We start from the raw sequence: 121,896 nt of genomic DNA, 5'->3' as shown, positions 1-121,896 counted from the left end.
TACAAATATTTTCCCTATACACAAGTTCTTAACTCCACTGCCATTAGCTACCCCAGGCTGCACTTGCACTTGATCCAATGCTCAAGCCATTACAGCAGCAAAGCTAATAGGAAGTGTTTCTAGCAGCAGAGGGCAATGCGAAAGTTACCGCAAGAAAGTGAGACCACTTGGAAATTTTTTTCCTAAAGTTATGTGCTTAAATTACCCTTAGAAGGAAGTTAGCATCCTCTGAATAATTTAACTACAACCTTACCTCTCCCACTACTTTTCAGCAACTTTCCTTTCTTCTCGTATGACTAAATTAATTCGCTAAAGACTAAGTTATATCTGGGTTAGAAATCCAAGCCGTATCATGCAGGTCCAGCCTGTCAAGATCAGGTCAACACTGGGTTTCAGTCAATACAATTCCGATAACTTAAATTTAGTTTGATAGCTTGACTACAGTCAAAGACCCAGGACACTATGCATTAACTATGCTCCAAATATGACTGACTTAACTAAACATTCCGTGTCAGATAATGTGGTTTTTAAAAAGATTTTCTACCTGAAAGTAAGTACAGTAATTAATGCTGCAGATATTAAATACCCACATAGCATAGATTAGTATTTTGTAATAGGCAGATATGCCAATGTTTACTGCACTACAAAGTACAACTTATATAAATGTGCAAGCTGTGAAATGAGAAACCCATTTTCCGTCCGCTTACTCAAATACTACTCCTGTGAATCGGGTTCTTGATCTTCATCATAACCCTTGGTCTTAAAGCCAACATACGAAGACAGAATATTGCCATAAAGTTCAGTACTTATTCAAAGTGTATATTCTGAGTTAATGGCTTTCCAACTTTATGGATGTAGGATTGGTGTTTCAGCATTTGTTGTGTACCATAACGCAAAGACTGCAAAGTAATACCACTTATGTTTACTTTATTAATACACCAATGTCCTACAAATTTAAAAAAGTAATTAAACATTATTGAAGCAAGCATTAAACGCAGCCCTTCAGCCTGAAAACCACATAAAATTGATTTTAAAAATAAATCAAACTGTAGCAATTGCCAGCCTCCAGTATAGCCCCCAGTAATTTACACTTCTTCATTCTGAAAGTAAGAGCTGGGAAGGAAAAAAAAAAAAAAAATAGACTGAACTTGTCTGTATCAAAGATGCTTTTACCACTATTACAATGTAAAGCCACCCTGTTCAGCTTCAGATAGAGAGTTCCCTAATTGAAGGATTAATTACCACTGCTGTTCAATAGCAGTCAGTATTGCTATAGTTAGGGCAAGGTAATCTTCACATCTAGTTGTGCATTTCTGCAGCGATTTTATGTAAAGCATACTGCTAAGATTTGAACTGCAATGTTGTGATGTATTTGAAACCATGCAATAGTATAAACCAACCTCAACATTCGTGTAGCATTGCATTTGAAATGAAGGGTCTAAATAAACTAAGAGCTGCATCACTTAAAGAACATAGTGCTATACTAGGTTTTAATAAGAAATTTAGATACAGAAAAAGTAGGGTATGAAAATAGTGTTTTCCTTCTTGCATTATAACTAAATTACATTAAGGTTTTTGTCAGTCTCACATATTATATTTAAACTCCCTCATTGATGGAATGGAAAGTATTCACATGTACATGATCATCCAGGTGTAAACTTGCACACATTAACAGGGAGTAGCTTTGTAGAGGATTATGACAAACCTTTACAGATTAAATGAGGTATTGCACAGATTAATAAAAAAGCAAAAGGCAACAAAAATATACAGCAAATTGGTAGAACATTTACATTATAATTTTACAGAATCCATAGACAGAAAGTAGTGTTTAGTATATCATTCACCTTAAAAAATATATATATATAATAATATATGATCAATCATCCCATTCGTCATCATCCTCAAAGTCTTCTTCATCATCTTCATCCTCATCTTCATCTGTTTAAGACAAAAAAAGCAAGTCACTTGCATGCACTGAATTAACATGACAAAAGTGGTATTGATTTCTCCCACAACTTTCTGAGAACAGAACAATCAGTTCAAGCAGGTCACAACAATACATTTGGTAATACTCTATTTTAAGATTTCTAGACATGACATACAGTTTAGATAGATACTGGCTGAAAGTTAAGTCTAACTTGTTTCCTTTCTCCTTCCTTTCCCCAGGTAGGAAAAAAATGTGTCTTGTTTTCTGCTATGAGAAAAAGAATCAGAATTTCTCATTTAAAACTTACTACTCTTTCTTAGAAAATATGAGAGTGGCCAGCTTGTTCCATATTGGGTTTTAAGCTTCAAGGACAGATTAATTTCTGAAACACAAGAACTTCTTCCCCAGGTTTACTACATAATGGGATAGCTGTTTACTGTACAAGCAGATAAAAAAACCTGTGAGCTAAAGACTGTTGTGGTTAATGGAATATTCTAAGCTGTGTAACGCACACCAACTTCAACATCAATGTTGGTTGTTAACTTTATTCAGCCTTCCACTATTTTTATATGTATCATAATTTAAAAAATTGTAGCCTGTTAAAATTAAACTACTTATTTGTTAGGCAAGAGCATTTCCTTCTGTTCTGGTTTTGGCTGGGATAGAGTTAATTGTCTTCCTAGTAGCTGGTATAGTGTTATCTTTTGGGTTTGGTAGGAGAAGAATATTGATGACACACTGATGTTTTCAGTTGTTCCTAAGTAATGTTTAGACTAAACTCAAGGATTTTTCAGCTTCTCATGCCCAGCCAGCAAGAAGGCTGGAGGGGCACAAGAAGGTGGGAGGGGACACAGCCAGGGCAGCTGACCCAAACTGGCCAAAGGGGTATTCCATACCATGTGATGTCATGCCTAGTATATAAACTGTGGGGAGTGGGGCTGGGGGGAACTGCTGCTCGGGAACTAACTGGGCGTCAGTCAGCAGGTGGTGAGCAACTGCACTGTGCATCACTTCTATATTCCAATCCTTTTATTATTATTATTGTCATTTTATTATTTTTGTTATCATCATTAGTTTCTTCTTCTCTGTTCTATTAAACTGTTCTTATCTCAACCCACAAGTTTTACTCCCCCCCACCCCCACCCCAATTCTCTCCCCCATCCCACTGGAGGGGGGAGTGAGTGAGCAGCTGTGTGGTGCTTAGTTGCTGGCTGGGATTAAACCACGACACCTTCCCAAGGAAAATGCTGTATTTAGTACCCTTCCAGTATTTAATTTATGTAAGTACCAAAATTGAAGATTACTACATAGGGCAGTAAATCAACAAACTACATTGCACTTAGTCAAAAGGTCTGCAGACTGCAACCATGGTTTTAGTATCAAGGTAAGCTCTGGAAGAAAAATATATCAGAGCCTAAACAGAAGAGATGTAACCAAACAGCTGCACTGCAGCTACTGAACTGCACTTATTACAAGCTGGTATTTGAGAAATGCAAATCCTCTTGCAGCCTTATTTCTTCCAAGCACTGAAGTGTGAAAAGTCGATTCAGTACTAGTGTGGGACTAGTCAAGTAACACTAGTTATCTGATTATTATCCAGCAGGTGGCATCCAAAGCACAATGGAAGCCACAGTTTTAAGAGCATGAATCTTTTCCAAGTGCTTTGGCTTCGAGAAACAGAAAGCATTAAAAACCTGCCTTCCAAAACATTTTGACAACTTATTTCATCAGACTTCTAGTGGATAAAAATAATTCAGTTGTTAAAAAAAAAAAAAATCCTTATAAGGATATTTATCTTGGTTAGTAATTTTTAATTCAGTATTACTGCAAACTACACCAGTAATTCAAAGTAGCAGGAAGTAACCATTCAACCCATCACTAGGGGTCTGCCTAGAGCATTCTGTATTGGACTATATGCTGAAATCCATGCTTTTTCCCAGCAATATTTTATGTATATCTTATGTCAAATAGAAGCGTTAACTTTTCAAAACCTGACACCATGAGGTCACCAAAAAAAAAAAAAAAAAAAAAAAAAATCTATCAGACTCACCTGAAGAATGAATGGCTTTGCTCCTTTTCTGCATAACTTCCATTAATGCACCCACAATTCCTGAGGTGGGTGCAGGTGTAGGTGGTGCACTCTCCTGACCATCAGATACCTAGGAAAAAAGGATACAGCAGAAAGATGCAATTAGCAAAACAGAACCGATATATTTCGAGACAAACTTTCTTATAAGATTAATGAGTTTATTTTCAGCCAGAAGGAAGAGTGAAACTGCAGTTTGTTTCTTCAGCTCAGGCCAAGTTATTTATACAGAAGTCAACCTTTCCTCTTTTGCCATATGATACAACTGTAGTTAGTCCATACTCAATATTAAATATTTCAGCTCTGACTATCATGAAGTGAACGCTCAGCTAAAGGAAAGCTTCTTAATATGGTTGTACAAGCATGACTTGTGTGGCTGCAGAATCATTATTTATTTTATTGCTGGTATATACCACAAAATATTTTTTCTTGTTTGGGTTTGTTAACCAGGTCTGCTTTGTTTGGGTTGATAATCACTGCTGAAAGTAATAGACTTTGATACTGCATCCCTGTAATGGCAAATAAATATTAACATGCCCTCACACTTTTTACATCAGAAGCCTCAAGTGCAGAAGAGTGACCCCCCCCCAAAAAAAAAGAAAAAAAAAGGACCTACAGGCAAAATTATTTTGAAGATATTCAGTGACATCAAGAAAAAATAGTAATAGTAATAGCCTGATAGCCTGAGCTGCAGCAGGAACAGCAGAGGCATCCCTCATGGGTGGCACTTGTCCAGACTCAGGCAGCCACCTCCTTAAAAGCCTCAACATCTGCAGACCACGGGGCCATTTTAAAATGGGGGGGGAAGACAGACAGACCAAAAGAAAAAAAAAAAATCTAGTGTTTGCCTTCCACTGCCATTACTGCAGAACTCATCCCCTGCAGTTGTTTAGATGATTTTACTGAAGTATTCAGGAGACCATCAATCTTTCATAGTTCTTGCAAACATTCTTTACAGCCACAGTATTGTGGTATCATCATTGTAGCATATATGCTTAAAGCTTTACTGAAAAGTGAACAGCGAGTTTGAAAGAAGGATAATTTCATGCACCAATACTCATCTACAGCAAATACGTGTTCTAAGCATTTTCTCAGTACTACTGTTTAAAGCATCAATTCAAAAACCCTAAAAGTTATGATCCAGCCCAAACCAGAGCCACAGTGTACCTTTCACACTGCAATACTGCAGCCATCTGCAAGTCCCTAGGGAACACAGGCAAGAAGCAGCTTTTACTCACGGATTTCAGCTGTATACCCTGTCGTATCTGGTCTAACAGTGCATCTCTTCCTGAGCAGGACACTGGTCGACTGTTCTGTTCTACTTTCTTTAACTGAGCCCCTTCTCTGATTTGATCCAAGAGTGCTGCTTTGTTTCCTGCAGGAACTGGAAGCTGGTGATCAACCTCTGAAGGAAGGCCTGGTGGCGGAGGCGGACCAGGAGGGGGTGGAGGAGGAGGTGGTGGTGGAGGAACAGATGACCCACTTGTGGGTGGTGGTGGCGGAGGAGGAGGGCCGGAGGGTGCGGATGAAGAATGCACTGGCGGCGGCGGAGGATACATCCTGTTGGGAGGAGGCGGGGGCACTGCTGCACCAGGTCGAGATGGCGGTGGAGGTGGAGGTGCCGCCGTGGGAGCTCTGGAAGGAGGTGGCGGTGGTGCCCCTCGGCCCCTGGCCGGGGGGGGAGGAGGGCCCGCGCTATGGGGAGGTGGTGGTGGCGGTGGTGGGGGTCCTCCTCTGCACGGCGGGGGCGGAGGTGGAGCTGGAATGAAACAAACCAATTTACAATTACTTGCTACTCAATACCCGTAAGCCTTTCAGAGACTAGCAGAAAGAGGAAAAAGGCTTCACCTTGCCTTTTGCAAGGATCTCTGTGCCTGTGCAAACTCTACCAATTCTGGATGAAGCTGACTACGGCTGAACGTAAGCTACGCTTATAGGAATGCAAACCAAGTCAAATATAGCCCCTCCGTCTGTGGGGTATTTTGTAAAAGAATCAACACTGCAAGAAGCAGGTGCGGTACATAAAAAGACTATTGAAGTCGCAAAACAACCTTGGTCGTTAATTTTGGTTTGGTCCTATGGTAGTAATTTTCTTCATAATCTGAGTGTATTTTAAGTCAGTGTTTCAATTTCTCATGACAAAATGCAGAAAAAATTTCAAAAGAATCCTCTAAAATTTTGTTGAGCTAGGGCAGAAGGCAAGAGAAAGAGGTTTTAGAAAATACACTTAAAGTGAAACACAGAATTTCCACTTTATAAACTATCCATTATTTAGGGAATTACAGAGGCAAATGTTTTTGAAGTAACATCTTCTAGTAACAAAAAAACCCTACTAATGCATTATGATGCAACATAAAATGACTCTTAATCCCTTTTACTAAAAATTAGTTCCAACAGTATCTTTATGGCCGGGACTGTAGAAAGGAAACAACTTCAGGGCTACCTCAATGCACAGGATCATTTCCATATGAACTGGCCTGGAAATGTACTTGCTCTGCTAATGGCATTTTAAATAGCACCGTTTCATTTCTGCTTCCATTAAGCATCTAATGGATTATGGTACTTTAGGTTGCATGGTTGTTACACGTAACTACTTAACAATCCAGGTGCCATCATACAGCTAAGAAAATTCACATTTGATTTCATATGCTTTGATAACAAAAAAGGTACTACACTCAAGAAGATACTTCTTTACCTCTTCGATTATGTCCTTCCTGTCACATACTGAGAAAGCAGGCTGTCTGCACTAGAATACAGAGGGCATATCCCTAAAAAAGAGATTTTGAGGAAGCAGGAGACACTAGTGCCTCAGTGCCTCCTTCCCTGCTCAACTTAGAGAAACATACCCCTCCTAAAATTGCGTGTTACATTCTTAATTTCCACAAACTGCTGGGTTTTTTCCATCCCTTCAAAAGAACAACATGGGGAGAATCTCCTCTCAAACTTCATGTATTTTCCAAGAGATATACTGCCACTACTCCTGATTTAAAAAAATCCCACTGCTTTTTGGCTGACATGACTGTAGTTTTCTTTTCGGCCATTGGAGGCCAGTATTTTCAAATATAACTTACTCAGAAAGCACTACAGACAGTTTTTCTGTATTACTAGAAAGATACACAACATGGTCATGGTCCAGACTCTGTAGTGTCTGTGCATTTTGAACACAAGGTTTAAGTTTTCTTGTGGGGAAGAGGTTTATCTGGATCATATCTAGAGAGATAAGCCACATCCAATCTGTGGAAACAGAGTTCAGGAGTTTTTATAAGGTGTCATGGTTTAACCCCAGCCAGCAACTCAACTGAAGTGAAATGAGGCAGGAGGAGGAGCAAGGAGGGAGCACCATTACCTCATCCTCTCTCCCTTCCCCCCAAACAGATGGTACAAGCAAAAGCAAGAAAACAATTTAGTTTTTTATAAATGCACATTGTTCTGTACATCACTATTAACAAAAAAAGTTTTTAAAATCTTCTATTGATGGCATTGTCACTAAAAAAACCCAAAAAAACAACAGTACCAAAGCTAGGGAAAGGGCAGGAAAAACAGCAAAGTAACTTCTGTCTGAGCAGAACGATGTGTCTGCAACTCTCTAGTCAGCATCCTAGCAGGGTCAATATGTAAGCACAGAAATTCTTGCAATAAACACAGAAAAATGTGTTTCAGTTGAGAAAGAACACTTCAAACAGCAGTAAAGCCTACACATCAAGTAACATAATTGCGGATAAACCCACTGGAATATTTTATCTACCTCTATCAAAAAGCACAGAGGTAGATTATTATCATGCATGTTAAAGATGAGGCAGCTTTTCTTTCAATTGCATACATGCAAGTGGCCGTAACGTGAAGTTAACACATATGTAATAGAAAAATAGACATTTTTAAAGTATTTTAAACTAGTCATAAGACTCCAATGCAAGTCTTCTCAATCCAATTTTATGGTCAGCAGTCTGGGATCAACAACTCTGTGAACATTTAAACAGAGTTAAGATTATATAATGAAACTGACAGATTTATTACTGAGAAAAAAATCATAACTGAAATTTTGTTTGCAATTTAACTAAGAAGTTTGACTATAATTTTTAGTATTGCAGTCAAACAAATGTAGACTAAGGTTTCTTGTCTAGGAAAGAAATCACACAGCAGCATGAATATTTTGAAGCATATGCTTAGATGCCAGCTCAAATACATACCGCTCCACCGCGGGGGACCTAAGAAATAAATGTAACAAGTCATTGTACCCTGAATGTGTATCTCTTCAGTCACTCGAACAATTTATTCACTAGTTTCAAACTGCTATAATTTCAATGGCATTTATATCCTGTTTCTCTCGAGAACTGTTCTAGGCAAGTTTTTGAAAGTTTGACATTGGCAGTGTAATTTTCAGACTGACTTGTTATGTTCCACTAGATAATGCATCAGCTGAGATCACATTTACATGTTAGGCAGGAAATAGCTTATTTGAGAATTTTCTTGCAGCAGAAGCCTGCTCAAAACTAGCACTTTTTACTTTAAAATAGAAAAAAAAACCTTAAAAAAAATCATATAAAATTTGCAGGTGTCTAGCTGCTGCAAGGCTCATTACACAGTGCTGCCAGGGTAAACGGGCACCATACATACACCCCTCAGCCAGCTGTGTACTACTACCATAACTGACAACAGCAATATGGCTTCTAAGATCTTAATTATCTGTAAGTTTGAGATTATAAATAAATAAGCAACATACACAGTCTGAAAAACCTGTACCGAACATACTGCATAACTCTGCAGTCAGACTAAGTGTTACTGGAAAGTACTTAACTGACATAGATAAGATCCTTATTCTTTTAGGGAACAAGTTCTCCCATGGGTCATGCATGAACATTTTTACATAGTGTATGGTGTACAGAAACATTATGAAATCCAGTGCAACTGCAGTGACATGAAGTCCAGAGAAGAGAATCAAAAATTGTTCATCATCAACAGCTTCTGCTCTAATCCTTAAGGCAAAAAATGCCCTGCTAATTTTTACGTGGAAATAAAACGAATCCCACCTTGTCTGCGCAGTTCATTTTTAACAGCTTCCACACCTCCTGTTTTTTCAATGAAATCATATATGACCTTTGAAGTTTCTTTGTCTTTTAGTTGAGCCTCTGAAATTCCACACATATCAAACAGGTTTTTCAGTTCTGGGTCTAAGTTGTTCACCTGCAAGTCAGACACATTAGTTTTAAGTAGCTTGAAACAGAAGAATTTTTTAAAATATCATTTGTATTGGAAAAAAACCACAAACCACCTAGGTAAAAGGAATAGCAAAGCCAAGTACGCGTCTCTGGGTTGACTTTTCAGTCAGAAAGGACTATTTCAGGAGAGGTAAGTACAAAGTTTTGCATCTTTTCCCCTCAATCCCGGATCCCTCCTATTCCCTTCTACTCCAACATCTATGTTTGCATCATATTATAAAAATCACAATTTATAACTATTTTGATGTACAGTGAACTTTTTATTTAATGCCAATCTTCATAACTTACATGAAAAAGCCTCAAAAGCTTTTAACCATTCAGTGTCTTGAATAACTTATTAAATTACTTACATCAAAACCTGTGTTTGGATCCCAACCAACATGTCCAATGTGTCTAAAAAAGCAAAAAAGTTCATTTAATTGGCATAAAAAGGACCTTGTTAACTAAAGTAACAGGACACCAAGATAACTGGAGATTACTACCAGCTTCTACCTCCACTCTCATTAAGATACTAAGCAATTCTTACTCCTCAGCGCCCCACTTAAGAACAGAATAGTAAAACTTTCTTTACTCCCACTTTTTGTCTTGTGTCAGAAAGACCAAGAGGGGAAGTAATTTCCCCCCTTAGGTTATCGTCTGTGGCAAAACATAAAGGCTCCATGCCACCCTGTGGTGCACAGGGATGGTGATGGAAGGACTGCACAGAGATCAAGGGAGGAGTTTAGTCTTTATATAGTAACTAGACTTCAAGCTACCGCCAAAGTCTTCAGCATCATGTAGCTGGAAGATCTCCTCCTCCCTCTCATCACTGTTTGTTCTCTCATCACGCTTCTCCCATTCACTTCTTCAAAGAAAAGTCAGGACTGTTTTCAGTTGCCAACTTCCTAAGCTTCTAGTAGCCATTTCACGTGGCTACTCAAGTATTTTATGTAATACTATAATTAGCTGAAAAGGCAGAAGAGTTTGTGCCCCTCCGAACTACTTCATCCAACTGCTGTTGGCTGTAGAAGACAGAACCATAAAGTTACAAGCACTCCACGTTTTGGATTTCTTTTTGCCAATGGCCAGTTCTAGAAACTCAGAGTCTTCAGGAAGTCCAACTCAGGGTTTTAAAAATATCAGGTGAGCTATTAGTATCTGACACAGTTTAGCATAAGCTTGTCAAATTACAAGGACTGTTTCACTGTCCTTATACAGTGCCTAGCGCAATAGACCTTGTATTCTTGCTTGGGTCTGTCAGTACCACCAACAGCACAAGTTTTCTTAATGAGAATACTGAAGGTCAATGATCAATTTTGGTTTTGGTGTAACTATGATTAGTCGACTACTTAGTTTGAGGGGCAAGAAGTAAAAGATCTGGTTTAAAATGACATTATGCTACAGAAAAGGCAAAAAAGGAAATGCCCCTGTTTTGCCTAAATATTTAAATGCCTTTCACTACCAAAATATGGAATGATTTATTGATTACAGAATTCTGGATGTTAAGCTACAGCTTGCTTCACATAAGTTAGACATGCAATTCCTAGTCTCATATCCGAGTGTAATGTATTAACTGGCATATGTAAATTGATAGAAATTTACCAGCCAATACAATCTTACCCACATTTCTGCATATCTGTGCAACTCAGGATGCTCTTTTAAGAGGTTGTGAGCATACAACTCAGAGCTTAGTGCACTTAATTGATATTAAAGTTTATATGGAGTAGTGTTAGAATTATTTCTCATTTATTTTTCATCCCTCAGAGTAAAGTAAGTTACTTGTACACACCAACTGTAACATATTTGTTTTCAGAGGTCTTTTCAATGAAAATGCATAATTACCAGGTAACTGCTACTCTTATGTTACTTAAAAGAATGTATACAGCAGTAAGTTATACTAATGTTAAGTAGAGTTTGATTTTTGTTTTGCTCAGAACACTGGAAGTCCACATCTGCCTAACAGAAGGCATTTAAAAGTTTTATCTACTGATTGCAACTTTGTTACTCTTTGTTTATGCCAGATCAATGTTGGTCTTCAGCAGTATCACAGCTCAAGTTATATACAAGTTATCCTACTGGCATATTTGCCTAACAATACCAAACACCAGTTCTCTTATGTTTGCACAAAACCAGCAGTTAAAGTATCTTACATAGTAAGATGACACATGGCCGCACTCTACAGGAAACTTAACTAGACCTCAAGCCGAACAAAATAGACTTTCCATCTTCTTTTGCAAAGGTTCATCACTTACAATTTAATGTTACATTTAGTGACACTAGAACATATCTTCTGTTTGAACTTCATTAAGTATTTAATCATCTTATTCTCAGCTTTTCTAGGTCAGAACCTGGTATATATTATAAACAAAGCTTTGAATTCATTTTATATCTATCCTGCTGCACAATCCCTTCCACAAATTCAGATCAGAGGTACGACACATTAATGCAGATCATTATTTGCAATTTTATCAGTGTATGCTGAAATCTCCACCAGTAGAGCTTCAACAGTGACCAGCTACCAATCACACTTCAATTTTCTTCGTTTCGTTCTTCCTTCTTTTCTGCATTTTACAGTTTAAGTGACACTAATAGATGCAGCACTTCACTGATACTCAGATGAGAAAGAACATGGTTGATGTCTGATTTGTCTAAGCACAGTCTGGCTAAGGAAGCATTTTAGCCCATCTCTCCTTTTACTTTCTGTCCGCTATCCCGTTCTAGAGAACACTCCTGCAAAACACTGTGCAGTAGCATTACTTTAACTGGTAATACCAGCATTACTTTTATGGAGTTTTATTCTGGGAAAGTACATCAGTGGAAGAGATGTAAAATAATGGTTCAAAAGAACAAGACATTCACTTGGCATGTAAACCTCACACTGGTTTTCTAATACTTCATAGAAATTAACATTTCCTGTAACTAATTCAAGCTCTTTAAATTCCTGTTGCTTTAGCAAATAAAGTACACTTTTTTTTTTTAAGGCAGAAGATTAAAATCATAGAATCGCAGAAAGGTTTGGGTTGGAAGGGACCTTAAAGATCATCTAGTTCCAACCCCCCTGCCATGGGCAGGGACACCTTCCACTAGACCAGGCTGCTCAAAGCCCCATCCAACCTGGCCTTGAACACTTCTAGGGATGGGGGGACATCCACAACTTCTCTGGGCAACCTGTTTCAGTGTCTCATCACCCTCACAGTGAAGAACTTCTTCGTTACATCCAAGCTAAATCTACCCAAATACCAAATTATAGTTCAGGAAAACAATAGTTAATTCAGTAAAGTGACCAAAACCAAGTTTCATGGAAGTGAAGCTTAAAATGATACATCCTAACTATCCTAAGAGATTGAAGATACTTAAGAAACAGTATTAGAAAAAACCTAACCCATTCCTAAGAGGTGTATACACGCACACTTTCATCACAAGATATGGGTACTAGCAGACATATAAGAATAAGTAAGTTTGTAAACAGAAAGCCAGAGATAAAAACATGGCTATGTCATTTCTGCTGTTATGACAAGTCAGGACCCGCGTGTGTATTCTGCATGACAAAGCACTGCTAAGCAGGCACAGCTGTGAGAATAATAGTGTTAAGAGTTGACCATTGAGGCTGAATATGAATCTGCACTGAGCTGACTACTTCAATAAGGCATCTCCATTCTAAGCTATTTTAGGATAGCAAGTTACTTTTTGTTTACAGCTGCAGTAAACTCCTCACCTGTGTATAAGCTAACTTGCTTTTAAACCCTGCAGCATTCCAGCTAGCATTCACTGTAGTTCAGGTTACACACAACAGTCACACATTCAAGTCTTGAGCATGTGCAAGTATAATTGACACAAACCCCGCCCCCCAAAACAATAAAAAACCCCACCCACCAAAACCCAAACCCAGTAAAAAAAGTCCTTACTGGAAATTAGATGGCGTTCCAATATCTGCCTTTGTCAATCTTCTCTTTTTAGTTTTTCCTTTCTTCTTTTCTTTGGTATATGAAATATTATTGACTTGTGGAGTATAAAATCTGTTTGTTGTAATTTCTGGGTTTTTGATATCAACAGTTGCCATTGGTAGATTTGGGCCTGTGAAGGTAAGGTACAGGATTTCTACTTTTGTGTTTCAACATAGCCATATTTAACCCACAAACTTTTGAGTGGTAAAATACTTGCACTGTAGCCATAGCTATACATGCCACATGCATCCGGCTGGGTTCTGGATGTCAGACACATAGACTAAGTTATTTGCCAAAGGAAGGAAAAAAAAAAGTTGCTAGAGCAGAGCAATGGCAGAAAAATTTTCTAAACTAGAATTTGTTTTTTTGAAAATTTGGCAAAGAAAGCCTTTTTAAACGAAAGAGTTTTCATGTGCACAGAACACATGGATTAAGGCGCATTAAAGTACAGCATAGCTACAATGCTAGACAAGATCAAAGAAGTGAGTGCCATAAGCAGTAACACCCAGGACACCATTACCTTTACAGCACAGTAAACCGATCTTAAAGCAGAGGGAACCTTTACTTATTAAGGCCCAAGTGGGAGTGTTTTCTGCCACTGCACACAGAACCTGAACATCACAAGAACTTCAGAAGGCCCCTCTGGACACACTATTGTCTTCAAATATAGCACAATATCTATGGAACTATTCAGGATTTCTTATGTCTTACTCTTTGACAGGTTTGCAAAATAATTGAAGTCCCAGATAAGAAACAGAGCTTGAAGAGTAATGACAGTAAAAACAGCACCAGAAATACAAATTAAACACTCAAATTATGAATTATGTTCTCAAACCTCATTCTTCATTATAAACAATTCTGAATTATTACTCTAGTTACTTAAAATGCATCTGAATTATACTACTACCAATTTTAGCATTTTAGTACTATGTTACTCATGTAATACTAACAAATAAAAATACCTAGCATGTTTTCCACGCAGGTTTTTTAGCTTTGACAGAAGATAACTCTTGACATAAGCAAGTGATAGTAGTATTTAAATACTAAGAGGCAATTTGTGCATTTTACATATATATACACACACACGTATGTATACACATACACATATTTTTAAAAAAAACAAAAGAGACAAGTAATTTCAGTTTTGGAAGAATAAGATTAAGCAGTCAATTTAAGACCAGTTTGGTCAGAAATAGTTTGAAAACATCCTCTACTTGCCTATGAGTTACTACCCAATGGCTAGCAAATCAATTAAAATAAGACTCATGCATACAGTCTTACTGGGCAGATGATAAAAAAGTCTAATTAGACTTTGATAAATCTGAACCTTATCTTGACACTATTTTTTATAACTGCATTTTGTATGGATAATTCAAAGCTCTCTAAGCATTCTGAAAGGAGAACAAGCCTTAGGTTTCACAGTCCAAAGTCCAAATCAGAAAGGAGAAGCAGACAATACAATGGATAACACAGCTGACATCCTTAGTTTAGCACCTCAGTGGGAAGCACCTAGTACTGGCCAGAACAAGAAACAAGAACAGAAACACGACACTGGGCTAGAAAAAACTTATCTAAAAACATATGACAACTCCTATGTTCCTGTAGGAGTCTTAAATCACAAGATTTAAAATTGCATTGAAGCTGCAGGAAGGAGAGTTTCTGAAGTGTTTTCTGCTAAGCAGAAATGCTTTGATCTAGAGATGTTGTGACCTAGACAACTGTCCTTTGAGAATACCAAAGCACAAACTGACCACATACAACTATGCAAAACAACTTGCATTGTTAAAGTTCCACTTAAAGTTAGCATTAAATTCACTAATCATCAAATATTATCAACCCAAAACATAACAAGTGGAGTTCAGTAAAATCTTCAGGATGAATTGAAAATTACAGTCTTAATTTTATTAGATACAAACCCAAAACCACTGTAGGAGTTCATTTTCACTTTAATCATCTATTATATTTTCTCTATTATATTGTCTCTATTTTCACCTATTATATTGATATTTGTAGTTTCAACAGCTGTACTGATGTTCAAAAAGAAACACGTACCTTTGCAATGCTAGGAAGATTGTGATATTCTTTTCACAATTCCTAACAGTCCTTGAAAATGCACCTTTTTGCATGTAAAATCCTGAACTAACCATACATGGTTTTAGCCATGTAAAGCAGCAGCCATTTGCAAATTGAAGTTTTATTCAGCTGAGCTCAAATTAAGGATTGATAGCCTGATTCCTTCATACTAATAATATTCATACAAGAGATCACAGTAAACTCTTAAAAGATGAAAATTTTTCTTACCGTCAGGTTTAGACCTTAGATGTCCACGAGGAATAAAAGAACCTTGGAAAGAATTGTACTCTTCTAGAACTGCCATATTTATATCCAGTAAAATTTTCCCCATCATAAGACATGCACCTTCCCCATCAGGTGTAGACAGCTCAATAAATGAAGATGACAGAGGCATATAGAGCTCATCATTAGGAAGCACCTGGCAGTACAGTGGCCTTAAGCATCCACTGTTATCAAGATCTGCGACATCTCCAGAAGGGGCTCCAGAAAATGTAGTACAGAACATTTTGAAATGTTAATTCTATGAAATTCTCTGTGTTCTATTTAGAACCTCTCTAGGCATCTGTCCCAGACTACAGACAGCGCTACAATAAATGCAAACTGTACTAGTTAACAGCTGAAACAAAATTCTGCCACATGGTTCTTAAAGATTTCCTCAAAACCTAATTCTCTGACAAATCCTTGTTTCATCCAGAACTTCACCAAGAGGTCAGTTCAACTACAATAACTCTTCTTTATTTGCATGAAGAGACCTAGCTATTGCAAATGAGTAGAACATAAATCCCAGGAAATTACAGACTAATACATTTTACATAACCGTTAATGCCAATTTGATTTTAATCCTGCAATTCTACAAAAAAAAAAAATCTTTAATCTGTACCATTGAAAACGTCATATGAAAAGACAGAATGCTTTTTCCATGCAGCTTCAATATATGCAGAAAATCCAGACAAACAAGCCCCACTAAAACAAAATTCCCCACGGTATTTCAAGCATGGATCATGTGAGTACAGAAGTGTGACTGTTCTTGTTTTTCAATTTTAAAGGTAATTATGCATTGATACTCAGTACAAAAAAAACAGGTGTTCCTTTTTTTCCCCAATAGACTTTCACTGCATATGGAGAGTAAAACAAAAACCAGCTGATATTACAACAGTTTTTTCCCAGTTACCTGCTGATAGTATGTATCTGCTCTGGTCTGAGTTCCAAATGCTGAAATGCAGAGGCTATAACCCATGCCCTGAGTATGTCTCACCTGTGACTACAGAGGACATGAACACACCTAACTTTTTGCCAGCAGAGAAGCCAGACTTTACAGAATTTGACAGAATCAGAAAAGGTAGACAGACAGGTTGTGAAAGAGTACATGGACTCCCAGTGAAACAGTTCACTAAAAAAGCAGAGATGCTCAGAGCTTTGACTAGTGATTATAAACCTAAAACATTGGGCAAAGCTATGTATTCCACAGAATATTCAACATAAAGGCATAGGATCAATGAACACAAGTTTAGTATGCAGTATTTTTCTCAAAAAAATGTTGTTGTCTGAGATATTAGAGGATTAATTATGAGAGTATTTTAAGCACAAAAGTTTTAGCAGAGTTAGTTCTCTTAAATCTTATTCCAATCACAGATAGTGAACTAGACAAACAAATTGTTTGTCTTACTGTTGGTAACATTTACAGTAGAGACAAAGGCTAAATTTTTTTTTGTGGTAGGTGGCACTACACAGTCACCACTGTTTTAATTCCCAACTACTCTGCAGACATTGCTATCAGGGATGCAATGCTTACGTGAGCAGAAGCAAATGTCACTCAAGAGGCAGAACAGTTAAAATCTTCTGAAAGCTCAGAAAAGCTGGTAACATGATCATGGATGGTATTACTATGACTGAAAACTAAACAAGCCAGTCCCAGTTGAAGGAATCAATACTCAAAACGCCTGGCCTAAACTGATGATTGCCTGAACTTCCTCAAAACTTAACATTTATGAAAAAGGAAGAGTAATTATTTGAGAAGTATGCCACACGAGAGAGGCTTTATTTGGATATAAAAGACATCAGTAATTCCCATAATTCAGGATTAGTTAAGGATTATTTATTTTGGTAAGCTACCGAGACACTTGGATGTCTTGTTCAGTACAAATTTAAGACTACCTCCTCAGGCCATAAGGGGACCTCAGATGATCAGTTGCCTATACACTTGCTCAAGCAGCAAACTAACAAATACAGTGATATGACCCATGATCTGGATCACCAACAGAAATATCACAGGAGAAATCACTTTTTAACTTGTGTGAATTCAGAACTACAAAGACTCCAAATTTGATATTCTTTGATGTGCATTTTTCACTTGATTTTAGAATAGATGGTAAAAAGTTTTTGGATCAAATTGAAACATAGTTTTGACTCCTTCCATCAATTTAATGAGAGGATCTCCTGAGGAACATGTATCTTCATGCCAGTGAGATGTATGCCCGAGGGGCAAACAGATTCAAATAATCCTTCTTCATGCAAACATAAGTTTAATATTGACAAACATATGACCAAAAGGCTACGTTACAAAGTTAGCCAGATACACCGAAACTGAAACTTTATGGATGTTTTAGGAAATCTGTCATCATCATGCCTGCCTGTAGACAAATAGGCTAACTTTTAATTTCAGCAAGGTTCTGTATAGTGATCTTATCTATATATGCATATTCTGAAGATCAAGCAGCAAATGCAAGGTACAAAGTTTTCTTCTCAGTTTAAGCTGAAGGGCCTCTGTCCTATTTGCAACAAAACATGCTCCTCCAAAAACATTCTTTATAAATGCCAGCTAAGCCACAAATCGTTCAGGCTACAACTAAACAAATACCAAAGAACAGAAACAAAATAAGTATACCAACCTCCAGAATAAGAGTTTACTGCTTTTGCCACCACATGACTATCCTGAATAAGTCCAAAACAAAGGTATATATACACAGTAAATGACAGCAGTAGGAAAAAATAAAAGGCAGTGATTCATGCAAAAAGCTTACCATTTGGTGGGTCTCGTCTTTTTTCTGTTGAAAAAGAAAAAGAGCTATTTATTCATAGGTATCACAGGAAAAATTCATTCTAAATTTTAGTTTCTAGTGAAGCTTTCAATGACCTTGAACTAAACTTAAGAATTTATTAATATCCTTAATGCCTACTTGTTGTGCAGTTGAAACAAAGCATTACAGAACAATAAAACCCCAATCTTGGATAATAAGCACTGATTTCAAGTGAGCAAACCAAGTAGGAGCATAAAGAAATAGCTACTGAGTTGGTTTCAGAGATTTTGACTCCAAAGTAAGGTGAAATATTCAAAAAGCAGCTGTTTTGGTACAGAAAGATTTTTGAAACATTATGCTTTCTGGTTTCCAGTGAATGAGGCTGTTCTTTCATTTTTATTTGAAATATAATTAGCACTTTTATACAGTATTGTTCTCTCGCAGAACCTAAAATGTATAATAATTATTTTTGGTTTTATACAAAGAAAATAGGACACAGGGGCAAGATACTTCATCTATGTTATCCAACAGGTAAATGAACAATATGGAACAGAACCAGAATCTCCTTAGTAGTAATCTCATATTCTATTCACAAAGCTAAACTGTTTCACAAACCATGAAGAATTTGGTTTGATGATTTAAAATGTAGTTGTAAACATTTCACACCTCAGTACTCTCAGCCTATAATAGTAAATTCTCCTTTAAAGGTGGTTTCCCTCACTTGCTATTAATTCCTATCCACCACAAATAACATTTACCTACCCTGCAATCATCCTTCAAAACCCCCAGTGCACAGCTACGCTATTTGTATACCTACACACACACACACACTTAAGAATTTTGGATTTAGCGGTACCCATATGGGCAAACAGTGTGTCACCTCACCACACCTAAAAACATCCCTCCCTTTCAGATCTGGAGTATCTGAAATCTAACAGGGGCTCCCAAGACTTTTGTATTAAGAATCTGTAACAGACATTTCACTTTTCAGCAAGTCCCAGAAAAACTGCTAACCCGTTACATTTTCTCCAGATACAAACATAAGGGGAAGAGAGAAGGTGCCTCCACAGATGATGTTGACCTTGTCCTAGCAATATTTTTAAAAAAATCTACAATCCTAAGTGTGCAAGGCAAGTCAGCCTCATATTAGTCAGCTGATCTTCAGGTAGGAATAAAGAAGCTGTCAAGGTCATCAAACCTTCAGAGGAAGGTGACCAAAACCCCTTGAGGATCAACCTTTGCTGAGCAGGCCTTCTAAAGACAGACAGTTGCCTCTTAGCTCACAGCAGGTTAGTTTTAGGCACAGAGGTGGAGAACCTCTGCAAGGGTGCCTCGGCGAAAGGTATCAGATCTGATGGGGGGGGGGGGGGGCCTTTTTCCTCAAATACTGTGCTTTCTTTTCCTAGAATATTCAGTTTAAGAAACCACTCATGTTGTACTGAAAAAGAAAGAAAAAAACAACCACCCCCCCAAACCAACACACCAAACTCAACTTTTGGAACATAATTAAGTTTTATCCAACAACTCAGAGACAGCAAAGGAGAGTGCAGGACTGATTGCAAGTCATTTGGCACAGGATGGGAAGCTGGCAAAAGCAGGAGGTATTCACAGGAAGTGTGAAGTGGCCTTGTGCCAAATCATGGGAATCCATTAAAATTTTCATTAGAAGAAACAGTTCAAGAGATAAGATAGTGGAACACAAAGCAAGACATTTTAAACACTTCCTGTAATTTTTGCTGGGTATACAAAAGATTAATTTGCGGTCCAAAGACACTAGCTGTTCTTCTGTGGTTCCCACTGCTGACTAGGAAATATGAACTCCTGTTCTGAAGTGCAGGTGACCTGACTGGAGAGTGGCATATTTCTCCTTTTTTGAAGATGCAAGATGCCCAAAGATCCAAAAGAGATCAACTTCACCAGCTGCCTGTGTCCAAGAAACACAGCTCCCTTCAATAAGTATTCCTGGAAACAAGAATGATCTCTGCTGAGACTTGAATCCAATGCAAGCTGAGCACTTCAGAGATGCCCTTGTCTCCCAGGCAGCAAAAACAAAAGCTGTGACCAAAGACGCAAAAAAAAAGAATGCTCTCCATATTAAGTATCCAGCTTGAAGCTTATGAAGTGCGTTAGGAACGGCATGAGGAGCCAAAAGCTTGTGGAGGAAAAAGGCGGCTTCAGAGAGGACTAACGGAGCTCCCACCCATGAGCTACAAGCTGTCCAATAAAAATTGGTCAAGAAGCCTCCTACTTCAGGAAGGCAGTTAAGAACAAGGCTCTGTTCCACACTTCTCTGCTGCCCTTTTATGGCTGAGTGCTCAGCGCTCAGCATGTGGAGAGGACACTCGTGTGTGTACACACATTAACATTTCTGAGGCAAAATAAAAACTAATGGTACCTACATGCAAGAACACCCCAAGTGAGAATGTACTACACTGACGAGCACTGAGAGGAGAAACAGTGTGTTCACCCTGCTTCACGGGGGAATTATTTGGGATCCGTTTAAGAAGTAAATGGAGAGATTATTTAAATAAGTCCACCAGAGAAAATAACTAATTATAGTAATTTGTTCCTAACCTAAGTTTAAGGACTTAATTGACTTAAGAAAAAAAAATAATCAGAATTTAGCTAGATGAAAACCAGCCTGATATTAAAAAGATTTAGACAACACATCGATAATTCTTTCTCTGCCTTTCTCCCTCATTTTCTTCTTTGTTAGATATTTTGTACATTTGCAAGCTTTTGTAGATTCTCTATTTGGAGCCAAACTTTCACCTCTCTGGACTTCCAGATGCACTTACTCAGGAGTGGTCTGTATAATGGAGTGCATTTCATGCCAAGTGAGGAAGAGCAGAATGCTGTTTCCTCTTCTTGCACATGTGAGAATGTTTTGCGTATTAGTCTCGGCACCAAGACATAGTTTCATGAGCCAGAACTGCTGTTCTTGCTACCTTCCAACAACATAAGCTTTCCATAAGACTCCTGGAAAAGTCTCCTAGCAAGCCCTGAATGGTATAATAGGCTGCTAAGTGATCCCATAGAGTACTCGTTTCAGTTGAAAGGATGTCAGGTGGCATTGCTATGAAATGAAACATTTTGGAAAGCATGGGAGTAAAAAACACATTAAAACAGAAAAGCATCAAAACTACCAGACTATTACCTTTGTGTCTGAGAAGTTAAGATGCATTAGAATACATACACACAATTTGTATATAAACAATATACAACTTTTGTATATAATATAATTTATATATAAATCTATGTATAAATTAATATGTTTTATATAAGCATTTTTAATATATTTTTTTATATATATATATAAGTAAATCAGCTTTGACTTGGGCAAGTGCAAAGCCTGTTATTTTAGAAGCACATTTAGATACAGTTGCATCAATGACATACAGAACTCCATCTAGTGGCTTAACTAAGGAATCTCAGGATTGTTTTCAATTCTTGTTTTGCAGCTCTTAAAAAAAAAGGCTTAGTTTTTTGGGCTTGTTTTGTTTGGTTGTTGGTTATTTTTTTTAATTGAAGTAGTCTTCAAGTTGTAAGTGTTCGGGGAGGGGGAGTTGTTTGTAAAAAAGCCAATGTATGGTGTAAGCTCATCCTACAAGATGAGTTTGAGTACACAAACCAAGATACTAGCTCAAAGAGTAAACAAGAAAAAACTTACATGGTCCTGTGAAGAAAAACTCTATGTGGAAGGACAGAGGTGAAGCTCTGTCCTGTGAACAGGTGGTTTGTTTGAAAACAGTGGTTCAGTTAAAGTTTACTATGGCACTACACAGTTTACTACAAAGTTTACTATGGCCAAAACATATTTCCTCCTAAATCATATCTGTGCACTGTAGCACTGTGTTTTAGACACATAGTAGAGTGAAACTTCAGAACAGGAGATAGAATCATAGAATCATTTAAGTTGGAAAAGACCTCTAATATCATCAAATCCAATCCCAATGTATGTCTGATAATATTCAAGCTATGCAAGCTGGTGCAAGATTACTTCCACACAAGTATGAGAAACATTATTAATGCCACTTCTTAATGACCCCACTTCTTCTCATGAAGCCCTATGAACCTACTCTAATTCTGAGCAGAGGGAATCTTAAAAGAAGCCATTTAAGGTTCTCGAACAAATGCTCTGCACCTGAGTCACCATACCTGAATGAAATCCAAGTGAATACATATAGATCATGTAGGTTCCCAAGAACACTTGCAGGGATGGCACTCCAAGATGAGGGCTTCCTCCCTTTACATTAGTCTACACTGCACTGCTAGTGCAATTCAATTCCAGAACGGACTACAAAAATGCATCCTGTAGCTTGGACACAAGTCCACGCTATGGCTTACAGCAAGCCTGAGCACATCCATGTGTTCCCAGCCTGTGTTTTATGTCACTTTATTCTTCACGGACATATGGCTGTCAGACAGGCAAGTTGTTTATGGGCTCCCTGGAAAAGGACCAAGACAAAATCTGTAGGAAGCCTGAGCTCCCTTTAAAACACTGACCATGTTCCTAAGGCATCTTGCAGCTAGCAAAAAGCATGCTGTGCTTCAGACTGTCCTGTGCTGCTAAGGACAGTATAGGCACATTATGTCTTCACTAGTTTTGAATAAAAGATATTTCTCTGCTAAACGCTGGATCAATGCCAAAAATTCATTCACATGAACTGCTGAACATACCAGATGGTAAAATCTTTGTTACAACCCACTTGGGCTAAATTTAAACAAATCAGTTATAAACAGCCCAGAGCTAAAAGAGGGTTTAGTCAAATGTGAAAACAGCTTACAGGAAGATTTCTAGTTTTCCCACTGACAGCTTACCATTTTTGCTTCCTTCTGATCTATATTTTCAAACAGCACAACCTTGGAGTCTCAGCTTACAAGGAAACTTACAGCAAGGAGCACCAAGTTAAGTTATTTCAGAAAAATATTATTTTTGCACAATACAGAAAAGAAGCACTCTTTAATAACACAATTACTTCTAAGTATAAATATGGCAGTAGTGCCTCCAGTAGCTTTCAGACATAGAAGTAGCTTCCTGCTCCCCCCGAAACAACATAAACAAGCCTGAATTTAAGATTAATTTGAATATTTACCAGATTTTCTCTGCCGTCGTCCAAGTAAATCTGTTACTGTTTTGCGGAATAGTTTAGCTTCTTCTTCATTAGCAAAATTAAGACCAACTTGACATGTCTGAAAAACATTAATATTCCCCCACCCATGACTAAGAAAATGTTTCAAAGGCTTTCTTAAATGTCTTCTTACACCTTCTGAAGGTATAATCAGAAAAAATCATCACTGCAAATTTAGAACCAAGTCTTAGTGAAACATTCTATCTTAGGAATATCTGTCTACTATTCAAGTTTCTAGGGATCATGGCTAACAAATTCGAGCAAAATCTTGTAGCTTGAAATCAAATGGGGGAGAGGAAAATTTGTGCTTTAAGAATATATGATACTTCACAAACATCATCTGCAAGCCAAAATGTAATTTCATTAAAGGGACTTGAAAAAGAACTGCATTTTATGCTTCTGTCCTATTGATCAAGTCTTCTAGTTGAAATACAAAAAACCCCTTTTATAAATAAGCTTAAAAAGCTTCAAGGAAAACAGGTAATATTGTACTTTTATAAATAATTTACTGAATTAAATAAAAACCTCAGTTATATTGAAAGAAGCTACTTTTCAAATAAAAGGCATTCTAAAATTGGTATTCAAAGACGTTGAGACTCACATCTCCAGCAAAGGTATGAAAATATCCTCTAGGACTATTATATACAAAGTTATTGTACAGCTCCTGCTCCCACAATAATTTCCCATCCTGAAAAGAAGAAAAAAAAAAAAAAGATTTTGAAAAACAGAGACAAATTACAGAGTTTAACTTCTTTCACAGTAGAACCTATTAAGAGTCAGAGGCTACATGGTGTTAAGCATCTACCTTGCTATTAACCCAACAAATGAGCTCAATCAAAATCAAAATACATTGGAACTCACAGAAGAGCTGTGGAAAACTATTCCATCAGGTCACTGTGTTCTGTTCAAGTTCCTGGATGTTTTCAAAAAACATCCTTCAAGTTCTACAATCCTGCAATAGTGATACTAGGAGCAGTAATAGTGACCAGTGATAGGAGTACAGTGATAACAGCAATAGCAATAAAGGAGACTTCCAGTCTCCTTTTACTATCTCAGGTTTGACTTAAAAACAGTTAACTTAAAGGGAACAAAAATCTCACCTTTTTAAGAAGTTTTATATATTTAAATAGCATTATAGTTCAGCACCCAAGGAACAGGTTTCTCACTAAGTCTAATAGTCAAGGGACCAAATCACAAAGTCAAATGCAAGTGCCAGCTGGCAATCCTGAACAAATCTGAGAGACTTCAAGCACTGAACGCTGACAGATAATGAGTTGTTCCTGACTGCAGAGATAATGGGAAGCTTTCCAAAGCCTCAGCAAAGTCAGTAGGACTTACGCTTCTCAGTATCATTTTTGTTATGAAAACACATCTTGGACACATCATTTCTTAGTTCCCCGTCTTGAAGGAAATATTATCATATCATCTATCTTAGACAAAGATCTTCAGTATGAATGTATATATGTTATGGAGGGGAAAAAAACCCAAACAACTTCTTTGTCCTGCAGTTTTCACATGCATCAACACACTAATCAAAAAGATTGTTTCCACCCATACAGAAGACAGCTTCTATTTTGTTAATACCATCCAAAGTAATGACATCCGCTACAATTTTGACAGCTATCCGTATCAGTGACAGTATACTAACTTTCACTAGTTTGACTACACAGATCTGTAGAAGACAGCTTCTGTGAGCTGTAAGAAAATTGTATGATATTTATTTCATCCATAAAAGCAGACATCTATGAAATAATTTAAATTTAGAATATCTGAGAAAGTTGCACTTGCCTATTAATAAGCACTGTAATCGCACCACTTAAAGCACAACCATTTACTTGAGAATTTCTATGAGTTTGTAGCTACAACAACCTACGTTCATTCAATTAAAAATGGAGAATGAACATAGCCAAGCTTAAAGAGTCTGAAAAAGAAAAAAAGATGCTTACCTTAATGTCAAATATTCTGATAAAGTATGACCTCTGCGGATTGTCCTTTACAAGGCAAGCTACACCACAGCATTTCTTTGACCACATGGCATTACGATCTGCTGCATATATTTGAACAACTGCTGAAGACATCGTCTAAAAAGAAAAGGTAGCTATTACTTTTAAGGTAAAAATCACAAATTCTACATTTCATCTTTTATCAAAGCATCTCTTAATTTTGTTCCTAGTTCTAGGCAGCGACTTTGATTATTTCCCTGGTGGTAACACAGTAAAATTCAAATGACCCCAAATCACTTCTACACTTTAGATTTTCACTTCTATGCAAGATTTAGACAGCTTAAGAACCCAATTGAACTTCTTGTTCTTGCTCATAAAAATCAGCAAAGAGACTTTGCCTGTAAGAGGCAGACCAGTAACTATGGTGGTCACACAGAGAAGCCCTACTGTGCAACTAAATTTCTTCCTGTTCAGCACTTCAAACTGCACAGAAATACAATACTCAGGCTAGAACTGTAAATTACACAGTGCCTGGAAACACTCCTGGGTACTGGAATGCAACTGTCCACATTGCTTAATTGTTCGAATGGTCTCTGGCATGATTTTAGCCTATGCCAACTAACAAACTCCTAAAATTCTTGGGCATGGTTTGAGAATTCACATGAGCTAGGCTTGTTCCCAGTTGGCAGCTTGAAATTGTCCCGTTCTCAAATTGAGAGATTTTAATAAGAGATGACGATTACTCCACACCACATCATTTCAGTCACTAGCAACGTTCCTCAGCATATTTTCTAGTATATAAGTGTCCTACCTTAAGAGTCCTACGAGGGAATGAAAATTGGAGCCTTTAAGGAATATTTAGCAGCCAAGTCACAAGGACATAAAACTTAAAGGCTCTATAATGGGACAAACCAGAGCCTATCTAGCCCAGGATCTACTCTCCAACAGCACCAGATGCCTAGGTAAGAATACAGGAGTACTCCATTACACTATGGGAGTATAACCCCCAGCAACTGGCAGGTTGGAGCTCAAAGCTCCCCTGAGCCAGCATACGTGTTTTACAGCACATGTGGGATTTTTCCTTTGTGAATTTTATCGAATCACTCTTCAGACCCTTGTGAACTTCTGGGCATTACAACACTGGGCAGGACTGTATTTCACAGTTCACTTATGCACTGTGTGAATAGTTAGCTACTTCTATCTAAAAGTTTGCCACCTGCTAGTTTCAGTTGACTGTCCCTCCTGTCCTCCTGTTCTTACACTAGGAGATGGTGTTAATGGTTTCATAGTTGCCTCTCCATGCTGCACATGCTTTTATAGATATTTGTCACACTTCTTTGTCCTGTAAGTTCTCTGCTGTTTAGGAAGTGATACTAGTTTTAAGTCATTTTTGTACCAAGAAACAAAAATATTATTCTACACTTTAGCCTTGTCACTCTCACGTGGATCTTACCTAGTCCTACTACATCCTTCTTTGATTGGGGATGAGACTTATGCTGTATGAAGAGAGTTTGTTAGCCTTTGGAACACAGGTCACAATAATATTGTTTTCTGTTTTGTTCTCTGTTTCTTTCCCTGTAAGCCAAAGAGTTTTATTTCCCTTTTCACTACGGAACATTAAGCAGATGTTTTCATCTATCTGTTACAGTTCCAAGCCCCTTCTGGAGGGATCATATCTAGTCTGAGCAATTGGCTCCATATTAGGTTTTGCCCACCCGCTCTACAAGCTTTACTTTGCCTTCATCAACTCTGACTACTTGCCAAAACAGTTGACATCTAAGAATGCAGGCATGTCCTGTTGCATTGTAAAGTTATCTACTAAGTATCAGTATCACCCATGTCACACTTTTCAACTGCTTTAAAATAACCAAAAGAATAACCTAAGTTTCAGGGGATTTTTTTTTTTTTTAATCAAAAAACCTTCTGATTTTGTTAAAATAGAGTCAAAGTAATACAGCCAGACTGACAGCTACTCCTTGGAGAAGCTTTATAACCTTTGCCCAAGAACTGTGATGTAACTTTCGCCAGTCAAGATATAATTCTGTTCCTCTTTGCAACCACCTCTTCACAAGTTGTCAGATTGACTACTAATCTTTCTGGTAACCTACAGAAAAAGCATGATTGATTAATGAAAAGAAAGCTTTGCAGTTGCCTCCTCAAATGCTCAACAACTAAGTGTAGGGTAAAACTTATTTCCCTATAACCTAAGGAGTAATATGAATAATTTAATCATAACTGGACTTGTCAGATGAGTAAAAAGGGACCCTTGCATTAGCCATACTACCAGAATGAAACAGTTAGCTGACATTAAGCTGCAGGTATAGGAGATGCCATTTTTCTCTTTATGTTGCAACAGGCAAAGACTTAATTTGGGGCACCGATGGCCATGTTTTGTTCAACACTTCTGCTAATAGCCTTTTCTCTCATTTCTCCAATATCATCTCATTGTTAAACTGATAATAATTGTAGACACAAGACAACAAAGAGGAGCACAGGTGGGTCATTCTACAGTCGTAATGAAGGCATCACACATAACCACAGCAACTATGCCACTGCCTGTGCAAGAAACCTTCTCAACCCTCCAAACCAAGTCCAGCTCCACTAACCTCCCCCCAACAAGACTACCCACAGAAATGGCTGGTCTTGGCAGGAATTATGCAACTTAAATTCAAGGCACAGAAGACAGTGATCTGTGTCAAGAAAGGGCTCCCTATGCATTGCCTCCTATCATATCTAGCAGCAAAAGCACCAACTGGATTATCTGGGTAAACCAGTAACTGTTGTAACTCGATGATGATTGCATATAAAACCTTGAACCAGCACCTACCCCATGAGTAGACAGAAGAATATTACACAAGAGTGTGTCCTCATTCTGCATAATTGTAATAGATGTAATGTACACTTGGATATCCTATGAGTAGAGCTTAATTTACAAGTTAGAGAACATTTTCACTGAATCTAAAGCAGGTGTTGTTTTGAGGCCTACCATGCTTAGAGTTCAATTACATTTTAACTTATTCATTAGCATTGTGCAAATTCCTAGTGTTGACAAACTGCAACAAGACTTTCACATGTTAGAACACATAGCTACAAATTCCATTCTTACACCACTATCTTTTTTTTTTTATTCAAAGCACAATACAGGAAAAAATATAAGGTGTATTTTTGGGGGGAGATGGACAATAAAATCCAACTCCTTTTACTTCGGTCACTGTTAATTTTCATCATGCAGAGCAGTGGTGCCATGCTTTATGCTATTCAGCTTCTGGAAGACAGGTGGCAAAAATATTTAATCGTCCACAGCTTTTGGAAACTTACAAACTTATCAGCAAAATTTAAAACTTGAGAAAATATATGAACCATAAACTTCATCCACCGCTATTCATTATGATCCTAGTCCCATAAATTCAACTAAAAAAAATAACTGAACTTTAATTGCAGAATTGCAGCATCTGAGAACATTTACGCAAATGTCAATTTGAGTATTCTACTGCATTTTCTGAATGAGCATTCACTTTGTCTACTTTGAAGACAGTTAATATACCCAGCTCAGTTTCTCACAACATTCTTTAAGAAAACATTGCATTTAAAAGTATGGGTTCTTTAAAACCGTATGTAAATATTTCTTCACAAGAGGTAATGCCACCGAAGTTACAGACAGAACTGAACAGGATTGCCATTAAATACTCAACGTAATTAGTGCATTTTTTTCTGAGTTACAGTTAGTTGATTTGTTACTTAATACCGAAAGTTGTTACTATATTTTCAGGAGGAAGATTTTTAAGTTGGCACGACTGCTTTGCTAAACAGTTTTGGCAAGGACATTGTTCTTTTTATGTATCTATATGTTTGGAAAAGGTACATAGGGGAAAGAAATAAGGTAGCCCACCAAAACTGATGGGCCATGGAGATGAGAATCAACCCCCCCTCAGTTCCCTTTATTTTTTCCACAGCCAACCTCCAGCTGGAGGACATGCCATTCACTCCAGGGACTTGTCACACCCCTCACACCGATGAGCTATGAAACAGTTAAGTCTGGTGTTGTCAGCTGTATGCTGGCTGCCTCACTGGCAGAGCTGGTCTCACCCTTGGACACAAACACTGCAGGGTATGTGGTACCAACAAAAGGCTCATGAAAACACCTTCTGCCTGCAAAAGGTAGCCACAACTAGTCATCGCACATTTGTAGAATGTGATGACAGCAGCCACTGATCATTTTCAACTGGGCAGCAGGTAGCTGTGTACATTGATCAGCTTCTGATGTGAACATGTGCTGCAGTAGCCTGTCAAGTTAATGACTTGCTCTAAGTCAGTGTTTCTCAAAAACAGTAAAGCAAGCCAACAGACAGTGGCACATCTCATTACCAGAAAGAGCCATCACACTAGATTGCTTATGGTTGACATGGCTTTTGAAAAGCTAAGAAATTACAGAGAACTACAGACATTAAAACAGTGAGCCAAAAGTCACAACAAAGAGCAGCAGCAAGATTAAGGCTGTAAGAGGATGTTCAGCCACCTCCGTATACACCAGAACAGAAAGCATTTCAAGACCCATTGGGATGGGTTTTGTAGTGTTCACATACAGCTGACAACTGCTTGTGGTGCAAAGATCAAAGACTCATAAAATGACTTTGGTTGGATGTGACCTCTGTAAGTCTTCCAGTCCAACCTCCTGCCCACAGCAAGGGTAATTAAAAGCCTAGAGTTCAAGCTGCTCAAGGTCCTGCCAGGTTAACTTTAAAGGCTGCAAATCACCTCTGGGGAACCTGTTCCAGTGGTTAATCACTCCCATTTTAGTGCTTGTAAAAATGCAACTAAGTTTAATTTATTCTTCTAAGGGTTCAGTATTGTTATGTGTTACATGTTGATGGTACTGTTGAAGACACACTAGCAGTGACTTTCAATCTTTTTCCAATTTTAAGAGTTATGTTTTTTCCAATAAAGGCGCAGAACCCTGCATACGTACGTAATTTAAATGCACATGACAGGCTTGCTTTTCTTAGTTATCCTTCCCAGTCCCTGGAAGTATCTTACAAATAAAACTGGGGGGTTGAGAGGGGAGACCTTGCTCTGTAATGTAAGAGTGCAAGTAGTAGCAGTTGTTTCCAAGCAGAGTAACCTCTTGGAAAAAAACCCCATGCTGATATAATCATTGCCTGTAGCTTCTTCACAAAGTCAGCCTGAAGACCTTCAGCCTGAAAGTCACAGTGAACACAACTAGCTACTTTAAGATTTCCATGAAAAAAAGCTATGGTGAATAGTTGTGTGCAATCCAAACCCTGTAAAAATAGAAATCAATATTTCTATTATCTTTTCCTTAAAGGAGGTATCTGGAAAAGTTGTCCTGATCAATACTACAGCTGGTGAGAAGGTACCTGTGGCAGGCATTTTTTAAGACCTACTGTGGTGGAAATCCTTATTATGGCTAAGACAACACACTGAAGCCTGACCAGGTGATGCTGGGTGCTCCTAGGTCAGTCATTTCTTCTTTGATATAAGACCAAGACGATAGACCGCAGTTTGCTTTTAGGGCGACTGTCCAAGAACAAAGGGCTGTTGCTATTTATTGACATTAAAAGAGTGCTGAGGAAGTAGGTCTTCCTCAGACAGCAGGGTTCAGGAACAGAGACATGCTAACATCAGGTACCACTTCACTGTGGAAAACACTTAGTGAGGTGTAACTCTAAACCTGACCACGAGAAGGACAGGAAGCTTCAGTACCAAGGCAATCTCTAATAGCCTAACATTATCTGAGTCATGGAAGAAGATATGGAAACTCATTAAGACTCATGAATGAGAAAGACAAGAAGCAGAAGTGAGAATGCAGGGTAGCTAACTCTATAAGAAATCAAGACTAATCCACAGAAAATTAGGCAATTAGACAGAACACAGTTGAAATTTCTTTCTCTAGATTACAAGTACCCTTCGGAAAAAAAACCCAAAACGTAGCACTGACCAATCAAGCAGAAATATTTCTTGAAACCAACCTCAAAAATAAGGTTATGTTTAAGCAATTACATGTTTAATGTCAATACTTTAATAAATTCATGTTATTCAAAGCAAACAAAATTGGAGTTAGACAGTGATAATACCTTCCTGTTGTTCTGCAATTACCTTATCTTCAGTGTCAAATATATGGAGCTTCCAAAAATGTTTCTGCACTGCTCAACACAGCTGTGCATTTTATCTCATCACTCTTAATACAGAAACATAAACAAAACCTGCTGCAGGGACCAGGCACTGGAACCTCCTCCCCTTCTCAAGGGAAGGCCTGCAGTGCCTACACAACCAAGCTCTGCTCACTCTTTCTGGCCATTTCCCTTCTGCACAGGGTCCTGTTTTAAGAGAAAATGTAGCTATTTTCTTGGCATTGAGGATGTCTCCTGCCATGTGGGAACACTGTGTTCTCTTCCTGCTAGGAAGGGCTGATAACCCACTTCCAGGGTGAATGTTCTCATCACCATGCAATCCTACAGAAGGCATGCACTGCAATCTCCTCCAACAGTGCTTTTAAATGAACTGAATAAGCCTGCCACTATTCAGATGATCCCTAAATAATTAGGCCACATAAACAACAGGCAAGTATGCTTCCCTAACAATTTCCACACTCTAAGTAGCAGAGGCATTTGCTAGAGTAGACAAAAGTATTTCCTAGCACTTTCACAGAAACTTAGAAAACTTGAGTTTAATTAGGTTCAGAATCCTACAATATTTATTAGCCCCAGACAGTAGGTAATCCAACCCTCTTAAGCATGTCTAGAATGATGGTTTAGGTGCAATTCAGGCATAACAGCAAGAAATACAAACACTTTCACCAAATTTTAAAGGTCTCAATAAGTATTCACAAGTGTCAACTTGTAATTACTTACTTTTGCAGTTTCAGACAGGAAGCGATTAAGATAGGAAGGAACAGCACAAGGAGAGAGAAAAAACTAGTGACACTAAAGGCAGACTGCTTTTGCTTCCTGCTGAGACCTTCACCTGAAGGACCACAGGGATTATGGCCCCAGACAACAGAAGAGTAAGTAAAATAGATACATCCGACTGTCTTTTTAGCTTTTTTCCCCTTAAGAACGGTGGATCAGACTATTTAAGGTTACCGCATCTTGTACAAAAAGAGTGTGATGATACTATCTTAGTAGTACACACACACTTTTCTGTAGATAATTACTTTTCAAGGACTCCATGATATTTTGACTACAAAATTAGATTTTAGTAAATTAGATTTTGCAACTCTCAGACTAGCTTATAACTTATGTCTTCACACCAGGTTGCTTCCAGAATCTTCACAAATGAGTCTGACATGAAAGTGTCCATCCACTGGGGATTTAGATATTTCTTTATCTGCAATTTGGGTAAACCGTGATTACTTCAATCTTTAAAGCTATTATAGCTGTTAAAGATATATTTAACAAATTACTAATAATCTTATCTTTAAAGACAGTTGTGTATTGCAAAAAAAGTTACCTTCAGATGCCACAGACAGGATTTTAAACTGGTTTCCCATAGAAAGAAGAAATACAAAAGTTCAGAAGTTTGCTGGCAGATTTCAACAAGTTAAGCAGCTGGAAACAATCTTCTAATTTTAATGCCATTTACAGGACATTATTTTCAGAAGACAGACTGATTGCTCCACAGACAGGAAAACTAAAGCAAGATTTCACATTATGTGACAGAACTGACATAAGAGAGCCTTTTGTAAATACCCAATCACATGAGAAAAGCTTTATTTGGTGCAAGTCGAAAAATTACTCAGCTGAAGACACTGAGGCTTCATCCGTTCTACCACTTGTGAAATTATTTGCTACAATCACCAACAGTGTTCAATTTTAAGCTTAAAGCTTGCTTTTCATTTCTTAATTTCCCATCATGACCCACCGATTTAAAAATGCACTATGCACAGAGGCTAATAAATTAGTATTTTTTCCCACCTATACACAAAGTTAGGCTATGTTAAAAATAGAGCCACTGCATAAGAGATGCTGCTTTTTTCTTATTTGAAGGGAGAAGGAAGAGAGGTTTCTCTCAAAATAGCAAAAAGCCACTTCAGGTATTTCCTATCACTTCTGAAACATGAGGATCTTAACCCAAGTTAAAAGACAGTTCCACACAACACAGGCCAAAACATTTAAGAGATCAGGAGACCAAAACCAATTTAAAAAAAAAAAAAAGTTAACACCTAAGAACAGATTCCCTGCGTTGTTCCGATCAGCACTCAAGTCAACTGCAATATCCTTACTGAAGATCTTTTACAGATGTGGAGAAGGTACCAGTGATCACTAAGTGATGTTACAACAAAAAAGGGGTGAAACAAGGGACTGCTGTTTAACAAATCTAAACTATAAAAGTGCTTGTCCAGACTTAAGTCTGCAGTTGTCTAGCAAAGTGATCCCTCACTCCTAATCCTCAGTCAGTTACAGACAGCTCACATTTTTCTGAGTGTCTTCAGATACAAGTTCATGTATGTTTCCAGTACCTCCCAGAACCCACCAGCTAAAGCTGGCCAACTCCTTTTCAAACACTTGTTGGTCAACTGTGGATCACAGAAGACCAACAATTAAGATGTGGGTAAACAGCATAGCATATAAAACCAAATCAAACAGCGCATGATTAATTAAGAGACATGCTTTTATCATGCACAGAATCAAGATATTTTTAAATCCTATAACCTCAGTTCAGACAACACACGCAAGACTTTGGCTTTCCAGAGGTACGACATAACCACAAGCACGCTCCAGATTATAACATTCCAAGCTATCTCAGCTCAGCAGATCATTTACCAGATGACATACACAACCTGGGGTTTTCAGTGATGAGCAAGCTGAACACTGTCACTTCCTGTTTACCTGCGCAGCATCATTAGCAGCTTACTCAGCTGCATCTCTCTCACTGCTTAACACGGCTGAAATCTTGGCTGGCCAGAAAGCAACAGACACATGACGAAATGCGGTTATTTGTTTTCTGTTGTTAAAGTTACACGTTTAGTTACTTCCAGAGCAACAGGAAGTGTGCTGCGCACAGGCCGTCCACAACTTCATTGCTGTCCTACTGGCATGGAGCAAAAATTCTCACTACAGAAAACAGAGATTTTGTCTTGCAGTTCCACTCCCAGCCTCCCAAGACACTCAGAATCAAGGCATATAAGACTGTTCCTCTTCTAAGCTCAGGGAATTTTTAGATGAAATGTTAAAGTCTACCTTTCGATTTTGAGCCATTTTAAATTAATCGAGACTCCCAAGACTAGGATGATCCTTACACAAATAGAGCACTGTACAGGTACGTAGATTAATTCGTTCTCAAAGCTAGCTTTCATGGTTATACACAGAAACTGCAGATTGGTGTTTCAAGTCATACAGATTCAAGGTAAGAACCATGAGTTTCACACAACCCATGGGATAGAATTGGAGCTCAACTGTTTTGTCCCGTTCCACTGCCTATTCAGCTCTAAGGCAAACCAGCTCCTTTGACTCAACATTCTCTTCTCTTCTACCAGCCACCCATTGCCTTCATGCACTAAGGTCCTCCTTCTTCAGCCTTCACCAACCATTCCATTTTCTACGCAATAACTTTTTTCCAGATTCTACACCCTAGTTTCATATTTAATGCAGGTTCTTAACAAGCAGATCCTCACACCCACTTTGAACATATGAGAGTGCTTTGAGAAAGTATTTTAGAATTCAGACCCTTATCATCCATGAAAACGAAACCAGATTTGTTTGGTTTTGGGTTGGGGGGGTTGGTTTTTTTGTTTGTTTGTTTTAAGAGTTAGAACCACTGTAGTTGTTTCTAGGCCCACTTCATGGTATACGTATCATGACATTCACAAGTAAAAGTCTTCAGAACAACAGTTAAATTGATTAAAGAAAGGATGTGAAGCATAAGCCTCAGGAATTCCTGAATTATACCAGCTCTGGAACACTCATTAACGAGCCCCTGAAAATGCTATTTAGCATCTACTGGTACTCCCAGGTCCAGATTTAAAAAAAATAAAAATAAAAAAATGAGTATTTGCTTTGCAGAGGTGAGGTTTAGGTGAACTTTTCATATCATCTTTACACTTGAGGACAGAAAACAATAAGGAATTTTGACTTCAGATACTTAGAGAACACTGAAATAAAACAGCTTAAATTGTTTTAAAAGAAAACAAATACTCTTTTATAAGAAAACATTAACTTCATGCCAACATAAAACAAAGAACCCCCTTCAAAATATTAACAAATTTGAGAAAAGGCTCTTAAAAGAAAAACCTCTTTGAATAATAGCCAGCAACTGGTCTCGCAATTGTGTGTACAACTTGTGTCCTGTCCCGCAAAGCGGACTCAATCCACTTACATAAAGGTACTTACAGATGCAACCCCCCCCTCACACTTACACTGTGCCACAACTCAACATGTTTTAATTCCTCTTTCAGCTGTTCATGTTTGAACAGAACAGTTAGGATAATTCAATTCAGATATAAGGAAACTTATAATTGTACATAAGATTATTTTTTTAATACCAACAACTGAGTCTGCCATGAATAAAGTTATTCCCAGTTATAAGTCTTAAAAAGTAGATATGCTATGGGAAAAAAAATATCATGAAGATGTAGTAGTTATATGATCCCTGGCCATATTCAAAGCTCATTCCAGGGGTACAGCGCTAAAAGCTCTTTCGCAGTAGAAGAGGTACCTAACAGTGAAAGCATCAGCTGAATGTTTGGGAGACTGCTATTTTTCATTTAGTTCTGACAACAGCCTGTTGCATGATGTTTGCATTTATTTCTCCCCCATGCCTCAGTTTCCTTATCTGTAACATGGAGATAGAGACCTCTACCTCTGTAAAGTGCCTCCAGAACTACTGATGAAGGGGAAAAAAAAAAAAGAAAAAAAAAAGTATTATGCTGCCACAGACAGAAATCCATTATTTTTGGGGGTAGGGGGGTCTACATTATCTTCTCTGCTAATAGCAAAGGTTAAGACAGCTTAATTTCCCCATCACTGGTGTTAGTTTTCTCCCCAATGCATGAACACTAATTAAGAACCGATAGCCTGGTCACCCTTTACTGTTTTACATAAGGAAATGGAGAGATTCTTTCACCATGAGGGATGCCCCTCGAGTAAAGCAACATTTATTACAGCTAACAGTTAAAATTGTCACTGCCTGTACAGGCTGCTTCTTTGTAGGTCCAAAGCACTGCATCTGCCAATGCACTGTGGAGGCCAAAAGCCACTTAGATTCATTCACCCATGTGTAAACAAATTTTAGTATTGGAAGCAGTGTCACAGAATGGTGGTCTTACATGGCTAATTCTGTGCAAATCTCAGGCTTAAGGTAAATCACCTATTCCCATTTTACACAAACGACAGCTGTAAATTTTTTGTAAGAAACTTACTAATGCTTTTGTAAGTCATCATCACACTTACTTTTTACATAGTGTATTTAACACTTGATTCTTAAGATGGAAGAATAAAGAGCACAAAGCACATGACTCAAAACTTAATGGCAAAAGGAAAATTATTTTTATGAAACAAAAGTAATTTCCCACCTACCTGGCATTTCTCAGTGGCCTCTTCCACGATAACCCTGACCCCTGAGCAACAAAAGCCCCTGAAATCTTAGTACATAAGGATTGAGAAAATCACAAGACCATGCACCAAAAGAAAAAAAAAATCTGACATTGGCAGTACCAGAGGAACTAGACAATCACCTGACAAAAGTAGTTTTGAAAACTAGGAACTCTATCCTAGTTCTGACACAGAATCATCACCCCATACATCTACGTTCTTTTACAAAGGATTAAGGCTACATAATAAAAAATGCTAGAGATATTTTAGTTTAGCTTTTGGTGTTACTACTTATGCCTCTTAGAAACTGCATTAAGAGCTCGCCCTGAACAATATCCTGTAGCATGGGCTCTGCAGCTCAAGATTTGTGTTTAAATTCTCAGGCCAGGTATTACAAACCCTCAATTTCAACTACATAAGAAAAGCTCCCCTGTACAATTTGTGTTTCTGTTACACCCTCCCCTTGGATTATCTAAATGAATAGTACAAAGGTAATATTTGAGTGTAGTTTATTGATAAAAAAAAACCTTAAGGAAAGGAATTGTTGAGTTTGCAATACTCAATTTTCAAGGTGCAAAAAGAAATGGATACAACTGACCTCTGCCAAGCTAGGACTTAAAAAAAGTTCAGATGAAGAACAATTTTGAAACTCAGATATTAACAATAGAGTTGACAATTTCGTTTCTGAACTTAATACCCACTACTTGAAAATAAATGCAGAGGGCTGCTGAATGAGAAAACTCCTTCCCTGAAGCCAAAATTCTTCCTCTGTATCTCCCTAATGTTCCAGAATGTTAGTTATCATGAGGTTGCCCACTCTGCTGGGCATAACCAGAACAGCAAAAACTGTAAAGAATCTACTCACAGTTAATGATAAAGTGTTTATTTATACAACAAAAACATAGAAAGAGGGCAGTGGGATGTATTTTTCCTCTGTACTCAACCCTTTAGTGTCCATGTCCAGTCACCAGTTTAAATCACACAATACTTATTTTTTCCTATGGTACTACACATAGAAGTTCTAACAAGCAACCACAGGCAGAATTGAGGAACAGAGGCAGTGATGTTGTTCTCATTCTTAAATATTCATATGTTTGGATGGGTCAGAACAAAAGTATCCCCACAAAAAAAATGAAGATAATCAGCTCTCCAGTACTGCTGTGTTCCTGTTCATAACTTGTGAACATTATTCAGCAGCAATAACAAATATGCTACATGAAAAGTTAATAGTATATAACAGCCTGAATTTACACACAATATAATAATTATTTCACTCTACTTAGAACAGTACTGAAGTAACACCAGGTCTTGTGTAGGAAACAAAGCTTACAATAAAGAAAATCAGTATTTATTAGATCAATACAAGAGTTTAGAATCCACAATATAATTTTAACATGAACACAGTAGTTTAAGATATTTTAAAAGTCTTAGGACTGGAAAATATCTATTTCAAAGAACATTTAGAAGAAAGATTAGGTCTGAAACTGACCTTTACTCTTTCTGGTGAGTATTGTCTGAATGAATGAAATACAGCTAGTTGAGCCAAAATAATAGTGAAAAAGATCTTAAGATAGCTTTGCTTTTGATCCCAGCGAAAATGAAATACTGAAAACAATAAATCTGTATTGCACTGGCAGTCCAATCAGCCAGTGTCATTACCCTAATCAAGCATTAGATTTGAAGCATTACATGCTTCAGTTTCTGAACTACTATTCTGCAAGTCCCTGAGTCTGTTCTGGAGCTAACAGTGAGGCTAACATGCTCAATGTCACTGGTTCTTGCTGCTTAGGAGAACTGGCAACAGCCTTACTGTTAGGTCAAGTGTTTGTCACTTTTCTGAAAACCTCTACTTATGCAGTGACAAGTTGCAGTGCTTTTATGACAGTATAAAGACAGCAGGTATATTGTTACACCACACTAACAGAATAAAAATGTTCATTAATACTGGTTGTAACCATTAAACAGAAAATAAAAAGGTTATTAATGGCATACTGATTTAATTTTTTCAGATGTGTAACACCTTTGGAAAAGAGATATTCCTCCATAAAGGCACTGGCACAACTTAAACCCCGATGACTGAAAAAAGGTACCCCTTGTCAAAGCAGACACTGGGTTTCCAGTTTTTATATGGGTATTCCCTTCCTTTGTGATCAACTAACTACATAAATTGCTCCAAGCACCTGAACAGCCTCAATCTGTTAGCACAGAAACAGAAAGCTCTTAATGTTGAGTATATGAAAGACAGTATCAGTCCCAGGAGTATACAGTTTAGAGAAAATAAGCTGATTACCTGATTAAGACAAGAGTTCAAGAAAAATGACACCCTACTCAAAAGACTTTATATGACTATAGAAATAGGGTATCTCTTCCAGTCTCCTGGAAGAAATTATCACAGGAGTGGGACCTACATAATAGCAATGCATTATCAGGTTGCTAGATGTTCAGCATGGTAAATTTTATGAACATCAGATTAAAGTCTGTAAAACTGGGTCCTCAAAAGATTTAGGAATGAAATTGTTTGCCAGAAACTTCAACACTGTGGTACGATCACTGATGATGATCTTCCAGGAAGATGGTGATGGGGGTGTGCCAGTAACACAGCTAGACCTTGAGGAAGGCTGGGGGAGAAAAATCTTGATTTCTTGCTAGCCCAGAATCCACTCCTGAGCACATGGACTATTTACAGAAGACGAAGCAGACTTACAGAATAAATTGAAAGGCTAGGCAGCTTCACCGATAAAAGTGTCCCATAGAACATTTGTTTTTCAGAAGTGTGTACTTCAGAAGAAGGCCTCTGCCATCCACCATGTGATATGCAATATGATACAGAACTTGAGAGTTTTATATTAGCTGATGTGGAACTAAGATATCTAAATCTGTCAATCCCCATGTAAAAGCTTCAGATCTGCAACAAACCCTACAGTCCTCTGAAGAATCCCAGAGTCAAAGAAGTGACACGTTAGTCACCTCACTTCAGGACCAGGTTACTTTCACAAACCAGGGCACCACGCTGCACTTCAACAAAGTGCCCAAAGCATCTGAAGTGAAAAAAGAGCCTTGATGATGAATGGCAGACATCCGTATTTCCAGCTGGTTTGTTTATTTGGAATAAGCCAACTATGTAACACACTTTGCTAATTCAGACTTGCATCATAGTGATATTGTCTGTATGCGACGACCTTGGAGAAGTTATTTTTGGTGATACAGATATTGGCACTGCGTCATTTCATCACTAGAGCAATTATTGCAGCCAGAATTGACATGCAAGTCACCATCCTGAAATTAAGACTAAAAGTACTCAGACTAAAAGCTTCTAAATCCATGATGGATTGTTATTTCCCTTCTGCTCTGAAGCAAAGGCTACCTGCTGTGGGAGAACTGCTTGTACAGCACCAAGCATCACCACAGGTCCAGTTCCTGCCAGTGCTGACTTATAACAGCAGACATTGGAAAAAAATGTGGCTTGAGGGGGAAGAGGAGATCACAGGACACTAGAGGGAAGAAAAGAAAAAAACCAACAAAAACTACAAAAACCCCCAAAACGCAAACAAAACCAACCAACCAAACTCTTCAGATAAGTGTCTACAAAACTGAGGCATCTAAACACTAACAGATCTAGTGGATGTAGAAGACAGAACTGAAAAGGCTCCTGAGCTCACACCTTTACATCCCAGACAGAACCAATGATGAAGGTGAGACACCAGAACAGCTTGTGATGATCAAGCTATCATTAATTACACTACTTCACACCCTAGAACTGTCTCTGGAGCTCAAGTGGGAAACAAATTGTTGCATGTGAACTGACAGAAAACTGCTAAAACACTCCAAAATGCAGCTGCAGGGAGGATTCCAAGAGACCTCAGCACATCCCTGGAGTCTCTGAAGATGCACAAAAATTTTCTTAAATTACTTATAAACTACTCATCAGAAAAGAAAGCTCTAGACAGGAATTCATTTTCTTGGTAGGCCAGTGCTCTGTAATCAAGAAGTACAGCAAGCGAAATGCAGCAGTCCTTAAGGTCACCCCTGCTGTACCTAATGCAGTCTATAGAAGCACGGCTACAAGGTAGCTGGATCTCCTTACCAGAAGGCAAAATATTTTTCCTCCTGAAATTGGAGAAGAGGATCAGGAACCTTATGAGCTTGCATTCACAATATGTCAGATGCACTTGATAATTTGTCCACTGCAGTAGGTTGTTACATGCACAGGCACACTTTCATCTGCTGGAAACTTCTACTCACCTACATTTTCTCAGGCTTCCAAAAGCAACTTCTAGGAGCAGAAAGACAAGATTGTATTTTGTTGTTGGGAGGAAAACCAGGTTTGACTCTGGGTTGATGTCAAAAAGGACAGTTACAAGAACAGCAGCAGAGTTGACCCTTATTCTGTGATGTACATGCTACTGACAACGCTACAACAGATAGCTTACTTCTGTCTCCCCATCCCCAGCACTACAGTTGCTTTTGTCTCCTGGTAGCTTTCACTGGTTGCACAAGTATTAGTAACTATGACCAGGGGCACTTTCTGGATCTGATGGCAAGTGGTACAGCAGAATGCACATCTGCACAGAGGAACTCTCTCTCTCCTCTCAACACAACACAAATTGGGTAAGGATGACCCTACCCATACTGTCTATTAGGAACTGTGTTTACACCATTCTATTCCCAAAACCATGCTCATTAATTTGGGCGAGTACTAGCTAGCATTACCCAAACCTGTGCCAGGAAGTGTGCCAACAAATTAAACACCACAGAGAGTCACAGAACAGTGCCTGAGTTAATGCTACTGCCCTACTTACGTTTGTTAGCATTAATATGTTAGCGCAGCTGACTGACGGACCAGAGGTGAGAGAAAGGACAAGATGCATCCTTCTGCCACTAAGCTTCAATGTACCCTGGGTGGGTATCTCGTATTTTAAGCCTGTCAGTTCCGGTTATCGGGGACACAGAGGTATGGTCCAGACACGTATGGCCAGTGTGAGGGATGGACCCCTTGGTTACACAGTTTGAAGCTTGGAGCAGCAGCAGGAACACTTGTTCAATAAGCAACCCTCATCTAAACAACATGAACAGAGGGGCAGACAGGATTTGTTGTTTACAGGCAGCAAAAGCCAGAGATGTTCAAAGAAACTGTTAAGGAAAAGTCTCAATGAAGAACTGAAGCACTGAAAGAGAGACCTTCTAAATGACATAAAAAGATGAAGTGAAAACCATGTCATGGAATAGGTAAGATGTACATCTCCTAGAGAAACATTTAGCACCAAATCTATCTTCATTCATCCTCTCAAACAAAACCATAATGCAACTAGGTGTGCTGCATCTTGTACACACTTGAATTAGGACAAGGAAGGGCATGCTCTGTGCAGACATATAGACACAGTAACAGTCTCTCAAGTATATAAATATTGGCACCTGACTATGATATGGATAAATCTCTCAAAGACAAAACTAAAATAAATTATTGTTTTAAATAGATAAGTGGTTTCTTGAATCACTACCGAGTTCTAGAGATCAAGTCCAACCAGCATTTTCTGTTGCAATGACACTTTAAAACCTTGTATAGTTTTGAATGTAAAGTTCCAGCTACACAAACTGAGAACGGTGCTTACAGTGCAGTATAACACTTAAAGAGGCCAACATTGTTTAAGAAAGGTCAAAATAACAACTATTGTATGGCTAAAAAATACTGGTTGATATAAAATTGCACAAAATTAACGCCCAAACTTGTATGTTTTTGAAACTGTTAATTGCCATGTTACTAAAAATAAAAAATGCTAAGAATTCTGCACACCCAGTTATAAAATGAATTTCATACCTAAGAAACTCGTAACTACAGACTAAAGGCAAATAAAGAAAAAACAGCCCTGCATTTTATTTACTAGAAACTACTGCTTCCTTCTTTGCAAACGCAAGGGGAAGCTTTTGCCTGTGGTATTGCACAGAACACATACCACTACAGGATGTTCATAGTTTCTTCCTCTTTTCAGTTAACCACAAAAATCAAGCACAGTTTTACAGAGAGGAGCCTATTTGGATGCCTTTGTGTATATTTAGTGTCATAAGCCAAGTGATGTTTCTATTTGCTTTGGCTGACTGAGGGGGAGTAAAGGAATAAAATGTCTACTTACAAAGAATGACCACATCTTAGCTGTGCTCAGAGCGAGCTGTCACATGGTTAGAGGAGCAGGAAATAACTTACAGTTCACTCAAAGCAGGACTAAGCAATTCTGTGGTTTCAAATCTGAGCCTGTAGAGTTGCTGAAGCTGTATCTTCCAGTATACAGTTTCTTAATATAGCAGCTTACAAACTGGAGAGTCTGGTCCTCCCTGGAGAAGCAGCAGTAGAGGGTGGAGCCATGCAAGAAGCCTGGGGAATATCAGACTCTGTTTTTTGCTTCCCCATCCCTTATCCACCAAAAGTTCTCTTTTCTATAGCAACATTAGCAATGATTTCAGACCAGTGAAGATGAAATAGGAAAGAAATGTCCAATGGCTGTATCTCAAGCTGAAGTGCACTCTATGTATGCAGCAGCAAGCAGCTGGCTGGCGTAGAGACTGTCTCCTCTCCTGCTATCTTTCCTCGTGCAATGCTCCGCTGAGTTAGAAGAATACAAGCCATGTCTATCCCAGCACTGGGTATTGGTAGGACTACATATCTGATGAGACACAAAGTTCATCAGCAAGAACAAAGCACTTCTGGAACTGAGATGGGGGGGGGGGGGAGGGAGTGGAAGGAAGAATGGTGAGGAGGAGAGACACTTCTACATGGAGATCTTTGTGCAGATTATGGATGCAGGGGCTGAAGGGAAAAAGAAGATCCTGGAAGCACTTGAGGTACAAGGGGAAAAAGAGGAAATAAGGGGAGGAAACCCTTTTGCTGGGACAGTAGGCCAGAAAACTTGTTAAAAAAAAAAAGAGCACGTGTGACAAGAAAGTGCAAGGAGACCCTGATGAAAGCTGAGACAGAAGATTCAGAGGACAGAGGTCACTGTGCAGGACTTTAAAGCAAATCAGCAGGATGGGGCTTACAAAAGAAATAGTGGTTAAATTGATTCCTAAAATATCATTACCAACTTTACAGTAATCTGCTGTATAAAAATCTTAAAGCTTTATTTTCTACATAGAAACTAAGATTCTTTTTAATTACTATTAAAATTCTTTTTAATCAATGAATTACTGCTTCTGTTATAAAATGTACTAAGAAGGTTGTAAAACACCTCTTTTCTTTATACCTAACCAAGATAGATATTAATACAACAAATCAATACTAATTTCTTTTCTTATCCACAAATCACATACCGATAAATCTCCGGGCTGTCACCTTGAGGAGGGAAAAAACATTTACAATTTAGTGCCAAATTCCCATATTCAAATATTCTTGTTCTTCAGCCTAGACAGCAAAACAAGTACTAGGCCATGTTACTTAATACTCAAGAGAATGTTATTTAGAAACCCATATTTTAACCTTTCTTGTAAAAATAATCTCACCAAGTGCTGGCTAACTTTCGGCAAAACCATCATCAATAACACCTGAAGTAAATGCATTTTTTAAAAATGTTTGCAAACCTAGAATTACCTTTCCATAATTAAAAGTTCAAATAATTAAATACAGTTTTCTTAGCTTTTCAAAGAGGAGAGAGCCACATTTTCTTTCATTAGGTCAGTGTTTCTCGAATTGCAGGCACAGTACCCTCACATACAAAATATGCTTGGTGACCACAGGTATCTTCCCATATAACTATACCACTCTGATACTGCATAGTGGCTAATTAACTAAGGGAGGTAAAGGCAAAATAACACATTCACTTTAAAGGGAAATGAGATGAATGCAGGGAAATTCTGAATTACATGAAGTTCTGAAGAGGAAAATGGTGTGTGAAACCGTCTTACAGAAATGGAAACACGACCTTGATTAGCAAGCCTTAATGTGATCTTGCAGCTTTAAGCTAGACACACTGGAGAACTTGAAAATGCATTAACACTGTTTCTCAGAAAACTTCAAAGAAAAAAAGCTGCTTTAGAGTGAGGATTTTAAGGAAGGCCAAATAAACAGTACAGGGAAAACAGTCTCATCAAGGTGGGGATGCATGTATGAAAGCAAGTGCCTAAGGTAAGCTGCAATCTGCAAATCTGCCAGTATGTTGTGGAGCTCTGCAGCAACAGTTACCTTCCCAGCAATGATCTCCACTGAACATTAAGTCTACAGGAACTGAGTAATTCATTTAATGAACTTCTTCCAGAATCATATATTCTTAACACATGCATTCTAATTTGAGATGCCTAAAGTGTCATGCACTGCATAAGCACGAACTGATGTCAGGAAAATTGTCTACCTTTAACTCATGGGTAGCTGAAAATACACTAGTGAATTTCAAGAATTAAGCAAGCAAGCAACTTTCTAAGAAAGTGTCCCTATAATTGTTTGCATTACATCTCTTCTTCTTCCATTTGGCCTTTCTAGTTCACTGCTCCTGTCACATGGAGATCACAGCACACTTCAGGATCTTCAAATTTAACTGCAATGGTCCCTGAAGGTAACTGCACACCTGCTGTGCCCATTTTATAGGTTATCCAGGCATAAACAACATGTCTGGAAGCCACAGAAGTTAGTGTGGCAGTGTACCCAAGCAAATACCTTGAGAAACAAAATTGGCTTGTACAGCGTCCGAGTCATGTCCCAGTAGAGCGGGCTGTTTAAAACCACCCATGAAGATATACTTCTAGTTCCACTAAAGCCACTTTGTATGATTTACTGTTACAGGTAAAACAAACTGGCCAATCAAAAAAATCCCTCTGTGCCCAAGTAACACGTAATGCCAACCTTTCGTGAGGAAATCGTACTCTAACCTACCAATACGCAACTCTGTCTAGTGCCCATAACACATTTTTGTTTACTTCCTATATTTTATTATCGATGTATTAGGTCATGAAACCATTAAGTCTCCTGCACTATACTAAGTTTTATTTCTGTACTACAAAGATTCCTCAAGAGACAAGCCTATGAAACACACTCACTGGAAGAGAGGACACCATAAATCTTACCACATGGCTTTAAGTGAACAGTAAACTTTCTCTGACAAACCGAGCACTTAAAAGCTCACCAAACCCCATCTCCAATGCAAACAGCTCTGCCTATAAAAGATCAATGAAAGAATCAAACCTTTTGTCATGTTGGTTAATGAACTACTGCAAAGTTCCTAGATGATACGCACTCATCATATACAAACCACTTCAATGCTTCACCCATTCCAGCACTGAGCCAGGAGCTGCCAGTGGCAATTGCTGCTGTTCCTGGCACCTGCAGCCACCACCCACCAATGACAGCAGTAAACGAGTTCTTAATTCCAGCACTACTAGAGACATCAACAGTAGAGTAATAAGGGTCATAAGAAACTCTATAGAAAAGACATGGAAGTTTTTTTCAGGCAAAAGCACCAGAACTCCTCTGAAAGAAGAGGTTGGATATCTAAAGTTAGAACATTCTCCATTATCACCTTTTTACCCTGAAATTGCATGGTATGTGATGGATCTTATACACTCTACTTGCTACAAATTGGGCTTATACTAAACACTTGAGAACCCCAGAAGAAATATTCACAGAGGAAACATTCCAGTGATAACAGATTCAAATCAATATTTATGATCAGATAATAGAGAGAAATCACATCAAATGTCCATTAAAGGAACAACAAAGTAGAGTCTTTCCATTTACATATCTGCATGAAATAGTAAACTCAATCTTTATCTTCTAACAAGAAACCACCTCCTTCTTAGCTGTTCTAAACAAGCGGTATCTGGACATCTTGGTGGAAATCTTGTAGTCAAAACATGACTGTTCACCTGAATCCTACATTAAAACTTTGTGTTCTTCTAAATTCCTCCACCTGATTCTTAGCTGTGAAGACCTGGTAAGTTACAACACAACAGTTTGTGACTACAAATTGTTTTCATCCTGTTGCGTCTGTATACTATAGGATTCCAGAGCACATTATCAAGAGCATGAGTGGTATACCTGGCCAGCTGATTAACCACAGAGATGCTAAGAGATATTTGGCACTCGACTACCTCCAAAACAGATAAAAGATCCACAAAGTAGCTCAGAAGATAATGTAAGAGCACTGAAGCCTTAATAGATTGAGGTACTTGTTCCAGGACTACATAACTAGACCACCTTCTGTTTAGCAACACATAACACTTTGTAACACAGACATACAGTGACTAAAATTTGTAGCACTACTCACTTTGCCTGTCAAGACACAAATTTATGTGTCTAGCCCATGACCTACAAGCATGGTCAGGAGAAATGTAACCACTACAGTCACTGAAGCAGAGACAGAAATTCAGCTGATAATTTTAAGTTTCTATCTTAAGGTAAGTTGAATAGCAGATTTAGGTAACAACCAGTGATGTCTACTGACAATGATGGGATTTTAACACCTAAATTTCTGTCTCTTACTCCTGAACCGAATCCCACACTTCATCAATTGATGCTTTGTCTCAATTACACACAGCTTTGAGATGCAATGCCTTGTAGAGTGTTCACATGGGGCGTCAAAACATTTCTCATCCACGGGTGAATAATCTGTTTACAGCATAGTTCACTACCGTAGCTTAATAGGAAGCTGTGAGGAAAACAAGCATGAGAAACACTTTTATGATAAAAACCCTACTGTAGATATAAGGAGGCAGTTTGAAGATGATGGCTAAGTCACTTGCTCTGAAGAGTCTGATCTGATCCATTCCTGTAAAAATCAGTTTTGTAGGCACAGGTTTGGTTCAGAAGAAGTCAAAACCCAATGTAATTCCCTCTAGAAGGGAAGATCATTGCTGACAAGTTGTTTAGGGAAGTGACTCCAGTGGATACTAGTGAGGCATCTGAAGTTGTTACATGTCTTTTGATAGAACAGGACAGACCTCAAAACAAATCTAGACATAACACTTAATGTTCTTCTGTTCTACAAGACCCTATCCTTTACACTTTGTCTTCTCCCTCTGCATCTCACTTGAAAACACATGCAAAGGTGAGATAACCACCATTGAACTGATGACTCAGTTCTTCCTATCTGTTGAAGAGATAACTGCTTTTCAAACTAGAATCTCAACCTTTTTTGGATGTACAGCCTGCAGCATAAACTCATACTGAAGAGTCCCAACACTTCTAAGCCACATGAAGTTGGCCATTACTCAGACCTGTAGTCCACCTTCAACTCTTAGTTCATGCTGTTTTCATATGCACAAGTAATCTTACAAGTCCTTTCTTGGTAATACCTTTAATTCTTATCAATTAAGAGCTGTAACTGCCACTCAGGTTTTTATTTTGTTTTATCTCAACTATTACTGTAATTTTTCCTTTGGCTCTGAAATACAGTGTTATTCTGGTCTCATGGACTTTAAAAGCAACCAATACAGTTTTCTTAGTTCACTTTTCTTCTTGCATTCTTTACCAGTTTCTGTTTACAATATCAACCATGGCAAGATCTTACAAATAACAACCTATTCCGAGCCTTACTCGTTACACGTTATCCAAGTGCTGAGTCCCACTTCCAGGCAGTACAAAATATCCATACTCCATTACCCACTTCTAATGTTATCAAGTACACACTTCTCATGTTTTATTTCCTAAGGCCTCCCACACATATAAAATTATTTCTACAGAATAAACTAGTTTTTCTTCAGTGACATTACTGACCAATATTAATCGTGCAAATTATAAGAGTACCTTATTTATTAAAAATTATTAATGGGACATCCAGCATTTGCTTTTCCTTAAAAAAATCATTCTTATTCCTTAGGCTAAAACTGAAGTGACTGATTTATAACCAAGCAGACTTAAGCAAAAACTTCCAAGTTTGGCATAACCACAAAAATATTTCATTAATATGCACAAAAGTAATCTCATAGCTCACCTTAGCATAAGTTTACATAGACTTTTATTTCTACATCATGATAAAAAAGTTACTGAAAAATTTCTGCAGCTAGTAAATTTTACACCCAACCTAGATAACCAATGTCATGTACCTGAATGAAAATTAGTTACATGCCTAAGCTACAATGAAAATCCTAAAGACCTACCACCTTACGCTGGATACCTACTGCAAGTAGTTCTGCATTTGGATCATATTTCAACCAAACTAACTATAGCTGCAGCTTTGATTATAAGCCAGTGGCTTGGTTCTGAAAACCTGATCTGTCATGGGCAAAGGTATTTTAATTGCTTATAGATTCAGATAAGCATTTTACAGCTCAGCAAGCAGGGAAAAAAGGGAGTAAAAGAATCAGTAACCTTCTGTATGTACATATGCCTACTAATCAGTGAGATTCCCAAAGTATCAGTAGTAGTCCAGAAAATTATATCAGCCTCAGCAACACGCACACAGTGATGGGTCTTCACCACTTCCCTCACTCCCAGGTAATTTTTGTGTTTACCAGCCACCATTACTTCAGATGCCATTGAAATTACGTCAGTATTGGAGTTCATAGGTTGTGAGTACTCGATCAAAATTAAGCTACTTGATAAATTCCTTTGCTCTTCCATAGAACAAAAATCGAGTAGTTGAATCCTCAATGTTATTTCAAAGTAACTGCCTTGTTATCAGTCAAAAACAGAGTGAAAGGAAAGATTGCTGAAATAAATCAGGTCCAGAGCGCCACATGCTTTCTTAACCAAGCCCCTCAGGACTGATACCAGCACTATGCCCTCCATAAGAGCACTATAAATTATTACTACAAAAAGAGTATCTAGGATCATAGCTTAATGTCTCAACTGTTCCTCTGGCATTCATTTCACTAGTGATCTAAACACAAGGTCAAGTCAAACATAACCTAAAATTATGTCAACGTGGCAGATGCACATCACATCCAGTAGCATATCCATGCCCCACACTGACAGAAACACCACCTGTGGCAGCCAGGTAGCATGGACAATTCAGCTGATGGGAAAGCAAGCTTGTAGCATCCTACGAAACTCACAAGATTTTCCTTTCTTAAAAAGCAGCATTTACAGTCTGAAGTTTCACTAATTAATAATTCAAACATGGATATTAAGAGATCAAATATCACGTACATGAGAGCAAAAAGGCATTTATCAGCGTAGCATGCCAACACTGAGTCAGGCTATAAGGTCAAGAGTATCAAGAGTACTATCGGGCTCTGACAGATAGACACTGTGGACTCAAGTTAGACAGCCAAGGCTGTTACCATCTCCAGGTGCCCATTCCACTTCTCTGATAGACATTGCCCTCCAAGGGACAGAGATGTTCAATCTGTTCATGAATTAAGTTTCCGAATTGTCACCATTCTTGGCTCATGCCACACACAGTAAGCCAAAAAAGCCTGGTTAAATACCTCTAGAGCTTCAACACCCAAGTCCTCAAGATTGAGCAGAGACCCTCAATTACAGTAAGACGAGCCTTTGCTTAACCTAGAGAGCATATAGGGCTGGGGGAAAAGGGAAAGAAAATGGCCCACAATTCGAAGAATCTCAATGGGAAAGTCACCCAAGATTCAGTGTAAATCACAAGAACGTGTAGTTTCAAGAAAAACACAAAGCAAGTCACGTCTATGAAGCTACCAACCTGTCATAAATTGCATGACACCCAGATACTGTGAAGATATCTACCTCCAAAGTCTGCTTTCAACACGCTATTTATGCAGAAAAGTTGAGAACTTGAGTAGGTGAGTGTTACAGCTGAGCGTAACAAAAATGAAAAGCGTATTCACTTGACAAGAAAATCCAAGTTGTAGAAAACCAAACTGAAAATCAACTTACACACACAAATTCATGCACTGTTTTTTAAATTTAGAGAAATTTTTTGTTTGTTTTTTTGCAAAGGTGTTAAACATATGACATGTGCGCCTGAAAGTAGTTCAGTTAATTGAAGGTGCTTTTAACAAATCTATTACTTTTGAAAAGGCATGCTTTACGGTCACACCTTCTGACCCATTTAACTTAGTCACTGTGACAGCATCTTATTTAACCCACCCCAGTGTAAATATCACCTGCTTCCTGTTCAGGTACGGCATCTTAGGCTTTTCTTGCAACAGTAAGTTTGATCAACAATACTATTTCAAAGTCCAAAGACATGTGGAACCATTACGAGTGCACGGATATCCTGCTTTAAATCACAATATTAAGTTAATGAAATACTCTTCATAGCATTACAGCAAGATGCACAGCACCTAACATTAGTGAGCTAGGCACTGGACACAGCATCAGAAGATAGCTAGGTGACATAATTTTCAGTGGCTTCCAAATAGTAATAATTTTTTAAAAAGAAGTATTTTTTCTCCCCCCCCCCCCCCCCAAATATGATTTTTCAAAAAGCCGCTTCTTTTCTAAAGGAAGTGGTTAACCTTTGGAGCCTTCAAGTAGTTCTTTAATACAGATAAGTACAGTCTTAATACAGTTTTATATTAACGTGCAAGAAGGTGTTCTGGAAACAAAGAACTTACTGATATATTTGCAACGCATTTACTACAGCATCTTTCAACCACTACGTTCCCTTATAGATAGATAGATATAAACAGGAAAAGATGCAGTACTTCTGTCTCATTTGAACGCGCGAACCTGTTGTTTAGGCTAGGAAAATACAGACTAAATCCAAGGCAGGCCTAGAACTGATAGGAGCCTTCCCACAACTTCGTCAACACTGCTTTGTTGTACCGCAGGTGCACCTGGGGCTCGCCCCAGCCTCGTCGAGCAACTGAACTTTTGCCACCGAGTCCCGCGGCTGCTCCCTTGCTGGCCAGCTGCCCCTGCACAGCACGGGTCAGCTGCGGCGCAGGGGTGAGCCCCGCCGGCCGCCCCCGGCAACTCAGCGCCGAAGAGCAGGGTACGGCGGGCGGACGGAGCCCATACCGGCCCTGGAGGCGGTCTCGGGGCAGCCTCGGCGCGCTCGGCTCCAGCCGGAGCCGGCCCGGCGGAGGGGGCGAGGCCGGGCCCGGCGCAGGGAGCCCCGCCGGGCCGGGCCGGGCGAGGGGCTCCGCCACCCGCTTTGCGGGCCGCGGCCGTCGCCATTCGCTGCCCCCGGCACCCCCCGCTCCGCTCCCACCGCCCGGGGTGCTGCGGGCGAGGCGGGCAGGGAGCGAGGCCTGCGGGGGCCGCCCCCCTCCCGGGCGCCGGGACGGGGCAGCGGAGCGGGCCGGGCCGGGCCGAGCCGAGCCGGCTGAAACTTCCGCAGCCCTCAACTTCCCGGCGCCCCGGCCGGCCTGTCCTCACACGCCCCCCTGCCCGCCCCGGCCCCCGGCCCTCCGCGACCGGGCTGGGGACGGGCTCGGGGTCCCCGGCCCGGGAGCGCCGCGGGCCGCCCCCTCCCTCCCTCCCTCCCCGCCGCCGCGGGCCGGGACTCACCACGCATTTCTTGCCGAGGAAGCTGAAGAGGCTCTCGTTCTCCTGCGGGGTGAGCAGCAGGGAGCCCACATTGGTGACCCGCCGCGGCTGCGGGGGCTGCTGCTGCGGGTTGCCGCTCATGGCCGGGGCCGGCCCGGCGCTGCCCTCGCCGCCCTGCGACCGTTGGCGCCCGCGGCCCCCTCCTCTCCTCCTCCTCCTCCTCCGCTGCCGCCGCGGCCTCACAGCAGCCGCATCGCGGAGCCTCCCTCTCGGGGCCGGGGAAGGAGGGAGGCGGAGAGGGGCGGCGGGGCCTCAGCCAGCTGCCGGCGGCCGGCGGAGGGGAACAGCCGCGCCGGTGCCGCGCCGCGCCGGCGACCGATCGCGCCGGCCCCTCCGAGAGGCGCTAAACTTCCAACTCCGGCCCGGCTCCGGCGGCCGCACGATCCAACATGGCAGCGGGGGCGGGCGAGACCACAGCGCGCGGCAGCCAGGGGGGAGGCCGGCGAGCGCGCTGCCGCCGCGACCATGCGCCGTGCGGAGGGGGGGGCGCCGCCTTCCGCTCCCGCCGCGCCGGGGCAGCCCGCTGGCCAGCGCCGCCGCCCGCGCCCGCCCCCTCAATACCTGCCAGGCCGGCCTGGCCGCTGCTGGGCGGGGGCGGAAGAAAAAGAGGAAGAAGAAGAGGAAGGAGCGGTCGCCGTCCCCGCCGTCCCCGCCGCCGCGTAGCCCAGGATGGGGCCCGGCGCGGCCCTGTCTCGGGGGCCGTGGGAGCCGCCGGGGCAGGGTTTGAGGGAAGGGGAGCGCGGGCGAGGGGCCGTGGAGCCGTGCCGGCCCGGTGGGGGGGGAGGCCGGGTCAGCGGGGGAGGTCGCCCGGGGTGCCGACAGATCCCGAAATCCGTGAAGGGGCGCTGTGGGCTGAGGGGAGGCTCGTCCCCGAGCGAGTGCGCGGGGTGGCCGGGCCTCACGCCGGGGGGACGGGGAACGAGGGTGTGCTGGACACCCTGAAATTTTCAGTGAAACCTGACTTAATCGGTAACTCGAAAATCTTCCTCGCCTTCTGTGACAGACACGGAAATGTTTCTCCGTGGTGTGCCATACGAATGGCCGGGTCGGTTGTGTTGCGACGCGTGGTTCACGGCGCTGGCCGTGCGGGGGGCACGACGGCCCGGCTGTGCGCAGGGAGGCAGGAGGGGGTGTCCGCCATCACCCTGCCTGACGCAGGCCGCTACACTCTGAGGTGAAATACCGAAAAATGGTAGTGGGTGCTTCAGGGTCTTGGGGGTCAGCTGCTGAGGAGAAAGCATGTATGCAATCAGCAGCCTTTGTCAGCTAGATTTCTCTTCCCCCTGCTTCTTTCCGTGTGACGGCAGTGGGATGGAGGTTGAAGACCTTTCAAAGCCTGAAGACCCAGAGCACGGCTGCGTTATGCCCAGCCTGGCTTTCAGCTGCACGAAAGACGTGCTCATGCTTCTCGTGTGCAAAGGTGTAAACCAGATGTCAAAATGAGCATCTTGCTAGTTTTCTCAGCGTTTTTAGGTGAAGAATGTGTTGGCTTCACATCTTCTGATAAATTCATTGTCCATCTGGAAGGTGCTAAAGCAATCCCCCCCGTGGTGATTTACTTTGTGTTGTAGGAAAGAACTGAAGAAGCACAGGCGGAAAGGAACTAGAGAAGCACAGGAGGAAAACATGTGAACACAAATCTTTGTACAAAGCTGCACTGACTTCTCTTCACATCTTCCAAAAGATCAGGCAGGAACAGATGGCAACCCCTTCTGCTCTGCTTATAGGCCCTTTTCCCTGTACTTAAGAGCCTGTAACTGTGTCCAAAAGTGTAAGGGAGAATATCGTGGAAAATCCTGAGCTTCCAGCAGAAAAAGAATTTAAAACACATGCATATGTAGGACTCCTCAATCTGCAGATCTCGCAGAAGTGGCTTGGGCCTTTGCTTCCAAAGTAGTTTTCAGCAATCCTGGGTTGTTCAGTTTTCATTCCTTTCTTGTGTAAGTATGTGCATATTTTAGTGGAAGGGGAAATATTTTAGCTAAAGAATATTGGCAGCATTTCGCTCGTTGAAAATGTATGTAAAAAGATAAAACACATGGAAGCACTTTACAAGACACTCGGTATTTTGGTGTTTTGGGTTTTTTTTCATTTAATAAAACAAGCAATTGTTTTATAGCGAAAGCCATTTCAAGGAAATTTACATACCTCTGTTGGTGGTCATAGTGTAAATAGCCAAAAATATAGTATACCTTGGATAGGTACATGCTGGTACTGTCCTCCCCTCTCTGACCGCTTAGGTTCCTTGATTTTTTTTCTCCTTTCTGTTATCTTTTGCTGTTTGTTCCTTATTGTGTAGATCTTGCCATTCAAAGAGGGTTCTGGGTGTTAGGGGTGATACATTTTTCTTCATACTGTTCTTCAACCAGCTGGCTGGTAGCTATTCGTGAGGGCCCTTTAACCTTCAGGCTCTATTGTTAGGATTTTGTTTGCTTTTTTTAATAGGGGTAGGCAGGAAAGGGAAGAAAAAAGGACTATTTTCAGACCCCGTGTTTCATTAATTATGCAAAAGCTGTTTCTGGTTTTGTTTCATGGCAAAGCATCGAGTCCTGAAGGGAAATGGAGATACCAGTATGTGGTCCAAGGGACCCACTGAAAAATAGATTTTTGCCTTTGATATTTACATTTGCAGTAATATCAGCAAAGAGCTGTTATTCCTGCATAAAACATCCAATTTCAAGCAAAGTTCTCCTGAGCAAAGCCACCAGCTAGAATTACCTGTCTATATTGTGAAGAAATTGCAGTGCTCTTTCTGACCTCTGTTAGGGAAATTGCTGTCATTGTTTATCCGAGGCTTTCCTCTGAATTTCTCACCATAGTCCTTAGGGTTCAAGCTGTGTTACCCACTGCTGATGTCTGTAACCTCTATGGGAAGCTGCTGTATTTTTCCGTTTCAGGGTACCAGTTCATAGCACCAAGGTACTGAAATACATTGGAAGTGATATAACGTGTATCGATATAAGCAAGTGTAATGATTTTAAAGATTTATATTGTTTAATAAACAGTTTTTATTATCCTTGTCAGATTTATCTTTGACAGAAAATATGTATCTCTGAATTTTGTCTTTAAATGTGGACCTCTACAGTAATTTTGCATACTTCGAGTTTCAGAGTTTAAATATGCACACAATTTCAGAAATAACATTCTGCAATTGAGAATGGAGTAAAAAGGTGAGGAAAACTTTCTACTTAAAGTTCATTTTTCTAGCACTACAAATCATATTTTGAAGGTTTTATCAAAGTCTGAATTACCTAAATGCAAGAAGAAGTTAGTTCTCATGGATTTCTTTTTTCTTCAGTAGCGTCACTGTATTTCCCAAATCTTGATTTTGTCCCAGTGCTGAATTTATGTCACACAGTTTGGTTTTCTTACTCTCCTTAAGATGAAGAGACAGTCGATTACACCAAAGAACAAGCAGGCTTAAAGGAGAATGCAGCTCTCCATAGAAAAAAATTTCCTACCCTCTCTCTTCCATCTCGTGTGATTCTCAGTGACAAGTGGAGCAGCCTGGGACAAGTGCAAACCTCACTGCAGTGACCACATAAGCGTGGCTGGGGGAAATCAGGAATGAGAGCGTATGATTACTGTCACCGCACGGGAGGGGTATGTCAACAGGGCAGCCCAGGAATGAACAAAAGAGAGGAAGGGCTAGTTTCCCTCAACACCCTTTTTGGTTGGGCCTGTAGAAAACACCAGTCCACTTACTGCAAAACCGCTTGTGGTAAGTGGAAAAAGGAACCGTCTTTGTGGTTGGAAGTGGGTTTCGGGCTGTGAAGACAAAAGTTCTCTTTTTTAAGTAAACCATGTTGTTTTTCTCGACAGAGACCTAATCAAAGAGGACTGGGTTTGCATCATTACTGAATCAATGGCAAATAACATGTTAGTTAAATGACAAGAGGTTCATTCACTTCTGCTCTGTGCACTGAACCTTTAAATGTTTAGGAATCCCAGCCCGCTCTGGAGGTAACTGAATCATCTATTAAGTTACGGCTCATTTCAGATTCAGTCACTGCATTTCCTTTCTCAGAGATTTTATGTTACCTGTTTCAGGCGGGTCATAGTCTGGAAGAAAGAGGATCTGGAGCCTATGCTTTTTTCTCTATATTGATTTCACATCCTGTAGATTTCAATTACAGAAGGACATGAATTAGCAACAGAAGTTGCAAAAGTTGACAATTAAGTTTTATTTTAATTAGGAAAGCCTCTGCTGATTCCATATGGATGTGGAAGTGTAGTGTCAGTAGGAAGAATCCTCTCCTTTTGCGGGCAGGCCACGCAGCAGAGCGTCCTAGCTGTGAGAGTGAGCAGGCTAGAGCCTGAGAACCAATTCCATGGGACAATAAGTTCTTTCATTTCTCACACGAATGCAGTCTAGGGTGCCAGCTAGAACTTTTTCTCTCCCTGTAGTGCCTGTTATGCATGTCTTTCTGTTTGCTGTATCTTTTCTAGCCCTCATTTTCGACCTCAGACTGTTTACTTGAAGGACAGTAATTTGTGCCCTTCCACTTCCCTCAGCAAAGGATAACATTGATTTTGCTTTGAATGTAGAATCCTACTTCCAATATGCTGGGGTAAGATAGGAGCAATTCCATTTTAACTTTGAAATCAGTTATGGGGAGATCTAGCTCTTTTCAAGAGCTCCTCTACAATTCCTTTGTGGCCTGAAGCATCGGACTGTATCAGTCTCCTTTTCAGGACTGTGGAGAAGATGGACCAAACAACATACTGGAATTTAAGGCATCCTCTCTCTCCTCTTAGTACTTATTTATTGATCGTTGCCTGCAGTAGCTGTGGAACAGTTCTGTAGCTGCTCTGCAAATTAGAGGAAAACATTTTTCTTTCCCCAGCCCAGCTAGCATCCAGCCTTGCATCAAAGCTCGTCTTCAAAATTGTATAGCGCAGAGTTTGTTGAAACACTCTTTTTATCCTCTTTGCTTGGTTTATACCTCAGCAGAGGTGTGACTTCCGAGTTTTACACCCAGCAATAACCATGAGTGGAGTAAATAAGTTCATTTTGATTTATCCACAGGTATTGAAAGGAATGTTTATGCCTTCCTCTAAGTTTCCTGACAGTTTTTAAATTCAATGTAATGAAGTCTCCCTTCAGCCATTAATCAGCCACCATAAAGCTCAAGAACTTCACCAGTTAAAAAAAGAAAAAGAAAAACATGTTCTTTCCTTACTGCGATCTGCAAATCCGTTGTTAGAGCACATTTCCTTAACAACAGAAATCTTGCTCTGACTTTGAAACGTCAGTTCTTGTTTGCAGCGTGACTGACCTCCCATCCTGATCAGTGTGGTTCTGACCAGGAAGCCTCGTCCTTACTGAGCAGAGGGGAGCACAGGCAAGTACATTCAAAATCCACCCTTTTTACTGTAAGCACTAAATACTATGTACGTACTCGCCCTCTAGGAGCTGGCTTGAGATCAGTTGTTTGCTCCCAATAGGTCAACGAACAGCTGGCAAATAAGTAATGCAACTCATCAACAATTACAATTTGGATCCTGGTTGATGACTTAATAACTTTCATGTAGGTTTTTTTTCTTTTTCTTTTTCTTTTTTTTCCCTTCTGTATCTGGCACATAACAACCCTAAGGAATAGGCATGAACCGCACCTTGGTTCTTGCTGGGGCTCACGCCACCAGATCCCTACAGCAGCCCTGTGCTGTGTCAGGGCTGGCCGTGTCCTGCTGGTCCTGTTCTGCTGCTGCTGCCCTCCAGGAGACCAAAGAGCGAGATCCCATCAAAGGTCAGCCTTCATCTGCAGATGGGTCCAGACCTGGGGCATCTCTGTTGCATCAGACTGTCTCTGGTGCCTTAGTGCCTCTTTAATTGTCTTGCTTCTGTGTAGTTTTGCTAGTTGATGCAAATATTCAGGGGAAAAAAAAGAAAAAGAGCAGTCTTTATGCATCAGTATTCTTGAACGCGTATGGCTCCACCTCATAAAGCAAGATTGAGAACGTGCATATCTTGATCAGCCTGATTTTTGTGTTCAGGGAGTTTACTTGTATCAGCTCCAGGCCAACTAGAGCCACTGGTGTGGTGAAATATGTTGTTTTTATAGGAAAAAGAGAATATGCTTAACGAATCTAGAAGACTATAGGAGCTTTAACAAATACAAACAGTGAAATTGAACATGCTGCAAACTGGCTTGAGAAGATGGATGAAAAACATCTTTTTTTTTTTTTCAAAACTATATGTGCAGTCAATTGACTGTTGCTTATGTTTATGATGCATCAACAAGAAAATCTGCAGTCTGTCCAGTTGGTTCACCTCAGAGATAAGGAAGTCTAAAAGTAAATCTTTGGTTTTGATTGCATCCTAATAAGTAAAGATAATCAAGTTTCCTTAAGACCTTAGGAATATCTAGAAATTAGCACAGGCAGCCAAGTTATTTTAATTGGTAGTTTCTTGGCTACCCTATTATTACGTGCAATTAAGGACTCTTCCCATGGTATGTTAAGATGGCACATACAAATGGTATCAGTGCTTTATGTGGAAATCTACTTTGCTCATGCTCATCGACTCAACCTGAAGGAGAAGAAGTTGTCCTATGAGAACTAATCTAGCTGATTTTTTCTTTTTCTAACTAAAATACTGCTGTATGTGTAGCACAGCAGTGCCTGAAGCCCTGTATAGATTTGGTGCCCAGGTGCCTTGGAAACACCTATGAGAATCCAGCGGCTGATCTGGAGGGAGTTGACATTAAGCTTGGAGAACATCCACAGGAGTCTGCCTCCTAAAATTAGCCATCCTTGAATAAATACTGATTCTGTGTGCTACAACCTGAAGTAGAGAAATTGTGTTAAGTTCCTTCAATCAATTTTCTTTCTATACTTCTTTATGACAAATAAATTTTGGAAGATGTGTAACTTTTTTTTTGTAGATGTCATGGTTCTTCAAGGCTACCATCACATGTGTTAAAATATATATATACCTCAGCTTCAGACCTACCGTTTTTCAGCTGATAGGATATTTTTGTGGATTTTAAGAGGGCCAGAACTGATTTTATTTGAACTCCAGACTTGGTTTTGCAGTGTTTGCTGCAACGACATAACATGCAGTGCTGGCCTGCTTTGTCCAGTTAGGTTTCTTGGCCTTGAATTTTCTCATATCTATTTAAAAGATGAAACCAAACATCTTCATTTAAAATACTCTCACAGTAATTACAGTACGGCGAGTTGCTGTTCAGAAACTCGAAACCTACAGCACAGTTAACAAGGCTTTCTGGGAAAATACTTGCTACTGCTATAGCAGTTCTTTCACAGAGGTCATGGCGGGGAGCCAGAGGAGGTTGGTAGACAGCTAGGCAACCAGAAAAGAACAAGTTTGTCAGCATGTACAGCTGATTACTGTGAGAATAATTTTCCATAAGCATAGCCTGCAGAGTGTTTGCTTAAGGGAGGGTTAATTTTTCACTGAACTTCCTAAAAGCTAAGCCATTTTTAACTGTGGTAGAAAGTAATTTGTTCAAATCAGATGGAATAAGGCTCAGTATGATTTTTATCCTATTTTAATACTACCTACGCATTGCAGTAGGATGAGGTATGATATTTCAGTATATATAGGCAATATAGGATTATTCCCATAATGATACATTCTGACAATTATTTTGGATAGGTATTTTGATTTCTACTAGCTACAGTGATCAATTCAGAACAAGAAAACATGAGAAATGTTCTTAGTGGCAGAAGAGACAACCTTTAGTTATTATGTTCTCCTGTTTGTACATGTCGTCTAGATTGCCAACGTGTAACCTTAAGAAATAAATTCATTTTCTTTTCTAGGTTGCTTATGGTTATAATCGTAGCGTAACCCTGTGCGAATATGGGTGGTCTTACAAGTTTTATGGTGCTCTGTAACCCAAAATCTTTAACCAAGTATAACTGAATCATAGTTCCAATCTCCAAGGCAGGTTTGGGTCTGTTCAACTGCTGCACTGTATCTATACTTCTTCTTTCTCTGGCTATCTCTGCGTGCAAGGTCAAGGCTGAAAGAGAGTATTACGCAGGCCTGTGTCGTATGGAGGCTTCCTTCACACTGAAATAATCCAGTGTTAGCTGGTTGCCTGAGGAATGGTATAAAGCAGATGGACTAGAATAAATGCATGAACTCTAAACTTTCAAAAATCAGGAGACAAAAATCGATTCATATTTACACTGAAAAAATGTTTTTGATGAAATAATAACCCACTCAATTTTTAATGTTGTTCTTGAATATACAGAATATTTGCCAAAGTCTCTATAACCATGTGTGGTTTATTTCAAATACGATGCAATCCATAACCTGCGGCCTGCTGAATTTTGCAATATGAGCTGTCTTTATCCATTATTTATTGTCTTTGAATACGAGGAGGATCAGAATATTAGACAGAGAGAGCACAGTGGCTTTGAGGATGAGTCATAGGAATGAGATGAAATTCTGTAGGGATAAGCGCTGTGCTGCAGTGTCTCGGTTGAGAACGACTGAGGGGGAGTCCCGGGAACAGCTGGGAGCTGCCCTGGCAATGCGGCCTTGGAAAGGAGATTGCAATCCCGGGGGCTTCGGAGGAGAGATTCCCGCTCTAGCCGGGGAGGTATCAGTGCCACTGTGCAAGACCCTAATGCACCTTGTCAGGAATAATGTCTGTGATTCTCTGCCCATTTTCTAGAAGATGAATTTAGTTTGGAACAGGTTCAGAGGAAAGATAGCATGTCTGGGAGAATAGGGAAGAGGTGATGAGGTATCACGGCAAAACAAAATGACAGAAGACCTGAGAAAATACATACGTGTTTAAATATAGTGTACTTCCTGATCATTGAATAGATACAATTTCTGTTGAATAGATGTAATTTCTGTGCATACATGTAATTTTCAAACAATCCACAGTGGCTGCCTCCTCGTTTATCAGGTGATGAGGGACTTTAGGAGGAACACATTAGAGAAGAAATATCTTTTTTTTAAAGGAAAGGGCAACATTGGTTCAAGAAATTAATAAGGGATACATTTAGACAGAAATTTACCGATTCCAAACTGTGAGGATAGTCTGTAATGTGTCTCCAGCAAGATTAAGTGGGGGCAAAATATTGAACTGCTTTTAAGCTGGAGCTCAAGACATTTATCAAAGTGATTCTATAAAGTGTTGCTTTTAACGCCAAAGGACAGGACTCAATAAGTCAGAAAATCCCTCTAGTTTTTCTGCTCATATTTGTCTTTTAGGTATCTTACCATCTAAAAAGTAATAATAAAACCAGTCACTGCTATGAAAGGAATTCAGAATCCTTCTGTCTTAAGTTGTGTAAAAATAATAAATGATTTGGGGTCTGTTGGAGAACAGTAGCTTCTAAACAAATCTGTCAAAGCTTAATTTAAGTCTCTGTTTAGTCTGCAGCAGTGAAATTGCTCTGAATAGAAAATACATGATAAAATATGTCTGACAGGTCTTGTCAAAAAGCTTTTTCATTCTATTTAGCACTTTCCAATAATAGACAATCTCTACTTCATTTACTAAAAAGTAATAAAACTGCTGAAGCCAGAACTTATTGCTGGTTAGTTTAAAACAAAGTTTATAACCTCTCTTTACAGTGTACTGCTCACTCTGTATGTAGAAGTCAGTGGTTAAATAAAGTCCCTCTGGGAGGATGTTTCCATTCTGAGTCATAAGCATTGGATTGACAACCTTTATAGAAATTTAAATGCAATCCTATTAAAAAATACACTTCTACAAACGCTGAAGGATAGATTTCTTTCACTGGGTGCGGGGGCACTAAGCTGCGGTATCTTGGAGAACAGCTTGTAGAGAATTTGTGTAGCTATGCAAAAGCAGTAACTCTGGGAACTGCTGGGCAAGAACACCTCTAGCATCCCATCAGGAAGATGGACTATCTGATGGTACACGACCCACCAGGCAGCAGCAATTATCTAAATGGTGTTTGCCCACAGGAATAAAGCAACAGCCATATAAATAAAAAATTGTTGTGTTTTCTTTCAGTATCCCATTAGAGATGGATATTGTTCTTGCAAGCATAATTTGAAACTAGTATATCAATAAAATGCAAATAACTATCACAATACTTCCAGATGCATATTTTAAGCATACAAAATTTAGAAAAATAATTTCCTCTAACTTTACTTTGTGGATTCATCAACATTTGCTCTATCTCCCATAACTATGAATTTGGCTTCGAGTTCACCCTCTTGCAACTGCAGAATTTAGCCACAGGTTTTACCCTTACAACCTCTGGCTAACTTATAAGTGAAAAATGTAAATGTGCTAAAAATTATAAAAAAATGCAAACACCATTCTTGTCACAGAAAAATAAGATATGCATAGGGGAAATTAATTTTTCCAACATTAAAAAGAATAGTTTGGCAAATGTAAAGGCCAGGCAACCCACTCAGGATGCTGAGCATACACATTGAGGAGGAAACCAGAGCAATCACAGATGATATTGTACTGACGCAAAGGAAGAATGCTGAAAAAAGGAGTTGTGAAGACGTTGGACAGCTTTCTGGAGCAGCAGAGAAGACAATACCAGTAGGCTGGGAGTGTGTGAGATTCCTGTTCTGATCGAACCCCAGCACTCACAAGTGCCAGCGCACGATCACACTGTGGTGAAGTTGCCCCTAGTTGCCGGGCTGGGCTCGTGGTGAAGTCTTTGGACGCAGACCCTCCTTGGTGGTAGGCAATTCTCAGTGTGGTTCTCAAAGCCTACACAGATTCATGAGCACAAACCCCACCACTCCCAACATAATCCCTTCTGCTGGTCATGCAGATGACGTGCAAATCGTTTCTTGGTTTCACCCTTCCGCTATCACAATCTCTAGATCGCTTCAGATATGGCACTGGTGTTAGTTCCTGGGGAAGGGCATCTCAAGGTGACCGCAAGCTGTATGTGTGGACACAGACTCTGCACGGCTCAGCACTGGGCTTGTCAGAAGTGCCAAAGAGAAATGCAGTGAGGCCCTGCCACTGTTAGAGAGTACTGCTATTGACACTTTCTGTCTTGTAGCAATTACTTTGTTCACTGTCTCTGCTTCTACATGTTATTTCTTCTTTGTTAATTTAAAGCAAACGGTTGCTTACGGTTAGTGGTCGACCGGTCTAACTTTCCCTTCTCCCTCAAAAGCACAGTTACTAATAAAAGTTCAAAATTTGTGCTTTGCTGTACTTGTTTTTCTCTTGATGAAACTGAATAGCTAAAGTTATGCCAAAAGTTTCAACAAGCAAACAAACAAACCCCAGTAAACAATCCACACAAATGGGTTGTGTTTCAACACATGCTTCTGAGCCAGCAATCAGAGATTTAAAATATTTGGAAACAAAATCGTCCATTAACCAATGCAGTCCATAAAGTTAATCAGCCATAATATACTCTCTAAAGATTAGCAGTACTTTCACACCAGGGGGTAACACCTCTCCCCCCCAGCAAAACAGGCACTTTACAAGTCTGTAATGCATCAGTACTTCTTGTCTCATGATAGCCCGCCATCCAGAAAGCGGCATGCTCATTTAGAGTTGCTTTCATTGAAATTGCCACATATTGCAGAGATGGGAGCATTTGTGTGTGTGTGTGTGTGTGTATATGTATTAGTACATATATCATCACCGATTTTTCTTGTCCTGCACTGCTGTTCCAACAGGAATGCCTCCTGGCCACTTAAGTAAAGGAAAATTCTCACCAGAGAAGAACTATTTGCCTTCAACAACGTTGAAGAACATTGTTTGTCTTTGGCCATACAGATGCCTATTATACTGGAACTTTTGCACCAGCTAAGGCTGTAACTGAACTTTTAATGGGGCTGTACTGTCTGGATGAGGTTTTACAGCCCAGGGCCTGAGGACAGGCAGGACTTCCAAGATGGTAGAGCTTTTTCTTAGAAAACTTTGAGTAGCTCTGCTTCCTCACATGGATTTTTGAAGTCGCTGCTGATCATCCAAGATAATTTGAATACAAAATCATGTGAAAAACCTCCTGCTCTCAAAGTGCTGATGTGTTTGTAGGTTTTGCAAGCAGCTGGCACGTAAATGTAAACATGTAAACCTCCTCCTTTGGTAAACATTTACAATGAATCAAAGAGATCTGTAGTGGGTGCAAGTTGAGCTTAACTGATGTATGAGAATTTAAATGCACTGTGAACCTGACTGGCTCTCCAGTGTGTAGTCTTACCTGCAGTGAGGTAAATGAGATTTTTGCTAATGAAAGGTGTAGAAACAATCCTGGACCGACAAACAGCCATAGCTCAGTGCTTAACCCTTGTGTATTCTCTTTTCAGCCGCTGCTTGTTTTAAGACTTAAAATCCTACACTATTCTATCAAAGCCCTTTTTGATATATTATTGAAAAGAATTCTGCCCCTTTTGAGCTGAATGGAAGGCAGCGAAGGTATAGAGACCTGATAATAAACACTAAGATTTTTTTAATATATGATTATTGAATTAAGAAATTCCAAAATGGTTGTGTCTTGTGTTATTATCTGAACGTTAAATAAATCTTTTTTGATTGATAGATCTTAATGATGATAAATCTGGATAAACCTTTTGTTGTCTTCCATTTCATAACAGTAAATTTATTTCCAGTGTTTCTAATGCTCCCCCATTGTGCCCCATCACCATTGCTGAAAAAGAGAAACTATATTCAGGTGTTGCCTGTTCTAACACAGGCAGATCAAGGAAGTGCAGTGAAGGCAACAATTAACATGGCAATCAGTATGATGAATGGCGGTGACCAAGCTTTCTGCAGTTATAAAACCAGTGCTGGGTTCTTTCAGTCTCACTCTAAATTTTGTTGAAACTGATGAGGCAAAGTTTAGAGGATTTTCCATTGAAATTACATGGCTGTCCTTAGTCTGTGATGATGGGCTGCAAATGGCAGGAGAAGAGCTTTCAGGAGAGGTTCCATCTGCATCATGCTTGCTGTTGGGCCCAGGGTGCTGCAGAAACAGCTTCTAGTCCCAGGGACATTTTCAACCCAAGAAATATAGCAGGAGATGAAAAGGTGGGTGGAGTGGCTAGCATTTAAATGAGCCAGGCTGCTTCTAACATCAAAAGATTCAGTCCAAGAATTGGCCAAAGGGTCAACCAGATTCTTGCCTTGCCTAAGGCAGTATTTCTGTAATGATTTTGGTCTATGCAAATGCTTACTACAAATGTGGAGTCACGGAGCCCAGGCAAACTCCTAAATTTGCCGAGGGCTTTGTGTTGGGCTGGGGATTGTCCTCTTTCCTTAAACATTGAACACTTAACTTCTAGACAGTATATCTTACCCATATTACATCCATACTGTGTTTCTATAATTTTTTGATTTTCTAATAAATGTTCTTAGTTTATTGCACAAGATTCTGATGTCTTTCCTCATTGGGTGAATAATTGGGCTGGTTTGCTACATTCACTTTAATATCTCTTGCTTAATCCCTACAAATTCACAGGTAGCTAATTATGGCCTTGCTAAGTAAAATTTTCAGGAAGTATTTTCTTATGATTTGCCTTTACAACTTTATATATATGTAAGTATATCTCTTTACATTCTTTTGCTTCTTCATGATTAAATGCTGCCATTATTTTACAATGTGCATCCATGTAGTGCCCTGGCATATCTCTTCTCAAGAGAAGAGAAGATCATAGGGAGGAAGTCTCAGATGGGATATATCCCACCTGGAATCCCTCAGGTATTTCCTGAGTCAGCAGTTCCAAAATGGAGACCTTCATCTCCTTGAGGGTAAGGTGTGGCATAAAGCCCAGATGAATAATCCCCTAGCAGCTTAACCTTCAAGAATTGGAAACTCTGAGAGCTGTGTCCAGAAACATGTGGGTGCCAGGTGTGTCCAGCCAGGCGGTGAAGGTGGAAGCACTTGCACATTGTCTTTTTTCCCGCATGAGCTTTGGGCAGCAGAAGGCTCTAAACTGCTGTCCTGTGTCACGCCAGGAAGATGGGCAAGACCTGTCCCACCTCTTCATCTCACCAGAGAGGATCTCCATGCTTTGCTGGTGTAGGGGAACTGTTGGGCAGCAAAACCAACCAGCCTTCTCGTTTTGTCCCCACACTTCTGGGAGCAGCTAGTCCTGCAACAGGGTGAAAAGAAGGAGCTCTACCTGGGTGCTGTGAACTTCAGCTGCTTGTTCAGCAACAGGGAAATGGCCTCTGAGTTTTGCTTACAAGGAGTAATGCCAATGCAGGACTGTATTCTTTGCATGAGGATCTGATTTTGGAAAGAAGATACTCATGTGCTTTACAGCCCAACTCATATTCTGGCACTTTGATTTGGGAAAATAGCTGCAATTAACAAGAAATATCTTAGGGTTAACTTGCATTTCAGTGATTAAAAAGAGCAGTTATTGTTTCTTTGCACATTAACTTTTGTGAATGCCATTTTATATGTACATTTACCCCAGACAAAAAGAACTGAAAAGACCTCTAAATGTAAAGCTACCAGTGCTATAATATACAGTTCCCCTCATAGGTTCACCACAAAGGATCATGCTAACCTCTTGACGCAGCATGTGCAGCCCCATATTAAGCTATTTTAATGGCTCTTAATTCAGTTTTGATCTTTAGAACTTGTTCTTGAAATCCATATATAAGATAGTCTGTATTAAGTCATTTGGAGCGTTGAATTAAATATCATCCACAGGGCTCAAAAAATCTTGATAATGTCGTTTATATGAGGCACAAGGGGTGGGATTCATTCATTTGACTGCATGCAGATTGTTCCAGGAGCTACCTACGTCTATACTAATCACATCATTTTCCCTTTATAACCAAAGAAGAGAAAGAAGCACTTGAAGGGTATGAGTCAGCTGATCTATTTCAGATATCTGGTATATGATGAGATGAACTGCACCTTAAAAGCTACTATTACTCCATAGTGACTTCAAAAGGAGCCTTGGTGACCGGTTCAGGTATAGACATTTCTACGGGTGATATCTAAAGAGAGGTGAATCCCACTGAGATGACTGATAGTGATTATGGGCATGCCTTTAAATAAATGAGCTCAAGCACTACACATTTTACTCTTAGCCCTACAGCTGTTTGCATATTAAACAAGCTGGTAATGCTCTATCATCATCTATTCTTGGTCTTCTCTTTTCTGTCTCCACAGTAGGTTGCTGACAAGTTTGACCAGTCCTTTAAAAGTAGAAGAAATTAAGGTATTTAAAAAAAGAAAAGACTGAGAAAAATTAGTCTGCATCTTGATAATTCTCAGAGTGAAGGCACAGGTCAGTTTTTAAGCAAACTGAAATCCTCTATATGTGGATTTGAACAATTTTGACTCACTTCTGGGAGTAAGACATTGTCATTGCAAATGTAGTCATTATTTTATTGATAGACGTATTTTAGCTTTTTTTTTTTTTTAATTTTCTGGGGCTGACCTCAAATAGTTTCAAAAATCATTCATAGACATTAGCCAATGTCTCAGAAATCTGTGTAGCATTGTAAGTTATCAAAATATTGTGCACTTTTTGCATAATAGAGCACAGCTCTGCTCTAAAGTGTTCTGAAACAATGATTATTTTTTAGACTCAAAAGGCTATTCTGTAGATTTATGAGAACAAAAAGCGGGGGGGGGGGGGGAATGAGAGAAAAGTGAAAACCAACTAAATTTACTAAAGAAAAAAACACTTTCATTTTCAGCCACAAGATGGTGCCACTTCCTCAACGTAAAGTGCAATTTTCCTTTGAAAACAATATAAAAATGACACTTAGGAAATTAATCCCCATGAAAAGGGTCATGGAGTGCATAAATCCTACTAGTGCCTTTAAAATAGTGTTTAAATGGGATTCAAATGACATATGGTCCTCGTGCTGGCCCTTTCCACAAGAGTAAGATACATCCTGCATGAATTCAGGGACGTATTTGCTAATCTGTGTGACAAAAATAACCTGTTAGTGCATATTGTCACTGCTAGCTCTTCAGAGTCACATCGCTCAGTCTGAGCGGGTTTCTGTTTCTTTCTGTGCACAATAAAAATAATAATTTAGCAAATTTCAAAACGTCATATCTAAGAGAATGCATTGAAGATGGGCGATCTGCACAAATATAACTGCAATTTAAGAAGAGTGGGGTTACCAGTGTGTGGCCGAGAACACATCTGAAAGTCTTTGTTGCTGGGAATGATTAATTGGGTGGAAAGCTACCAGCTTTCCCTTAGGTTGCTGCTGGGTTTACAAAGTTGGCAGTTAGATAAAGAAGACAAAACACTGCTGACTTTTAAACTAAATGCATAGGAAGAGTAAAAAAGCAGATCATTCTCAATATCACTTTTATAGTCACATCAGAAGATGACCTTTTTTGATGATAACTGCTGTTTATTATTATTGTCACCTTATTAAGGGTGAAAATCTGAAAGATTAAGAAACCAATTTATGGTTTTCACTTCATCCATGAAAATATCTTCCAAGTCAAATACTGAAATGGCAGGAGATGGCAAAAGAGGCAGTCCCTTGGCAGCTGTCTGCACCCATTCTCGGCTGCCCTTTACTCGTCCCCTTCCAGTCCCTCTGGGACAGTCAAAGAAGTGCAGGGGAGCAAAATAGTGTGGAGGGTCTCCCTGCTTTTATTTGGGATTTGAGCGCCCCCAAAATAGCGTCTAGTGATGCGAAAACATTGGGCAAACTCGACCCTGTGCATCATTGCCAGTCCAACACACGATGAGAATATGTTTTAATTTACTAATAGAGGTGTAATTTTGTGTTTTGTCATGGAAATCCTAATCTGTGTTTAAGGTGGAAAAAAAATCAACCTTTTATTCAAATGAATTGTGTGCCTGATTCCTACTGAAAGTCAAAACACGTAGGCTCCTACATCTCTCAGGAAGTCTTGTGAGTTTTATTTGAGAGTATAATCCAAAACTCTTTCTGTTCACATGGTTAGGAACAGTGGGGTGAATGACTGAAATGGTTTCAAGGGGTTTTTTTTATTGCCCAACGAACTCTTCTGAAATACAGAAACCCTGATACAAGTAGCTGGATGACAAAGCATGAATTTGCCTCCTAACCATGAAGCAAGTCATTGTCTCGAGGTAATTCCCACTCACACCCGGCTCCTGCCTGGCCCAGGTGATACGGTGTCATCCCTATGGTAATCCCTAATTCTGGAGGGAACAGGTTATTCACCACCTGAAGTACGTTACTGTCCCAACGGGTGTCAAAAGGGATCGTTTACTTCAAATTGCGTAAGTACGGGATTTTGCATGACTCAGGGTAGTATGAAGGCTCCATACCTAGTTTGTTTAGGTGAGCTGCAAGCCTCAGGATGTGTCCTGGTCTAAGTCATGCAGGGTGTTTCTCCGATGCCAAAGTAATCCAGTTCCTTATGGGAGTTCCCCATATGCATATGCAGCCTGTGCTTGAAAAATGAGAATAAGTTTAAAGATGAGACACAAACTCTTATGGAAAATTACTGTACTACTTCCTTGATTTGCACAAAAATCTGGATTTGAGGTTATGCTGCAAGGCCCTTGGTTTTTACTAGTTATGCAAGAAGCAAAATTACATTTCGTTTTTTATTGAAATGCCAAAAAAAAAGGAAGATTAATAGAGAGAAGGAAGAAAGAAAACAGAAAAGCTTCAAAATTAAGGTTAAGATTTTCAAAGAAGTGGATATAATTTGGGCTAAATCTTGTTAGAAACCTCAGTACAACATATTTCTAAATAGGTCCACTTTATAATATCATATTTTTTATTTTATACCATATTTTTAGAGGAAAAAGCCCTCTCATTTGGTAGTCTTTAAAGTCATAGTTAATGCCTCTTCTGTGGAAAAAAAAAAAAAGTGTTGATTTCAGACAGTGGCTTTTGTGTTTCACAGTTAAAATTGAATCACGTTTCCTTGTAAAGCAAAACAAAGCCCTCTGGTAGGAAGGGGAAGGAGGAAGGAATAGCAAAGGCAGGAAAATATAGCTTCTGTATCTGGGTAGCTTTTGGAGCACATGATCCAAACTGTGTTTTTCTGGCCAGGAAAAACATTTGCCTTTTTGCTCTTATTTTCCTCTCTACAATTCATGGAAAACTTTTTTTTTTAGTACTAGATCTGATTGTTTGGGACTGGTTTTTAGCTTGCTGTGCTAAGCTAAATGTAGCAGAGTTAAGGCAATCTGCCTGGCTAAGATGGGTTCTCAGACAGAAAGCAGAAAGCATTGAGAAAAAATAATGCAAAGAAGGAAGAGAGAAGCTGGAAAGGAGTTTTGTACATTAGAAGGATGGTTATTAGAAAGGGCTCATGTCAGAGGCATGAGATGGGTCTCACCGTGACTGATGGCTCGTTCCTTTTTGGTGCCAGGGCTGCTGAGCATGATCACCCTTGCAGACCCAGCTGCCCCAGGGTGTGCGGAACAGCCCTCGTTTGTTCTCAAAGGCAGTTCTTGGTTCAGTGTGGTGTAACGAAGGTGCGCAGTGCCCGTGGATTCAGGGTGCTGGTTCACCGTTCTCACATCCCTGTTTTGTCTTCAGCGCTTTTAGAGTCTTTCCTCTTTCACCTCCCCCACACAAAGAGCTTTTAAAAGGCCAAGGGGCATGACCAACGCAAAGACTTCTGCAAATAGCTGTATTTATCATATTTCTAGGAGCTAACAAACAACTTTTTGACAACATTTTGTGAGCCTGAGTGTTCAACAAAGAAAAGGGCTAAATAATTTCAGAAAAACAAATCTCTTGGTTTTATTGGTAGCTTTATTGTTACCCTCTCCACTTATCCAAGTTCTGGTTTACAGCACAGACTTTAGAAAGTGAGTCTAAAGTGCGAAGTGCATTCTGTGAGCAGTGGGTTTCTCATTATGATTTCTGTATATATATATACATATATATGTATATAGATAAGCAAAGACTTATTTTCCACAAAAAGTTTTTTCTCAAGTGCTGTTTAATTATTTTTTATTAGCATCCAAAAGTACTTATTGTGGAAGTGAAAAAATCTTCTTTTTCAAGATGGAGGAATAACCTGATCTCATGAGTTTTCTATGACCCTGCTTGTTTTCATAGCATGTTAGAAAATCTATGAAAATTGTGGAGATAAGATTTAGCCACAGGCCCCAACTTCTGCTTGCTGGCTATACAATAGAAACAGAAGAAAGTTGCCTTGCAGAAGTATGTGGGAAGTCATGGCTGTTCTTTAGCTTCCTCTTTAGTCAACATAAATTGACATTTTTTTCTCTTTATTCATTTATCTCCTGCTGTTGCTTGAAAGTACCGTCAGCCATACAGGCCTGTGAGTCAGCCACCTCTCTGCATGAAGCTGAACAATAAATTCCATTTCTTCCTCCTTGCAATTTAAATATAACTTCATTCCCCTGTTCAACCAGGAACAAGGTCTGTTACTTGTTCTCTTCCTGTGTGATGAGATTACCAACTCCCTTTGATGTGACAACAAACATTCATCTACATTCAGAAAAAAGTGAGTGCACAACACTTTTTTCTAAAAGAGTGCCAAAATAATGGCAATATCACAGAAAAAAAAAATAGGAAAAGGTCTTTGAGTAAAGTATCTCTTCAGACAGCAGCATCTCAGACCTGGTGACTCTTATCTTCAGGAAAATGTGTTCAGAAAGTCATCCCAACTTTTCTCTGTTTGATAGATGTACCAAGAGTTGGGGAGCCACAGATCTGATTTTGTAAGAGTTGTTAATAAAGCATTTATCTCTCCAAAACTATGTTTGGAGTGTGATAGGCTTATAAATGTTTGCAGGCTTTGAGCTTTAAACACTTTTTCTATCTCTGTATTTTGTCTTTGTATTGTAAACATAACCATCGCCAGAGTAAGATCTCAGCTATCTAAGTGCAAAGGCCTAGTATGCTGAGTGTAGGAGGTTCTTACAAGAATACCTAAAAACTAAGATTGACCAAACCACTGGATACATCCAGAGGATGTTACTAAAGTGCACACTTTTTGCATTTGCCCACAGAATTAAATAGTTGCAGAAATGCAGAGGCGTTGCTGTAAGAGGTTCTGTCTTAAATGGATTTTTAGGTTCTTTAGAAAGCATAAGGAAAGTGAAGGGGGTTTATCTTTAATTTCTCATGTTTTGTGTTAGGCTAAGAAGGAAAATTAGGTCTTCCTTGGCCAGAATATCTAGTGTTATTGCAAAATTTCCTTGTAACACTGTTAAATCCCTGATCTTCCTTCTAACGAAACCAGATTGCTAGTCCAAACTTTGCATTGATGTTGGCTGATTTGTAATTGCCTTGGTATTCACAGGTCTGGCTTTTATTTCACCCTAAAGCTGTGCACACCCACTGTCCTTCCCTGCGTGGCAGAAGTGCCACTCACACGCAGGTTGTACATATGTTATTCAGAGACACTCCTACTGGAAGGAGTTTTTATATATATATATATGTATGGTTTGGCATTTGTGGGTTGCGTTGGCAATTCAGCAGCGAGCAGTCAGATGCCTGCAAGCAAAATAAGTGGGGTAGGTTGGATTTGGCTGTGCAGCTTGAGGGAGCTGGAAATGACACAGGGTCAGAGGCTGAGTGCTGGCAACACGGACCAAGCACTTTGCTGGCAGAGGTGACCTGGGCATCCTTAACTTTAGCCAAATTTCACTGAAAGCCTGTTACAACGGGGTGCTGTTCTCCAGAAAGGTGTCGGTGATGATAAGCATTGACAAAAAGGCAGCTAACAGTTGGTACCAGCATCCCAAACTTGTCCCTGTCCAAACTGAAAGCTGGGAGAGGCAGCTTGTTCTGTCTCTCTCATGGTTAGCTAGATATTTTTAGGGTGTGTTCTAGTTTTAGTTTATCTAGCCATAAAATCAAAAGTCCAGTATTTATGATTAAATCTGTTCAGAAATGCAAGAGAGGGACCTAATCCTTTAACTCTCTAACCCTTGAAGGGATAGATTTATAAAATTACATAAGGGCTTAAAATGCAGATAACTATCTAATAATACTTTCAAAAGCAACAAACCTGGTTCGGTTCTATCAGTCTTACACCCAAAGATAGCTAGGTGCCTGACTGCACTGAAATCACCAATAAACAGGAATTAAATATTTGAATAATTTTACAGATATGAGCCTGTAGTCCTACGAGGCCCAATCAGTTCAACTGCTTTTAACAATGTCAGTAAGTGCCTGTTTGCATCATTAGGCAATGATGTGACTTGGAAATCTGACTGCAGGGGCACGAGCCCTCTTACTTCACATTAACTTTAAATAAAATAGACCCTTAGGAGTAGAATTCAGTTCCAGGTACATGTATGGGCTTGAAATGAAGCTTATAGCCCACAGGTCTAATCAACTTGACAACATTTATTTTAAAAATCAGTATTAAAACTCAGTCTAATACTGGATTATTCCCACACCCCTTCTCAGCCTTTTTTTCCTAGCTATGAAGCATAAGGAGTTATTCTGTAGGCAGCACTGAATTTTTTTCTAAAACTCTTAAAAGTAATTTTGTTATTAAATGTATATTCTTCATAGAATTGCTATATTAGTCCAGTTTAATAAGATGTGAGTTTTTTAGAGGTTTTATTGTTCAGAATGTATTTGTGACATGGTGTAGAACCTGGATTTTAATATACACCAGGCATTCATATTTTTCTTATAGTCTTTAAACACTAATATTAATAACTACTTGGTAATTAATTAGGAAACATATATTTTAATTATTTTGTCAATTATCTGAAAAAAACCCCCACCAACCGGTTCTGTATTTGAGAACAGACTACATTGTGTTCAAGTGGCAACCCATATTCCTATTGTGATTTCCTGAGGGATTTCTCTCCTGATGCATAGGAAGCTGGATTACATTTATCAGGAATGAAACATTGAAATAAAAATGTCATTATTTTAGATGGGTAATAAGAGCCTGGGAACAGCTGAGCTTCCTCTCCAGCTCTAAACAAATACCGTTCTACATAAAGTACAGCTTTCTTCCTCAAATTCCTTCCATTAAAGATCTTGGTTCCATTTGTAATTCAAATAAAACCAAAGCATAGGTCTCTGAATTGTCCCCCCAGCAGTCTCTCCCTACAGTTCCCTCTCTTCTGCTGCAGCCCGTCATTCCTTCTGTCCCACAGAACATTTTCTGCGTGGCTGGGGATGAGGTCCGGCTGCCGAGAAGCAGCAGAACTTGGGACGGCTCTGGAGGTAGATGCCCACCTGAGTTCAGGGAGACACAGCAAGGCTGCTCCAGGCTTTGGGATGTAGCAGAAGCTTTGTACGGCACAGGGGGAGGTTGGCAGGATCTAGACTGAAAATCCTGGTGTCATTCTCCTCCTCTCTGTCAGAATTATATAGATACACGCACAGGCATCCATTTGTCAGATGGCAGGAATCGGTAGCTGCTGACTCATGGCAATTGTTGCACCTCCCTCATGATCTCCATTTCTCAAATATCAAATGTAACTGCAATGTCAAGTAAAAATAACAACAGTAACAAAACACCCTGAGATCTTACTGCCCACACAAGTGCAGGTGCAAAGAAAGGTGAAAACCGGAAACTTTTGGTGGGTTGGAGTATTACACTGGCTCTTATTAAGTATTAGTACTGTCATCAAGTAGGATTGTAAAACAGAAACTACTTGTTCTTAAAGCTGCTTCTTCCATTCTGGGTTGTTTGGGGCTGTTTCATCACCCTGAGTACATGCTTTTTGCTCTTGCTGGCTTTTATTCCCCAGTGATCGGAGGGATTTCTCTTGCTCTGGCAGCTCAGAGCACTGCCTGAATGACAAGTGATGCTAGAAGCAGCAAGTTCTTGAGTTGTCTTTGTCCCCTGTTTATTGTACAGGATTCACTTTTCTGTGCGGTTCTGAGTAAAACCCTGGAGTGGGTGGTATCTTGGTAGGTGCCAGGGGTTCTTTCAAATTTGTTGTTCTTTCCCACTTTAGTCAAAAAAAGGCAATACATTCTATTGGTTTATCTGAGTTGTTTTTTCCACCCTACCACTCTATTTTAAGTGTGTTCAGGCCTATTTTTTGACTATACTAAAGATTTTACCTACACATGTATATAAACCAAATACATGTGCACAGCATGTATATATTTTACTCTTACATACTGATAATAACATTTAATTGGAAAGTTATTCTTCGCGTGGTATATTTGAACAGATGATAGAACAAAGAGAATAATGGAAATCAATTCCTTGTGAATTACGTCTCAGTTTCTTTCACATTTTTCCACCTGAGTGCAGGATAAGAAAAAGGGAAACGCTTTAGTAGAGTGAAATGAGACCCAGAGCAAGAATGAAAGTAAGGGGAGGGTATCGCTGCAGGGCTGGCAAGGCTGAGCTGTGCAGAGCTGAGGCTCCAAGGGGATGCTAACCCTTACAAGTAGGGTAAGGCTGTAGTAAGGGAAAGAAGGGCAGCACCTGGGTTAGCAGCCACCTTCCAAGGGAGAGATGCAGCTAGAAACACATTGAGAGAGAGGCATTTCGTACATGCATCAGGTTGGTCTCCACTCCCAAGCCTACAGGCTGAGATAACTGGGCTGAAGAGACCTTTACAATGCCTTAAAAAGGAAGATGGATATAAGGCCAAATACGAAAAGCTATCTGTTTAATTTTACCCTTTGTGCTGTGTTCTCCTTTAGGCAAAGAAATTGCGCGTTGTTTTGAATAAGCCGTTGCTGAGCCCTGGCAGGTGCTCAGGGAAAGCCGTGCCGGCTGAGCGAGCCCACTTGCTGTGCGCTGGGATGGGAACCCCGCGTGTGGGGCTGCGGCGCCGGGCTGCCGGGCTGCGGGTGGGAGGCAAGAGGCAGCTCAGCACCATGGCAGGGGTGCACCGTCCGGCCCTGCCATGGCTGGAAGAGCTCTTAAATGCCCCCCCTAGCATATCTACTGAAGGTGTAGGGCAACAGTCAGTATAGGAAGTTATTTCAGCCTTTCCCATTGTAGAAGGGATGCTAAAGCCCTCACAGAGTGTGTAGATAGGGGCACAAGTCCGTCTGTCTGTCTGTGTAATTGCATGTCCTGCCCTGACAGCAAACATCAGCCAGACACTCCGGAGGGGCTCCGGTCTCAGGGACCGTCTCATCTCTACCCATTGATTGAAACAACCTGCTGAGTAAAGGGCAAGAAAAAAAGGGAGTCATGCTGCAAGCTGGAGAACCAGCACAGGAGAGATCTTCTGTACATGCCTCAGCCTTGGGAAACCTTAGTTTGGAGCTCAGTCAAGGGTGAGACACAGGCTCATAGGAAACTTGCCTTTATTATTTCCAGGGCTCAAGGAGCTACTTGTTTCCTATTTAATTCAAAAAGCTGTGCAGATTCGGAGACAAATGTGGCAACAACAGCAACAAAAATGTCTGTAGTTGTTCCAATAATTCTCTGTACTTGTTTCCTGTATTTATTTCAAATTTAACGCTTAAATGGCAATGGTCATGCTTGACAAGATGAGGAAACCCAGGGTTTCCTTCTTTTACGCTTGGCAGTTCCCACACGGGGATGTGGACATTTCTGACCTTGTCTGCACTGTTACAATACACAAATCTCCTTGACCATCATATTTCTGTATGTAGGGACTCCTTCTATCCATCCCTGTATATCTGGTGTTTTTTTGACTGGTCATTGAGGTAAGGTGTAGCTGTTTAAGCTGTTGTCCTGCTGAATCATTTTAAAAGCCTCTTTGAGGAACACACAAGGGTGCTGTGATATTGCTGGTCCTTCCTGCCCTGCCTTGGTCACTCATGCCATCCCATGGTGCTCAGCCATTGGGATCAGGAACCAGTGGTCCCTGGGGTCTGCTTGCAGGTGTCATGTTCAGGCAATAGCAAAGACTGAGAACTTTGGGTTAAGTTTTAGGGAGGTTTATGCCCAAATCATAGAATCATAGAATCACTTAGTTTGGAAAAGACCCTTAAGATCACCAAGTCCAACTGTTAACATAACACTACCAAACCCACCACTAAACCATGTGCATAAGTGCCACATCTACATGTCTTTTAAATACCTCCAGGGATGGTGACTCAATGACTTCCCTGGGCAGCCTGTTCCAATGTTTGGCAACACTTCTGGTCAAGAAATTTTTCCTAATATCCGATCTAAACTTCCCCTGGTGCAACTTGAGGATGTTTCTTCTTGTCCTATCACTTGTTACTTGGGAGAAGAGACCAACCCCCACCTCACTACAGCCTCCTTTCAGGGAGTCGTAGAGAGCGATCAGGTCTCCCATCAGCCTCCTCTTCTCCAGACTGAACAACCCCAGTTCCCTCAGCCGCTCCTCATCAGACTTGTGCTCCAGACCCCTCACCAACTTGGTTGCCCTTCTCTGGACACGCTCCAGCACCTCCATGTCTTTCCTGTAGTGGGGGGCCCAAAACTGAACACAGCGCTCGAGGCGCGGCCTCACCAGTGCCCAGTACAGGGGAACAATCACCTCCCTGCTCCTGCTGGCCACACCATTTCTGATACAGGCCAGGATGCCGTTGGCCTTCTTGGCCACCTGGGCACACTGCTGGCTCATATTTAGCCGGCTGTTGACCAACACCCCCAGGTCCTTTCCCACCAGGCAGCTTTCCAGCCGCTCTTCCCCAAGCCTGTAGCTCTGCATGGGGTTGTTGTGACCCAAGTGCAGGACCCGGCACTTGGCCTCGTTGAACCTCGTACAATTGGCGTTGGCCCATCGATCCAGCCTGTCCAGATCCCTCTGTAGAGCCTTCCTACACTCAAGCACATCAACACTCCGCACAATTTGGTGTCATCTGCAAACTTGCTGAAAGTGCACTGGATCCTCTTGTCCAGATCATTGATAAAGAGCTTAAACACAACTGGCCCCAATACTGAGCCCTGGGGAACACCAGTTGTGACCGGACACCAAATGGATTTAACTCCATTCACACCTCTCCTTGGGCCCAGCCATCCAGCCTGTTCTTTAAAATAGCTCTTCCTGAACTATTCTGTTTGCTTGGTTTCGCAAGCCACCCTGCTTCTCCCTGCGCCGCAGTGACTGAGCTGTCCCCGCTGTTAATGCCTGTCGCTGCTGAGTCCAGAGCATGTAACTCTCAAAACACAACTTAATTCTTCTCAAACACCAGTGCAGTCATTCCCTTATCAGGCCATAAATGTAGGCGATACAAAATCATTATAGCAAGAGCTAGGCTGCTTACAAGTAATACGGCTAACTTTTAAATGAATTTACTTACTTATTTTGCAATGACATGATGAGTGTTTAGGTAAAATTCTGCCCTTATCTTCAGATGCCCTCAGTTTCTCATTAGTTAAAAGCCCACTCATTAGGAAGAGCACATTCCCAGGACAAACACATCAGCCGTTGTAAATTGTTCCACCAAAGTTTTCTGCTGTTCACTGATTTTATAGAGGTAAGTGTCATGTTATTTACTCAATTAATAATCAGTAGAGACAAAGTTTTCACTTCTGCTTATAGACTACCAGTTAGGAAGGCTTTCTGTATTATTTTCTATAGCATGTCAGTTCTGGACTATATTTTATTTCTTTTTTTTTTCTGTCAAATAGCTATTTGGTGCTTTACACTCCAATGTGTAACAGCAATTTTAAATTAGAAAACTGATCTTGAAATGCTGTCCTTGAATAAAATTAATATTTGAAAAACAAGAGTAATGCTTTGACTTTAAATGTATTTCAGAATTTGATTAATCAATTTAATACTTAAATGCACTGGGCTGTGCATGCAACGCCACACACCTAGAAAGCAGCTAACCATATATTGGTCATGTATTTAACCCTATATGAAAAATAAAAAAAAAATACTTTGTTCATTAAAAGCAAAACATTCAGGGTAATTGTTTCAAGATGACTCACAGTAAGGCAGCCCATCACCTACAAACAGTGTATTTTAAAATAATCTCAAAAAGACCCCAGAAGAGGATTGCAGTTAGTTGTTTGACAATGGGTTCTGTTTAGTAATGATTTGTGTTAATATATTGGGCTGGGTATTTGTAGAGCTAGAGATACTTTTAATTCATTTATTTGAGACAATGTAGACCCCAGACAAGCTGTGTATTGGCATGCAAATAAAGTCTGAAGTTAATTTCACCTCAAAAGCTTTATGCATATTTTCCAAATTGTCCTGAGTTTCTGTTCGGCAAAGTGTAGTATTTCCTTTTGTATTATCCAAAGAATAGGAATTATTTATTGCAAGCAGAGATTTACAGTGGAAATACACAACTGTGTCAAGCATTTGCCAACATATTAGGGTTTTTTAGCTGACTGAAGGACAAATTTTTCCTCTTACGAGATTATAAATGCTTAATAACTCCATTAATTCAACTGGAATATTTCCAGATTTACACCCCTCAATTAATTTCAATTGAATTTTCTTGAATTACACCATCTGAAAACAGAATTTATCTTTGTGAGAGCTAAAGCTAATTTAGCTTACAGCATTTTCTCGAGAATAAGCCAAGGCCTGATTGTAGGAATTCTCTGTGTTATCAATTTGACTTAATTTTCTCTTTTATAAGTGCCTCTAATAACAATAAACCTTTCATAAAATGAATATGTGAATTAAGCAGATGGTGTGAAAGAAGCTAAACTATTTTAAATGCTTCGCAACAATGTAAACTCATGTATTATTTATTGTACGGTATTACCCATTCATACATTCCTATAAGCTATTAAAATTACATGCCAGAGGTAGGATGTATTCTGTTAGTGCCAATTAATGTTCATGTATTAAAGTTAAAAGTATTCAGTAATAATTTAAAAGGAAAATCTATAAAACAGTGAGAACTTCTTTTCAGAATAGTGTTGGTAGGCACTTTTATTTTCACCCATCAAGGGCCAGAGCCAGAAGAACAGTGTACTAAACACTGCTGAGGACATTAGTCTTAATTATTCAGGGAACTAAGGCTTTAACGCCTCTGACAATCAGTATGGCTCCTCAAGAAGGCAAAAAAATAGAATTCCCCCCCCCCTTTATTCTTTGCATATGGGGAAGAAATAAATATTAAAATGGCATATAAAAGGTTATACTTTTAACATAGACTTTACAACTTTAAATATTGAGAATATTTTTTTCTAAAATATGTTTGTCTCCAGTTCATAGTGCAATAGAAGCAGATGGAATGGAATTGAAAATAACAATACATCAAGCTTTTTCATAAAAAAGTTAGATCAGTGCTTCATATATTAGATGCACTCTAAATTGATTTATTAGATACGTAAAATGGTATAATACCCTAGATTTTATATAGTTTCATCCACTCAAAAAATACTTCTTTTACTCAATAGTTCAGCAATTGAAAAATTGTTTGTGGCACATATATATATTTAATCTCCCTCTATTGCACGAACAGATTTGAACCATATTACTTTATCTTTCCGTGGTATTCAAAGTGTCATCAATAATCTGCAGTGATTTAAAATGACAGGACGGTCTTTTAACTGAAACAGTACTGGGAACCATGACCTGTATTTTAATTTTCCCTCTGTCGCTGATTTGCTAGTAAATCACTGAAAAATTTCAGTATCCCCATAGGGAATGTTTTTGTCTCCAGCAGGAAGTTCAGAATTAACATCTGAGAAACAGTTTGAGGTGCCTGTGTTAGAGGCGGTGGGGCAGCGAGGGGTGAAGAGCCAGGAGGGAAGGAGATCCCCGGCCATCCATCGCCGCGGGCTCCGTGCTTGTGCGGGAGCAGGGAGCAAGGACAAGCTGAGCCCAGCACACCCATCGGTGACTGAGCAGGCTGTACCCAGCCTTGAACGGCCAGATCCAAAAAAAAAAAAAAGAGGATGCAGGCTCCAAAAATGGGATGTGAAAGCATTTGGGACAATTTACAGAGTTGCTGCAGCACCGGAGTGTCGGACCAGTAGATGTTTGGGGTGCCTGAACTGCACACGTGGAAGGGGAAAGGTCAAATATTTAACCGGTGGTGCTTTGGTGGCAACACACAGATGCAGGTGTCTTTATTTGTGCCTGTGAGATCTGGAAGCGACCAGAGCCCAAGCCTTAACTGCATGGACAAAAGAGCACTTTTGATGGCAAAGCCCAGCAGAATGAATGCAGCTGGCTGCAGGGTTTGGCGCTGGGACCGGGGAGCTGGGGGAGCCCCATCTTTCTGCCCTTCGCCAACCTGCGCCATCGTTTCTCGCTTTTAAACACAACTAAAATCTCTGTCAGGCTGGAAATGAAAAGTCAAACTGGAAGTGAAACGTTACAAGTCTCCTGGCTTTACGGAGGTTTATAGTGGGGTGAAAGCAGTTTAAGGAATGATTTTAACTTCTATGAAACCAGTCCTACAGCCAAGGGTGGGGTGAAACGCCATCAGCATTTGTCGTGCTGAGTTGCCCTCAGTCTTGTTGGTACTAATGCGATGACGGCATAAGAAACAATGCATGTAAAGGTGTAAGAGTCTGGCCTCTAACGACTATCTGACAAAGACCTTACAGGTAGGCTGGGATAAACCAGGAACATGAAATACTAGAATGGTTATTTTTAATAGAAGAGAAGAATTAGGGGTTTCTAAAATATCTTTTCAACACCAATTCTTTTCTCTTTCATTCCCATGCTTCCTTGTAGTCTTTTCTCTCAACTTGAGGCATGCCACGAGCTGCACATAACAGAAACAATAAAGTGAAACAGGAAATGCCTAAGCAGATCACTGGTCCAAATATGACTTTCTGTAAAACTGTGATACACACCCAAGAATGTCCTCTGGCACGTTCCATTTGCTTTAAAATTAATAACCCACAGTTTACAAAAATGTCAGCAGTGATAGCATAGGCCTGAATCCCCATTTCCTTGCTCTTCGAATTTCTTTTCACATATTTTACACAAAAATGCAACTTTCGCATTGCGCCTTGCAACCTGGTATCTCTGTTCACCTATTAGAAGTGTAATATGAATTGCAAAGCAAAAAGTCAATCGTGTGTTCATTTTTGTGCTTTTATTGATCTGTAAGGAAGACTGCTAACATTTTAGTGTTATTCTTCTTCTGTTCACTTTTTAACTTGGAATCTACTCTGAGAAATATAGCTAGGAGAATTAGGAAGACCTGAGTCCAGAGACTGAAAACTGGTCATGGTGAGGATACAGTGAATACTTAATCTCTCTCTAATGCAGTTTTACACATTTGGACCATAGAAGGATTCAGGAGAGATAGGCAGTCTGTGTCCATCCTACCAACTTATCTAATGCAAGCCATTTTCAACAAAACCAGGAAAAGCAAGACTTTTTACATAATTTTGAAACAGAAGAATAACGGCAGAGAGGGAGCAAGACAGAGACAGGATGGACAGATTTGGTCTTTCCCTTATTTCCTAAGAAGACAGAGAAATACACATACATGTGTAGATAAACACGTGTTATCTTGTAAATGCATATTGTGTGCATGTAAATCGCATCTCATAGAGAATGCACAAGATTTTTCAAGTTATTTGTAAGGTACTTTTACATGGGATTGTATAGTGGAAAAAATGTTTAAATACAGTTGAAATGTCTGTATTTCTTAGCCACAATAATAATTTCTACCTCAAATGTGGTCAGCTTACGTTCAAAAAAGGACATTTCTTTTAGCTGCCAATTGTGCACATTCCTCAGTGGAATGCAAACAATCCAGTTTCCTGGATCCATTAATTTCTTTTTTAAGTGCCATCATATTTAATTTATTTTCCAAGCAAAATACTTCCCTACAGATATGAGTTAAAATGAATGTGTGTCTACAGTGAAAGAAAGTACAGTGCTACACTAAGCAGTTGCAAGACAGGAGTCAATAGTGCATATGACAGGCTGAAAGCAAGCTTGGTAAAGTGTTGTCAACCTAGTTTAGGCCACAAAGCATGACTGTTTTGTTGGAAAAATCACCTTTCTTCTACGATATGACTGTACCTCTTCCCTATTCTGGATGTTAAATTATGTTAATCAGCTACTGGTTAATGAGGGAATCTGAAGTGGCTGTTACTGTAGGAACTCCAGATTATTATTTTTTTAAAACTGTGTTTCTGAATTCTGAAATAATTATGGAGTTCAGTGAAAGATGTGCAGCCTAACTCATACTTCACAGGTAAAACCACACATTTGTGAGTTCTTACTTTCCTTCTGCACATGACATTGCATACATTTCAACAGTCTTGAAACTGAGAGTGTAGTTTTCCCTCCCCTGTCTGAACTGAAGGAGTGAGATAAACCCAACTTAGCCATAGGATGCAGGCTTCCAGGTGTTACAATTGTAATGTGATTTAGTTTTTAAGATCATCTTTATGATATTTCAGAAAGATTGAAATGTCAGCTAAACCATCTTTTAAAATCCTACTTGAAATTAGGTCTAAATCTACATACTCTCTCTGCTTCACTGCAACTTCTGCTTAAAATCTCTTTCCCCTCATGTCATACTGTGCCATTATAGCTCTGGAGAAATTACACCGATTTCTTCAAAATGAGTGCAAAAATGACATAGATATCCTGTAAGTTTCTCATCTGACAGCTAAAGAATGACAATGAAATGAAGTCTCCAGAACATCAACTGTTAATCAAAGTATACAATGAAACATTTTTAAGTTTTATTAAATGCTTATTTGATTGAAGAATGTTTCTTCTTACCTTGTTGCCCATTGACATTAAACTGCATAGGTAGCCAAAACACTTAAAATGTCCCACTCCTGCAAGATAAATCTGAACAGTGAATATGTCCATACAATTGAGCTGTTCATCCAGAAGAGATTATAAACCTTGGGTGTCCAGAACAATTAAAGTCAGCAGAAGTTGAAAACATAGAATGGTATTATAGCTAAATGTAGGGATTGCACTTCCTTGAAAAGTCAGCATACAGATGAGTATAAAATGAGAGGATGTATTTGCTGGCTATTATGAAGTTGCTAATTTTATGCTGTTTATTTTGGAATCAAAGTGTGCAACTAAGATGTCTAGTTCAGCTATTATCAACTATTTGGAAATGGCAATATAGTGGAATTCTGACCAATAAACATGATTCAAATAAGGGTTGGACTAAGTTAACAGCATTTGCTTAGGAAAAGCAAATGTTTTCTTGTTTCTTTTTACAAAAATAATGAAAAGAATATGCAGAAATGAACTAGCTTTTTCTATTCAAGAAATGGTGAATTTCACCACACTTATTAAAGGATATATTGAAATCCAGCCATAACCTGCTTCATCCTATACAACATAACAAAAACTGATGCAAATAGAAAATTACATGTTATTTTGTACAGCGAGACCATGATCCAGAGTTTCCTGAATACAATACAAAATATCTCATGAACTTCAATGGATTTGTGATCAGGCCCCACTTCTTTCACTTATGAAGAATTCATTTTTGTTTTTAGAATATAGAGCAGAAACACTGAGAACAGATTCTGCTCTGAAAACACTGTAGTGCCTCAGAAAGCTATGTGCATCTTTGGGAAGTTAAATTAACCATGATAATATGTCATTGAATCAGAAAAATGGGAGAATTTGAATCAAGATTCATAATGAGCTTCAAGGAGGAATTGTTAGTGTCTGTGTTCATTAAAAAACAGGGATTGAAGCAGTCCAATTAGTGAGACTAAAAAGGCCATAGTGCAAAGATACAGCATTGGAAATTTTAATAAAAGATGTTTTGTTCTTGTTTAGAGGTTCTTTCGTGCATTTGCGAAGCAACAGATAATTTATTTTCTCCTCTTTCAGAACTACAGACTTACCTGTTTCTTTGAAAACTTGTTTCACTTGGCTTCAGATGACTTTTTAAAGAAAAAGTAAGCATCTGTAATTAAATTCCCACGTGGAAAAAAAATCAGAATTAATTGCAGATTAATGCAACTGGATTGGAACATTTTCAGAGCACAATTTTTTGGCATTGTCTCCCCTTTAAGGAATTGTGTATCTGGGAATGTCTCCTGTATGTAATAGAAAGTAGCAGGAAAAGTGAGATGCTTTGCAATGAGATGCTTTAGCCATCTAAAAGGTAGGCATGTTATCTAGGCACTTATCACCTCCTTTCCTAGATTAAGGGAGATAGCTGGGTGACTAATTCCATATAGGTTTAAATAAGGAATTTATAGTAGCTTTGGGAGGTGTCCAGTATTCACTGGAGGACCCTGAATGACTGTCCTTGGCCAGACCCCTAACTTCTAAACAGCCTGAACAGGATTAGACAGATACCTGCCCTTTTTTTGTGGGTTTCAGCTTGCAGATGCAGACATCTGCATGTCTACAGTTGAGCAAGGTCTCCAGGCTTCTTCACAACTTCAATGAAGATTTGGTCAATCCAGTCAAAAGACCATTTAGAATTATTCAACATGTCCTGAGATAAACATTTTCACCTTGTCACTTGTGTTTTGTACATGGTCCTGAGTGACTGGCTGTAGGTGATCCTGCTTGAGCAGGGGGTTGGACCAGATGATCTCCAGAGGTCCCTGCCAACCTCAGCCATTCTGTGATTCTGTGATTTAAAGCCTTGTCAGGGACAGTGACAAGAATTGGCCAGGAACTAAAAATATAACATAAAATTACCCTGCACTACTATTTCCTGGCCTATCTCTATTATGAGGCATTATCCGCAATGTTGTAATGCCTAGGGCTGTCAGATGTACACAAGAACTGTACTGTATTAGTCATTAATACCTGACAAAATGATCTAATTATATGTATATAATAACACAAAGCTGAACAATATCAGTATTTGGATTGTGGGAATAAGCAGCTAAGATCTTTTCCCAGATCTTTTCTTACACAGAAATTCACTAAAGGTCTTTTATTTCTCTAGTGGTGCTCTTCCCATCTCATCTGAGCTATTACTTTTTGAGAAAAATCTTTGTTTATATTATGGGCTTGTTCTCATGTACTGCAAAGCAATCCAGTCCAAATCATAAAAAAGTACTTACAAATGTACTAAGTCAGTTTGCTGCATCAAAGAAGGAGTGCAAAGTACTGTGATGCATTCATCAGTTTGTATAAAACAGGAAGGGAAAGGCATTTTTTTTTGGCTTACCCCCTCCAACCCCCCCAGTCTATGACATTACTTAGATGATTATGCAAGACTCTGCAGGAAAACAGAGAAAAAGATGCCAGTTGCAAGCATAATACTTCCTTCCAGCAGATCAGTGGAGTGAAAATAACCTGGCATCCTCTTCCAACAGGCACACTTGTACTTAGTACCAGCTTGATGGCCTGTAGCAATGGCCCATTTCACTCAAGGATGTTAACCTTAATAGGATCTAAAGGACTGTGAGCAAAGTTTTAAAACTTGGGTGCTAAATCTATATTTAGGCATGCAAAGCAAGCTGCCAGAGAGTGGGTGAGGAAACAACAGGAGCATAAAACTCTAGCTTGCTAATGAGGGCTTGCTCCTGGAGAGTCCTGCGTTGTGGCTTCTTGCAGTCCTGCTCTTCAGTCACTGCCCGTAGCCATTGCTGAATGCAAATTGCCGCCTTCCACCTCTTGGGAACCTGCTCCTGTACCAGACCACTGGTGGGGGGGTGACTCAATGCTTTTCTGGAAGTGGGGACAGAAAAACAAGAGACTGGAGATAGAGGAGAAAAGGGCTGTTCTGTAGGAGATAAAAAGACAAAATAGAGTCTTAAGAGAAAGGCAGAAGATCAGGAGAGCAGTGGCAGGTAGGAAAAGAAACATCAAACCCAGAAGACGGAAGAATGGCAAGGAGGGACAAATGACAGGGAGAAATCCTGGATTATATCACTTATGAGAGCCAACAAATTTTCAAAGAGTGGAAAAGTTTTTTTCTTTAATAAGTGTGCTGGCAGGTTTGGATAGGCATACCTGCAGCCTTCCTGTAGATTTGGCATCCCATTACAGATTAAAAGGTAATATCCAAGGAGTACTACAAAATCTAGTATTTAGAGTGGTGTGTTGACTATACTGGTCTGGGAAGCAAGAAACCTAGGGATCCCAGCTGTGAGCTAATGGATGGGTAGCTGTGAAGAGCTGTCCTTGTCTAGGAAAGGAGTCAAGTGATTAACTGATGTTACCTGAGTGAGAAAATACCACAGACAAGTGAAGCTAGGCTAATTACAAAAGGATAACTTGTGTCTGACTTTACAGGCAAGGAAAGAAATCATTAAAAATCGATGTAAACCAGGGAAATATCCAGTTTCAGGACATTTCAAATTCACATGGGTAGTGCATGAATTGAACCTGCAATGCAGACAATGATTGCAGTGCTTTAACATGTGACTAAAATAAAGAAACTTGACAGGTGAATGATAGAAGGTAACAACAGAAAGCATAAACCATGTCACACTATAGATGCAGTAACGTTCATAAGAGCAAACAATTTTTATGATCTCTGAATTCAAGCTGATATATCAGCTGGACCCCACCATGTAGTATTTGCTCTCCAGCACCAATAATAGGTACTGTATTCCCCAGCAGAGAGACCTGAATAACAAACCCAGGACAAAGTTGAGCTGTGCTTCTTGGGGAAGAGAGAGGAGCAGGGGCAGATTCTGGAGCAGCCGGCTGTGGGCAGTGGGGGAACAACTGCCCCCCGGGGTGCAAAGTGGGGGTGTGGGAGCCCAGGGTGCCAGCAGCCCTGCAGCTCTGGCAGCTCCCGGAGTACTAGTAGTCCCCAAGCCAGCATGACTGTCAGGGAAAACAGCAGACCCTGAAAGGAAAAATTCATGCTAACAAGCCCCTGCTTCTACAGACCAGGTCCCCTTTTCAAGAATACAGTGTGCTTTTCCAGCTAGTTCAGATCCACTTAAAATGATTTATTTTCTTTAACACATTGATATTTTATTTGCTTTCTGTATATTAAGTATCTTAAACCACTAAGTCATTAGTAGTATCACCCTGCTAGCTGCAGATTGATTATCACTCTTGCATCTATTCATTTAGAAAATGAAAATTAAATTCAGGAATAGATAACAATACACTTTTTTTCAGATATGCTGAAAATTGCAGTGTTTCTGAGTTCTCTTGCTTAATTTGTGTGAGGTAGAAGTGTCTGCCTTTTGTTTAAATTACCTTTCCTATTGTAACCATTAGCATATACAGATAATAAAGCAGGCCTTAGCCCCACTGTGATGATGTTCTAGGCAAGTCAGACGGACCGAAGCAGAATTCACTTGGAAGTTGAAATTTCAAATGAGCAGCACATTCTTTTTTATACTGTTGATTTTAGTTATTCTTTTATTAACTCATCTATTGCAGACATCAGGGAGCAAATAAGTGTTAAAGGTCTGAATCAACTGTGGGAGGTGTCTGGGTGAGAAGGAAAGCAAAAAAAAGCTAAGCATTAGAACACACTTCTGGACAGCAAATTCTATCAAAAAGTCTTTCAAAGCATTTGAAATTAGACTTAATTTTTACAAGATCTCAGTTTTGCACTGTCCTCTGTTTGCACTGGGTATAACGTTAACAAAAGCAAAGCAAACCAAAAGACATCCCTTTGGCATCCTACCTGGCTCCAGGGTGGCTACTGCCCTTCTAACATGTCTTCTCTCATTTTGTTTTCAAGGACACATCATAACAATTTCCCAGAAAAAAACATGCCATGGAGGTTCAAATGGTCAAAGGGTTAGCAGTGACGGTGCTGCTTACTATGGTTGATGCTCAGCTGCCGAAGCCGGCACGGGCCCCTCTGATTCTGCACAAGCCTTTCGTGGTTGTTTGGAACGCACCGACCGAGCAGTGCAGGCTGCGGTACAAGGTGGACCTGGATCTCAGTGTTTTTGATATTGCATCCAACACCAATGAGACTTTGAGCGGATCCAATGTGACAATCTTCTATCACACTCATTTGGGATACTATCCCTACTACTCAGATAACGGAGACCCTGTCAATGGAGGGGTGCCCCAGAACGAAAGTCTTATCAAACACCTTAATAAGGCAAAGTCTGACATCGACTATTGCATACCCATGAAGAAATTTCAGGGACTTGCAGTCATTGACTGGGAAAACTGGAGGCCCCAGTGGGATAGGAACTGGGGCAATAAAAGTATTTATAGAAATAAATCTCTTGAGATGGTTAGGAGACGGCATCCTCAGTGGTCAGAGGACAAAATTAGGAAAGTGGCCAAAGAGGAATTCGAAAATGCTGGCAAGAGTTTTATGAACAATACCATCCTTCTGGCTGAGCATATGAGACCAAATGGTTTGTGGGGTTACTATCTTTACCCAGACTGCTACAATTACGATTACAAAGAACACCCCCAAACATACACGGGGAAGTGCCCAGCCATTGAGTCTTCCCGCAATGACCTCCTGCTTTGGCTGTGGAAGGAAAGCACTGCTCTCTACCCTTCCATATACCTGGATTATATACTGAAGTCAAGTCCAAACGCACTAAGATTTGTTCACTATCGGGTTAAGGAGGCAATACGTGTTGCCTCAATTGCTAGAAAAGACTACGTTTTGCCTGTGTTTGTTTACTCCAGACCATTTTATGCCTATACTTTTCATGTTTTAACAGAGGTAAGCAGACAGACTTCTTTCGAAATTTAGACATTAGAAACAGCCTCTTAGAAAAAATACTTTCTGAAAGTTTTCCTTGTATAAAAGCACTTATGCATTTGTTTTTCATATTTAAGGCAGCCCCTCTAAAAGGAAGTACTGTAGTCACAGTACAAAACTCCACACCTTTCAAGAGTTAATATTGCAGTGCTTTGGTTTACTTCTGTAGGATAACATTGTATATTTTTAATGAGGGTAATTTAGAAAGAAAGCACAAAGAAATCGTTTCCTTAAGGAAGTAATTCATTCTGATATTTTAATTCTTCAGGACAGCTTGTGAAATGAACTTGACAAGTTTTTGTGAAGTTTAAAACTAATTAGTGTAATGGAAAGATAAACTTTCATGAGAAAGGAGCCTCAGGGCTTTTTTGTTTCCTTATCCGAATGTAAATTCATTCAGTATAGAAATAAACCAGTCAAGTAAACTAGTCTGGCCTGGAGTTCCTAAATCCTGCAGTGATGAGCATTGGCCACCTCGCTTTCCAGAGGTACAACACGTTCAAATATCTTCATGATCCAACATTTAGTGCTAACATTGTGGAGACTTTTAATAAAGAAACCAAGTTTTTGAGTCATGCAATGTTCCTTCAACCAATGATCAAGTGCAATAAATATACAGTGGCCACAACATTAATGGTAAAAATATATGCTTACAAATCCCAGACTTTCTGGAGATGTAATGGCGATTGTGACTCTGTTTATGCACATAACAGAGAGGCACAGATGGTTATTCATTTCTCTAGTAGTTGTCCCAAGTGCTGGAAGTTTTGCTTTGATTGCTATCAATTCCATGAGAGGGGAGGAAATCTGGGGCAGGGAACTTATGGAAACAACCCCTATACGGCTAAGGGTGTCTGGGGGTGCTCCCCCGCTTCGGTTTACGGAGAGCTGCATGAGAGCTGGCTTCTGCTGCTGCCAGAGGCAAGTTCTTGACTCAAACCAGAACAGCCAAAGGGAGAGAAGGGCAAGGGAAAAGGCAAGGGTCAGTCCAGGAAACCACAGGATGCACGTGCCTTCAGCCCGCAGCTGGAGCTGGGGAGGTGAGGTGCAGACCCGACAGCCTGAGAAGGGTTTCAGGCTGCCCCCAGGAAGAAAATGGTACATAGAAGCAATCATGAATTTGGTCTGCCTCATTTTTAGCAACCAGCGACTCTCTGGAGCTGTTTTCTGTGTGATGTGGGAACTGCAGGTCCTAGCTGTCAGAAATCGTGGGGAAATAGGCAAGGCTGGGTCCCACAGAAGGCAAGGAGCCACTGGGGTTGGTACAGGTAGGATTTTGCCCAGAACACCTTCACTGAAGAACTCAGGCTGTGAAACAGATAAGCATTGTTCAAATGCAGGCTGTAATAATACAATTTTATAATATAAATTAGTCCCTTGATGGGTACAAAAATACCACAAATGTTACTGAAAGCTATGAAAACTAACATGCTGTTACCAGTTATGCACGAGTTCAAAATCTGTGGTAGTATAAAGTTACTGTTTTACCTTAAGCTATTTCTGAACAGTACAGTGGTAATTTGGAGTGACGTTCCTCTTAAGTTATACTCTTTAACTCACTGGCCTGTTTTTCAATTACATGTAGCCATTTACTCTTGGATGCTTTAAAGATCACTTTACAACTCTGCAGCCAGGGAAGATCCCTGCATAGCCAGAGAAGCATCTTTGGGTTATGCTCCACTACATATTGCTAGTAGGACAGTACCCAGCTCTGCAGGCAGCCATGGGGACAGGGCTTGACGTGTCTCTAGACTACACACATCGTCTGTGCGAACAGCTTGGGGACTGCCAGGAACTTGCGGGGTTGCACTTAAGAAAACTGTAAATAGGAATGATCAGGAAAATAATGTTCTTGTTTTCCTTCATAGCCCTGAAGCCAGCAAGATATTTTAAATATGGTTTTGTGTGCTCAGATTTTAGATTAGACTGGAGCTTCTCATTTGATCCATGACATGCCCCTAAGTGATGCTCACAAACCTACAAACAAGGTATGAAACCTCCGAGATCCATCAACAATGCGCATCAATGTGACAAGGAAAGGAGCCAGTGTAGTACAATGACATTCAGGCTAAATGGCTATAGAAAAAAAGGGATATCAGGCTAATAGATACCTGAGCTGTGACAGGGAGTGGGCCAGGAGAACTGCTGTCCTGCTCTATCAAGCTGTGCAAGAGCTGTGACATTCTGGTCCAACAGAAATAACTGCTGACACATTCAAGCCTTGTGTGTAAGCCCTTCTGTAAACAGTATGAAAAATACAGTAAGTATCACAGTGGAAGAAAATAGAAAGAATGGTTGTGAGTCAGAGTCACTGAGGGAGAGACACAGGTCTAGCAGACCTTCAGAAGGCTGAAAGACCCAGGTCCCAAACGGATGCTGTAGCTATGTGTGCTGTACTTTTCACCCTGACTGCACCTGGAATCAGGTGAGTTGTGCATAAGGTGTCTGAGAAATTAGTCCTGCTTTTTTTCTTGGAAACAATTTATAAATTCTGAATTGGGATCCCAATCATTATGAAAGGTTTCTGTATTTGCTAGAAATGCATATAAGCAGTTTGCCATCTGTAGGGTATTTAGAAACTATCTGCCTTGACAATTCACTACTAAGCATGTGGGAGAAGGAAGTTACACAGTAGCATCTGTGCTTCCTGACTAGATGGCTGAAGTCTTTAATAAAGCAGGATGACAACTAACAAATGAAGAATAATGGATAACAATTCTCTCATTCACCTACAGATAGTCTTCTCTGATGACCAGGTGTGCATGTGTACAGACACCATTCCCTGCAACCACGCCAGGCTTGCAGTACCATTCCTGAACACAGAAAAAGCATGTCTGTAACTAAGATTGTTCAAAATTTAAAGGAGAGACTACAGATGTAGTTATTTCTCTTTCCTCAGCTAGAACTGACTGTCCTGTTTCCTCTCAAGCTCTAAAACTGAAATGGCTTAGCTCGCCTAAGTTTTTTAGTCTCCAATGCAGTGATTTGGCTGATCAAAATGTGGGGAAGCACTGATAGAAACTAGAGCCTCTCTCTCCCTGCCAAATCAGCTGTTCGCTTGGAGATAAACCAGCATAATCTTGAGGACCTTTGGCTGTTGCACACTGCCCCCAAAAGCTTGAATGAGGATCACTGTCAGAAGGAAAGAGGTTTTGTTGGCTTGTTTATCAGTTGGAGAAATACCAGACGCCTAAGTGGCAGCTGACCCATAAAGTTGCCTCTTCAGGACAGCCCTCTAACATGGAAGGATGAGGGTCTCATACAAGGAGTAAAACAGGATTCCCCGCCTAGACAAATGCCAAGATGCTCATATTTAAAATGATATCTAAATTTTTTTAAACTTGCATATTTTCGTATGAGGTACTTGTTACACTCACATGGCCAGTGAGCCCCCACTGATGCCAAGCTGTGTTGTGTGAGGAGGGGTGCTGGGTTCAGTCCCGAAACCAGGACTGCTGTGTCTGAGGCCGCTGGCAGAGCTCGTGTGCCTCACTCGGGGCTTAACAGAGGCACCTCCCTCTCTCTGCTCCCCATTTCCCGCTCTCAGCCATTTTGAGAAGCACGTTCCTTTTCTCAAAATACCCAAATGGGGGCTGAAACTTTTATTTTCTAACCCTGCCTGTGGCCAGGGAGGGGGGTGGTGGTGCCTCCCTCTCTGTGTGACCATCTGGTGGTCAGAGCACCCATCCCTGGCACGGGATCTCTTGGCTCAGTTCTCTTCCCGGCCTGCTCAGGATGAATCCAGAACCCTATGTTAGGCAACAGGAAAGAGTGAGGGAATCACCAGACCAAAACGAACATGTGTATGAGAGAGCAAAACCAAAGAGAGGGTGCAATCTGCCGTTCATAGGTTTTGCAGGGAAGAGCCCTTTTGTGCTGGTGGCTTTTGAAGGAGTGAACATGAGTCAGTCCTTCAGTAAAAGACATAACTATGCCTAGAAATGACGGTCAGAAACCTTACTTCTCTCCTTGTGGGCAAGTTACCTAATTATTAAGCTGAATTCACCATAATCTGTAGTCAGGTTCCCATTTGTTTCTCTTGCTCTCCTTTGAACCTTCATTGAGTTGGTGCAAAGTGAAATAGCATCAGAAAGAGAAATGGTACCCCTCTAAACATTGTCTGTAACCTCACGGTGAAAGTAACTCCCGCTGGAGGGTTAGCTGGAGATGATATATCTTTTAAGCATGGGGGAAGAGAGAAAAATTCAGGCCATGACTTTCTAATTTTCTTTCCTCCTGGGGAGGACTCTTAGCACTTCGACATTTGTTTTAAATAATGCAAAAAGAGGAAATATAAGAAGAGTGTTTAAATGAAGTCCCATACAATTTTTTTTTGCAGTGAGCTGCTGTTTTTGCCAGCATCCAACACCTGAGCAGGTACTGTAAGAGTCCTTTAAGCATCCCTAGGGGGATATACCTTCCAATCAAATGCCAGATTTTGGCCTTAGCCTGAGAAAAATTCTGAGTTTCTCAGCATTGGCAAGGTGGTGATTCTAGGTGTGTGGGAAACTGGAAGCGTATGTGCCTCGGGAACTTCAGCTGTGAAATTATCAGTGCCATTGGACTTCACACACCCAGAGGGCTACGTGAACACTAAGGGTCGTGCTCTTGGTTTTGATTATTTTATATCCATATGAATTAGACATGAAGTGCTGAAATCCCTTTGTGGATCTGAATCTAAATGATTTCTAAAAGTAACAAAAGAAAGTTGTAGAATATGAGGGAATAAAAACTGGATTTACTGACTCCTGGCCAAGCACCCTAACTCCTAGAGCATATTACTTACAAAATCTTTATTTCAAGGTTTGCTCAGGTCTTAGTTCATCCAGCAATGCTAAATATCTATTGATTATTTATCTTGGCTGTCTGAAAAGGTTTCATTAATTTGTTAATGAGATCTGGACTGTGTTAGTGTTAAATCACTCAACCATCATGTGGCTACTGTAGAATCGCAGACCAGTCTTTGTATCTGGGTAATCTTCATAAAATGCTTTGCAAATGAGGAAAGTCTGTGAACCCTCATTATGAAGAGGTCAGGCTGTATTTCACATTCTCTTAACATTTGATATTTTGATCTTTAATTCACACACTTCTTTTTTATTTTTTAATGATAAATTAATTCCCATAGGAAAAAAACCCCAACCATTTCCCACATGAAAGTAACACCTGTAGCCAACACCACTACCCTTTTATAAAACTAGCACCCGACTATACACTTTTAAGAGTAATGACATTCTCTAAAAGACTGCTCGGATGATTAGCAGCAACACGAACTTCAGGCAAGACCAATTATACTTTATGTGACTCTGAACCCTACACTAAGGGTTCTGCAGGTTTTCCTGCACTGTTTTGTCCAACCTTTAGTTAAGGGTCAAAGTCACTGCTCGCTCTGACTTCTCTGTAATTGTCTTCAACTCTTCAGCAGATTCTTCCTTTCTCAAGGCATTTATTTGTGCCTTCTTTCATATCTCTTGGGCCATAAACATTTCAGGAATGGGGACTCCTTAACTATGCATTGGTAAATTAACAGGCCTACTTACAGAGTGAAATAAATTATTTAGTAGTAATTAACAATAGTAACATGGTTCTTCCACTCTATCGTTTTGCATTTCTAAGGTGCCACCACCATACTGTGGTAATTTGGCAGGTCTTTTGGATTGTTTTCTCCTAAAAAGAGGTGAAAAGACTGTATCAAAGACCATCACTAACTTTTTAAAGGAATTTGTTATTTCTTCATCAAATCAAGAAATATTGTAATATCTGTCATTAGAAACACTAATCAGGAATTACTTTCTAATCAATTATTGTAGATAGAACTTATTTTAGATGTAATTGATCATGCCTTGAAATTTGGGGGTGGAAGAACATCCTTCCTCCATATTTTCTAAGATTTAACTGCATTTCTCTTGACACAATATTCACGGTCTCAGGGAGCGGCTTTAAGACACTTGCAAGGTATGTTGTTATGTTGTTGGCAAGGCACCAGAGGCTCCTGTTCTACAGTCTGTGCTCTGGTAGAGCTGTGTTACTGCTACTGCTACAACTCGACTGCAGCTCTAAGAGCGGGCCTGGTTAAGTCAGTATGCAAATATGTGTGCTTTTTTCCCATTTGGCATTATGTAGCACTGGGAGAGGCTCATTTTTCAAAGATATGTTTCCTGGAATAATAGCATGCGCGCTGGTAGGAGCAGCAGCTCTGTAACTGTATTGGCATGGCTAAAGCAGCACAGGTTAGACACTTCCCTAAAGCCTATCAACTGCAATTAGACACTAAGGGTGATTCAATGATATGTGATCATACTTACCATTGCTTGCCAAAAATGGTGCCTTCGTAGGCATGGTAGTCATTCAAAGACTGGGAGATAAAATAGATCATTTAATTCTTACTCTACCAGTTTGGTTGGAGGACCCCTTGTGAATAAACTATGATTTCATCATTTAGTGGTCACACTCATGAATGCAACTTATGCAAACCTTTGGATATACACAGAAGAGCTTTCTAAACTAAATAGTGATTTTGTTGTGAAGAATATACCACAGGACTGATGTCTCCTCTGGGCGGGGGGCGGGGGGGAAGTTATGCCCATATCCTAGTGCTTTTTTACTTTTATTTTTATATCTTTGGTTTTCTGATGTCTGGTTTTGGCCTTCTTTTTCAGACAGATCTAGTCAATACCATTGGTGAAAGTGCGGCTTTGGGAGCAGCTGGAGTTGTTCTCTGGGGCAGCATGCAATACGCCAGCTCAAAGGTAGGTCGTATCCATTTATTAGTATTTAGGAACCACCTCAATACCTCTTCTCTGCCACCACACCATCCATAGCACCTGTCTATCTTTATCAATGTCATCAGCCAGTGACTGAGGACGATGGCTCAGTACTGCTTTCAGGTCTCGTTAGTTCTATGCTTTCGTTAGGCCGAGAAGTCCCATTACTTCAGAGCACATTGCTTTGGGCAGGTCATTCGTAGCATCACAGAATAATGAGTCCAGGTTAGAAGAATGACATGTTTTGAAGCAGTAACATACAAATATAAGCACAGCTTGTTTTATAGTGTTCTACTTTGTACCTATGGTGGTTTGTACAGATCCGCAGAGGAGTGGAGTCTGGAGGGGGGGTATTTTCTCTGCTCACTAGGGTTGAAATGACACCTGGAAACTAATGTTACCACAAGAAAAGGCTTAGTTCCTCCTCCCAGGTTCTTCAGGCTCTCACAAATAATCCTTCTTGAAGTGATGGAGGAGGCAGGAGGCTGCGCTGGGGTTTCACGGGGAGCATGGCAGGCTAGCCCCGGCTCCTAAACCTGGGCTGGGCTTTGGTGCCCACTCGGCTTTCCATGCAGTCTGCTCTCCTCCTCCTGGAGTCTCTGGCAAAGCACCACTGACTGGGGCAGAGGAAGAGGGAAATCTGAACTGGAACTTTCTAGCCACAATTGCAGCAACTTCTGTGCTGGTTTCTGAAAATGATGTGGCTCCTTGGACACTGAAGGAGTTGGAGAGATCAGGACCAAAGCGGTGAATCAATATGTGCTTTAAAACCTATTAGTCCCATGCACTGCTCCTTGTCAGCAGTTACCAGAAATCTCTACTTAAGGAACTAGTTAGTCTCAGATTAGCATATAAACGCTCTTTCTGTTTACTAGGACTCTTCCCTAGTCTAACACTGTATGTTTCACCAAGCACGCAAATAGACAATATAGTAAAGGTCAATATTTTGCTAATCTTACCCCTGGAAGTAAACTCACTTAAACCCAATAGATTACTCTAGTGTGTAAATCCAACAAGATTTATCTCAACAGGTTACTTTAGCCAAGAATAGTTTTGTACTAGCATCTTAGATACAATAAATTTGGACATAATGCTAGCTACTGAGAAATGTGTCATGGTCTTTTATTATCTACAGGAGAGCTGCTCAACTGTGAAACGGTACATTGACGGGCCCTTAGGACATTATGTCATTAATGTGACCTCAGCAGCCAAACTCTGTAGCAAAGTCCTGTGCAAGAAGAATGGAAGATGTATCCGCAAAAACAGCGACTCTTCTGCTTACCTCCATTTGTCACCCACTAATTTTAAGATCCGAGCCCATCACTCAGAGAGGGGCTCCAGGTTCCAGGTGACTGGTGAACCCAGCCTCGAGAGTATTGAAGCCATGAGGCAGAGATTCATGTGTCAGTGTTACCAGGGCTGGACAGGAATATTTTGTGAATTGCCTGACCAAAGGCTAGTGGAGCACTGGGTTCATGTTGTGTTCAGTAGATCAAGAAAACAAAAGCTTTATGTCTTCCTCTTAGGAGCCATGCAGCTGCTTCTGCTTTGTACCGCACACTAAAGTCTTCTGAGGCAGTGCAAGGAAATAAGAAATGGTGCCACTAAGAGTTCTGTTCCTTAGCAAGTTTTTATTGTGCAGGGAAAAGACATTGCTGATAAAATAGTTTTATTCTGTTTTCTTCATGTCCTATACCTGGAATTGCTTCATACATTAAACATTTTGAAAGCAGCCCCCTCTTTTTTACCATCTCCTTTACTTTTAACTCATGTTTTACTCACACATTCAACAGATAAAGCTTCTGCTGTGCCAGCAGAAGCTTTCCCTGAGTAAAAAAGTTGAATAAACTTGTACAAGGATTCATCCATGTAGCAGCTTAAAAAAGGACACAGAGCCTCTTTGTTTCATGGCTGGATGGTTTAATATATGGTGATGAGGAAAGTCTTCATGGGGACCAGGGATCGCAAACTGTTCACTGCAGCTCCTGCTGAAGTCAAATGGCATTTTATGTGAGCAGCACTATGCCCAGAGCCACAGCCACTGCAACTCGCTGTTCCTACCGCTTCTGCATGGACAATGTGAAGAGTATAGAGTTAAACATCAGTGCACACTTAAAAAAAACCCGTGTATTTCAGTATTTCAAGGCCTAATTTGATTCATATTACTTCTAGAGGTATCAGTATTTCCAGCAGTAGTTTTGTGCCATCAATTCCAAAGGCACTGTTTGACTGAAAATCTCTGCAATCGCCAGTCGTTGGGTCAAATGTTCATTTTCCCACCGTACCAGCCACCCGGCAGAATGTACATGTGTTTAGGTGAGGGGCTCCTGAGCTCTGAGAGCAGCACTGGCAGCCGGCACCCCGCAGTGCTCCCACTGGGGCAGGCGATGGGAGAGCGCTTCTCCTCCTTGCTGCTTGGCATCACTGCTGCCTCTGGGGCCGCTGCGGGTCTTTGCTTTCTGCCTTGCTAACTACAGGGTCTGGTAACTCTGCTCTCCTACCGCTCTTGCGCAGTGACCCGAGCAAGCTGGCTGGTCAGCGACTGGGAAACTGGAGCAGGCTGACAGATCCCACTGCCAGTACGCGTTTCCCTCATGCAGGGAAGGAGAAGATGAAGAACTCTACTCCCCTGGCAATGTTTTGGCTTGCAGCCTTCAGCTTCAGATGGGGACCTCTTTGGAGGTGGTATAGCTTAATGAACTACGGATTACTGGTTAATTTAGCATCCATAACGTGCCATTCTGTCAGGCTATGGCCTGTCCATTTGCAGTTTTTCATTGGTCCATGTTCATGTGTGAACAAACATATTTCATCAAAGACCCATCTGTCTTCCACCTAACCTTTCAATGTAATGAACAATGAATGACTTCACTGAATTGAAGACAAACCCCAAAAATTCCCTACATCCTTCTGACTTAGGGAAGATACTAAAATAATTTTATTTTGAGGCTTTTGTATGATGCATTGAACTGAGTACCATTCCAGAGCATGGACACAGAAATTAATAAGAAACCCACATGTGGGTCTAAGACTTTTTTTTTTTACCCTGACTAGTGTCTGTATTGATCATTTGTGGCCGGACTTCATTGCTTACATTACACAGTACCTTATTCCTGCAGCAGTTTGGTTAAAAACAGCAAGGCTATGTGGAGAGGATACTTAACTGAGTGAGGAAGTCTGAATCTGGCCCTTGCCAGGCCCTCTTCTTGATACTGTCCTAAATTATTTTAAACATTAACATGTTTCTATGCATTACAGTCTGCTGGGGTGTCCTATGTTCTCTGTAATCTCCTGTTTTCTCTGAACATTTCTTCATGATAACCCCACAAAAAAACCCTTTCTTTGGTTTGCTAGGACCAGATTCACAGCTGGTGTGAACTGTGATGCTCAGATTCACTCGAGCCAAAGACCCAGCTCACAGCAGACCTGCAGTGGATACATTAAGGCTGCAATGATCCCTTTAAACCTAGGCAATGAAATGGGACTGACTTCAGTTAAATAGAGACTTAGTGCTAGCTATAGTGAGCCACTCTGTAATGACATGTGCTGAGAAGCTACAGGAGAGCTTTGCCACTGACCTTTTCCTTTGTAGCGTGTAATGGCGATGGATGACAGCAAAAGTGAAAGTAAAAAACTTTATTATTTTGGTGTGGGAGAGAAAGGATTAAAATGAAAGTTTAGAAAAACTGACAGTTGTTAACAACTATGCCTTTAGACTGAAGCTAGTGTGTTTACCTTTTCAAATATTTTTTATTGATTATATACATTCTGCTTTAGCTCCTGTATCCAGTTCAGTTTGCTAAACTTCAAGGGGAACTTACAAATACTTTAGTGTATTGAGAGCACAGAAACTATTAGCCCAGTTTTGCTAAACACCTGTCACCAGTGTAGGTCTATATTTAAACTGGATGCTCCAGCTTTGTGTAACGCTGTCCTGTGTTCTGAAACCAGAGGTGATGTGAAAATGCTGTAATCCTCATGCACTGCGTCAGTGAAATGTGTTTTTAAAATGTTGTGTATTGCTTTGTAAAGTGTTTCCATTATTTCTGTAGGCTTATAAGAATAAACTGTGTTGTGACCTATATACACAATTTATTTGGCTAGCATAAATTCAATTAAACTGACATAAGATCTTCATCAGCTAAAGTTTTGGTACTTTGTGGGAAGTTTATACAAACTGTACAAATGCTGTGGGTGAACTGGCAATATTCCTGATACAGTCTGTGATGTATATTGTCTGTTAGGGTACACTGGCAGAGCCCTATTAAAGTCCATAGGGCTCTGTCAGTTTAGGTCAGGTGTAAATTTGCCCAATGGCTCTTCTTTTGTCTAGGTTACCACTTTACACACAAGAGTATATGTGTGTCTGTGGCAGTGCATCTGCCTGGGAACAAAGGGTTTTGAATTTGGCTCATATATTTCTGTGAAGAACTGCAAGCCCAGTTCTGCATCCTCATCACCAGGTTGTCTTAGGTAGAACACCAAAATCAGAATTTGGTCTGGGTTTCTTAATAATCATGGAAGGAACCAAGTATCTAAGTGAAAGTAATTTTACAGACTTTTTTCTATTTTTGCTAGTTAGAGCCCTTCCTTTTGTAAAGAAAATAAGATTTACCATTAGGCAATGGCCCTGGAAGTTCTTTGAAACTACAGCTGCCAGTGGCGGGGTTGGAGGCAGCTGTGCTGCTGACTGAGGGCAGGCAGAGGTTGCACAGATGCATGTAAGGGCTCCCACGTCTTGCGTGCTCCCATGTGGGAGCACTAACTGCACCAGCCAGTACCAGTCAGGATGTGTGTGATCCCCTCAGCTCCACGGGTGCCTGTGCCCTAGGTCACCTGTCAGGATAGAGTCACAATGTGGCACTGCATCATGGTGTCTTTTTTGTTTCTCTTCCCTGTGGAGAAATGTGAAATACAGTCAAAACCTTGCTAACGAGCATTTTTTACTTTCTGTTGGCATTAAATTAATACTAGTCTTCAAAATAAGTGATGAACTAACTGATTCACTTAATCCAAGTCTGAATCAAATTCAAGTGAATAGGCTTTCTTGCAAAGCCCAGCTACCCAGAAGGTAAGGAAAATGCATCTTTTTTTTTTTTTTTTTGCTACTTCATTGATTCTCCCAGGCAGGTTGTATGGTCTACTCTTTGGAGAGACATGATCCAATTTCTGTCTGTGGTAGAAATATTTGGAGGAGGGAGAGTTTGAAGCAGCAGAGAACTGTGCTATAATGTTTATGATGATGTCCTTAGCTAGAACCAGCTCTTAAAGCATAGTTGATCCTGGAAAGTGGGCATTGGTTTCTGGAGATAACAGAAACAAGGATTTGCTGTGTTTCATCTGAACCACCTCTGCTTCAAGATGATAATGGACTCAGACCCCATATCTTTATTCTTCCCAAATGCTGAGCTGTAGAGTCCTCTAATCCTCTGCTTCTTGGCAGAGGATAAACAATATCAACAGAAGCATGACTGACAGGCTTCCAGCTTTTCTCAAATTTGCTGGTTTAGCATTTCAAAACTTTGAAATTTGGGGAAGTGTTGTGCTCACTTCCTTTTTTTCTCTCGCCACTGCTGGGTGTGGCACTTAATAAAATGTTGTATGTTCTGAGCCACTCATAAACATATGGAAAGGTTGGGACTCATTTTGTTCTACTCGAGTCTGACGGGGTAGATGTGTGGGGCTGTGGTCCCAGTTTGACCAGCTTTAGGTGCCATCGGCACCTTCTTCCCACTCCCAACCTTTCCTCTCGCTCCCATCCCTGTACTGTGGTGTGCTGTCCCCTGCTTGTGCTGGCACCGCTGTTTGGGTGCCCTTCCGCTGGTCTGGATTGGGAAACCACCCAGGTCAAAAGTTCCCTTGTTTAAAAAAGGGGGCCTCCCCTGATGCTTTTTTTCTAAAGCGAGATTAATTCCTCTATCTGACTCACATCGCACCACTCTCACCGCTGGGCCAGGGCTAAGGAAGTGGGCAAAACCCATAGGGAAGTGGTAGCGAAGCCGTAGGTTGAGTATTGCCGCTCAAGACCATACGTCGTGAGTAAGCAGCCTTGGTATGTAGTCGGCACCATCGGTTGTGGCTCACCCAACCCGTCCGCCGGGGTCGGCGTGGCGGGGGAGAGGCAGCGCCCGGCAGCCCCTGCCCTCCTCGGTGCCTGCCTGGGGGCAGCGGCAGCACCCGGGTCCAAGGATGGGGGGTCCTGCCGTGACAGGGCGCCTGCTGGGCTCCCCCAAAGCCCAGGGCTCCTTGCGGTGACCAGCCCAGACCTCGGTGCCTCGCCAGATGCCGAAGTCGGGGTAGGTGAAGCTCGCCTGTTGTGGCCCAACTCAGGAAGGTGGATATTTAACGTGTTTTCTGAAGTCCCCTTTTGCCACTGAGTCTTCAAGGTGAAAAACAGATGAGAAAGACTCGCTGGCTGAACATAATCATACGGGCATTTTTGTGTTTCATCAGCTTTTTCCAAATGCAATGTTCTCTGCTGGGGTCAGTGGCTTTGTAAAAATGGGAATGATGCTGTTATAAAAAAAAGTGCTAACAGCCCTCACAGACAAAACCAACAGAATGAAATCTCAGACTGGTTTGGATGTGTAACACTGCACACAAATACACATGTGTACATTTCTTCTGTTAAAACTCCTTGCTAAGATAAAAAAATGTTGCTTAAATTAAAAATTACCTCGGTTTTGCACTGAAAGCATTTGTTGTGGATAGTGAATTAAAATTGCACATCATGCATAATAAGAAGGCATATGAAAGTTTTTTGCCAGAGAAACTTTGATACGCTTAAGACACTGTGGTAGCCACAACTACTTTTTTGTTTACGTTTCAGGAGAAGTAATTTCCTGTTAATCTGGGCCAGACTTGGAGAGTGGGAGTATTTGCAAACACAGGTTACTCTAAAAATAAGTTGGAAATGGTAGTTCTGTACACTTCGAAGAACAATACTGCCTGGGAACGGTACAGCTTCTCAGAGACAAAAGTCCAATCCTTCAAAAAAACCAAGGAAAAACAATGCAGTCACATACTGCTTAATGAGATTAAAGCTCCTAAATTGTTCTTACTCAGGAATGACACCACGTGCTTTCCACATACCATAGCATGCAGCAGTAAGAAGCAGTTAGAGGTCACATTAGAAAAGAGGGGAGAACTCTTTTGGTAGCTCCCCAAAGCAAGTGTGCATTTGAGATTGAACTTTGTTGTTTTTAATAGTTACAACACACCAGTTTATCCCTTGTTTAATGTCACCAGAGTAATTCCAAGGTAGTATTTTTCTGATTCAATGAATACCTTGTTTAAGCTGTAATAAGAAAACAAGGGCATATGTGCGTGCGTATATATACATACATATCTACACAAACATGGGTATATGAAGGAGCGTATGCGTGTGAATATTGTAATACGTGTGTCTGTAAGTTTGACCCAGAAGCCGCAGAACGGTTACGAGGGGCACGAGGCTTTGTTTTCTGCCTAGTGGGAGCGAGCTCGGAGGCAGTTGCGTAACCTTATAGCTTGGCCCGTATGGCCTCTGCTGCTGTGCGGATTACGTCTATTATGTAACTGCATTTATACAGGAAGCTAACAGCATCTAACAAGCTAAAAATAAGCAGACTTCTGTAATTTCAAAGGACAGTATTTTAAACTTCGCTTATGCGGCTGCTCCTGTTTCAACAATAAATGTGGCCTTTTCAGATATTTTATTTATTTTTTGAGCAGGATGATACTTTAACACACTGGCAGCCTGTTTTCTCAGAGAGAGTCAGAGCTCCTTTCTCATTTTTCCATTACAGCAAGAACTCTCCTGGCTTTTATTTAAGGTACTCTACAATATCTGCGAGAAGCAAAGAAGCCCAGAGTATCAGTCCTGCTTTTTCTCCTCAGACAGTCAAGCAGCCTGACATTTGTGGGCAGCTTTTGGAAAAATGATGTTTGTTTCCATGCTAGTAATAACCTTCTCAGTCAATTAGACAGCAGATTATTAAAGGCATTTTTTATATTGCTCCTTCTGATGCTGTGTGTCCAGGGCAGAACAAAAAGCATTTCGTTTCTCCCTCTACCGAAGTTGCTCCTTACCTTGGCTTTGCATCCACACGCCCTGTAGGATGGAACCCCGTGGGGCTGACACCTCACTCCTCCACTGTCGTATGGGCAGTGGGACGGGTACACAGCGGGCAGCTGGCATTTCTTAAGCTGACACTTGCATTCACCTTGTGTTGTCACCCCTGCCCTTCCACATATGGCTGCTCATGCCTCTCCCCACAGGGAGTGGAAGTGAGCTTCAACACGAGCATTTTAATGCCCGGGGAATCCAGCTCTCCATTTCTGCACAGGGTTCCCGATTGGGATGTTAAAACAGGCTCACCCCAGGTATTGCCTGCCCCGCGCTGGGCTGCCTCGGCTCTGTGGGTGCGGGAAGGACCCAAGGCGCTGGTGGGGGCTGTTTGATACAGGACTACCCTCCGTGGGAGAGCACAGGCCCTGGTGGTGATGCTGATCTTCCTCCTGCCCCTCCTCACCCTCAGCGGGCTACAGTGGGACCCAGGGATGGGGAGCACTGCCCACAGGCGAGATGCAAGCTGGCCTTGGGGGGACAGGACAGAGGCAGGGCCAGTGTGTGCCACTCCACTGCTCTATCAAAGGTGCTTCTTCAAGCTTGGTGAAACTGAGTCATGCACAAAGATCCCGCAAAGTCCTTGAGTACCTACAATGGTAAGTGATGCTGATCACATGGGGTTAATTAACAGAATCATAGAATAGTTTGGGCTGGAAAGGACCTTAAAGAACATCTAGTCCAAGCCCCCCGCCACGGGCAGGGACACCTTCCACTAGACCAGGTTGCTCAAAGCCCCATCCAACCTGGCCTTGGACACTTCCAGGGATGGGGAATCCACAACCTCTCTGGGCAACCTGTGCCAGTGCCTCACCGCCCTCACAGTGAAGAACTTCTTCCTTACATCTAATCTAAATCTAGCCTCTTTCCATTTCAAGCCATTACCCCTTGTTCTATCACTACATGCCCTTGCAAAAAGTCCCTCTCCAGCTTTCTTGTAGGCCCCCTTTAAGTACTGGAAGGCTGCTATAAGGTCTCCCTGGATTGGAGGTGCTAATTTGAGCAGCAGTTACCTCACTTTTGACAGAAAGCACTTGATTTGTGATTTTACAGAATGCAATCTCCTACTTCAATTTTGTTGTGATTTCTCCACTCTTAAAGGGGCACAACCTTATCTGATGTAGGATGCTATATCTTCACTGATTTGCAGTAGTTGAAAAGCAGGCATGAAATATTCATGTTTGCGTTCTTCACCCTTGGATTTTTCCTTTTAGGCTGGCATTAGTCCATTTGCTCCCAGCACCCACCAGCTGCTGCAAGGACAGTCAGCAGCAGTTCCTCAAAATATCCCCTCTGTGCTCTCAGAGAAGTAGCAGGCCCTATGACGGCTGGCAAGAGCTAGATGGAGAGGCTGCGCTGGGGCATGGCCACTGAGCAAGGCTCATTGGGTTTGTTCAGTCTCCCCCTATACATGAGGCTTACTGAGGTTTACATGACTCCCAGCTTAAAATAATTGCAATAATCCCTTAGACTGACAACACTGAATTGTTTTATTTCCTCCAACAATAACATTTAGTTCTAATATAATGCTCAGCTGGCGGGGGGCGAGGGATGAAATGCTTTTTTTCTTTTGTTGTGTTACAGCTATTCTGTAGGAGTAGGAAGAAAGGAATGTCACCCCAATCTGCTGGTGCTGGGTGTAAGCTGTAATCACTCCAGTGTGCCTGTGGGTGTTTGTTCTGCACAGTTTGGGCGCAGGATCTTACCCTAGTGCAAATACAAAGTAACTATACAGAACTCCCAGGAAAGTTAGTGGGAGGAGAGTCAGCTCTTTTCTATTGTGCGGGGCTAACCTTTTGTTTAATTTCTGTGAGAAAAGTATGCTCAGAACATCAAGCATCACTTATTTAGTTTTCAGTTAGGATTTACCATACAATTGAATCAGGAAAATAGACAGAGAGGAAAGCTACTTCTTAAAAGAATCAGTTCAACATGCTTTAAAATGCTATGAGGAATCACAGTAAGTCAGCACTAATCTGTTGGTGTTTGCTCTTTCCTCTCAGCCTCAGAAATTCAGGAAGAAAAGGGTGGTAACGACATGCCATGAAGCCCTTTTCTGGTTCAAAAATGCACTACATCCATGCTGCATGGATGCACCATGTGCTCAGGAGCTCCTTGAAGAGGGAGAGCCCAAGCAGTTCTGATGCCTTAAAATGGGCTCCAACCTTTTTCTGATGCAGCCTGAAGTCAGGTGGCTGGCTATGCTGTATTGTGGTCCTCTAAGCACATCTCCCAAACGTGGCTCTTCACAGTGTGGGTATTTTGAACTCCAGGTAAATGAGCAGTGTGGCAGGAAAGCTGGCATCCTGGGAGTCACTGTAAGCCCACTCCTGAACACAGTCTTTGTGTCTTGAGGCTGAGGTACCCTTAGAGAATGTGAACCTTCTTGCTTTGCACATGGTGTAATCCATATAATTTTCTAATATGCTATCACATGAAGACAGTGTGGTAGCAATGCAGACCACTCAGGCTATTCCAGGATTCAGCCCTTTATGCTGATTCTGCAGTATAAGCATCCAAAATACAGCTCCTAGTGCAAAGGCTACCCTCTTTGGAAAAGGGGGTACTGGAAAACCTTTGGGCTTAAAGCAGGGGGAAAATTGTGGTATGGAGCACTGAGAACCTTGCCAGGCTGGACATAGGCCAAAGTAGCTTTGTGATTATTTCAGTGTATGACAGAAAATGACCCAGTAATTCTGGCATCAAGAGCATCAGGGAAGTACAAGCTAAGCATAAAGACTGATTTTATGGATATTTCAGTGGGCCATTAAATCAATCCATCAAACCATCTGCCTTTTTCCTAGGACTAAGGATGGACTAAGCACTAATCTCCCAGGCTGGACCACTGTCAGGTGTCATTGTCTACAGATGAGAGACATCTATGCAGCATGAAGTGAAGGAAAAGTAAATAGCATAAGGACACTTGATCAGTTTTCTTCATTTTCCATATTCAGGAGTCCAGCTACCTAGCAGGCCACCAGAATACAAGTGGTCTCACATGTATAGTAAGAAAAGTCCACTATGGTGGCAAAAGGAGCTGAGATGATGAGGCCAGCTGACTGTCCTGATGAACCCCACACAAAATTGTAGCTCTGCTCTTCTCTGTCCAGCAGTCCTAATTTTTCATCAAAATAAGTTAAATTTTACTACAAAATTGTTATCAGTACCTGCCTTCCAACCTGCCACGCGTGTATTAAAAGGCTGAATTATAGCTTTTGATGCTTCATTCAGCTTATTCCTTACAAGTGCCATGGGAAATAGCTCTGCTGCACCAAATTCATACATTAATTTGTAGCATTTTGAGGGTGCCCTGCCCTAAATTTGAAATGTCCATTGGCAGTTCATGCTGCTCAGGATTCCTAGCACCTTCATCAGGATCAGTGAAGCACTGTACTAAAAGGGTTTTGTATCTCAGCTATAACAAGCCATCTATGTCACTGGGTCAGTCCGATAATGGTGAGGTGAGGTCCTGCTCCATTTTTATTATTCATTATGCTGCATATTCAGTCCCCTGCATTTACTAACATAACAGAGATACTCCGCAGAATCTCATCAGAGCAATTTGCTAAAGGTTGTCCTTGTCTAATAGGCCCCCATCCGTATGAGGGAAGGTAGAGGACAGCAGCAATGCATCCTCCCATACTGTCCTCCTTGAGGCTGCTGCAAGCTCTGCAGCTCTCAGGGTCATCTCCTCTGTCACCAGCCTCTGAGCCTATTGCCTCCAAAACCAGATCCAGCACAGAGAGCAAGATTCGCTGCTGACAGCATGACTTCAACTGGACGAAACTTGTTCCAGCCCATCAGACTTCTGAGTGTACCAGCCTTAGCTTTGCTGATAAAAAGTCAACAAAAGGATTATTCTGTAAAAATCCAGGGATTTTATTGGATCTCGGTGGGCGTGAAGATTCTTGTTTCAAAACCCATGCATGTCTTTGATACGAATATTTGGCGATTGGCTTGCCTGTTGAGACAGCCTGGTATAAGCGCATCAAGGTTGTGCTGCATCAATGTCATATTGTAACAATGTTAACCAGAAAGGAGAAAAGATCATTGTCTTTATTCATAATTTGTAATATTTCTAATCCCTTGATATGAATAGCATAACGTCACTGGAGTAGGATTTTTGTTACAAGATAAATGCCAAAGCTTGAAAGCACGTTCCTCAGCTCTAGATTAATTGGGGGAGAGGGATACAGGGTTTATATCATCTGATGAATGCTTAGTCATTTTCTTATCATTTAGCCAGCTATTTTTTTCAGCAGTATTCTGTGATCTGTTTCAAGTACTTCTCTCTATGTCTATTCAATTCAGATCTGCCTGTTTTAAGCTGATTTTGCTTAGTCTTAGCTAGAGATGTTTGCTCTGTAATAAAGACATACAGTTTCTACTTTCTCTCTGTTGGGAATTGCTGCCCACTGTGCATTTTCACTGTCAGCTGGACACCAGGATGGGCTGCCTCCATGTTGCCTTGGTTTACAGAGAAAAATATAATTAGCAGAAGGAGTATAACTGGATACATTCATTCTGGGTTTTGTCAACTATAACAGATATAAATGAAAGAAATACCTAGCAAAAAAAGGAGACTTTTTTAGCATAATGCAATCCTGTACAACTGGAAGCTAATTTGAAAAGCCTGGGGAAAGGGAAAAATATTGAGCAGAGCTTGGGCACAGGACATCCTTTCTGCGTGCTGCAAACAAGTGACTGCAGAGCCTGTTCCCAGCTGGAGCATGTGTGTGCTTGTGTGGTGGCTAAGTGCATCAAATGGAATAAAATCAGAAGTCAGTAAACCTCAGTGATTTGCCCTCACACAGAATCTAAAACGGTAACTGTTTCCTTCTTAACAATGAAGCAACTATAAATATCTTTCTGTGTTAAGTCCCCCATGACAAGTTTTTCTCAAGGGGCAGGGTGGTCTGCCACTTGCCTGCATTCTTCAATAACCTCTAGTGATATTATTATTGTTATTGTTACTGCTACTACTACTACTACTACTACTACTATTATTATTATTATTATTATTATTATTATTTTCAGCTTGCTGATACTGCCTTTCCCATGTGTCAGCTCAGAGGGCCTTGGGGCAACAAATCAGCATATCGAGAACGCAGTAAAGTGTAGGACTAATCACACCCCAGCCCTCCCCGAGGAGGGACATGCAGACCCACGGCACAGGGCAGTGCTGAGCCTCCCCACTTCCCAGCAGCAGGCAGACCCCAGTGAGAGCAGCCTTCCTCGAACCCCATAGGTTTTGGCAGGGTCTGGCTAGGCAGTGCTGGCTCTGCCTGCCCTGGGGTGCGATGCCACGAGGTGCCCCACGGCACAGGTGGCCGCCAGTGCACGCCACTGGCACGCTTGTGCCAAGTAACATAGGTCCTGCGTGGGAAGTGCTCCTGAAACCTGGGGTAAATCACCCGAGGGATGTGCCCAGCCCAGTTAGTGACACCTCCCTGAACCAGACTGTGACAGGCGCCGGAGCAGAGGGGCAGGATGGTGGTATAGCTCTCAGGGGAACTCAACTTGCTGCAATTTAGAATCACAAGCTGCAATACATATAAGAAAAAAATTGTAGGGATTTGCTGCCCTCTGGCAGGATTTTCTTACAGCTCTGATTCTCTGTGAACTGCGAGAGCAGTGCTCAGCGACGATGCTCCAGCACAGCAAGGTCTCTGCATTTCCCAGTTGGTTGTCGGCAAAGCAGAGCAAACTGCTGGGCACCACTGCTGCAGCCTCCTTGCAGCCCTCCTGGAAAGCCAGAAGCACATGCTGATCCCATGCAGGGGCTGACGTAAGGGGCAGAGCTGCTGGGCTGGCAAGAGCTCCCTGTCCCTTCTCTTCATCCCCCTGGGGCAATGGGGCAGCCAGCCTGGCTCTCTAAAGCTGGTGCTTTCATCAGTTGTCTCCTCACAACCAAGCTGCAAGCCCACCATCTTCCAGCATCAGCTGTACAGCCTTCTAGCGAGAAAATTCAGTTTGGCCTCTAATGCTGATAAGCCCTGAGTGGCTTTGCTGAGTTTGATTTCTCAGTATGGTACACACTTTCTGAAAAGTACTCAGCAAATCGGACTAATTCTCATTAACGCCATTTTCTGAAAGGCCCATTAATGCCAATATGGCACCTGTGTATATGTGGATAGTGGTTTTGAAAACCTGGGCCTTCTCTTCACTAAACACAAAGTATTGTAAGTCTCATGGGGTGAGATTTCTCGGACGAAATGTTGAGTTCTGCAGTGTCTACACCATACTGCATTGGTCCTGTGGACTGCCTGCCTGGTCAGCAGGGGAAACAGGCACATCTTGAACACTTTAGAGTGCTCTGATGTCTCAAACTGTCAGATGACTGTATCTTAAAAGCATCCAAGGCTTATTTAAAGTACCTAGGTTGGCTACCTTGGATGTTGATGTTTTTGCTGCAGGTACCTGAAATTAGGTCATGCTAGTCCTACCCTAAAATAGCAAAGAAATGGGGAAGTGGGGAGGTCCATAAAAGTACCTCAGGTGCACAGATATTCCTGGTTGTTTTTCTGTTTTGAGAGAAAGGAAGGATAACATAGATGCACTATTCCCATTAGTAAATATAACAATCTGGCTGCCTATATGACACCCATGATCCTCACCTCCAACAGGTCACAATCCCAGGAGAGGTAAATAGGTAGGCAAGGACTAAGAAAGAACAACAAGAAGTAGGACTTAAATCCATGATCATCCCTGATGGTTAATTGTACAGCTGTGTGGGATTTCTCCAGGGTGTTGAATGCAGTGGGGAGTTGGAGAATGAATGAGACTCTTTCTCTTGCATATAAGTATGTAGGTTTTGCTGTATATATGGTTTCTTTTCTGCTTAATACACACATAATCGGCAGGGACCTTGTGACTAATTGTTCTGCTTATAGTAGTGGCCACGGGCCTTAGCACCAAGGTCCACATTGCACAATGCAGTGCTGTGCAGAGCTATCAGAGCTGGTCTGGAAGGCACTAGCTCCATGTGATAGTGCAGCCAGGCTAATAAATAGCTCAGAGCAAGCTGTCATGGATCTGCTTTATTGTTGTCAGGGGTTTCAACTTGTATCCCTTTATGGTACTGCACAATGACAATGAAATATGTGTGCTCGTTTAGAGCTATTTGGAGTATCTCTGGCTGGCACTGTGCTAGACAGGTCAGGGATGTTCACGAAGTGGTGAAGATGGTGATAAAAGCCAAGGTTTGATTTTATGGCTACCTTTGTTATTATTGGGAAAGCTTGAAGAATAAGGAAACCATTTCATCAGCAGCCTGCAACAGCCACAGCCACTAAGACACTCTGGGGCCCACTGAAGTGATGGCAACATCCTCAGTGAGTTCAGTAAGACCTGGATTGATGACACAAGCAACTGCGGTTATGCTGACTTCCATAGACTTACCCTGATTTACTTCAGCTGGGAATCTTTCCCCTTTCTTTGGGTTAGATTGTGCTCACTTTGTTTCTTCAGTGTTAGCGTGGTAGATACCCTACAAGTGGCTGATACCAATTCATACAGCTCTGTATGAAGTAAGTACTAATGCCTCTTCTGTTGTGTTTTACAGACAAACTGGGAGATCTGCCCAATGTTGTCCCTTAAGTCATGAAAGTACTGCCTGAAAATGGGACACTGTTATGCATCGTTCACCTTTCAGGCCCTGGCATGGCTGCACATAGCACTCAGCTGGACTTCCCCTGCTATGAAACCAGCCCGACCACCAGTTTGGGAGAGGAAGCCTTCATAGCTGCCTGGAACAACTGACAGACCTGAGCTACAATGTACTGAACCTAAAAAAGTTCCATGTGATTGGAAGGCTGTTAGCTAAAGCCAGAGGGCAGAACGTGACCATGTTTTATTTTAACAGGCTTGGCTATTATCCTTGGTACACATCACAGGAAGTCCCTGTTAATGGTGGCCTACCCTAGAACTTCAGTTTGCAAACTCCCCTGGAAAAAAAAGGGCCATGTCATTAACTATTACATTCCAGCTAAGGACTTCAGTGGATCAGCTGTCATAGACCGGGAGCACCGGAGACCTCAGTGGGCCTGCAACTGGGATGCAACAGATGTCTACAGAAGAAAGTCCAGGAAACTCATAACTGAAATGGAAGGCAATATTTCAGCAACTGGTGTTGAACATTTTGCCAGAGTTTCCTTTGAAGAAAGTGCAAAAGCTTTTATGAAGGAAACAATTGCATTAGGAATGAAAAGCAGACCAAAGGGCCTGTGGGGATACTATTTATACCCTGACTGTCATAATTACAATTTCCGTGATCAGAACTGCACTGTTCCTGCCCAAAGAGTGAAGTTTTGAGGAACAATGAACTTTCCTGGCTCTGGGATAGCAGTGCAGCCCTGTGTCCTTCCATTGGCATTAAGAAACCCCTTGGAAACAGTCAATACAGTTTGCAATTTTCTCAGTTTAGGTTGAATGAATTTATAAGGATTTCCTCCATGACATGCAAAGATTACGCTTTGCCCATATTTGTGTATACTTGACTAGGTTATAGACATGAACCTTTATTATTTCTCTCTATGGTAAGCTTTTGCTGGAACAATGTGGGCTGCATTTATGCTTTAACCATTCTTGCAGATGGTGCATCAAGATGGAAAACCTCCTACTTGGGCCAGCTCTGCTGGTTCAAGTTAATTGTCCACATGCTTTAAAGAGCTCAATGTTCTGAAGAAAAAAATGCAGCCTCAAATACCTATTTTTTTGCTTTGATTCATAACTATGCTGTACTCAAACATGCATTTGAATGGATTAAAAGGATTTCAGCAATTTGATGCAGTACGTAGGAGGCAGTTAATACATTAATCCTCCCTCATGTACTTTCTTCTGCTCAGGTATGCAATCACTAACTAATCCCCAGATAGCTGCCCCTTTCATAGAAAGGAAAATGAGGCAGAGATGTTAGCAACTTGCTCAGTGTTACATCAGAATGGAAAATTGAAACCAGCAGTCTTTCCGCACGCCTCCATCTCAAAAACATTTAATTTAGTCCCATACCTACCTCAGAGCAGGCAAACGGTGCACCAGAACCAAGGAGTACTGCTTACATCAGCTGCACACATATACCAGTATTTTCAAGATAAGTGCCTTGCCCTAGTCCTTCTTTATGTGATTCTGAACAACCTCCCAGAAACTGGAAGAAGACGGTAGGTTTCCAGTGAAGAAGCAGCATAACCTATCTGCTGCAGCCCTGGCTCTGTTCTCCCCTGTAGACAGTGACTGCACTACCAGCAGGTCTCAATTTCTATGTTTCAGAGTTTAGCAAGTGAATTGTATTCACTTTTTAAAGGCTATGTTCAGTCTTTCAGCCCAGGTACAGAGCCTGAAGCTGGCGCCTTCTCTGGGAAGAAGCATCAGTTCCCTCTCCTATTAGGTCCCACTACTCCCCTGGCACTGCCATCACTCACTACACTTCCCAGTAAGGGGCTGTGCTTCTCTCCATCTTGAAGGCAAATGCCTATTCTTAGGCATTAAAGGAGGTGCAGACACCTGCTTTGGTGGTTCTATCCAGCTTGCGCTTCCTTAGCTTTGCAAGAAGAGGATAGACGGACATCAATAACTGCTGCCGACTGGTGTGCATGCCCTTTGCCATTTTCTGCCCAGTTTCTGCCTCTTTTCCCCTTCAGGCAACTAATTTCTGTGAAGTTTTTCTACTTTGATTCTTGATGTGCTATGACCCTCAATCTCCCTTAAATCGATGATGTTGTCTAGGGAGTCACTTGCATATCAAGGTCTTTCATCTTCAGCACTTGTGGTATAGTAATTCACTTGTTGCTGATCGTTAACCACTGTTCAAATTAAAGATAAACATCCAAGCACCAAAACTCCTCTCCTTACAGCCTGTGATATGAGGAAAAGGTACAGTGAAAGACATCTCTCTAAAACAGACCTAGAAGGAGCATGAAAATTAAAACTGAAATTCTTAAGATTTGCCAAGTGTTGCATTTTCGCTTTCATTTAAGGTTGCGTGGTGCTAACATTCTCCCTCCTATAGTGCGTGCCTATTTACAATCACTTTTTCTAAGGTTTTTATAAGAATCTGAGTGAGCTCCTAGGGAAAGCAGCAAGACAATGTACGCCTTTGGAATCACAGCTTTCAAATTGGAGAGGGACTGGAAAACAGCTGATTGACATAGCAGAATGGCTCTCCTTTCCCTTATCAGCAAAAACAGAACTGAGGGAATGCTTTGGGGAACTCTCATGTTAAAAATCCCACTTTAATTAAAAGATTTTAGTTGCTTCTAGTAATTGATGAGATATCAAATAAATATAATTAAATTTTGCATCGAAGTAAATTCAAATGCATTTTTCCCAGTGTTCCTTCACTTGCTTATTACCGACATCTCAGGCAGTACCTAAATTTGCAACTTTTGTTTAATAATATTTGTACACTAGACAGCAAACCTTTAGCCACAATAAAATACAGTTCATAGGGACCAGAATGAAAAGAAAATGTAGTCTGAGGGACAGCCGCATAACAAACCATTGGATTACTTTAGAAAGGCTGTGAAATGCCGAATTAGCCTGACAGTGATGTCTTTACTTTTTTCACTGTAGCAAGACCTTATTAACACTATCAGAGAGAGTGCCCTGGAAGCTGCAGGCATTGTTATTTGGTGAGATATGATTTTTAACTTATTCAGAGATAAGCCTGTGCCTGATTTAAATGCAATTTTTAAGATCCTCATTTTATCCTATTAATAGACACTGTCTGAATGCACCAGTTCTGAGTACTTGGTACCAGCAGATCTGACTGCTTAACCAGTCTTTGCTGTCCCCCAGTCAGTTTGACCATGGAACATAATCAGTTCTTCCTGGCTCAGCAAGGTCTTGTGAGGCTCACAGGCAACCAGTGGTAGGGAAGGAAGCCAATGGCTAATACCAGGCATTTTGAAAGACAGCTCCTCAATAGTTATGATCCCTGTCAGATTAATTTCCAGCTGGATAAAACACTAGGAAACCATCTAGAGCCTGATTAGCACATCAGTCAGACCAGATTAGTGTACCAGTGGTGCCCAGCAATTTGTCAGGTTATGGGAACTCTATTTGTGCTTGTGTGTGGGCAAGTAAGATGAAGCAGGCTGTTGAGATCAGATGGAGAGGCTTTGTATTATGTGGTATCAGACCTAGCCACATTAAAATCAAAGATTGATTTCTGAGGCTCCGTCATGTCCTGGAGCTTTCAGACAGCCACACATCAAACTTTGTCATGAGAGAAGACTTTGTCCTTAAAGCTGTGTGAAATGGGTGTTCTGGGCTGCTTTTCTCCTGGCAGAGAGTGTAGAAAACCCAGCCAGCATGAGGATGAATGGCTGAAAATAAGCGTTCAGTTGTCCTCAGCAAATTCAATTACTTCAGCCAATTTTTGTAAATATTCAGCTGTGGTTTCTGTCAGAGTCAATGTGAATAGGAGGGCAAACTTCCTTCCAACCCGGTCAAGTGACAAAGGCAAGCCCTGGGAGCATCTCCATCAGCTCTGGACCCCCACAGTCTTGCCACGCAGCCGTGCTGTCATCACCTGTGTTTCTAGCATACATCATGGCTTCTTTGTAGATCTACAGACTGTGGTGTTTTCTGGGGAGTGCAAATTGCTAAAACCCTTTGCACCTTAATTGCATTATAAATTTGGTATAAAACTTCCTAATAATCCTTTAAATTAGTCAAATTTAAGTTATCCTGAATTAATTAATTAATGCAGGCTGCTTACATATTGCATATTTTTCAGAATGTAAGAGGAAAAAATAGAGCGGTTAGTTTCACATCAGCTAAAATTTATTTTCTACCGTTTACAAAGCAACTGCACAGAAGTGCAGAAGTCCATTGATTCTGAATTAGGGCCCTACATTATCAATGTCACAGCAGCAGCTGAAGTGTACAGCAGGCATCTTTGTCAGGACAATGGATGACATGTGCAAAGAAGCTGGAGAGCCTCGACATAATCCACATCTGAATTCTAAGAGCTTCTGGATAGATGCCTCGGCCAACCAAGGATTTATTGTGAGAGGAGAAGCATCAAATGAAGATCTGGAAATAATGGCGGAGACATTTGTCTGCCACTGCTATCAGCGTTATGAAGGAATTGACTGTGAGGAGTTGCTGATGACCATCTACAGAACTCTGCAGACTCAGTCTCACCCAGAAAATTGGCAGCGATCTGCCTGCTTCCTTTGCCTTTGATGAGTCTTCTCTAACTACTGCTTAGTCAAAGGGCTGGTTTCAGTCAGTCAAGAGGGATGGTAGAGCAGATCCAACAAAAAGTCTCAAATGCTCTGCAGCTGGGGACTGGACATATCATGGTCTCAGACATAATCCACACCCTGCAGCTGTGCCCTGAGGTTTAATGCCCACAAGACATGGAGGGAGTGGGGCACCCTGAGGGCTGAAAACGTACAGGTCTTAGGAATATGTCTGGCCCTTGATCCCGTCTTCTGAGATTAGGCTGTTTAGGAGGCTAGAAGCCACGTTTGTGCCCAGCTGAGAGCCACAACCAGGACAGCAGAAGCCTGCTACTACTGAAAAAAATGGATTGAGGTTCACTTTTTCCCTTTGTAAAGAGAGGAAGAGTCTACCCATATCTACTTCTTACTGGATGCCATACTGGATAGAGCATCCTCCCAGAAAATGAAAGATGAGGGAAGGTTTCTGGTTTCTTTGTGATTTGAGTGAATTCAAGCCCATGTTTTCCTCTTTCATGTCCCACGTGATGGAGGTGTTCATGTTTTGAGCCCTCCATGAGGTAGAAAGTAATGAAAGAGTCAGGAGATCAGGAAGAACACAGACAAGCCACTCTCTGTTCATTAGTATATTTACTGAGAAAGCAATGTATATATTCTATCCAACAACAAAGGGTCTTTCTGTGTTTTTTTTTTTATGCCATGGCTATTTAAAATAAAATTAGTAAGTAGTGCTGGGAGCAGGAACTCCATCTCAGCCAGGTCTGCTTCCATCCTGAATCTATGACAATACTCCAATGACTTTTAGATTTAAAGCTAATGAAAGCACTTTATGGCTATTATAGAGATGCAATCCACAAGGATCAGGCAAGTTCATCACCTTCAACAAGAATTTTATTTATGTCCCAACTGCCATTGTAAGATCCATCCTCTGGAGGGGATGGAAGAACTCCCAGGGCTCTCCTTGCAGTCAGCAGGGAGAAGAATGCTCTTCTAGAGATGACCTTGAGTAGAAACAATATCTGGCATGTCTCCAGAGCACTCTGTGAACCTCCAGCTTCTCAGCTTCCCAGGGGTTAAGTATTCTTGAAAGAGAATTTACTTGAATGAAGCAATTAAAAACCATTTGGTTATTAATAATATACATGAAAAGATGCATATACACACATATAGTACATATGTGAAATAATTGTGTATTTATATTAGAATATCTGTAGCTGGAAAAGGAATAGACAAACAGCCATAAGACAAGTAAGAGGTCTATAAGACCTATGCTGAGTTCCCTGCTTTTTTCTATTTGACCCAGGCAAACATTTGAAACATATTATCCAACTCCCACTGGCCTCCATTATTCCTTTTGTCCAGAACCTTAAAGAACCCATCAGGCTTAGACCTTTCTGATTTTGCACCTCTTTTAGCAGCTTTTCATTCCTCAAACATAAGCTATTATCCTCATATCTAACCCCAATGAGTTATTGCCTTAATAACTATGTTAAACAAATGATTGTAAGGTGAGCAAACACTACATTAATAGAGCTCTTGAAGGAAAGTGAGAAAAACTTTCATCAATTTTTTTGACAGAACTCTGTTGTAGAAAGAAATATTTTAAATTACATTTAAGTTAGGGAAGACTGTGACTAAACCACAGCCAATCAATAAGAAATAAATTGAGTTTAGAATGATCCCCCTTTAAAAGAAAAAAATATAAATGAAATTCAGGCTATTTCTTTCAAAAAATAAATTCAAGAGATCCACTAAGAATTTTCTAAAGCATATTTTTGTAGTGATGAAAACTAGAGATATTTGGGTTAAATTTTTTTTTGATGGAACAGCTTTCTTAGAAAAATGCAGTTTGTTAAAATCAAAGTGCTGATTGTAGTGGATTTTTCAAGGGAAAATTGTAAAAATGATTCATTTGACATTTTGTTTGTGCTGTAGGACTGAAGTACATGCTAATAGGAAACAAATATCTCTTGATATTTTCTGAGCAGCATTGGATTAGATGTTAGTTTTGACTCTCATTGCTGTCTTTGTTAAGGTCACATCTTACTGCTCATAGTATCTAAACAATGGGAAAGAGAACCAGTGTTTTATAAAATCAAATTTCAAACTCTGCGAATGTGTTAAATTAGCAACTGTCTGTAATACATTAATGCATCTTAAATAAATGTTATGATATTCCTTGGTATCCAAACATGCATCCAGGTATGAAGGCCCAGATTTTTCCCACCCAATATACCCATTGAAGTGGTACAACTAAATTAGAAGCTAACCCGTTAGTGGGGAGGGCACGTCCCGAGGATCACTTCAGGTGCAGTGGGGTTTAGCTGGTTTTGAGGTAAGTATCCCTTGGGCAGATACTGTTGGAGATGGCAGCTTTGCTCAGAGGGCCCCATATCCCACCTCAGTATCAATCCAGGCACGTAAGCCTTGGTTTGGATCTGGGCCACATTTCCTCTTTAGGCAGAGGTGCAATGCCTTTTTTATCAAAGCACAAACCAGCTCTGTCATCTTGCTTCCTTCCATTGAGAGATAGAAGGTTGGGGTTTTTTGCAGTGACTCAATTTTTTTCAAGTGCTCTCCTGCTATCCTGCATTCAGACAAAGACCTCAAAATCCAGGTTACTCTGAGAATTGTAATTCTTACAGCTCAGGTAAGCAAACAAAGCACAGGCCAGTACAATGAAACTGGACTTTCAGATAGTTCAGAAGTATCTATCAAGTTTCAATCTCTCTCTCAACAGTATTGGCAGGCCAGATAATTTTGTGAGGTTCAAGTAGCCAAGATCTGCAGTGTGACAGTGAGGACCTGCAGGATGGTACAGTGAGGAGATATCTCCCAAACCACAGCAGGTTACCCCCCACAGCAGGGTACCCCACATGCAGAGTCTGTTCTCACGGGAAAAGCTGAGCCAGGTGCTCCTTCTGACTCTTCTGCTAGCATCCCTCTCCTTTTGAGGCTGGACACTCAGGCTATGTGAGATCTGGTATAAATCTGTATCAGCTGCACCTCTAAGATCAAACCATCCCTCTTCTGTCCTCCTGTAAGAAGCATTTCTGATTTCCAGTTCCATAACTTTTTGGATTTCTGTTTTCTTTTCTTTGTGTTTTCTGTTGGATATGTTTCACAATCCTTGACTGATGTGCTGGCATTTGCAGATTTCTTTCCTGGGATCTAACTGTCACAGAGCAGCAGATTTCTTTCCTGGGATCTAACTGTCACAGAGCATCCTATGAAGAATCAGAGTGCTTAAACTTCAGACTATGAATTCCTGTCGGTGTCCACATCCTTAAGATTTAGGCATGCCAAAACTGAGCATTATGGTGACTAAATTATTTTACAGATTTCAGTAGGAGTTAGACACCTAAACAGGCCTGAAAATCTGCACCTGGGCTCTCAGCAGCTGCGTGGTTAAAACTGTTGCATGTGGCATGTAGAACGCAATGCAGCATGTCATAATAAAACTGACGGTGGAAAAATTATTCAAGCTGTAGGCTTTTTCCCTGCAGAGGATTAAAGTTCCATTTATGTTATTATATCTACTGAATGGTAGTGATAAAATTAACTAATCTCTGTACATCCATGAGAATGGATACTTTTAAGTATAATAAACATACTTTCTCCTATTATAGTACAAATTGCGATTCTTCTTTTCATGTTTTGTGAGGCTAAATATTTCTTAGTAATATCATGTGAAAATAATATTATATGAAACTAAAAATCAGAGAATAGATGATAAGCACAGAAATATTTTAGTCAGTACTTTTGATGGTGTGGCCCAAAGCCACATGAAGCCAATGGTAAGCTTCCCTTGGTTTCAATAGGCCTTGCACTGAGCTGGAAGGAATTACACCATAAGGATGTTGAGACCTTGATAGGTGCCTCTCCCATGCTAGAACATTCCTAAAATAGATCTGAAGGCATGCATTACAAGCAAAAACAAGTTTTGAAGAAGCCTGTGTAGGCACCTAAACACAAAAGATATCTAAAAAGCATCTAAAAGGGCTTATTATCTAAGTTGTTAAGGGTTTTGATAAGCATTTAGATAATCAATAAATACCCTATGTGATTTGGTATTTAACAATATTTATTGGTATAAGGTACGAGAATAACCTTAAATGTTCTTTCACCAAAGATTAATCAAAAGATTAACAAAGTCAGCCAAAAATCTGCATGCATCTCACTAATAATTGAAACCTTGTACAATTTTCAGTACATCTAGTCTTTTAGCAGAGGCAACCAAGGTTATTGAAATGGGTTTGTAGCTGTGAATGAGAACAGGACATAAGGAAAATGCTCTGACATTATTACCTGCTGATCACCCTCCTAGGCTCTTCTATGAGTCCCTTTGAAATGGGAAATCTGATACTACTTCTGAATTTCAGGTTATTTGGAACTTCCATTTGTAGTAATTTTCTGGTATTGACATGGTGTACCACATTTCCCACTGGCTTTATGTTGACAAAGATATCTTCTCTTTTTGCTTCTATTTACTGTCATCTTGGCAAAGGACAGATGTTTGAAGCTGGCACCTCGTTGCAGTCATACCGTGAAGTGGCTGTAAAATTCATGGCCTTTTTCCTTCATCTAGATCTAATCAGGCAAAACCCATCTGCACGTGTATCCAGTTAGGAGGTACAGATCCAAGTGACAGCAAGGTTAAGTTAGTGTTTCAAATTAAATCAGAAATTCTGATTCGGTGTAGGCAGCCCTTGTCCCAATCATCCTAACTTATTCAGTGCTAAACTATTTTCCTCCCATTAGCCTCAAGGCAGCTGAAGGGTAATGCTGCACCTTCTCACCCATTTCTGCTGCTTGATCTTACAGACAGGGATTTTTCTTTATCACTCAACCAGTTCCAGATGTCTGGATGTTGATCTTAATCCCAGGCTGGGGCTTTGCTGCAAATCAGTTTGACAGTCAAGTGCAAAATAGATTTGCCTTGGCATGATTCAGGGGCCTAACTCCCTGAAATAGTGTGAAACTCAGCAATAACACTGTTGAATACAACATTTTAAACACTGTACAGATTGCATTGCACATTCATTTTTAATTGTATTCTGTATTGAAGTTGATGGGAATAGGGCTCCTAAGTACACTTAATGTGTCATTAATAGTTAGGAGTTCGTTTCTATTATTCTCATTTTCATGTAGAGAGGATTAAAGAGTAACTACCTATCTGAGCCCTAGTACTCTCAGTTATGTTAGATTATTTTATGTTATATTGAGTAATTTAGTCACCATGGTCATTGTATTAAGAACAGTGGAACAAATTACAGATCTCTTGT

The 121,896-nt window shown here is 40.6% G+C and overlaps 3 protein-coding genes and 2 long non-coding RNA genes across 7 annotated transcripts; 3 read left to right on the top strand and 2 right to left on the bottom strand.

The window, feature by feature from the left end:
- Positions 1-910: 910 nt before the first annotated feature.
- WASL (WASP like actin nucleation promoting factor) lies at positions 911-52,611 on the bottom strand. Of its 3 annotated transcripts, XM_075024978.1 has the most exons (13): positions 52,213-52,611; positions 25,321-25,455; positions 23,976-24,062; positions 23,339-23,435; positions 18,246-18,269; positions 13,114-13,282; positions 9,580-9,622; positions 9,041-9,194; positions 8,201-8,218; positions 5,252-5,772; positions 3,978-4,086; positions 1,845-1,938; positions 911-1,113 (listed from the first exon to the last, which is right to left on the bottom strand). In XM_075024978.1, the coding sequence occupies exons 1-12, from the start codon at positions 52,330-52,332 to the stop codon at positions 1,877-1,879; spliced, it is 1,539 nt and encodes a 512-aa protein (XP_074881079.1). In that variant the 5' UTR covers positions 52,333-52,611; the 3' UTR covers positions 911-1,113; positions 1,845-1,876. The 3 variants fall into 3 exon arrangements, with proteins under 3 accessions (XP_074881079.1, XP_074881078.1, XP_074881081.1); XM_075024977.1 differs by having other exon boundaries at positions 911-1,938; XM_075024980.1 differs by lacking the exon at positions 8,201-8,218 and having other exon boundaries at positions 911-1,938.
- A 169-nt stretch (positions 52,612-52,780) lies between these two features.
- LOC142029846 (uncharacterized) lies at positions 52,781-55,267 on the top strand. The gene is made up of 2 exons (XR_012650041.1): positions 52,781-53,724; positions 53,823-55,267. It is a non-coding gene; the product is annotated as an uncharacterized LOC142029846 (long non-coding RNA).
- Positions 55,268-67,323: 12,056 nt separating this feature from the next.
- LOC142030557 (uncharacterized) lies at positions 67,324-70,619 on the bottom strand. The gene is made up of 3 exons (XR_012650223.1): positions 70,477-70,619; positions 69,452-69,571; positions 67,324-67,355 (listed from the first exon to the last, which is right to left on the bottom strand). It is a non-coding gene; the product is annotated as an uncharacterized LOC142030557 (long non-coding RNA).
- A 17,973-nt stretch (positions 70,620-88,592) lies between these two features.
- On the top strand, positions 88,593-97,880 carry LOC142030556 (hyaluronidase-1-like). The gene is made up of 3 exons (XM_075026797.1): positions 88,593-89,513; positions 96,212-96,301; positions 97,452-97,880. Exons 1-3 carry the CDS (start codon positions 88,593-88,595, stop codon positions 97,878-97,880), a joined length of 1,440 nt encoding a protein of 479 aa, XP_074882898.1.
- Positions 97,881-112,025: 14,145 nt separating this feature from the next.
- HYAL4 (hyaluronidase 4) lies at positions 112,026-116,612 on the top strand. The gene is given in 9 exon segments (XM_075026701.1): positions 112,026-112,075; positions 112,077-112,159; positions 112,162-112,179; positions 112,182-112,372; positions 112,374-112,707; positions 112,710-112,960; positions 114,993-115,061; positions 116,219-116,368; positions 116,370-116,612. Coding segments are annotated over 9 exon segments (1,389 nt in total).
- Positions 116,613-121,896: the final 5,284 nt, after the last annotated feature.

Source organism: Buteo buteo, chromosome 4 (assembly GCF_964188355.1).
Source record: "Buteo buteo chromosome 4, bButBut1.hap1.1, whole genome shotgun sequence".
NCBI lineage: Eukaryota > Metazoa > Chordata > Aves > Accipitriformes > Accipitridae > Buteo > Buteo buteo.
The sequence above is the reverse complement of the archived record's forward strand: the minus strand, read 5'-3'. Positions and strand labels throughout refer to the sequence as shown.

Bases quoted from the DNA above. Each gene is read 5' to 3' on its own strand.
- LOC142030556 (XM_075026797.1), top strand. From the start codon at position 88,593: ATGGAGGTTCAAATGGTCAAAGGGTTAGCAGTGACGGTGCTGCTTACT. The intron at 89,514-96,211 runs GTAAGCAGACAG...CTTCTTTTTCAG, and splicing joins CTTTTCATGTTTTAACAGAG to ACAGATCTAGTCAATACCAT. The intron at 96,302-97,451 runs GTAGGTCGTATC...TATTATCTACAG, and splicing joins TGCAATACGCCAGCTCAAAG to GAGAGCTGCTCAACTGTGAA.
- WASL (XM_075024977.1), bottom strand. From the start codon at position 52,332: ATGAGCGGCAACCCGCAGCAGCAGCCCCCGCAGCCGCGGCGGGTCACC. The intron at 25,456-52,212 runs GTGAGTCCCGGC...TTTTCTTTTTAG, and splicing joins TCCTCGGCAAGAAATGCGTG to ACGATGTCTTCAGCAGTTGT. The intron at 9,623-13,113 runs GTAAGGACTTTT...TTGCTTTTTTAG, and splicing joins GGAACGCCATCTAATTTCCA to ACACATTGGACATGTTGGTT.